Raw genomic sequence first — 125,683 nt, forward strand, 5'->3', positions numbered from 1 at the left:
TTATCCAGCACCACAGTTCAAAAGCATCAATTCTTCAGCGCTCAGCTTTCTTTATAGTCCAACTCTCACATCTATACATGACTACTGGAAAACTATAGCTTTCTCTAGACAGACCTTTGTTGGCAAAGTGGTATTTCTGCTTTTTATTTTTATTATTTTTTTGTATTTCTACTTTTTAATACACTGTCTAGGTTTATTATAGCTTTTCTTCCAAGGAGCAATCATCTTTAAATTTCATGACTGCAGTCACCATCCACAGTGATTTTGGAGCCCAAGAAAATAAAATTTCTCACTGTTTCCATTGTTTCCCCATCTATTTGCCTTTAAGTGATGGGACTGGATGCTGTGATCTTCTCTTTTTGAATGTTGAGTTTTAAGCCAGTTTTTTCATAGTTTTAAAGTTTTCACTCTCTTTCACTTTCATCAAGAGGCTGTTTAGTTCTTCTTTGTTTTCTTCCATTAGGGTGGTATCATCTGCATATCTGAGGTTATTGATATTATTCCTTGCAGTCTTGAATCCAGCTTCTGCTTCATTCAGCCTGGTATTTCATGTGATGTACTCTGCATAGAATTTAAATAAGCAGGGTGACAATATACAGCCTTGATGCACTCCTTCCCCAATTTTGAACCCGTCTGTTGCATCTTGACCTGCATACAGATTTCTCAGGAGGCAAGTAAGGTGGTCTGGTATTTCCATCTCTTTAAGGATTTTCCAGTTTGTTGTGATCCATACAATGGCATAGTCAATGAAGCATAAGTAGATGTTTTGGAACTCCCTTGCTTTTTCTATAATCCAACGGATGTCGGCAATTTGATCTTCGGTTCCTCTGTCTTTTCTAAGTCCAGCTTATACATCAGGAATTTCTTGGTTCATGTATTGCTGAAGCCTTGCTTGAAGGATTTCGAACATAGCTTTCCTAGCATGTGAATGAGTGCAAGTATCTGGTAGTTTAAACTTTCTTTGGCATTGCCCTTTTTGGGGATTGGAATGAAAGCTGACCTTTTCTAGTTCTGTGGCTACTGCTGAGTTTTTTAAATGTGCTGATCTGTTGAATGAAGCACTTTCACAGCATCATCTTTTAGGATTTGAAATAGCTCAACTGGAATGCCATCACCTCCGCTAGCTTTGTTTGTAGTAACGTATCCTAAGGACCACTTGACTTCACACTCCAGGATGTCTGGCTCTAGGTGACTGATCACATCATCATGATTATCTTAATGACCTTAATTTGGTCATTAAGACCTTTTTGTACAGTTCTTCTGTGTATTCTTGCAACTTCTTCTTAACCTCTTTTTCTTCTGTTAGGTCCTTTCCATTTCTGTCCTTTACTGAGCCCATCTTTGCATGAACTGTTCCCTTGGTATCTCTAATTTTTTTGAAGAGATCTCTAGTCTTTCCCATTCTATTGTTTTCCTCTATTTCTTTGTTCACTTAAGAAGGCTTTATCTTTCCTTGCTATTCTTTGGAATTCTGCATTCAGATGGGTTTATCTTTGCTTTTCTCCTTGGCCTTCTCTCAGCTATTTGTAAGGCCTCCTGAAACAACCATTTTGCTTTTTTGCATTTTCTTGGGGATGGTTTTGATCACTGCCTCCTGTCCAGTGTTATGATCCTCCATCCATAGTTCTTCAGGTACTCTCTCAGATCTAATCCCTTGAATCTGTTTGTCACTTCCATTGTATAATCATAAGGGATTTGATTTAGGTCATACCTGAATGGTCTAGTGGTTTTTCCTACTTTCTTCAATTTACGTCAGAATTTTGCAATAAGCAGTTCATGATCTGAGCCATAGTCAGCTCCTGCTCTTGTTTTTGCTGACTGCATAGAGCTTCCCCATCTTTGGCGGCAAAGAATATAATCAATGTGATTTCAGTATTGACCATCTGGTGATGTCCATGTGTAGAGTTATCTCTTGTGTTGTTGGAAGAGGGTATTTGCTATGATCAGTGTGTTCTCTTGGCAAAACTCTGTTATCCTTTGCCCTGATTCATTTTGTACTCCAAGGCCAAATTTGCTTGTTACTCCGGATATCTCTTGACTTCCTACCTTTGCATTCCCAGTACCCTATGATGAAAAGGACATCTTTTTTTGGTATTAGTTCTAGAAGTTCCTATAGGTCTTCATAGAACTGTTCAAATTCATCTTCAGCGTTAGTGGTTGGTGTACAGACTTGGATTACTGTGATGCTGAATGTTTTGCTTGGAAACAAACTGAGATCATTCTCTCATTTTTGAGGCTGCACCAAGTTCTGCATTTGGGACTGTTCTGTTGACTATGAGGGCTACTCCAATTTTTCTAAGGGATTCTTGCCCACAGTAGTATAATGGTCATCTGAATTCAATTCGCCCATTCTTGTCCATGTTAGTGCACTGATTCCTAAGATGCTCCTGTTAACTCTTGCCAGCTCCTGTTTGACCAGTTCCACTCTGCCTTGATTCGTGGGCCTGACATTCCAGTTCCTCACGCAGTATCGTTCTTTACAGCATTGGATTTTACTTTCACCACCAGACACAACCACAGTTGGCTGTCGTTTCCACTTTGGCTCAGGCTCTTCATTCCTTGTGGTGCTGTTTCTCCACTCTTCTCCAGTAGCATATTGGACCCCTACTGACCTAAAGGGCTCATCTTTCAGTGTCGTAGAGTTTTGCCTTTTCACACTGTTCATGGGGTTCTCAAGGCAAGAATGCTGAAGTGGTTTGCCACTCCCTTCTCCAGTGGACCATGAGGAGGGGGAGTGAGGGAAAGGGGGCAAGGGGAGGTGGATGGGACCTTGAGCAACCTTGCAATATTCTTGCCCAAGTGTGTGCTCGCAAGATATAGTTCTACTCATGGGAGCAGAGGCATCACTGGGAAACCTTAGCTTTTATCCAAATGTGCATCTCCTGTCCCTGAAGGCTCACTTAGCTGTACTTGTTTTCTGCTTCTCCTGAAGTTTTCACTGCATCAGCTAACATCTTATTTGGGTCCTCCCTGAGAAAAGGAGTCCTATCCATTTCCTTAAATTTTGCTGTGTCTCTAACTTCTTCTCACCTCACAATGCCCCAGGACATATATAAGCTCAAGAGAAAGAAGGTGGTGGGGCAGGGGTGAGGGAGTCCTGGACTTAATGGGGGTAGCATAACAAGAAATCCTTCAGGCCTAAATGGAGCCAGCCTGATTGATTCCCCTTCCAGCATCTCCCTGTCTTTCCCATGAGCTGGGATAGTAGTTGATGACTTCCTTTTACCTGATAATAGTATCAGGTAATGTAAATGTAAGAGCCACCTTGCACAGAGGAAGGAATATAAAGGTCAGAAGTCTTGGTATACATCAGCATATTTGTAATTGCGTACTAACAATCTGGAGAAGCAGGGGTCTTTCTGGCCTGGGCAGTTATCATGTTGCTGAGATTCTCAGCAGTACAGGCGCCACTAATCTCCTGGTTAAAATGAAATAATACAGCCTGGTACAGTATAAGTCCAGTAGAAAGAAAACAAGTGGAAGAATTATGATTTTGAACAAGTAATTCATCACATTGAAAATTATTTTATGAGTTATTTTCTCCACTTTTTAAAACTAAAATTTGTGCTATTTTGTATGGTTGGTCATCTATGCTAGTGCCTGGGTAGCTTTTTTTTTTTTTTTTTAATATTGGCTTAAGTACTGTGGAGTGAGAGGCACAAAAGATCAGATGATGTGCTTGTTGAGGAGTCCATGGGGTTGTCTGCTCAGCAGTGTTCTGATCCATTGGGCACGGTGGGTGACCTGTTGCACTGGGTGGCCTCCCTCCTCACTGGAGTGGGGTGGGGGCTGGGTTAAGGGACTTATGCTTGAGTCTCTGCGTGTGGCTAAATCTGTAACATGGAGAGGAGCAGTGAAACGTCTGCGAGAGCTGAAGAAAATGTCTGTGTAGTGAGGGTTCAATTTGCCCGGTGCAGAATCGTTCTTCAGTGAGTATTGAAGTAGGTGAATACAGACACGGCCAAAGCAGCAGAGGCTGACAGTCCTGCCCACCTTTCAGTCCCTGGTTCCAGTTGCTTCCTGCTTCTTAGCTTCAGTGCTGACCTTAGTAAGCCTCATGTTCCTTGGAACTTTACCTTTAACTCAGGCCATCTTACGTTGGTTTCTATCTCTAGCAAACTGTGATCACTGTTAATAATGAGGAGCTTGGAATTAACTTTGAGATAAACATGAAAAAAGTCTATAGAATTTGTTCTCTTTATATATGTGTGTGTATTTACAAGTGTGTGTGCGTGTCTGCGCAGTGTCCTGTGTGCATGTATGTAGGTATATCTGAAGGCAGTGGCACCCCACTCCAGCACTCTTGCCTGGAAAATCCCACGGATGGAGGAGCCTGGTAGGCTGCAGTCCATGGGGTCACTGAGGGTCGGACACGACTGAGCGACTTCACTTTCACTTTTCACTTTCATGCATTGGAGAAGGAAATGGCACCCCACTCCAATGCTCTTGCCTGGGGAATCCCAGGGATGGGGAGCCTGGAGGGCTGCCGTCTGTGGGGTCGCACAGAATCGGACACGACTGAAGTGACTTAACAGCATATGATTTAGATAAATTCATCAGTGTCCCTGAGTTCTGTGCCTTATGTCCAGAATAAAGGAGTAAGACTAAGTGATTTGAATTGTTAACAGGTTATGTTTTCTAAGAATGATGTCAATAATTTGTTAATAAACCAACAGAAGATATTCTGTTGCCAGATAAGAGAGCCCAAGAATAGGCACTTTGGTAGATCTTCTGGAAGTTTTTCTTTGGTGGTCACACATTATTTTAACTTTAACTCATGGAAGGCAATCTCCAGTCTGAGGAATACGGTGACTGAAGGTGCTGGAAACACCTGTTTGGGTAGAATAGCAAAATTTAACTGTAAAGCAGCAGCAAGACTTTTTACCCTAGAAACCTGGCCCTGGAGGCAAACTATGAGGAGTGCCATGTTAGCATGGGCAGAATGTTGGCGGGACTGCTGCACCAAATTGGAATGCCCGCAGGGTGCATAACCAGGCAGTTGCTGCTAAGTCACTTCGGTCGTGTCCGACTCTGTGCAACCCCATAGACGGCAGCCCATCAGGCTCCCTCGTCCCTGGGATTCTCCAGGCAAGAACACTGGAGTGGGTTGCCAGTAGGCATCCCCAGTTTGGCTGCCTTCTTTTTGACTGGACCTTATTATCCATCGCACATCAGACAGACTGCTGGCTGAGGCCCAGGTGCTCAGTGATGACTGAATGCTGTGTTTGATAAGCTAAACTCATAACACCTGCTATCAGTGTTTAAGCCCTTATCAATGCCAGGTACTTTGCATGTGTTTTCTTATTTCATACTGTCAACAATTTCATTCCCCTTTTAAGTGTTAGGAAATTGAGACTTAACGAATGAAAGAAACTTTCCCCAAATCACACTGATAAGTGGCAAAGGATGCAAAGTCAGGTTGTCTGACCTCAAAGCCTCAAATGCTCTACTGCCTCTCTTTTCTCAGCCATAACTGGAGGCAAGTGAGAATAGGACATTTGCTTTATACCTGATTTAACTCTCAGTTATAAAGACTTCACAAAACAATATGGATCTGAATCATAATGTTCTGAATAGCATCAGTAGCCTAGAGAATAAGGTTATGCGTGTGCTCAGTTGCTAAGTCATGTCCAACTCTTTGCAACTCCATGGACTGTAGCCCACCTGGCTCCTCTGGCCATGGAATTTCCCAGGCGAGAATACTGCAGTGGGTTGCCATTTCCTTCTTCACGGTGTCTTTCCAATCCAGGGATCGAACCCTCATTTCCTGCATTGGCAGGAGGATTCTTTACCACTGAGCCACCTAGGAAGTCCACAAAATAAGACTAGGAAATCATAAATGGTTCAAAAATTGTATGTCAGGGTTGTTACAATGTGGAAATGCTGGAGAAGGAAATGGCAACCCACTCCAGTGTTCTTGCCTGGAGAATCCCAGGGACGGGGGAGCCTGGTGGGCTGCCGTCTATGGGGTCCCATAGAGTCGGACATGACTGAAGCGACTTAGCAGCAGCAGCAGCAACCTGCAAACAATGTGGAAATGCATGGATTTCTGGCTGTTATTTTCGCTATGTATTTTCAGAGTGTCTGAAAAGTCAGCATATCTTGTATAGCACTCGTCTCAATGTGGCTCAGCTGTTCACGTGGGTTTCCTGGCATGTGTAATTGTTCTCCTTTCTCCTATATTCCCTAAGGTAGGACACTTCTGTCACCCACTGAAGTTTACTTCTAAAAAGCTAATAGCTTTAGGGAATAGCAGAGGGGTTAGTTATTTTTTCAAGTTACTGTGGAGAAAAGGTAATAGAGGAGGTTCTTCCCAGATGTCTGATTTCTAGTCAACATGCTGCCTGAGTCCCTGGTTGAACACACTATAGCCATCCTGTGCCTAAAGGAGGAAAACACTCCCGCCTCACGTCGCTATGGTAACTGATGCTCAGCAGGCAGTTGCAGTTTCATTTAACATAACTGGCTTTTAGAACTTGAGGGGTAAGTATGCGTTCATGTAAGAGAAAGGGGACGACAAGTGATTTAATTAATGTGCTTCAATTTAACATAGGGATACAGGTCACTTTCACTGTTTGACCGTAGCATGTATAGCTCTGTTTTATACGTGTCAGATTTAAAACATCAAAAGGTGGAATATTTCTCTCATCATGTGTGAAGTGCACAAAGTGGGCTGAAAAGGAGACAGGGGTTGTGTTGGAGCCTTTGCAAAAGGTTTCTCACTTTATAAAACCATCTCAGCTTGAGAGTGTATAGGAGAATTGCTTCCTCTTCTCACATCCACAAAGGAGGCCTGAGAGATGGGTTGCTAGGCAACCCCACATGGAAGACTGGGGCGCTTTGAAATTAACATAGCTGACCTCCCCATCATCTCTGCAGCTCTGCTATTTGAAACTATTCTGTGAGGCCGTAGGACTCAAGAAAATAGATATAAAATGTAAATACAAAAATAAAGAATAGGGGAAATAAATCTGACTTTTTGAAGAAATGACCACAATTCACTCAATGAAAAAATGAAAAAAGGCAGCAGTTTGAAAAAGCAGGTTGAGGGGAAAATGGTGTTAGTTGCTATAAACCAGAAACTGGTATTTTGTTTAACAGTCTCAGAAGAAAATTTTCCTGTTTTTAGAGATGTCTATTACTGCCATGTAAACCATCACAGCAAAGGGTCTGAAAATACCTAAGGGCAAACAAAAAATAAATCCATTTATAGTCATATATATCTACTACATATTTTATTGGAAAAGAAAAATTAAAACACTTCATCTCTCAATCCTCAGCACATGATGTTTTGCTTAAGCTCCAGTCTCATATTCTTTTTCCTGCCAAGGCATCATTAATATGACACTGGTTGGTGTGGGAAGGTGTAGTATTTATTTTGCAAGTAGATGAATATTTGGAAGGAATCTGCAAAGCTGGTCTATGGAGCAGAGCATACCCTCCTGTCATCAATAAATTATTCAATTTAATTTTTAAAATACTTCATACCACTGGGAAATGCTTATGGTAACATTTTAAAATATGTTGTCAAATTTATAAACATTAAAACCAATCAAAATTGATGGTGCTAGGAAAAGTGGGGGGAAATCCTGAATTCTTTTCAGTACATTTGTTTTTTGTGAGTCTTAGGGTGAAGCAATTCTGAAATTATTTCCTTGATTGAAGAAATGAACAAATATGATGAAGTTGTTGGGACTCAAGAGTCTCACCGTGGAAGAAAGGACATGCAAATGAAAATTTGGGGAACACAAAGAACCCTATGGTGATAAATTGGATTTGGAAGAGCTGGTATAATTTTGTGACTTCTAAAATGTTTCAGTATGTGTGTTTTACACCTGTATATGCACGTATATATGTATGTACATATATATGTGCACGTGTGCATACATATGCACATATATGTACCCACATGTATACATGCATATGTTTTCTACTTGCTGAAAGGGTTTAGAAGCACTTCATCCAAAGTGGCAGTGAATACACTTTGCACTAAGATCTTGATTTCTAATACATTGCCCCACTCAAGGGAACCAGCTTCTTAGAGAAATGGCTGATTGTAGGCTGAGACAGGGTAATTAGAAGTCAAAGCTGGGATATTTTGTTGTTAGAAAGTAGGAAAGTTCTTTAAAAAAAAAAAAAAGGCAAATGATGTGGCTTCTATTGGCCAAATCTGAAACCATTTGAGCACCAAAATTAAGGCCATTAATGAATTATGAACCATTGAAAAAATGGGAACTCAAGAACACATATGATAGTAAATAATAGATGAATTAAATATGTAAAAAATAATAAGGAATGGGCTCTTGCTTATAGTAAATGCTAAGGAATGATTGGAATATGTAGAGAAAGTAGTGATATTAGAATATCTTCATTTGTAATCATCATGGTGAATATAAGATCAAGCAGGAATCATACTAATCTAGGGGAAATTTTTGAAGGAGCAGAATATTTCTATGATCTGAAAATGTCTCCTCAAAAATTGGTTATTAGTTACAAGGGAAAAAACAACTATATAGTAGAAAAATGTGACTTGCGGAATCAAAATTAATGTCACCCAGTGAGAGCAGATGGACATGTATGTCTCCAGATGTGACACCTTGAGAACATCACTTCATTTATACAATATTATGGCCAAAAATGCTCAATTCAGATTCATGGAAATGCTCAATTCAGATTCAGGGAAATATCAGACACACACAGGAACACTCATATTTAAAAGGGGGGGGGGCGGTCAGAGAACTGTATTTTCAAAAATGGCTGTTTTATAAAAGGCAGAAGGTGGCTGTGGAAATGCTCTAGATTAAACAAGACTAAAGACATGACATATAATATCCAATCCCAGAATGTAACTCAACTGGAGGGAAAACATGCTGTAAGGGATTATTACTGGCTCAGCTGGCAGTAAAGAGTGGCAGATTAAAAGTTTTGCATTTATCTTGAACTAACTGATGTTCATAACTGTACTGTGATTATATTGGAGAATATCCTTATTCTCAGGAAATACACAGTGATGTACCTAGGAGTACAGAGGTGTGTATGATGTATGCAACTTACTCTCAAAATGTTCAGAAAAAAAAATTTATGCATAGACGTGTATATGTGCATGTGCAAACATAGGCATAAAATTTGTATACACACAGAGATGACACAAATGAAGCAAATGAGGTAAAATATTAACAATATTTTAGTATCTGGATAAATGGCATGTGGGTGCTCTTTGTACTTTTCTTATTCATGGAACTTCTTTAAGTTTGAAATTATTTCCAAATGAAAAGTCTAAAAAAAAAAAAAATCAAATTTTCTTTCTTTCTGCAGAAAAAACCCGATTTTTACTGGAACTAAAATAATGAATATTTACATTTTAAGAAATCTATGGCAACAGCAGTAACTTAATGCAAAAAGTTATTACACTTAAGCGACAGTAGAGTCACTTGTTTAGCACAGAGAAGTGACATTAGGATCTAGACACATCTCATTGGTCCCATTTCTTCCCCTAGCATCTATGTAGTCAGTGTTCCATCACTTTAACTTTGCTCTTGGGTGCTCTCAATATTCTGGACTTTTCCCAATCCCTGTATCCCCCTCCAACTATCCTTTGCAGCGTGTGACTTAAGTTAATGTGAAAAATTTGCCAACAGTTTTTCAAGGAAGTATATGTCAAGAGAGTTTTCATTCATTGACTAGAGTAACTTCAAGTATTTAACTTAAACTGCTTAAAAAGAACATTTATGTAACTGCTTAGCATTTTAGCACATTTTTTTCCTCCAGTGTTAAGCTTAGTGTATTTTTCAAAAAAGTTTAGTCTCTACCTGTGAAATAGGACCTATTATCCATTATAAGTGAGGACACTACTGCATACTTCTCAGCCCTGCTCTCAGTGTTTCAAGTGTCTTTTTTGGGGGGGGGGGTGAGGGAAGCTTCTTACATCATTTACCAATAAAAAATAAAACTAGCCTGGCTTTGGAGCAAACAAATAGTAATTACTTTCTCAAAATATACTTGTTTCTTTAGAAACAGAGTTTCTTTTACATGGCCAAAAGAATTTTGTTTGAAGATAAAAATAACATACACACTATTTGAAAACAGCCTGGTTTAAAGATTGCCAGGGAGTCTAAGGTTATACCACTCGGAAGGAAGACATTTAGAACCTGCTCATTACTCAGCTTTCCTCATTTATGGGATCAAATTGCTTTTATGGGCAGCATGCCAGATTCATTTATGTGCACTGCAAGGCAGATTGTAGAGTCAAGCATTTCTCTGGAAAACATCTGGTTCTTACGAGTATTAAAAGGTGGGTAACACTTTTTTTGCTCATAACTATGATTTACGATGTTACAGTAACCCCCCTCTAATCTGGCAGGCAAACTCCCAGCAACCACAAACAGGAACCTGGAAGTAAGTGAAAAATACTTCAGAGCCCAAGGGAAACAGAGGCCCCCAAATTCCATGCATAGGAAGGAATGGTACTGCCTCTAGGTCAAAGTCCATTTTAATTATTATAAAACTGATGGAGCCAATTAGCATAAGGGCTCCTGGACCACCTTCATATATAACAACTCTTTCTACAGTGATTTTGTTCCTTTACTCCCTTTACAAAAATCACACATCCCTCTAAACTAATTCTTCTAAACCACCCCCTGGGCCCCTTTTCCGACTCAGGCTTCCTCCTCTTCTCTTATACTTTCAGTATCTACTTTCTCCCATAAGTATTCCAAGATACTCTAGTATAATAGCTCCTGTCTTAAAAAACAGAAAATAAAAATCTTTTCATTAACTTCTGTAGCCATCACTCTATTGCTCCCTTACCCTCAGCCGTACAGCCACTTTTCTCTCCTGTCTCTAGTTCCTCCCCTTCCATACTTTGTTCAAATTAGGAAGGGGTCCTCTTCCTGCAAGGGCTGCGGTTGGAGGTGTGTGACCCAGAGTGTTAGCTTCTGCTCTGCTCCCCGGTCAGTTGGGTCACCCTGCCCAGGTCTCACACCACACAACCACTGTGGCCGTGTGATTTCACTTATTTCCTCCGGCTTCACACTAATTAGGTTTGGTAGGATCATCATTAAGACTGTTACTAGAGTCACGGGAAGTGCAGAAAGTGGGTTTTGCTGTCTTGTCCTTTTTTACTATTTAGTTTTGGCTGTGCTGGGTCTTCGTTGCTGCATGGACTTCTCTCGAGCTGTGGCAAGTGGGGACTACTTTCTAGTTGCAGTGTGCAGGCTTCTCATGGCAGTGGGTTCTCGTTGCCGAGCACAGGTTCTAGGCACACAGACTTCAGCCACTGTGGCACATGGTCTCAGCAGTTGCAGCTCCTGGGCTCTAGAGCACAGACTCAGTAGTTGTAGGGCACAGGCTTTGTTGCTCCAAGGCATGTGGAATCTTCCTGGATTAGGAATCGAACCTGTGTCTCCTGCCTTGGCAGGCAGATTCTTTACCACTGAGCCACCAGGGAAGCCCTCTCATTTATTTTCCCCTGTGGTTGCAGGAGTGTGCTCTTCACTCATTTTGATGGGGTACTCACATCTCCCTTAGTAACTCCTGGGCTCTCCTGTTATCAGCGCTGCTATCAGCACTCTCCTATTTCCATTTTCTGGCAGAGTATTTTTCTAACTTCTTGAATCTTCTTTGAAACTGAAATAAGCCAGATTACGTTTTGTTCAAACCATTAGTAGTAAAGTGTGGGTGTTAAGAGCTGAAAGAATGTCAGTGTCAGCTTTTGTTTAGTTTTTTTCTTTGAGAAAGCCATCCTTTTTTTAAAGGAAAAAAAAATCCTTTTTGGCGGGGGGTATGTTCATTGCTTCCCTGGTAGCTCATAGGTTAACGCGTCTGCCTGCAATGTGGGAGATCTGGGTTCGATCCCTGGGTTGGGAAGATCCACTGGAGAAGGCAGTGGCACCCCACTCCAGTATTCTTGCCTGGAGAATCCCATGGATGGAGGAGCCTGGCGGGCTACAGTCCACGGGGTTGCAAAGAGTCGGACACGACTGAGCGACTTCATTTTCACTTTCATGTGTTCATTGCAGTTAACTTCAAAAATGGCACATTTCCCATCACTATTTCATCACGCAGATAGAACTACCATTAAAAACTGCATTAGTTTCATTAGTTGTGTGTTGTCTATGTGTATATATATATCTATGTATACGTCTATTTGGGCTTCCCTGGTAGCTCAGCTGGTAAAGAATCTGCCTGCAATGCAGGAAACCCTGGTTTGATTCATGGGTCGGGAAGATCCCCTAGAGAAGGGAACGGCCACCCACTCCGGTATTCTGCAGAGTACTGGAGAATTCCAGTCCTTGGAGTTGCAAAGAATTGGACATGACTGAGTGACTTTCACTTCACTATACATCTACTTATTATTATTAAGCAAATTAATTTTATATGAAGTTATGTTTCCTGAATTTTCACTTATTATTTGTAAGACACCCAGCAGTTAAAAATCTTTGAAAAGTTTTAAAACATGAATAGTTAAAAAAAAAAAAAAAAGAAAATCTTTGAAAATGGCTTTTGATGACCACATTATCAGGTAAACTAATATATTCAACCACTTCAACTATGTTGAATGTTTTGACAATAATCATAAAACCTAAACATTTTGCTTTTATTAGTTTTTAAACCAAAAAACCTTGAGAAAACTTCTGTCTCTTATGATGTATGTCTCTAAGTGAGATTTCTTGGTCAAAAGGATGAAACCTTAATTCATGGTGCCAAATTGCCCTTCAGAAAGGGTGCATGACACTTCTACCAACAGAGGACAAATGTGCTGTTCTTCTTGCACTATTGCCAATCTTTCACTAAAAACAAACAAAAAAATAATAGCATTTTCTACTTTATCAGCACTAGCACAGGTTACATGATCCTGTTAAAAGGCTCTTCACTTATCACCTGACCCAAACTAGGAGGTTTCCTCTCAGTTTTAACTGGTCTTTTGGTTTCCATAGTGATTCTATTATTTGCTGCTAAGCTGCTGCTAAGTCGCTTCAGTCATGTCCGACTCTGTGCGACCCCATAGACGGGGGCCCACTGTGTCTGGGATTCTCCAGGCAAGAACACTGGAGTGGGTTGCCATTTCCTTCTCCAGTGCATGAAAGTGAAAAGTGAAAGTGAAGTTGCTCAGTCGTGCCTGACTCTTAGCGACCCCATGGACTGCAGCCCACCAGGCTCCTCTGTCCATGGGATTTTCCAGGCAGGAGTACTGGAGTGGGGTGCCATTGCCTTCTCTGTTCTATTATCTACCCTAGTGCAAAGTTTAACCTAGCTTCCTCAGCTGTCCATGCATAAAACCCTTCTTTCCAGAATTGCTCTAGGTTCTTGACTTCTGGAAAAAAAAGCTATTTCCTTTTGGGATCCAGTTCTTCATACTAGTTGACCTGAGGTCAAAGGACATTGAACTTACAACTGCTTCCTTATTATGAGGGTGGTGGCACTCAAACCCCAGATTCACACAAAATTCTTTCATTCATGCTGTGTCCCTCCTTGTCCATCTTACGCATGGACCCTAAACTCTCATTGAACATGCTATGGGAACTGATTCCTTCAAGCAGCAATTCCGTTCGAGTCCCAGCTTTCCTAGATGTGTGATCGTGGGCATGTGCACAAGAAAAACATCAGAGGTTAGCAAGTGCTAAATAGAGGGTTTAAATACGGTGGTGGAGTACAGACTGACATGGTGGCTACTTTATAGAGTGTCAGTGGACACGGACAGGGCCTCTGAGCAGGTGATTAATAAACTGAGAACTGAGTGAGAGAAAGAGGAAGCCTAGAGAGGGAGGCTTGGAGACAGTGAGTTGGGGATGAGGGAGAGGAGAGCAGGGAGAGAATTCCAGTAGAGGAGGGAGGGGTAAGTCTGTTCAAAAATTAGATGAAGTGAGATCTATACATGTGGAGTGCAACATAATTTCCAGTTGGGGTTGGAAGAGAGAGGAGGCCAGAAGGGAAGGGGAGGCCACGCACGAGAATTCCCGGCTCCTGTGGGCCTGTGCTTCCGAGGGCCTGACCGCTCCTGTCAGTTTCACCTTTGTCCTTGTCTCTCTTCTCCTGTGAGGGGTCTTCTCAGTTGCAACTACTACTTGACCCTGTTCAGTTTATAATAATAGAGCTGCTTATAGGTTTTATGTAAGCTCTCTCATTTAATTCTTAACAACAACAGGAGGAAGGTTATTATCCTGATATGTTTTTTTATGGATGAGAAAACCGAGGCTCCGAGAGCCTATGTAACTCGAGAAAGGTGAGCCATCTAGTAAGGAGCAGAGTCGAGCGTTAAACCCAGGATGGTCTGACTTCAGGTCCATACTCCTCGCCACTGCTCTACGCTGCTCCTCGCTCAGGCTTCTCTTTAGCAGTTTCCACATCTGTAAGAACGTTCATTCCACTCAGGTCTTGATCCTCATTACCTAGCCATCTCTGTGATAGAACACTCAGTTTCATCTGCTAGCCAGATGCAGATATGAGAATGTTTCTTACAGACACAGTCTCTCTTAGTTATGGAAAGCATCTCAATTTAAGAAAGGCTGGTGCGAAATCCAGGTTCTGACAATTTTTCTGTGAGCTTTGGCAAATTTTAGATTGAGCTTCATCTCATTATCTGAAAAATATTATTTCTCTAGAGAGTTTATTGAGAAATAAAAGACATACTTTAAAGAAAGTTCTAGGATAGTATCTAACAAATGGCAGAATAAGTGGCTGCTTAAGAAACAAAACCAAACTCCTCATTTTATAGATAGGAAAACAGATTTGGAAATGTCTTGCTGGGAGAACAGATGTTCTGCTTTCTCCATCCAATTTCCATGTTTCTAGCATTCCACAATGCAGGCTTACTGGAACTGCTAAGGGTATTCTGTTGTATTATGTCCTTAACAATGTCCATTCAGGTTGAAAGTTTTTTCTCCCTAAATTACAGAGAAAGATAATGTGTCACAGTGCCAGATTTGTAAAAGAGAGATGATGATATCTGTATCATAGGACTGTGAGGACAAAATGTAATAAGAGCTGGAAGTGTTTTAACAGACATGAAACATTTCATAAATTCTCTAATTATGAAACATTTCCATGAAACACCATAACTAAAAATGATTAGAAATCTTAGAATACATAATTGGGATTAAAAGGACTCTGGAAAATTAGAGAAGTGATTTGAAATAAGAATGTAACTCAAAAGAGATAAACATGAAGTACTTTAGGAAAAGGAAGAGACTTTTAAAAACTGTTTATTGAAAATGCAGTTAAAATGGAAGACTGTGTTTACTGTATTTTTAAAACCAACTGAAAAAAGATGTAGATACACTAAAAATGATGCTAAGAATTGAGTTTATGAAGATCAGGTTTATGCTGTGCTCAGATGCTCAGTTGTGTGACCCTACTGGACTGTAACCCACCAGGTTCCTTTGTCCTTAGGCTTGTCTAGGCTAGAATACTGGAGTGGGTTGCCATTCCCTTGTCCACGGTTATCTTCCCGACCCGGAGATCGAGCCCGCATCTCTTGAGTCTCCTGCATTGTCAGGCAGGTTCTTTACGACTAGTGCCAGCTGGGAAAGTTAAGTTCAATTCAGTGTAGAGAGTAAGTGACTCTCCCAGGTTGGGGGCAGGAATGCTAGGGATAGTGGGGTAAGTGGTTGCTTTTTACATGGTGTGCTTCGTGAGTCCCTGTTGACTGAAAATATTCTCGACCAGGTGCCACAGTGTCTAAAGTTACACCGAAAGACCTTGTCTTTGGGCTAAGGTTAAATATTGTTATAAAGGTCTACCTATTTAATTTCAGGTACTGGTTATTTCTTAAAAGAACCTCACTGGCACTAAAAGCAGGAAGAATCAATTCAACAAAGAAGAGAAACTCACAAACACTCTTTAAATCAATTCAACAAAGAAGAGAAACTCACAAACACTCTTTATACTTTTCCAAAAGATTCTTCTAAGAAAGTCAGTTTCTGTAATACTATGCGTTAACATGGGTAGTTTACCATGAATTTGCAAAACTCACCATGTTTTTTGAGTTAATAAATTTCACAAAATGTTTATTAAAAATGTTTTCTTTTTTATAAATATTTTCATGGAAACTTACTCAAACCTTTGAAATAACAGAGAATATCACAAAAATGTTTAACAGAGACCAATAGTATTTTAAACATATTTCCTGAAAGAAACAATATCCCTTAGAAAAGATATAGGGTACTTACCTATCTAGATTTTAACAAAATATTCTTTATAGAAATGGGTTATAATCTTTACCACAGGAACACCAAATCTGCACCTAATCAGGAGAGAGAATTAAATAAACCAGCTCTCATTCACTTTCTCCATCGGAAGACATCCATTTAACACAGTGTTTCTCTTTATATGCAACAGCAGCCTCTGCTGGAGAAAGTATGCTTTCTAATACCAAGTATTAGCTTAAACCTATTTTGTACTGGAAGAACTCAGATTCTTTCCATTTCTTGCTTTGAAAAGTTAAAATAATTTTCAAGGTCTTAAAGATGTGCGAGCCTTATCAAGTATATCCTTTCTGATTTTGGGGTAAGTTGGATGTGCTTCAAGAACCTGCAAACACAAACAAAATAAAACAAAAACTTAAAATTCGTTATCAAGCCACAAAACTTACTAGCAATGGCATTACAGTTGAGATTACATTATAATAATATTGCAAATACAACAATGCTTTTTAAAGGTGCCATCTGAGATGTGACATGATACTTATTTCTATTAGCAGTAATTAGGTGAAAATGGTGAAAATGTACCACTACATGTGGAAAATACAACAAATATAATTATTTCCTTAAATAGATCAGTTATACAAAACAATTATGATCAATGATTTAAGATACTTTTTAAAATTTAGCTATTTATGCATGATATTTAACAAATCTTTAGAGATATTTTTACCCAGGAGTACACATCAGATTTACCTGGAATGATTTTGAAACATACAAATTTCCAGGTCTACTGAGTTGAAGAGTAGGGTGACAGTCATAAAGAAAGAAAAATCAAAACTGCACAAATTACTCTAATATATAACCTTAACCGTAATGTGAAATGTTGCCTTACATAGAGACTCAGTAATCAATAGCAATCATTGGAGTCAAGTATTCACTATAATGATGCTGACACAGTTATCTGGGATAAGGTACACTACATAATTCTCTGCTAAGGTGCTTTTCTTGGAGCTCCTAACAATATTTAGTACAATGCCTTGTATGAAATATCAATGGGACAATATATATATAAAGAAATTGCAAATTCTGAAACTGCAACTCAAAAATTTGTCATTTAGCAAGGGATCATTTAGTCAGAAATCAGTCGCTCAATCATGTCTGCTGCTTTGCAACCCCATGGACTACAGCCTGCCAGGTTCCTCTGTCCATAGAATTGTCCAAGCAATAAAATTGGAGTGGGTAATCATTCCCTTCTCTAGCGGATCTTCCCAACTCAGGGATCGAACTCCGGTCTCCTGCATTGCAGGCAGAATCTTTACTGTCTGAGCTATCAGGGAAGTCCAGAAATCTATTACAGAAATGTAACTGAATGACTTTTAAATGACAAAAACACCTCTTTAATTTATAAATCTGATTCCTCTAATAACCAGACTTGGACACAAACATCAGAACTTCTATTCAGAACAATGACCTGGAGAATCTATAATATTCTTCAGATATTTTCTGACTTAAGGATTAAATTTGTTTAACATGCTTCTTGTCTAGCCTCCTCCTTTAAATTGGCAAACCTTATTTGAGTCCTAGTTAAAAACATGTTTTTGATTTAAGTAAACTTTATTTTCTAAACTTTGAAAACCGGTAATTTCTTCCAGATGTATCTGACGAGGCACTGAACCAAAATAGTACATCCTCTATCTCTATTCATGTACAACTTGATATTAAACAAAAGTAGGAAATAGCACATCTGAAAAATTTTAAGAAATATAAATTTAAGTGTTACCTGGTGACATACGTCAATTGCATCCACGTATCTTTTTGCTTTTAAGTAATTAAATGCCAGTTTGTATCCTGTAAAGACAAAACCCCCAGCAATGATATAGTATTATTTATTTATAGAGCACACTGTTAGTAATACCTTTCTTGGCTTCCTCCTTTGTTTGTTTATGCTAGTCTTAGAGAACTCTTAGTGGAGGGTGATGACTGTACCATGATAGGAACGATAAGATAACAGAAGGTGGAGTGATCCAAAAGGAGAACAGGTATCAAAGAAAACAGAGTTGGAACAGGGACCACCGTTGGGCTAGAAGATGGCCGGCCATCCCACAGATAGGGTTTTGCAACTTACAGAAAAGTCCCATTTGTTTCAGATTACAGTAAAAACTGATCATAGAGCAGTAATAGCTGATAACACAGCTATCCCTTTACACAGTACTGATGTACTTAACACATCAGGCAAACTGGTTCCTGAGATTTACATTCTGTTAGGAAAGAACGAACGTTATTTAAGTCATTATGGAAGTACGTGAATGATTTCAAAACTGAAACAAATGCTATGAAATAAAGGCACAGGCCAAGAGCACTGTAACAAGAAATCTGGGGTGGGTGTCAGGTAATGTGTGAAACCTGAAGGAAGAGGCATAATGTAGGCCAAGCGGGTGGGAAGAAAGAATTCTGTTCGGCAAAGAGAACTGCACGGGGAGAGGCCAGTGGTGGAGGGAGACCCAGCAGGCAAAGGGAGCTGGAGGGCAGGGGGGGCAGAGGGCGGCGCAGCAGAGGGGGGCAGAGGGTGGCGCAGCAGGGGGGGGGGCAGAGGGTGGCGCAGCAGTGGGGGCAGAGGGCGGCGCAGCAGGGGGGGGCAGAGGGCGGCGCAGCAGGGGGGCAGAGGGCGGCGCAGCAGGGGGGGGCAGGGGGCGGCGCAGCAGGGGGTCAGAGGGCAGCGCGGGGGGGGCGGGGCGGCGCAGCAGGGGGTGACTCAGAAGGCAGACGGTTAGCCATTGGACGGCCGCGTCAGCCACATGTGATGGCGAAATGGCACACTGCAAGGATTATTTAAAATTTTTAGTTACTATTTTTGGCTGTACTGGGTCTTACTGTGCACGTGCTTTCTCTAGTAATGGCAATGAGAGGGCTTTCTCTAGGTGTGATGAGCAGGAGCTACTCTTTGGTTGCGGTGTGCGGACTTCTCCCTGCGGTGGTTTCTCTTGTTGTGGAGTACAGGTTCTAGGTGCGCGGGCTCAGAAGTTGTGGCGCATGGCCCCAAAGCATGTGGAATATCCCCAGACCAGGGATTGAACCTATGTGCCCTGCATTGGCAGGCAGATTCTTAAACAGTTGGACCACCACGGAAGTCCAAATACTGAAATTTTTGAAGAAAGTTTTAATACATTCTTAAATAACTGTTGTTCTATAATAAGAATGCTAATTTCATCTCCTTAGTTCCTTTAGTAGTAAGCAAACTAAGGAGATGAAAAAGTAGATTCAATAAATAAAATATAACACAATGTAAAATAATATGCAACTAATAATATATTTTGCTTTACCACTTAAAAATATGAAAAGGAAATTTGAATGCTGCTCTTGGACTTTAATCAAAGGACCCTTGAAGAAAATTTTTAGAATTTCAAAACAATGTTTTAAAAGAATTATTGGCTTAATGCAATCATGGTAGCAAGAAGGAAGGAATAGAAATTATCTAAAATTCATAGTATTCAGTTCACACACACAAACACAGACACAATTAGAAATGTCCAAGATGGAAACAGTATCAGAGAGGTAAACTTGATATCATTAGAAAGGAATTATAAAACAGAATAATAAATAGTTTGTGACATTTAAAAAGGACAACATAGATGTCATGCCAAATATGGAAACTAGAGCCAAAAAAACCTGGATATAACTTTTGGTTTCTGGCTTCCTGACTAGGAAGACCTTTGAGACCTTAGGCAAGTCACCGTTAGCTGTCAATTTCAAGTTGCTGCATCCAAAAATGGGGACGATAACCCTGCTATCTCTTAATGTAAATTTAAAGATCAAATGAAACACTTGTGAAATGCTTTAAAAAAATTTCAGAGTACCACACAAATACTAATGTTTTTTTAACTGTGTAAACACTAAATTAGAAGCACAAAGTTGTCATATTGAAACAAACTTGATAGATCATTTCCTTCAAAAAAAACTTGAGAGAGGAAATGAAGAGCTACACATGGCAAAGAGCATGTGCACCGCAGTTTCATTACACCTGTCAGGCTTCTAAGAATTCAACCCTTTGTGTAATCAGGAAAAAAAAAAAAATGGGGGGAGAAAGCCTGAGCTCATGAAAGCAAGAAAACAAAAACACACACAGTGTGAGCAGCCCAGTGACTGTCACGTAACCTGGGAACGACTGTGACGAGAGAAACACGACGGTGTTCTCCTCGCAGTGGATCTCAGTTCTGGTGTCTTTCACAGTGACAGTGCTCAAGCTTGAATTCTATGAAAAGAACACAACTATGACTTAGGATTTCCTGACAAATGAAAAAAATGCATCATGAACTTGGCCAGAAAGGCTGGGAGTATTGGATGCAATGATAATGTTAAAAAAAGAAACTAAGAATTAATTGAGAGCCTCAGAGAAATGTCTTTAAAGAGAGATCAGAGGAGCTGATAAAGTCACCTATAAAGTTCAAAGAGAATACAATGAAAGAATGAGTGACCTGGAATCTATTTGCTGGTCTTTGAAGGAACAGAATATTTAAATAACTAAAATTCTAATTGCATTCCTTCTGGGGAATAAAGCATCGGAATTACATAAATTTTAAAGATTTTAAGGAATTTTCATATTACAAGCTGACTTTATTTGTAACATGAACAAAACCCGAGAAGGAAAAATACTATCTACAAATTAGTTTCTGTGCTCTGAGCAAGTCTAGTAAAGTAACAGACCTGAGAAAAAGTAGGGGAACTCCTGAACTGACAACAGTAGGTTTAAAGATGACCTATCTGACTGTAGATTAAATATTAGTCATTACCCTGACACCAATGCTAAAAAGACAAGATGTCATCTTGAGTTGAATTATCAACCACTGAATGCCTCATAAAAAAAAAAAAGCTTCATTATACATACAATTCGTTCTTAAATCACCCTTAACAATTTTTTCATTTCTAGTAAAACAGATCAGGAGGGACATGGACAAATATGGCCTTTTCCAAACTTATTTGGCCATGAAATCTAATCTCTTCATGGTCAACTCTCTTTTTTAAAGAAGTAACTATCAGTATCTCACCCAGTATTCCAAAGCAAGTTTGGGAAATACTATTTGAGAGTTTCCAGGAGACAGCAAGGAGGGTGAAAGACTTGAAAGCAAGTCTTGGGAAGAATGAAGAAGCGCCTGAGAACAGTCTGGAGAGAAACTGAGGAGAGACGTGACGGAGTTTGCGGTTCGAGGGCCACTATGTGTAAGCGGGGGAGAACTCTGTGGGTTGCTCCAGAGAACAGACAGGGCAGTGTCAATGACACTGATTCCAGCTCAACACAAAGAGAAGCCTGGGGGAGCTCCCTCACAACGTGGCTGTCAGTGGTCACTAAGAATATTCCAGGTGCCGCCCATCTGCTAGGGACCTTGGCGACTAGCCTTCCTCAAACCAACAGTCTACCCCTGGGACAGGATGATGTTTCCAGATGCTCAGGGCAAAAACAGAAGTTCCATAGTCAACTTATCGTGGGAAACATGTTCTCGACGTGATATCCACCACAATGCATATTAGGGCTTAGAGTCTTTGAGAAGTTTTGCAGTAAAGCAACCAGCAGAACTTGATTTAATGCAATGTTTTTCTCACTTCTTTCACAATGAACACTTTCTCCCACAGCATTACATTTTTCAATTAAAAGGTGAAGGGAGAAAAAGGGGCAGAATTAGACTAGATGTCCTCTAAGGCAACTGAGGTCGAGTTTGAATCTCAGCAAACTATACCTAGTAAATTAGCAGCTAATAATCTATTAGGAATGTAAAATTTATTTCTCAGGAATGACAAAGGATGTTGGCTGTTAATGTATATTTTGTCCTTAACAAGAAAATCAAATTCATTTAAATGAAGGTTTACACATAAAACCCACATTTCCGGTGAAAACCTACTGTTCAAATGTTAAACTCACCTACTGCTGGGTTTGTCTGGTTGCCATGTTTCCATGCCATCTCATAGTTTAAGGCAGCGTCCATATATGCTTGCTCTTTCTCCATAATGTAGCCCATATATTCATAAGCTTTGCAGCATGACTACAAATAAATACAAGATGTATCAATAGATTAAGCTTGATATCACTAAGATTTTATAGTGCTTATGACTATAGAGGTCAATCATATTAACTTATTTAAATGGCTCATAAAACTGTGGTTTTCAATCTTGGCTATGCAATCACATCATCTGTGGGACTTAAAAAGATTCTGATGCCAAGCCCCTATCCCAAACCTACAGAATCAGGATTTTTGGGTGAGAGGGAAGGGCATGTTTTATGCATATACTTAACACTTTTTCTTACAAATAATTTTAACAGATATAGAAATGACAGTATAGTGGACCCCATGAATCCATTTCTTTAACAATTAACGCCTAATACTGTCTAACTTCTACCCCATATTTGTCCCTCTGTATTGTCAGATAAAAAATCCTCAGATACTATATCACTGCATTCATAAATATTTTAGTATATCTATTTAAAATAAGGACTTTCTTTAGTCATAACCACAAATTATCATACCTAAAATATAACAACTCCTTGACATTACCAAATATATAGTCACTATTCAAATTTCAAATAGCCTTAACATAATTTTTTATTTGCTTGTCAGGATGAGGATCTAAATAAGGCCCACACACTATAACTGATTTGAAATGTCCCTAAGCTTCCTTTTGATCTAGAGGTTTCCTCTCTCTCTCTCTCTCCTTGCAATTACATGTAGGAAAAATATGAATGTTTATCCTAGAGTTTCTCACAGCCCAGATTTAGTTGAGTGCATCCTTGTGGTAGTTATATAATACATTCCTATGTCATTGATATTTCCTGGAAATTGTATTAGATCTAGAGGTTTGGATCTGATTTTGATTTGAGGGAAAGAGATGAAGCTACTTACTTCATAGATCGCTGCTCTGCCAAGCCACATTGCTCCTCAGGAAAAAGCAAAAATGCACAATGCTGTATACATGTTTTTAGGTATCTTATAATTGCTATTTTTTTCCCCAGAATGTTAAGTTAAAAAAATTTGAAAAACAGGAAAGTATATTAAAACTCATATGTTGTTTGTTATTTTAATGTTATTTTTCTATTTACTGTAATTTTACTTTCCTTTAATTCAAGAAGATACACCAATAATATTTTCATGAAAACTATTAACCATTAAAAAATATAAACATGGGATCAGGGTACATACACATTTACCCTTTTGCTTAAGGCTTCAATAGAGCTCAGCATAGCACTGTAAGATCCTGTTTCACATTTTGATACTTTTTTTTTTAATTTAAAAAATATTGCATTAAATATCATTCATCTTGATTACTGTGATGCACTGAGTGTTTATGTCCCCCTAAATTTATATGCTGAAATCCTAATATCCAATGTGATGGTATTAGGAAGTGAGGCTTTGGGGAGGGTCATTTGGGTGGAGCCCTCCTGAATGGAATTAGTGCCCTTATAAAAGGGAGCACAGAGAGCTCTCCTACTCTTTTTTTCTGCCCTGTGAAGACACAATGAGAACTCAGCAGTCAGCAACAGGGAAGTGGGCCATCACCAGAACCCAATCATGCTGGCATTCTGATCGTAGACTCCAGCATCTATTAACAAAACTGTGAGAATAAACTTGTGTTGTTTATAAGCCACCCAGTCTCTGATACTTTGTTACAGCAGGATCACTTAAGATAATTACATTAAGTATCCCTTTAAAGTTTGGACCCAGAGTGAGTGTTTCACTTGTCTCACCCCCAGTCTGACTGTCTGATAGTGTGTTCTTCATTCAGGAGCACATAATGTCTTGTGATGTTATACCCATTCATTAATTCATAATGGTTGGAAAATAGGGACATTCTATCATTCTTTCCTCATTTCTTCATTAGCTGCACAACATCTATAATGAGAAACATCTCCTTTTCCATCATTTCATTTCCCAGCAGTATTATTCACACAGAAAAGGCAGGAGAGATACTTCTTTCCCTTTACTTGTCAGCTTTAGAAATAACAGTTTATTAGCATATTTCAGTGGTGACCAATTAGGCTTTTCTTTTTTATATCTTTGTAAACTCATGGATTTAAACATAGTTGGTGTGTTATTCAATGCAGTCATTATTGATGCCTGAAGTGTCTTAACTTCGGCTAGTGGGAGTGTCCTCAAGTTGGCTCCGGAGTCCCTGAAATGACTCCAATCATCTCTGATAGCTTCCTTGCCATCTGGTATGACAGGATGCTCTAGTTGCATCTTGTACATTTCCTGCCCCAGATCTGGATGCTCTCCATTTTTAAAGTATATAACTCAAAGTTTCTAAGCTCCAGTTCCTGAATCTCATGCTTCCCATATGAACATGCTTAAATAACCATCATGTTTAACCTCCAAACCAGCCATCATGTTCAACCATGCAATGTACTGCTGTCTGAGTTCTGGCAAATTGAAATTCTATCTGTATTGAAACCTTAATTCCCATGAAATCTCATTTACAGAGGTCAGTTATTTGGTGCTTAAGATTTTTAAAAGTCTATTAATAAGTATTGTGGCCAATTAATAAGTATTAAGGCCAATGTAACTTAAATCACATGTTCAAACCATAAGTTGATAAATGTCTTAATACTTTCAGTTTTTCAAGTCCCTAAAAGAGTAACTTAATAGTATTAGGTGATCATGACTTCTCTTTAAAAAACAAATGATCCATTTTGAATTCTAACTGGCTCAAAGAGAATAGAACATAGATTTACTGTGATTAAGATTTTGAAGTAACTGATAAGAATCCATAAAGATAAATACCCTTAAGTTTCTAAGTTGAGCACAATTATTTCTCAGTAAAGAGGAACATTCTTAACTTTAAAAAGGTCATAAAAAGACACCCTTTTGGGGGCTATTAAACACCAAAATGCACTGTCAGTAAAGAGCCTTAAATTCTAAGGACTTCAAGATTTTTAATTTTATACCTCATGATAAGGACATTTTATTAAACAAATCAAATTAAATGCTGAAAAGACTTCCCCCCATAAAATGTATTATGCAGAGTGTATTCTAATAATGTGAAAACAACATGCAGCTGCAGTAAATTCATCAGGAGTATTTAATAGGAGGGACAGGCGTCCGCAATTAATGTTCTTGTGCAATTTTCATTAGTTCTGGGATGAGACGGATAATCACAGGCAAATGCTTGACATTCCAAAACACTTTTGGTGAGCAGGGCAAACCACAGCTGAAACTTGAAACTGCATACATCTTTATTTTATTTTCAAGGGCAAATAGCTTTTTTATTATTAACGTTTATATCATGATTGTGGTAGAAATAAACATTTAATTTTCCAAAAACACAGAGAAATCCCTAGAAATGGACCAATACTCTCTAAAGCCCATTACAGAATGTTTATACAACCAAGGCTAACAATCACTCTTTCCTCCTCAGTCTCCTCCCCCGTGGGCGTCCCTGGTAGCTCAGCTGGTAAAAAAATTGCCTGCAACGCAGGAGACTCCGGTTTGATTCCTGGGTCGGGAAGATCCCCTGGAGAAGGGACAAGCTACCCACTCTAGTATTTTTGGGCTTCCCTGGTGGCTCAGTTGGTAAAGAATCTGCCTGCAATGCAGGAGACCTGGGTTCAATCCCTGGGTTGGGAAGATCCTCTGGAGGAGGGCATGGTATCCCACTCCAGTATTCTTGCCTGGAGATCCCCATGGACAAAGGAGCCTGGAGGGCTACAGACCACAGGGTTGCAAAGAGTTGAGCACAACTAAGCATGGCACCTACCCTGTTATGCCGCAGGCACCGTTTTATCAGTTCCTCGGCCATGTCGTATTTTGCTGACTGAATATAAATATCAGCAAGCAGCAGCCAACTCCTCTCAAAGTCCTCAGCATCAATAGGATTCCAGTTCATTTTCGCAATCCGCTTCAGCTGATTTCGGGCCCGGGGAGTCTGTTTCAAGATCATATGAGCTGTTGCCATTCCCAAAAGTGCTGGAACATGATCCTTCTGTAACAAAACAGACATTCAGACCCCCAGATACAAACATAAAATGGCTCATGTTTCAAAGAGAAACACATGGAAAGTAGCAAGTGCCACATAACATACGGACTGGCCTGTGGATTCTGTGTCTGGCTTCACTTAAATACTGTGATATGGTCATTATTAAGCACATCAACTAACCTCGAGCTACCAGGAAGAACCATCTGGTCAAGGGAATTCAGTAAGAAGGCAAGTGCCATAACCACACAATTCCAGGCAATAAGGACAAGTTTATCTTTAATGGGATTGACTGTTTTGGTTTTGTACAGAAATAGAAAAAAATAAAATTCTACCTCAATGTAGTCCTAATTGTATATTTATCATTCTGGTTCCTTAGTTATTTCACCTGTAAATCAGATAACCAACAGAATGATATACCTGCAAATGATATTCCTTATCTAGACTGACTTCCATTGCTCCTTTCCCTATCCCTTTTCATTTTATTCAAAGGCCTTTGCTTCCAATAAAGTGTGACCAGTGAAATGTTATTAAGGCATGCAATGAATTAATCACTTGGAAATTATATGAAATAAACTCATGCCTTAAAAGATGCCTTTAGATTTGGACTCTGCAGATCCTTAATAGTGACTATACGAGAGATGTTATCTTTTTAAAGACAGAGTTCAAAGTTAGAAAATGTCATTCTGTGAAATCAACACGCTAATAAAAACTGGTATACAATGGAGAGGGGCTTCCCTGGTGGCTCAGTTGGTGAAGAATCTGCCTGCAGTACAGGAGACCTGGGTTCAATCCCTGGGTTCAGAAGATCACCTGGAGAAGGAAATGGCAACCCACTCCAGTGCTCTTGCCTGGAGAATCCCAGCACTAGCCATCTATTCAGAAAATTAACATACCAAAGCAATAATGAGTATGTATCTGATAAAGCTAAAGTGCTTCTTAAATTTCAGCAGAGGGATTGTGATTTTTTTTGTATGTGTGTCACAAATTTGCCAGTTCTTTTTTTTCCCTTTAACTTTAAAAAAAAATTTCATTAGTATTATTGTTTTTTAACACCAGAAACACTTTGTATTGGGTATAGCCGACTAACAATGTTGTGATAGTTTTAGGTGAACAGGGAAGGGACTTAGCCATACATATATGTGTATCCATAGCTCAGCTGCTAAAGAATCCACCTGTAAATGCAGGAGACACCAGTTTAATTCCTGGGTCAGGAAGATCTCCTGGAGAAGGGATAGGCTACCCACTCCAGTATTCTTGGGATTTTTGGTGGCTCGGATGGTAAAGAGCCTGCCTCCAATGCGGGAGACCTGGGTTTGATCCCTGGGTTGGGAAGATCCCCTGGAGGAAGGCATGGCAACCTACTCCAATATTCAGACACGACTGAGTGATTAAGTACATTCTTCCCCAAACCCCTTTCCCATCCAGGCTGGCACATAACATTGAGCAGAGTTCCATGTGCTATACAATAGGCTTTTGTTGGTTATCCATTTTCCCAAAGTCCTTAACTATCACTTCCCCCTCCTGCAACCATGAGTTCATTTCTCATCTGAGTGTCTGTTTGGTGAGTAAGATCATTTGTATCATTACTGTTTAGATTCCAGATATAACGGATGTCATATGATGTTTCTTCTTTTCTGTCTGCTTTACTTTACTCAGCACAGCACTCTCTAGGTCCACCCATGTTGTTGTAAGCGGCCTTATTTCACTCTCTTTAACGTCTGAGTAATATTCCATTGCATATATGTACCACATCTTTATTTGTTCTTCTCTCAAGGGATATTTAGGTTGTTTCCATGTCCTGGCTATTGTAAACGGTGCTGCAGAGAACACTGGGGTGCATGTATCTTTGGGGGCCATGTTTTTCTCTAGATATATGCGCAGGAATATGATTGCAGGCTCATACAGTAGCTGTTTTTAGTTTTTTAAGGAACCTTCATACTGTTCTCTATAGTGGGTATACCAATTTACATTCCCACCACCAATGCAGGAGGGTTCCCTTCTCTCCACACACTCTCCAGCATTTGTGAATTTTTTGATGATAGCCATTCTGACCAGTGTGAGGTGATATCTCATTGTAGTTTTGATTTGCATTTCTCTAATAACTAACAATGTTGAACATATTTTCATGTGCCTATTGGCCAACTGTATATACTCTTTAGAGAAATGTCTATTCAAGTCTTTGGCCCATTCTTTGAGTGGGTTGTTTGCTTGATGCTATTAAGTGTCATAAGCTGTTTATAAATTTTGGAGACTAATCCCTCATCAGTCACATCATTTGCAAATATTTTCTCCCAATCTGTGGGCTGTCGTTTCATTTTCTTTATTGTTTCCTTTGTTATGCAAAAGCTTTTGAGTTTAGGTAGGTCCCACTTATTTTTTCTTTTACTTCCATTATTCTGGGGGATGGACTGAAAAACATATTGCTGTGATTTATGTCACAGAGTATTCTGCCTATGTTTTCCTCTAATACATTTAAAATGTCCAGTCCAACATTTAGGTCTTTAATCCATTTTGACTTATTTTTGTGTATGGAGTTAAGGAATAATGTAATTTCATTTTTTTTTACATGTGGCTGTCCAGTTTTCCTAGCACCGTTTGTGGAAAAGACTGTCTTTCTGACATTGTGTAGTTTTGCCTCCTTTGTTACAGATTAATTAACTACAGGTGCATAGGCTTATTTCTGTTTTTTTGGGAATGCTGTTCCATTGATCTATACTTCTATTTTTGTGACAGTACCATACTGTTTTGATGACTGTAGCTTTGTATTATAGTCTGAAGTCAGGATACCTGATTCCTCTAGCTGTTATTCTTTCTCAAGATTTCTTTGAATATTTGGGGTCTTTTGTGTCTCCATACAAAATTTGAGACTTTTTTGCTCTATTTCTGTGAAAAATAGCATTGGTAATTTGATGGGGTTTGCATTGACTCTGTTGATTCCCTTGGGTAGCATAGTCATTTTGACAATATTGATTCTTCCAATCCATGAACATGGTATAACTTTCCATCTGTTTATGTCTTTTTTAATTTATTTCATCAGCATCTTCTAGTTTTTGGAGTACAGGTCTTTTGTCTCCTTCATCATCATCAGTTCAGTTGCTCAGTTGTATCCGACTCTTTGAGACCCCATGTACCGCAGCACAGCAGGCCTCCCTGTCTATCACCAACTGCTGGACTCTACCCAAACCCATGTCCATTGAGTTGGTGATGCCATCTAACCATCTCATCCTTTGTCTCCTTCAGTCCAGTTCAGTTCAGTCGCTCAGTTGTGTCAGACTCTTTGCGACCCCATGAATTGAGCACCCAGGCCTCCCTGTCCATCACCATCTCCTGGAGTTCACTCAGACTCACATCCATCGAGTCTGTGATGCCATCCAGCCATCTCATCCTCAGTCGTCCCCTTCTCCTTCTGCCCCCAATCCCTCCCAGCATCAGAGTCTTTTCCAATGAGTCAACTCTTCGCATGAGGTGGCCAAAGTACTGGAGCTTCAGCTTTAGCATCATTCCTTCCAAAGAAATCCCAGGGTTGATCTCCTTCAGAGTGGACTGGTTGGATCTCCTTGCAGTCCAAGGGACACTCAAGAGTCTTCTCCAACACCACAGTTCAAAAGCATCAATTCTTTGGCGCTCAGCCTTCTTCACAGTCCAACTCTCACATCCATACATGACCACAGGAAAAACCATAGCCTTGACTAGATGGACCTTAGTCGGCAAAGTAATGTCTCTGCTTTTGAATATACTATCTAGGTTGGTCATAACTTTTCTTCCAAGGAGTAAGCGTCTTTTAATTTTATGGCTGCAGTCACCATCTGCAGTGATTTTGGAGCCCCCCAAAATAAAGTCTGACACTGTTTCCACTGTTTCCCCATCTATCTCCCATGAAGTGATGGGACCAGATGCCATGATCTTCATTTTCTGAATGTTGAGCTTTAAGCCAACTTTTTCACTCTCCTCTTTCACTTTCATCAAGAGGCTTTTTAGCTCCTCTTCACTTTCTGCCATAAGGGTGGTGTCATTTGCATATCTGAGGTTATTGATATTTCTCCCGGCAATCTTGATTCCAGCTTGTGTTTCTTCCAGTCCAGCGTTTCTCATGATGTACTCTCCTTAGGTAGGCTTATTTCTAGATATTTTATTCTTTTTGATGTAATGGTACATGGAATTGCTTCTTGAATTTCTCTTTCTGCTCTTTCATTGTTAGTATATAGAAATGCAACAGATTTCTGTGTATTAATTTTGTAACCTGCAACTTAACCAAATTCATTGATGAGTTCTAGTTGTTTTCTAGTAGCATCTTTAGGGTCTTCTATGTATAGTATCATGTCATCTGCAAACAGTGACAGTTTAACTTCTTCTTTTCCAATCTGGTTCTTTTTCTTCTCTGATTGCTGTTGTTAGAAGTTCCAAAACTATGTTGAATAAAAATGGTGACAGTGATGCAGCTCAATACCAGAAAAATTAATCAACCCAATCAAAAAGTGGGCCGAAGAACTAAACAGAAATTTCTCCAAACAAGACATACAGATGGCTAATAAACACATGAAAAGATGCTCAACATTACTCATTATTAGAGAAAAGCAAATCAAAACCACAATGAGGCATCATCTCATGCCAGTCAGAAGGACTGCCATCAAAAAATCTACAAACAATAAATAATGGAGAGGGTGTGGAGAAAAGGGAACCCTCTTACACTGTTGGTGGGAATGCAAGCTGGTATGGGCTTCCCTGATAGCTCAGTTGGTAAAGAGTCTGCCTGCGATGCAGGAGACCCTGGGATGATTCCTGGCTCGGGAAGATCTGCTGGAGAAGGGATAGGCTCCCCACTCCAGTTTTCTTGGGCTTCCCTTGTGGCTCAGCTGGTAAAGAATCTGCCTGCAATGTGGGAGACTTGGGTTTGATCCCTGGGTTGGGAAGATCCCCTGAAGAAGGGAAAGGTTACCCCTCCATTATTCTGGCCTGGAGAATTCCATGCACTGCACAGTCCATGGGGTCACAGAGTTGGACATGACTGAGTGACTTTCACTTTCACTTCACTTTTCACAGCCACTATGGAGAACAGTGTAAAGATTTCCTAAAAAAAACTGGAAATAGAACTGCCATACAACCCAGCAATCCCACTGCTGGGCATACACATGAGGAAACCAGAATTGAAAGAGACACGTACCCCAATGTTCACTGCAGCACTGTTTACAATACCTAAGACATGGACGCAACCCAGACGTCCATCAGCAGACAAATGGATAAGGAAGTTGTGGTACATATACACAATGGAGTATTACTCAGCTATAAAAAAGAATGCATTTGAGTCAGTTCCAGTGAGGTGGATGAAACTGTACCCATTATACAGAGTGAAGTAGGTCAGAAAGAGAAACATCATACAGTATATTAACACATATAGATGGAATTTAGAAAGATGGTAATGATGATTCTATATGCAAGACAGCAAAAGAGAGATGTAAAGAACAGACTTTTGGACTATGTGGGAGAAGGCGAGGGTGGGATACTTTGAGAGAACAGCACTAAGACATGTATATTACCATACCTAAAATAGATGACCAGTGCAAGTTAGATGCATGAAACAGGGTACTCAAAGTCAGTGCTCTGGGACGACCCAGAGAGATAGGGTGGGGAGAGGGGTGGGAGGGGGGTTCAAGATCGGGGGACACATGTGCACCCGTGGCTGATTCATGTTGATGTATGGCAAAAAATCACAATATTGTAAAGTAATTATCCTCCAATTAAATAGTTAATTTTTTATAAAGTGGTGAGAGGGGACATCCATGTCTTGTCCTGATCTTAGGAATGCTTTCAGCTTCTCATCACTGAGTCTGATCCTGGCTGTACGTTTGTCATATATGGCCTTCTTAATGTTAAGGTATGTACCTTCTATGCCCACTTTATGGAGAGTATTTTTTATCATAAATGGGTGCTGAACTTTGTCAAAAGCCTTTTCTGCATCTATTGAGATGACCATATGGTTTTTATTCTTCAATTTGATGATTTGCAGATGTTGAAAAATCCTTGCATCCCTGGGATGAATCCTACTTATCATGGCGTATGATCTTTTAATGTATTGTTGGATATGGACTGCTAGTATTTTGTTGAGAATTTCTACATCTGTGTTCATCAGTGATACTGGCCTGTAATTTTCTTTTATTTTGGTATCTTTGGTTTTGCTAACAGGGTGATGGTGGCTTCATAAAATGAGTTGGGAAGTTTTCCTTCTTCTGAGACTTTTTGGAACACTTCAGAAGCATAGGTGTTAACTCTTCTCTAAATTCACCTGTGAAGCTGTCAGGTCCTGGATTTTTGTTTGTCGGGAGGTTTTTAATCACAGTGTCAATTTCAGGGCTGGTGATTGGTCTGTCCAGATTTTCTGTTTCTTCCTGGTTCAGTCTAGGGAGACTACCTTTCTAAGAATTTGTCCATTTCTTCCAGGTTGTCCATTTTGTTGGCATACAGTTGTTCATAGGAGTCTCTTACGATTCTGGGTATTTCTGTGGAGTCAATTGTAACTTCTCCTTTTTCATTTTACTGACTAATTTTTCATTTTACTTACTAATTTTACTGATTTGAGTCCTCTTCCTATTTTTCTTGATGAGTCTGGCTAAAGGTTTATCAATCTTGTTTATCTTTCCAAAGAACCAGCTTTTAGTTTAATTGAATTTTGCAATTGTTTTTTGTTTTTCTATTTCATTTACTTCTCTCATCTTTACGATTTCCTTCCTTTTACTAACTTTAGGTTTTGCTTGTTCTTCTTTCTCTAGTTGTTTTAGGCGAAAAGTTAGGCTGTTTATTTGAGATTTTTCTTGTTTGAGGTAAGACTGCGTTGCTATAAACTTCCCTCTTACAACTGCTTTGCTGCATCCCTTCCATTTTGGACCACTGTCCTTTCATTTTCACTTGTCCTCCCCCCCCTTTTTTTTTTAAATTTTCTCTTTGATTTCTTCAGTGATCCAGTGGTTGTTTAGTAGCATATTTTTTATCCACCACCTCTTTGTGTTTCTTAGAGGTTTTTTTTTTTTCTTGTAGTTTATTTCTAATCTCATAGCATTGTGATCAGAAAAGATGCTTGAATATGATTTTTATTTTCTTAAATTTACCAAGGCTCACGTTATAGCCCAACATGAGCTCAATCCTGGAGAATGTTCTGCACCCACTTGGGAAAAATGTGTAACCTGCTGCTTTTGGATAGAATGTTCTATAAATATCAATTAAGCCCAATTTGTGAAAAGCATCACTTTCAGGCCCGTGTTTCCTTACTGATATTCTGTTTGGATGATCTGTCCATTGATGAAAGTGGGGTACTGAAGTCCCCCACTATTGTTGTGTTACTGTCAATTCCTCCCTGTATGCGTTAGTATTCACCTTACATATTGAGGTGCTCCTATGTTGGGTGTCAGTTGAGAAATTCGCTGATAACTTTATGGGGTTTTCCTTGGATGTTATTTGTCTTTTTTTGCTTGTTGCTTTTAATAATTTATCTTTGTCTTTGATTTTTGTCAGTTTGATTATCATGTGCCTTGGTGTGTTTGTTCCTTCTTGGGTTTTTATTCTGTCTTGGACTCTCTGTTCTTCCTAGACATGGTTGACTCCAAAGTACTGGAGTTTCAGTTTTAGCATCAGTCCTTCCAATGAATATTCAGGATTGATTTCCTTTAGGATTGACTGGTTTGATCTCCTTGCTCTTCAAGGAACTCTCAAAGAGTCTTCACAAGTTGCACAGTTTGAAAGCATCAATTCTTTGGTGCTCAGCCTTCTTTATGGTCTAATTCTCACATCTGTACATGACCACTGGAAAAACCATAGCTTTGCCTATATAGACCTTTGTCAGCAAAGTGATGTCTCTGCTTTTTAATACAGTGTTTAGGTCTGTCGTAGCTTTTCTTCCAGAGAAAGCATCTTAATTTCATGACTGCAGTCACAGTTCACAGCAATTTTGGAGCCCAGGAAAATAAACTCTGTCATTGTTTCCCCTTTCACTTGCCATAAAGTGATGGGACCAGATGCCATGATGTTAGTTTTTTGCATCTTGAGTTTTAAGCTAGTTTTTTTTTTTTTTTTTTAGCCACTGTCCTCTTTCATCTTCATCAAGAGGCTCTTTAGTTCCTCTTCACTTTCTGCCATGAGGGTGGTGTCATCTGTATATCTGAGGTTCTTGATATTTCTCCCGGCAATCTTGATTCTAGCTTCTGCTCCATCCACCCTGGTATTTCACATGATGTACTCTACACATAAGTTAAATAAACAGGGTGACAATATACAGCCTTGGTGCACTCCTTTCCCAATTTTGAACCAGTCCATTGTTCCATGTTTGGTTCCATGTGCTGCTTTTTTTTGCATATAGGATTATCAAGAGGCAGGTAAAGTAGTGTGGTATTCCTATCTCTTTAAGAATTTTCCACAGTCTGTTGTGATCCACACAGTCAAAGGCTTTAACATAGCCAATGAAGCAGAAGTAGATGTTTATCTGGAATTCTCTTGCTTTTTCTATGATCCAGCAGATGTTGGCAATTTGATCTCTGGTTCCTCTGCCTTTTCTATACCTAGCTGTATATCTGGAAGTTCTCAGTTCATGTACTGTTGAAGCCTAGCTTGAAGGTTTTTGGGCATTACCTTGCTAGCATGTGAAATGAGTGCAGCTGTGGTAGTTTGAATATTCTTTGGGATTGAAATGAAAACAGACCTTTTCCAGTACTGTGGCCACTGCTGAGTTTTCCAAATAGCTGGCATATTGAGTGCAGCACTTTAACAGCATTGTCCTTCAGGATTTTAAATAGCTCTGCTGGAATTCCTTCACCTTCACTAACTTTGTTCACAGTAATGCTTCCTAAGGCCCACTTAGCTTCACACTCTAGGGTGTCCGGCTCTAGGTGAGTAACGGCACCATTGTGGTTATCTCAATGACCTTAATTTGGTCATTAAGACCTTTTTCTGTACAGTTCTTCTGTGTATTCCTGCCAGCTCTACTTAATCTCTTCTGCTTCGGTTAAGTCCTTACTGTTTCTGTTCTTTATTGTGCCCATCTTTGCATGAAATGTTCCCTTGGTATCACTAATCTTTTCGAAGAGATCTCTAGTCTTTTCCATTCTATTGTTTTCCTCTATTTCTTTGCATTGTTCACTTAACGCTCTTTTATCTCTCCCTGCTATTTTTTGGAACTCTGCATTCAGATGGGTACATCTTTTCCTGTTTCCTTTGCCTTTTGCTCCTCTTCTTTTCTCAGCTATTTATAAGGCCTCCTCAGACAACCATTTTGCCTTGTTGCATTTCTTTTTCTTGGGGATGGTTTTGGTTACCACCTCCTGTACAATGTTATGAACCTCCATAGTTCTTCAGACACTCTGTTAAAGTTCCAATGTGTAATTTGTTCTAATTAAAGAGTGACAGAAAAGGTTTTATTTGAATGCCAAATATAACCAATTTGGTAAGGATTTTGAAGACATGTGGGATATTATTAATTCCTGAACTGTACCCTTATCCCAGGTGGGCTGGATAGGAAAGTATAATAAATAAAGACTTAATATGTATTTGTCTGTCAAATCCTAGGACAGTTCACAAAAAGAAGGGTCCTGAAAAAAATGCCCAGATCTATTCACATACTAAAAATATCCCACACTACACATTTAAAGTAAGCTCCCTGATTTAAAATTTACATACCTTGAGTTTAATTAGAATTAATCAATTCCTCACAGCTTGATCACTCCTGAGTGAACTGAAGAATGGTGTTTAATACTGCGCACCTGCATTCCAACCCCTGCACTGGACCCATGATACCTTTTCTGGTGCAGACATCCTAAGATGTTCTCTCAGGATATCTGTACCACCTTCTCTCTGTGTGTCACTCTAAAGTGCAACAACTTTATAGCACAAAAGGTGCTATAGCTCTGTTATAAATGATGTGCCGTTATAGTTCAAGATGAGGGAAAGAAACGAAGTGGACCATTTCAGCTTGGGTTTAATGCATCTTCCACTGTTCCTCCCATGTCTTCCTGTCATATCCCTGTTTTTCAATCAATCTGAATGCCACACAGGGCTGTGGATGTACCCTATGCTTCACGGCCTCCCTGCCTTTGTTCACATTTTCCCCTTAACTTAGAATATACTTCTTCCATCTCTGCCTGTGAAAATGCAGTTTATCCTGGTTTTTCTTATATCATAACGTCCTCCACAGAAAAGATCTCTCAGCTCTCCTTATACTGTCCCCTACAGCACTTTTATTTGCAACTTTAGAACAGACTGGAACAGATTTTGCTTTACATTACAGTCAGTATGCTTGTCTCTTCTTTGGTAGGTTATGAGAAACTTGAAGACAGGAACTATATGTGGCTTCTCTTTGTGAGTCTATGCTTAGCACCCACTGGTTACTCAATGAATATTCATTATATTTAATATATAGAGCCTAAGAGTTAAAAGGGGAAAATGCAAGATAAAATTCACTTATGAAACTTCATACATCAGTCTTTGGACACTGTGGTCAGCAAGCAGATCTGAGGACAGAATATTATTAACCACACATGTTAGAATGACAAAACATGGGGCAATCTCACCAAAACAAAACAAAAAAACTGGCACAGTCTTTCTAGGAAACAGCTGTGATGTCACTTAGTGCTTTTAGCGTTCTCTCTTAAGCCTCACAGTTCAAAACCACCTTACATGACAGAACGTTACTTCACAACATTCAGGAGCTATGACACCTTACTTGAAATGGTGCTTCATCGTGTTCTTACAGATTGTCTTAGATATAGGGCAGTCCTATTTCTGGATCAGCTGCTGTCATCCATCTGCTCCCGCACAGTCAATTCTACTGAGCACAACCCCTGAAAACACTATTTCAATGCCAGCAGAAGCCCAGCGTGAAGATGGAACTGTGTAGCTGCTGCCTTGCTGTTTTGTTCCCAGGAGGGCTGACGGTGGTGGTCAAGTGCCACCAAGGATACCTGCACCCAAGTACCAGCAGGAGCTGTAGGTGTTCCAAAGCCCTCCAGGGTCCTGAGAGGCAGGGGAAGGGGTCAGCATAGGGTTTTGGTTTATTGTTGTCACTGGGATCTTTGAACCAGAAGAAAATACAGCAAAATTCTGTATATCCTCTGCTGCTGCTGCTGCTAAGTCGCTTCAGTCGTGTCCGACTCTGTGCAACCCGATAGATGGCCCAAATTATTAGTCTTTCATGGTGGAAGAACATAACTAGTGTATACTCAGAATTAGCTATTACCAACTGTCGATGGAGCTGTTGTTTAGTCACTAAGTTGTGTACGACTCTTTGTGACCCCATGGACTATAGCCCACCAGGCTCCTCTGTCCATGAGATTTCCCAGGCAAGAATACGGGAGTGGGTTGCCATTTCCTTCTCCAGGGCATCTTCCTGAACTAGGGATCGAACCCATGTCTTCTGCATTGGCAAGTGGATTATCTACCACTGAGACACCAGGGAAGCCCATTGATGGAGTGGGTACCTAGGATTCTTTCCTTAATAACAAGTAATTGGAGAGTAGAGCACTGTATGAGAGAAGGGAAAATAGATGGCCCAGAGGGTAACAAGGGTGGTGGATTTGAATGGGGTGAAAAAAGTCTTTGATCTAACAATAAAAATTCATTATTGTTAAATATTATTATTACTGCCGCAGGGGGTGATAACAGTCTTGCCAAAGAGCAGTATTATTATTTGCATGACTGAATTACAAGTTGTCAGTACTGATCTCACTTAGTCCTTCAGTTCAGTTCAGTTCAGTCACTCAGTCGTGTCCGACTCTCCGCGACCCCATGAATCGCAGCACGCCAGGCCTCCCTGTTCATCACCATCTCTCGGAGTTCACTCAGACTCATGTCCATTGAGTCCGTGACTGGAAAAATTTCAGGTTCACATAAGTGAAAAGGTGATATCAAGGCACTCAGGTAATCATTTTCACTTAGTAGGTTAACCTAGGCTATACCTATAACATAGACGATAAAACCATTCCCTTGAGAATTAATTTTGGCCCTCCTGTAGAATTTCCCTTCTCTAGAAACTCACCATTGTAATAGAAATAAATATAACAACAAATCTGAATACAGATTTCCAAAGAATAGCAAGGAGAGATAAGAAAGCCTTTCTTCAGTGATCAATGCAAAAAAAAAGAGGAAAACAATAGAATGGGAAACACTAGAGATCTCTTCAAGAAAATTAGATATTCCAAGGGAACTTTTCATGCAAAGATGAGCACAATAAAGGACAGAAATGGTATGGACCTAACAGAAGAAGAAGATATTAAGAAAAGGTGGCAAGAATACACAGAAGAACTGTACAAAAAAGATCTTCATGATCCAGATAGTCACGATGGTGTGATCACTCACCTAGAGCCAGACGTCCTCAATATGAAGTCAAGTGGACCTTAGAAAGCATCAGTACGAACAAAGTGAGTGGAGGTGATGGAATTCCAGTAGGGCTATTTCAAATCCTGAAAGATGATGCTGTGAAAGTGTTGCACTCAATGTGCTAGCAAATTTGGAAAACTCAGCAGTGGCCACAGGACTGGAAAAGGTCCGTTTTCATTCCAATCCCAAAGAAAGGCAATGCCAAAGAATGCTCAAACTACTGCACAATTGCACTCATCTCATACGCTAGTAAAGTAATGTTCAAAATTCTCCAAGCCAGGCTTCAGCAATACGTGAACGTTGAACTTCCAGATGTTCAAGCTAGATTTAGAAAAGGCAGAGGAACCAGAGATCAAGTTGCCAACATCCGCTGGATCATCAAAAAGGCAAGAGAGTTCCAGAAAAACATCTGCTTTATTGACTATGCCAAAGCCTTTGACTATGTGGATCACAACAAACTATGGAAAATTCTGAAAGAGATGTGAATACCAGACCACCTGACCTGCCTCCTGAGAAACCTATATGCAGGTCAAGAAGCAACAGTTAGAACTGGACCTGGAACAACAGACTGGTTCCATTCAGGAAAGGAGTATGTGAAGGCTGCTATTGTCACCCTGCTTATTTAACTTCTACACAGAGTACATCATGAGAAATGCTGGACTGGATGAAGCACAAGCTGGAATCAAGATTGCCAGGAGAAATATCAATAACCTCAGATATGCAGATGACATGACCCTTATGGCAGAAAGTGAAGAAGAACTAAAGAGCCTCTTGATGAAAGTGAAAGAGGAGAGTGAAAAAGTTGGCTTAAAACTCAACATTAAGAAAACTAAGATCATGGGATCTGGTCCCATCACTTCATGGCAAATAGATGGGGAAACAGTGGCTGACTTTACTTTGGGGGGCTCCAAAATCACTGCAGATGGTGACTGCAGCCATGAAATTAAAAGATTCTTGCTCCTTGGAAGAAAAGTTATGACCAACCTAGACAGCATATTACAAAGCAAAGACATTACTTTGCCAACAAAGGTCTGTCTAGTTAAAGCTACGGCTTTTCCAGTAGTCATGTATGGATGTGAGAGTTGGACTAGAAAGAAAGCTGAGCACTGAAGAATTGATGCTTTTGAACTGTGGTGTTGGAGAAGACTCTTGAGAATCCCTTGGATAGCAAGGAGATCCAACCAGTCCATCCTAAAGGAAATCAGTCCTTAATATTCATTGGAAGGACTGAGGTTAAAGCTGAAACTCTAATACTTTGGCCACCTGATGTGAAGAACTAACCCATTTGAAAAGACCCGGATGCTGGGAAAGACTGAGGGTGGGAGGAAAAGGGGATGACAGAGGATGAGATGGCTGGATGACATCACTGACTCAATGGACGTGAGTCTGAGTAAACTCCGGGAGTTGGTGATGTACAGGGAGGCCTGGTGTGCTGCAGTCCATGGGGTCACAAAGAGCTGGACATGACTGAGCAACTGAACTGATAACAACACATAAGCATGTAACAATGCCTCCTCTGAAAACAAAGGTGCCTGATGGAAAATCATACCAAACTGTATACCTAATTTTTAATAATTGTAAATAATGAAGTCAATCTTCAGAAAATAAACAACTAATTAAAAACACGTATTTCTACACCACCAAGGAAAGGTACTGGTGGAGTAAATGGTAAAGAATCTGCCTGCAGTGTGGAAGACCTGGGTTTGATCCCTGGGTTCGGAAGATTTCCCTGGAGGAGGGCATGGCAACCCACTGCAGTGTTCTTGACTGGAGAATTCCCACGGACGGAGGAGCCTGGCAGGCTACAGTTCATGGGGTTGCAAAGAGTTGGACTCAACTGTGTGACTAAGCACAGCAAGGAAAGGTAACACGTGAAGTTGAAAAAGAAAATCCACTAACCTCAGATGCTGCTATTTCGGTGAAGGTATTCAATGCCTGCTCCACGTTAGATTTCTGTTTGGTGGCCATTAGGCAGTAGTTTTCCATTATGCGAAGCTGTACTTGACCCTGAACAGTCTGAGGTTTTAGTTCTTTAAGGAGCTTTTCTGCTGTTCTCACTGCTAACTGCACAGACTCTTGCTTCTCCGTTGAATTACTGTATACAATTAAAAATGAATTTGTTAATATCTATTGCTCATGAAACAAAATTCATTGAGATTAGAATGAGCTTGAGGGTACACTGGTTTCTACTTTTCTCACCAATTTAAAACTAATCCTGTTGAAGAATGTCACTTATTCTTTTCTAATATAAATTAAAGCACAGTTAGTTTTAAAAAACAAACAAACATAGATTCAATCAAACATCATTAGACATTTATTCACTTTAAATTGAAAATAAAAACTGGATACTATCCACTGTGGTAAGTGTATTCATTTCACTAATACAAAACTGAATTCAGGATAAGTAGAATCATCCAATTATCAAATAGCATATTTGCTCAGAAAATGAAAAAAAAAGACTATAAAATATTGCAAATCAACTGTACTTCAATTTAAAAAAATTAATTTTTAAAAAGGAGGGAGCAGAAAGTAATTATGTTAAAGTTCTGACTGTGTGCCAAGCACTGTATTACTTCATTCAATCAATGTTGAATTCATTTTATATATGAGAAAACCAAGGCTCCAACAGAGAAAGTATTAATAATTTTCCAAAGGTCACATATCTACATTAAACCTAGGATTTGAATCTAAGGTTGCCAGACATATAAAGTATACTTAATTTTCCTCTCCCTGTTGCCTATTAGACTTTTAAGAAAAGAAATTCTGTATTTGTCAAAAGGTCGTACATTTTAAGTGCAATAACAATTTGGCAATAGCAATTTTCTTATATATTGACCCACACCTGAATATAATGTATTAGTACATCAATTAACAAAAGGAAATCAAATTCGCAAAGCCTAATAACCCCTGAAGCCACTGATTTTCTCAGGCTTTTACCTTCTCTAAAACATTTCACACTGTTGGTAACCTTCTCCCAAGCTCCTCTTCTTTGTTTTTTGTTAGGATTACAGGCTTCCTTCTCTTTCCACCAAAGTCTTTGTCCTTTCCTTACCTCTCTTCCTCCTTCAATCCTCTTGAGTGTCAGTACACCCCAAATTTAATTCTTAGACTTCCATTACTGCATTCTACTTGAAAACAGGTCATTCATGGGGTCTTAACTACCCACTCAGCACTGGTCCCCCAAATCTATCTCCAGCTGTGACTTCCCTTTTGAGTTCTATATTCTGAGTTTGGTGTGTTCAGCCCATGGCTGAAGATTTCCATGCGGACGGCCTTTAGTTGCATAACAACAGTAGGATACTTTAACCTTTCTAAAACAAACAAACAAAAATAAAAATGCCTCTCCCTTCCTGTAAATCCTTCAGTGGGCCTCTGTAATCCAAGCCTTCAAAGTTGTCACTGACACATCTCAGCAACTGGGTCCTGTTTTCTCCCACTCCTCTATGCAGCTTCCCCTGACTGCTATGATTTCTATGAATTCCTCCAATACTTAACATCAATTTAACCCATTTTTGTTTTATTGGGAGATTGAATGGTTACAGATACTGTCTTGCCTACCAGGTCAATCACATGTTCCTGGAGGCAGAAACTGTCTCTTCTAATCCCTTTACATCATTATGCTCCCCTCCCTGCCTTCCCCGATTCTGAGGAAAGGACAAGCAACAAACACACACCGACAGAAATATAACCACTGACCAGTGGTGCACAAGGCTAGCAGCAGGTGCGCTGAGGCCAGGTAGGATTCAACCTAAAGCCTGCCTCCACCGTATTCTAACTCCATCACACTAGACAGGTTAACTTGGAGCTTTTTCACAATGTTGTAATAGGGATTAAATATTAATAAGACAGTACATTAAGAAAGTATAGAGCACAGGGTTTGGGAGATAGCTATCATGTTAGGAAGATACTGTTATGTGGACAGTTTTTTCCTAATTAATCAGACTACAATTCATCCCATTTTTCACAGAACATCTATTCTGATTTAGGAAACTTTCTATAAGCATTTCATACTTGTTTCAGAGAAGAGTTATTCCAGCTGATTTATTCACTAAACTTTCATTAGTGCTGTCCTGGAATTTAGTTCTCCTTTATAAAATACCCTTGCTTATTTGCCCCTAAGAAGTGTTTTGTTTCGGTTTTTTTTAAGTTATCTTGTCAACTACTACTCACCCTGGATCTGCATCCAGATTTTCAAATACTTCACCTCCAACAGTTTCATTATCTGGATTCAAACAGATTTCTATCATATTATAAAGGGCATTTTGGCCCCAGTCACTGTCTTTCCGAGCTTTATTAAAATGTCGAAGGGCATCATTTGGTTCTCCAGTATACCTTGTTATATGTTAAAAAAAAAAAAAAGAATTACTTATCTCAATCACTACAAAGTTTAAATCATTTATACTTTATTTAGCAAATAAAACTATCACTTTAAAATGCAGAAAATGTAATTCAATGAGAAAACCCATTATATAGAGTTTATTTGCTAATAAATTTACCAAAGATATAATCCTTTACAGTACTGAAATCCTGGCTCCAGTTTTGCTCTGGAGTTACGTTTCTCAGCCATTAAGAAAAATCGTGGAACATCTTCAAGTTTTCCACATCTTCTTAAGAAATCAATTAAACGAGATAACGTCATATAATTATCTAGAAACAAAGAACATTTTGGTTATGGACAACATTTTACAGCTTTTGTTTTGATGGTTGAAATCTTGCTTTATTAAAGTATAGTTTGCTTCAAATGAAGTGCAATTTAAATATAAACAAAAGAATTGCCTTAGGGGTAATAAGTCCCTAAAGAGACTTGTATGGACAGTGGATGATTTCTCAAACAATAAAGGTGGGATTGGTCTGGTCACAGTGAGAGAATGTTCATTATAGGCAAATCTATAAAATGCTTATTTGTTGTGATTTACTTTTCAGTCATTATTCCTGGGACCAAAACCTTCTAGAAAGAAACAGCCTCTGCACAATCTAAACTCTTACAAGTACAATTCAGGAGGGTCAATTTGATTGCACAGGACAAGTCTGTCTCTGAGATATGCTTTCTGACTTCTGAGGTGGTGCTAGTGGTAAAGAATCTGCCTGTCAATGCAGGAGAAGTACAGATGTGGGTTCCATCCCTGGGTCAGGAAGATACCCTGGAGAAGGGCATCGCAACCCACTTCAGTAGTCTTGCCTGGAGAATCCCATGGACAGTGGAGCCTGGTTAGGTTATAATCCATAGGGTTGCATAGAGTTGGACATGAATGAAGTGACTTAACAGGCAGGCAGCTAGGAAGCAGGTGAGAACATCTTGAAGATAACGTTTAGGGTGGGCAATTAGGAATTTTACTTCAGACATGCCTTAATGTGTATATGTACCTGAAACACTAGATACCCACTTGCCATATTACAACCTTAAGATATTAATCCCAGTATTTTAATCCTATTTTATCTTCTTCTAAGGAAAAAGAGTTAGTTATTTAGTCTTGGGTATAATTTTCTGGCAGGCTCTGTCAGAAATTAAATCTATTCAGTCCTTTCTAATTACTAAAATACTAAATTTTGAGAGTCATTTTAATACCTGTTTTTTAAGATTATAAAAATAATGCATGGACAATTCAGAAAATTTGGAAAACTATAGAAAAGTATAAAGGGGAAAAATAATCCTTCATATTCCCACCAACTAGAGATTATCACATTTTGGTACATTTCCTATATTTATGAGTGGAAATCAATTTATAAATATTTAAATGCAAACAAATATGTTGCTTACATATATAAAAGTTAGAGTCACGTTCGGGACTCTGATTTTGACTCAACACTGTATAGTAAACATTTCCCAATTGTCATAACAAGGTCTTCAAAAACATTTTAGTCACTGCATTCTTGTCCATCACACTGATGCTCACACTTCATTTCTGTATAGTTATGTTTTTTAGGTATTGGATCTTATAAGTGCACAGGATGCATGGTAGGGGATTTATAAAATTCCTTATTTATATAAGCTATTCTGATCACTTTGATGGGGCTTCCCTGATAGCTCAGTTGGTAAAGAATCCACCTGCAATGCAAGAGACCCTGGTTTGATTCCTGGGTCGGGGAGTTCCGCTAAAGAAGGGATAGGCTACCTTATCCAGTATTCTTGGGCTTCCCTTGTGGCCCAGCTGGTAAAGAATCTGCCCGCAATGTGGGAGACCTGGGTTCGATCCCTGGGTTGGGAAGATCCCCTGGAGAAGGGCAAAGCTACTCACTCCAGTATTCTAGCCTAGAGAATTCCATGGATTATACCAATGGAGTTACGGAATTCCTAGAATTAAAGCGCACACATACAAATAAAAACTTTTAAAAGCAATTTATCCTGATTCTGTTTTCTAAGGAAAGAGAACATGTCATATAATCCAGTGCTTCCACTTCTGGGTATATACCCCCAAGAACTGAAAGCAGCGACCTAATGAAATATTTGTACACCAGTGTTCACAGCAGCCAAAAGGTGGAAACAACCCAAATATCCATCAGTGGATGCATGGATAAATAAGACATGGTATATATATGTAAAGGCATATTATTTCACCTTAAAAAGGAAGGAAATTCTGATGTTCCACACACAATATAGATAACCCTTAAAAACACTGAATTAAAGTGAAATAAGCCAAAAAAAAAAAGAACAAGTACTGTATGATTCCATTTATAAAAGGTATCTAGAGGAATCAAATTCATAGAGGCAAAAAGCAGATGGTGATTGTCAGGGCCTGCGGGAAATGGGGAGTTAGGGTATAGAATTTCAGTTTGAAATGAAGAAAAAGTTCTCAAGATGGATCATGGTGATGGTTACACAAAAATGTCAAAGTACTTAATGCCACTGAACCACACACAGAAGAATGGCTAAAATGGCAAATTTTATGTTATGTATGTTTTAACAAATATAAAAAAATCATGAAAAAAACAGCCCTCTGTGGGCTTTGTATCTACTCTTTTATATGATGTCAAAACAATCCAGGTTACAATATAACCATTTGTCTTTTAAAAAGTTTTACTGACACATAGTTGATTGGTATGTGAATTTCTTCGTACAGAAAGTGATTCAGTTATACAAATATATACTTTTATTAATATTCTTTTCCATTATGGTTAATCACAGGATACTGAATATACAGTTTTGTGCTATACAGTAGACCCTTGTTGTTTATCCATTCCAAATGTAATAGCTTACATCTGTTAACCCCAACCTCCCACTACATCCTCCCCTGAACTCTCTTCCCCATGGCAACCACAGCTCTTCTCTACGTCCATGAGTCTGGTTTGTAGATAGGTTCATTTGTCATATTTTAGATTTCACATGTAAGTGGTATCGTATGCTATTCGTCTTTCTCTTTCTGACTTACTTCACCTATTGTGATAATCCCTAATCCATGTTGCTGCAAACGGCATGATTTCATTCTGTTTTCATGGCTGAGTAATATTCCACTGTATATATGTACTACTATTTCTTTATCCATTCCTCTGTTGATGGATGTTTAGGTTGTTTCCATGTCTTGGCTATTATGAATAGTGCTGCTGTGAACAGAAGGGTGCACGTTTAGATTATACAGTGTGTCTGGATAGATACACAGGAGTGGGACTGCTGAATCAAACGGTATTTCTATTTTTAGTTTTCTCAGGAACTTCCATTATTGTTTTCTACAGTGGCTGTACCTACTTACATTCCCACCAACAACAATGTAGGAGGGTCCCCTTTTCTCCATATCTTCTCCGGCATTTGTTACTTGTAGAGTTTTTAATAATAGCTATTCTGACCGGTGTATGGTGGTATTTCATTGCAGCTTGATTTGCAATTCTCTAATTAGCTATGTTGAGTATCTTTTCATGTGCCTATTGTCCCTTTATATTTCTTTGGAGAAATGTCAGATTAGGTCTTCTGCCCATTTTAAAGTGGGTTTTTTTTTTTTTTTTTTAGCTGTTGAGTTGTATGAGCTGTTTGTATAGTTTGCAAACTAAGCCCTTGTTGGCTGCATCGTTTGTAAACATTTTCTCCCATTCTTTGAATCTTTTCATTTTGTTTATGGTTTCCTTTGCTGTGCAGAAGCTTTCCTCTTTAAAGAACTAGCTCTTGGTTTTATTGATATTTTCTATTGCTTTAAATCTCTATTTATTTCCTATTTGATCTTTATTATTTCCTTCCTTCTGCTGACTTTAGGTTTTATTAGTTCTTCTTTTTCTAATTCTTTTAAGTGGCAAATTAGGTTGTTCAAGATTTTTCTTGTTACTGTGAGGAAGGCCTGCATTGCTATAAACTTCCCAAAGCTGAGCACCAAAGAACTGATGCTTCTGAACTGTGGTGTTGGAGAAGACTCTTGAGAGTCCCTGGGACTGCAAGGAAATCTAACCAGTCCATCCTAAAGGAGATCAGTCCTGGGTGTTCTTAGGAAGGAATGATGCTGAAGCTGAAACTCTAATACTTTGGCCACCTCATGTGTAGAGTTGACTCATTGGAAAAGACCCTGATGCTGGGAGGGATTGGGGACAGCAGGAGAAGGGGACGACAGAGGATGAGATGGCTGGATGGCATCATCGACTCGATGGATATGAGTTTGGGTGAACTCCGGGAGTTGGTGATGGACAGTGAGGCCTGGCGTGCTGCGATTCATGGGGCCGCAAAGAGTGGGACACGACTGAGCGACTGGACTGAAGAATTGCTTTTGCTGCATCTCATAGATTTTTGTATGGCTGTGTTTTCACTGTCATTTGCCCCAAGGTATTTGTAATTTCCTCTTTGTTTTACTGTTTATTCATTCATTTTTTTTAGTAGTATGTTCTTTAGTTTCCATGGAATAATTTTTTTCTCATTTCTTTTTCTGTTGTTGATTTCTAGTTTCATGCCACTGTGGTCAGAAAAGATGCTTAGGATTATTTCTATACTTACAAAATTCACTGAGGCCCATTTGTGCCCTCTGAAGGAGATCAACCCTGGGATTTCTTTGGAAGGAATGATGCTAAAGCTGAAACTCCAGTACTTTGGCCACCTCATGCGAAGAGTTGACTCATTGGAAGAGACTTTGATGCTGGGAGGGATTGGGGGCAGGAGGAGAGGGGGATAACCGAGGATGAGATGGCTGGATGGCATCACTGACCTGATGGACACAAGTCTGAGTGAACTCTGGGAGTTGGTGATGGACAGGGAGGCCTGGCGTGCTGTGATTCATGGGGTCGCAAAGAGTCGGACATGACTGAGCGACTGAACTGAACTGAACTGATGTGGTCAATCCTAGAGAACATTCCAGGTGCATGTAAAGAATGTGTACTCTGGTGTTTTTGGGGGGGGAATGGGGGATTTAATGACCTGAACATATCAATTAAGTCTTAACTGTACTATTGTATCACTTGGGATCTCTGTTGCCTTATTCATTTCCTGTCTAGAAGATCTGTCCATTGATTTAAGTGAGGTGTAAAAGTCTCCTGTTGTATTCCTGTCGATTTCTCCTTTTATGTCTGTTAGTATTGTCTTAGACATTTGGGTGCTCCTATATTAAGTGCATATATGTTGCTGCTGCTGCTGTTCAGTCACTAAGTTGTGTGTGACTCTCTGCTACCCCATGGACTGCGGCATGCCAGGCTCTTCTGTCCTCCAGGATCTCCCAGTTTGCTCAAACTCATGTCCATTGAGTTGGTGATGCTATTTAACCATCTCATCCTCTGCCACCCCCTTCTCCTTTTGCCTTCAATCTTTCCCAGCATCAGGGTCTTTTCCAATGAGTGGGCTCTTCACATCAAGTGGTCAAAGGATTGGAGCTTCAGGATCTGTCCTTCCAATGAATATTCAGGGTCGACTTCCTCTCGGATTGACTGGTTTGATCTCCTTGCTGTCCAAGGGACTCTCAAGAGTCTTCTCCAGCACCATAGTTCAAAAGGATCAATTCTTTGGCACTCAGCCTTCTTTATGGTCCACCCCTCACATTCGTACATGACTACTGGCAAAACAATAGCTTTGACTGTACGGCCCTTTGTCAGCAAAGTGATGTCTTTTCCTTTTAATACACTGTCTGGGCTTGTCATGGCTTTCGTTCCAAGGAGGAAGTGTCTTTTAATTTCATGGCTGCAGTCCCTGTCTGCAGTGATTTTGGAGTCCAAGAAAAGAAAATCTGTCACTGCTTCCACCTTTTCTGCTTCTATTTGTCATGAAGTGATGGGACTGGATGCCATGATCTTAGTTTTTTGAATGCTGAGTTTTAAGCCATGTTTCACTCTCCTCTTTCGCCGTCATCAAGAAGCTCCTTAGTTCCGCCTCACTTTCTGCCATTAGGGTGTCACCATGTGCATATCTGAGGTTGTTGATATTCTCCCAGCATTCTTGACTCCAACTTGTGATTCATCTAGCCCACCATTTCACATATGTAGTGTGCATAGAAGTTAAATAAGCAGAGTGACAATGTACAGCCTTGACATACTCCTTTCCACCAATTTTGAACCAGTTCACTGTTACATGTCCAGTTCTGTTGCTTCTTAACCCACATACAGGTTTCTCAGGAGGCAGGTAAGGTGATGAGGTATTCCCCTCTCTTTAAGAATTTTCCACAGTTTGTTGTGACTCACACAGTCAAAGGCTTTAGCATAGTCAAATGAGTCAGATGTTTTTCTGCAAATCTTGCTTTCTCCATGATCCAGTGAATGTTGGTGCTCTGATCTCTGGTTCCTCTGCCTTTTCTAAATCCAACTTGTACATCTGGAAATTCTCGGCTCACATACTGCTAAAGCCTAGCTTGAAGGATTTTGAGCAAAATCTTGCTAGCATGTGAAATTAGTGCAACTGCACGGTAGTTTGAACATTCTTTGGCATTACCCTTCTTTGGGAGTGGAATGAAAACTGACATTTTCCAGTCCTGTGACCACTGCTGAATTATCCAAATTTGCTGATCTATTGAGTGCAGCACTTTAACATCATCATCTTTGGGGATTTGAAATAGCTTAGCTGGAATTCCATCACTTCCACTAGCTTTGGTCATAGTAATGCCTCCTAAGGCCCACTTGGCTTCACACTCTAGGATGTCTGGCTCTAGGTGTGAGTGACCACACCATTATGGCTATTTGGTCCATTAAGACCTTCCTTGTATAGTTCTGTGCATTCTTGCCACCTCTTCTAAATCGCTTCTATTTCTGTCAGGTCCTTACTGCTTCTGTCCTTTTTCATTCTCATCTTTGCATGAAATATTCCCTTGATATTTCCAATTTTCTTGAAGAGATCTCTAGTCTCTCCTGTTCTATTGTTTTCCACTATTTCTTTGCAATGTTTACTTAAGAAGGCCTTATCTCTCCCTGCTATTCTCCGGAACTCTGAATTCAGTTGGATGTATCTTTCTCTTTCTTCCTTGCCTTTTGCTTCTCTTCTCTCCTCAGTGATTTGAAAAGCCTCCTTAGACAACTATTTTGCCCTGTTGCATTTCTTTTTCTTTGGGATGGTTTTGGTCACTGCCTCCTCCTCAGTGTTATGAACCTCTGTCCACAGCTCTTCAGGTATTCTGTCTACCAGATCTACTCCCTTGAATCTATTTGTAACTTTCACTGTGTAATCATAAAGAATTTGATTTAGGTCATACCTGCATGGTCTGATGGTTTTCCCTACTGTCTTCAATTTGAACCTAAATTTCACAATGAGGAGCTGATGATCTGAGCCACAGTCAACTCCAGGTCTTATTTTTGCTGACTGTATAGAACTTCTCCATCTTTGGCTACAAAGAATATAATCAATCTGATTTCAGTATTGACCATGTGGTGATGTCCATGTGTAGAGGCATCTTTTGGTTTGTTGGAAAACAGCATTTGCTATGACCAGTGTGTTCTCTTGACAAAACTGTTAGCCTTCGTCCTGCTCCATTTCATACTCCAAGGCCAAACTTGCCAGTTGTTCAGTTCTCTCTTGATTTCTACTTTGCATTCCAATCCCCTATGCATATATGTAGACAAGTGTAAAATCTTGTATTGATTCTTTTGTCATTATATAGTGTCCTCCTCTAACTTTCTTTAGGAACTCTGCTCAATATCCCCTAATAACCTAAATGGGAAAAGAATTTGAAAAAAGAGTAAATATGTGTATAACTCAATCAGTGAATTTCTCCTTTTAAAGTCTATTTTGTCTGACATGAGCAATGCTACCCCCAATTTCTTCTCATTTCCAGGAAAAATGTTTTCCATCCCTTCACTTTCAATCTTTGTGTGTCCTTTGACCTAAAGTGGGTCTCTTGTAGGCAGCATATTGTAGACTCTTGGGTTTTCCTTCTTCTTCCTTAATCCACTTTGCTACTCTCTCTCTTTCGATTGGAGCACTTAGTCCATTGACATTTAAGGCAATTATTGACGGATAACTCACTGCTGCCATTTTAACCTTACTTTCCCATTGATTTTATATTTCTGCTTTATCCCTTTTTCTGTTTGTTTTCTTTTGTGGTTTGATGATTTTCTCTTGTATTATACTTATGTTCTCTTCTTCTTGGTTTCTGTGAATCTTCTGTTATGTTTTTGATTTGTGGTTATCCTGTTTTTCAAGTATGTTAATCACATCCTATACCTACTTGCCTTAGACTGGTAGTCATATAGGCTCAAACACATTTGAAGATATGAAAAAAATAATCTACTTTTTCTTACTCTCCTCATACACATTTTATAATTTTGATGTCCTCTTTTACATTTTTTACTGTTCATTGTGGTTATCTTTAGTTTCACTGAAAATTTTTTTTTAATGTTTTTTTAAGCCATGTCCTGGCTTACTAGGATGATTTGCTTTCTAACTGTGATTTTCTCTTTCCTATATATTCTTTCTTCTTTCCTATTCAGAGAAGAACTCTTGATATTTCCTCTAGGATTTAGTAATGCTGTTTTAGTTTCTGCTTGTCTAAGAAATTCTTTTTTGTAGATGAAAATAAAGCTATTCTTTTTAAAAAAATGTTTATTTTATACTGGAGTATAGTCAGGTATACAGTGAAGTGACTCAGTTATACATAGGCACTTATTCATTCTTTTTCACATTCTTTTCCTGGTTAGGCTATTAGATAATATTGAGCAGAGTTCCCTGTACTACACTGTCAGTCTGTCTCAGTTATCTATTTTAAGTATAGTGAAAGTGAAGTCGCTCAGTCGTGTCCAACTCTTTGCGGCCCCATGGACACCAGGCTCCTCCGTCCATGGGATTTTCTAGGCAAGAGTACTGGAGTGGGTTGCCGTTTCCTTCTATATTCTAAGTATAGTAGTGTGTATATATCAATCCTAAACTCCCAACTTATCCTTTCTCCTTGACCTTTCCCCTTTGGTAACCATAAGTTTGATTTCTGTGAGTCTGTTCCTGTTTCGTAAATAAGTTCATTTGTATATTTAGATTCAGCACGTGATATATATTTGTCTTTGTCTGACTTACTTCACTTAGTAGGATAGTCTCCAGGTCCATCCATGTTACTGCAAATGGCATCATTTCACTCTTTTTAATGGCTGAGTCATATTCCACTGTACATATGTACTACATCTTGTTTATCCATTCATCTATCAGTGAAGATCTCGGTTGTTTCCAGGTTTTCCCTATTGTAGACAGTGTTACAGTGTATCCTTTCAAACCAGGACTTTGTCTGGATATATGCCCAGGAGTGGGATTACTGGCTCGTATATATGATAGCTCTACTTTTAGCTTTGAAGAACCCTCCATACTGTTCTCCATAGTGGCTGTACCAATGCATGCTGCCTTCAGCAGGGTAGTAGGGTTTCCTTTCCTCCACATTCTCTCCAGTGTTTACTGTTTGTAGACTTTTTGATGATGGCCATTCTGAGTGGTGTCAGGTGATATCTTACTGTAATTTAGATTTGCACTTCTCTGATAATTAGCAGTATTGAGCATCTTTTCCTGTGTCTCTTGGTCATCTGTGTGTCTTCTTTGTAGAATGTCAATCTAGGTCTTCTGCCTATTTTTTGATTGGGTGATTTGTTTTTTTGGTACTGTGCTACATGAGGTCTTTATAGACTTTGGAGATTAATCTCATCAGTCTCATCATTTGCAAATATTTTCTCCAATTTTGTGGGTTATCTTTTTGTTATGGTTTCCTTTGCTGTGCAAAAAGCTTTAGAGTTTACGTATAGTTTACCCATTTTTATTTGTTTTTATTTCCATGACTCTGGGAGATGGATCCAAAAAGATACTGTTGCAATTTATGTCAAAAATTTATGTTTTTCTCTAAGAGTTTTATAGTATCAGGTGGTCTTACATTTAGGTCTTTAATACATTTTATTTTTCAGTCAGTCTACACATTCTGGTTGGAGCATTTAATACATTCACGTTTAAGATAATTATCAATATGTATGTTCTTGGTGCCATTTTGTTAATTGCTTTGAGTTTGTTTTTGTAGGTGTTTTTCCTTCCCTCCCCTTTTTTCTCTTGTGATCTGATGACTAACTTCAGTGTTTGGATTTCTTTTTCTGTGTCTATTAGAGATTTTCAATTTGCAGTTACCATGAGGCTCTGATATAGCAGTCTGTATATAAACAAGATTGCTTTTAAGTTGCTGATCTTTTAATTTCAAGTGCATTTTCAATATCCTGCATTTGTACTCTCCTCACAACTGCTGGTTTTGATATCATATTAGTGTGTGAATGATTACCTACCTCTGTGCTTCTTGTAGGACCTGGGTGTCTGTTTCTTTCTTTAGGTTTTGGGAAGTTTTTAGCCATAATTTCTTTATATGTGGTGTTGAGTTCTTTTTCTCTTTCTTCCCCTTCTGGAATCCCTATTATGCATAGATTGGCATGGTAAATTATCCAAAGGTCTCGTATATTGATTTTATTTATTTATTTTTTTCATTGACCTTCTGTCCTGATTGGGTGTTTTTCATTATTCTATCTTCCAGGTTACTTATTCATTCTGCATTATTTATTTTGTTATTCATTGTCTTTAGCTCAGTTTTTCTCTTGGTAAATGAGTTTTCTAATTTTCCTTGGTTCTTTTTCTTTTCTTTTTACATTTTCTAGTTTCTTTCTAAGTACTCTGCATTTCTGTTGACAGCCTTTCTTAACTCCTTCAGTATTTTCATTATCTTCTTTTTGAGATTGGTGTCTATTCACTGAAGAGGTCTGTTTCATTGCCTGTTCTTTCAGGGGAGTTCTTCTAGTCTTTTAACTAGGAGTGGTTCCTCTGCTTCATTTTACTTCTATTTCTCCTACTCTGAGTTTAGGAGAAACAGTTACATACTGTGGTCTTGGAGGCCTATTTATATGTGGGAGCGTCCCTATGTAGCTCATGTGGGATTAATATTTTTAGTGTGAGGGCTGTTTATTGTATGGATGCTTGTTGCCTCTTTCCTTAGTGTGGGCTAGTCATTATCCCCTTGAAGAGACTATCCAGATGCAGCTGCTGGTACCCAGTCATGGGGGTTCTCAGCAGTGGTGGCGGCTCATACACGCCCCTAGAACATGCAGTGGGAACAGAGGCAGCTCGTGAATGCACAGGGAATTCAGAAGGATGAAGTCATTGGCCGGAGACCTGTCCTGAAGCACAGAGGAGGGCAGTGGTGGTAGCTCACAACCATCTCTGAAGCCCTAGGGGCAGTGGTGGCTTACAACTGCTCCTGGAGCTCATGCAGGCTGCGTCTTGACATCTGAGAGCTCACAAAGGAGAAAAGGCTGTAATAGCGAGTTCCATCCCTCCCCTTGCACACTACCCACATAGTGATGCCCAGTCTCTAAAGCAGACCAGGCTTCTTCTGCCTACATCCTCAGGTGCAGCTGCAGATTCTAGCATCTTGAGGTTTCTGCATAGCCCACCCCACTTTACTCCCTGGATCTGATCTCTGAAGCCTGAGCTTCTCTACCAAGCCCCCACCCACACTGGTAGACATGTGTTTCAGCGTGGTGAGTGCAGAGTGGTGGCACTGACTGTCTGTGCATGTCTCTCTCTGCTCTAGCTGGGGCAAAAACAGTTGCTGCATGCGCCAAGGCTCCAAAGCTCCCCCTCTGTTCCAGCTGGTCTCCCCATGAGGGGACTTCCCAGGGTGCAGGACCCTTTCCTCTTTCACAGTTCCCTCCTAGGAGGACAGGCTCCATCCCTAATTCCTTTCTCACTTTTTTGCTTTTCTTTTTTATTCTGTTCTACCAGGTTATGTGGAGATTTTCTTTCCTTTCAGAGGTCTGAGGTCTTCTGCCAGCATTCAGTAGATATTCTATGACAGTCATTCCACATGTAGATACATTTTTGATGTATTTGTGGGAGGAGCTAAACTTCATGTCCTAATACTCTGCCATCCTGACCACACCCACCACCCCCCCACACTTGCCTTTCTTAAACCATAATGTTTGGTTTCAAAATTTTATTGCCTCTGCCTTTGGCATCATTAAAAAGAAGATATAATAAGAATACAGTTTCAGAAAGATTTGGATATTTGTAGTATCCGTAGACTATGAAACTCAGCTTCCCTGGTGGCTTAGACGGTAAAGCATCTGCCTACAATGCAGGAGACCCGGGTTTGATTGCTGGGTCAGGAAAATCCCCTGGAGAAGGAAATGATAACCCACTCCAATACTCTTGCTTGGAAAATACTATGGATGGAGGAGCCTGGTAGGCTACAGTCTATGGGGTCACAAAGAGTTGGACACGACTGAGCCACTTCACTTTCTATCTTTCTTTGACTATGCAAACTCAAGCAAATTACTCAAATTCTCTGAGTCTGGGATCACTCACTTTCTTAAAATAAGATTATAATATTGACCTTGAGAGTGCCACAGAAATCAAGTAAAATAAAAGCATTAAAGAGCTTAAAACTACAAACATCAATAGTAATATATAAAATGCCAAATATTGTAATAAAAACTAGGACTACCCTAAAAAAAAAGCCAAAGAATCTAAAAGCTATATTGGATTAGACAAGAAGTAAATTTAGGTTGAAATTTTTGGCCCCCAATTTTTTGCATGACTTTGCTAATGTGTTTGATGTATGATATTGCTGATATAATCTAAAGTCAACTTTAGGCCAGTTTCTTGAATAATTATCACCTTAAAATATTACTGAAATGCAGTTATTATTAGTTGAAGTTATAATTACCACTGATAGGTTAGATTGCATTAACTTGTCTTGAGGTTAACCATGAAATTTGACAGAGGACAAATCTGTACACTTAAGAAATCTGTCAAAAGATGAAATATATTATATTCTGAAAAGTTAGTTCATGATTATTTATGAGTAGTGAGGACTTACTAAAAAAAACAAAAACACAGTCTGATGTAATGAGGAATGAAGTGCTATGGAATTTCAGTGCACTTCTTAACATTGTCTGGGTGGGGAAGAAAAGGTTTCACATTGGACAGACCTTCCAGCAGCCTGAAGGACATGAGGGAGATTTGTTATTCAAAGTGCAGACAGCATGTGCAAAGACATGACTGATAATAGAATGGAGAATGCTGTATACTGAATTAGAGGAAGTGGGATACGAAATACAGATGGAAGGGTAACCCTGGCATATATTATTGTCAAAATAATGCTCTATTTTAGACTTTTAGACTTTTTAAAAGCAGAGGAATAGTTTTAGAATGAATATGATAGTCCTGTAATAGCCTGGAAGAGCAGGAGCCTAGAGACTGGAAGATTAGCTGGGAAACTGCATTAGCCCATGTGAGAGGTACGTGTGAAGTCGCTCAGTCGTGTCCAACTCTTTCAGACCCCATGGACTGTAGCCTGCCAGGTGCCTCTGTCCATAGGATTTCCCAGGCAAGAATACTGGAGTGGGTTGCCATTTCCTACTCCAAGGATCTTCCCAATCCACGGATTGAACTTGTCTCCTGCTTGGCAAGTGGATTCTTAACCACTAGTGCCAGGTTAATAAAGTCCTTAATTAGAGCAGGGGGCTAGGAGAAGATAGGATGTGATAGTTCACTGTTAAACAAAGAGAACTAATAGGACTTGCTAACCGATTAATGTGAGGCGGGGGGAAAACTCAGGATAATCTGGAGATTTTGAGAGAGAAAAGGTTTGTAATCTGTTAAGAGTGCAATAATTAGATCTGTAAGGAGAATTTTCTACTAGCTAGGTTAAGTCAAATTAGTACATTTCTGAAGGAAGCTCAAACACAAGGTTAAAGTATAAGATGTTCTGCTCAGAATAATCTATAACACACATGAAGTATTGTGCAGGTTTTAGAATAATTCTGAAAAAACTGACTAGTATATAAGTTTATAAAGTCCTATTAGGAATAAAGCATAGAATGAAAAGACTAAAAGCATAAAATATCACATAGACAATAAAATTTACTTAAAATTTTGTATTTTAAACAACTTGGTATTTCGCAGTCATTCATTGATCCATTTAACCAGTAAACATTTACTTTGCAGCATCTATGTACCTGGAAATATATCCGATGCTGGTGGCTGTATATTGTTTAGTATTTCTGGAGTAACAGGTCCTTCTACTGAATTTATAATAATCCACTTTTTGTTTGTTTTTAAGTAGACAGTCCAGAGCACCACTATTATCTATTTGAAAAAAGTGCTGGTGCCAAGTAACCTGGGTGATACCAAATTCCTGTGACAGATGAGGGCTTCTTCAGATCTTATATAGTGGCAATGTTGCCACCAAAGACTTACAAAAATATTCACAAGGGAAGAGATCTGTTGGTTTTTTTTTTTTAAATCGGGTTGGATAACTGGCTCAGAGGGAAATGTTGTAATATGGGAAAAGTTTGGGACAGGATGAATGTATTATGCATATTACCTTAAACAGTAGTTCAGATAAGGAAAAACAAAAGGGAGTCTAGAATCCAAGACAAAAGCCATGGCAGGAATAAAAAGAGAACAACTTAGGCCTGAAGAGAGTAAGGTTTGGGCAAATGAGGTGAAAGGGTGGCCCATATGGAGGACTTAAGAGTGGGCAGAAGAGGTACGAAGTTAGAGTGATTAAGAACACTCTTTAAAATACCATCTGAATAGAAGCTGGAGCAGACAGTGGGAGAAACGACATGGCCTGAGGAAGTCCAAAGGTGGGAGAAAACTTTCAAAGATGATAAAAATGAAAAGAAATTAAAATGCTGACATCACCCTAAAGACAAGATTTTTCCCTTTCAATCTTGGCCCTAACAAGGAATGTTTTATTTGTAAGCAGAAAGTATTGTTCTATAAATCCAAACGTTTAGTAACTAAAAGCATTAGTAAGTACAACATGCAGAGTTTATCTGGTCCTCTGGGTTGCCCTGCCTGAGGCACAGCCGCTTCTATAGTCAGGAGCTCTAACCCTCCATGGCGGCATCCTGAGACAAGGGGTTGGAAGAACTGAACGACAGCTCAAGATTTCTCTGAGTTCACACATTCTTTTAGCAAGTTCTTTTACACGTAAGGAACGTACATTCCCGGATCCCACCTTCCTTTTCCTTCTCCCTTTCCCCATATCCCCCCATTCCTTTTCCCCTCCCCCTCTTCTTTCATTTATTCATTCGTTTCATTTCATTCAAAGTTTATACTCAGCCAGATACTGTTCTAAATCTTCATAGCAATGAAGGCACAGTTCCTGGCCACCTGATGCTTGTAAATAACTGATCACACTTTTGGTTTTGTTCTACAAATGCAACACAAAACTAAAAACCAGGAACAGGGTAAGAGGATGGAGAATGATGAGGTGTCACTGGTGTAGGATGGCTGGGGAAGGGTATGCTCAGGAAGAGGCAGCACGGCAGCAAAGTCCTGAGTGGGAGGAGGCAGAACATATTCTGTGAAGAGCGAACAGCGAGCGAAAAGTCTCAGGGTCATAACCTGCTGGGGCTGTGGCTTACCACGTGTCTACTATCCTTTTCTTCTTCACTATCAGAGTTCCGATTTTATTCTATGTGACACTGTGTTCAGCTACAGGATGACATTTCCCACTCTTTTGCAGTCACAGAGGTGCTTCTAGAAAATGTTTTCTTTTTCTTTTTTTTTAAAAAGATGATTCACTGGGGAGGTAAGCCCTTTGGCTCATCTCCACGTTCCCCATCCAGAAACATCAATGCCGGAGGTGTGGTGGTCATCTTGGATGAAAAAGTTAGAATGAGAGTTTGGGGAATGATAGGAGCCTGGTGGGCTGTAGTCCATGGGATCGCAGAGAGTTGGACACGACTGAGCAACTTCACTTTCACTTTTATGCATTGGAGAAGGAAATGGCAACCCACTCCAGTTTTCTTGCCTGGAGAATCCCAGGGACGGGGGAGCCTGGTGGGCTGCCGTCTATGGGGTCGCACAGAGTCGGACACGACTGAAGAGAATTAGCAGTAGCAGAAGAGAAAGGACTCAGACTTCCTGATGATACTAGGGAATGTCTGAATCATTGCTGGAACATCTACTTTTCTTTTATTGATACATAAGAGTAAAATAAAAGCCCTAATTATTTAGGTCACTAGGAGTCTAGTGGGGGGATGGGGGTACCTCTGTTACTTTGAGCTGAAAGCATTTCTAAACTATTTGGAGCCAAGGAGTAGAAACAGAACTGAATTACAAGAATGCTGCAGTAAACTATCTGAGAGATGCTGAGCCAGGGTGGCAGCAGCAGAGGTGGTAACGTGATGGGATTCTAGATTATTCTGAAAGTAGAGCTAACAGGGACTCGCTCACACACTGGATGTGGTGTATGTGGAAAAGATGAGACAAAGGTAACTAGAAGGCTGGGGACCAGAGCAAATGCATAATGGATAATGCCCTTTACTGAAAGAGAAAGAGGCCTGGAGAGCAGGTCTGGAGGGAAGGAAAAGACCTGGTGTTCTACTTTGGATAGGTTAAGCTGAAGAGCCTCCCAGGCACCTGAGTGGGAGTACAAACCAGCAGTGGTGCAGATGAGTCGAGACTGCACACCGGACATGAAGGACACCGGGTCCGGATGAAGTCACAGGAGTGTGGCGAAGGTATTAAAGACGAAGGAAAAGTTTGAGATGAGATGTCTAAAACGTTCTGAAAATTAAAAGTCATAAAGAGAAGATCGATCTAACAAAGGAGAGTGAGATAGAATGGTCAGCTTGGAGAAGAAAAACCAGGTAAGCCCAGCATCCCAGAAGTGAAGAAAGTCTTTGATGAAGGAGCAGGGACAAACTGTGCTAAATACACTGTCAGACCTGGGGAAGCAGAGAACGAGAACTCGAGCTGGATCTGGAAACATGGTGGTCACTGGCCGCCCAGCTGACACAGCCTCCCTGGAGTGCAGGAGACACTGAAGACAGCACAGACAGAAATGCCTGAGAGGAAAACAGAAAAATGGAGCAGGAAGTGGACGGGGAGAGTAAATGGAGAGGTGGGAGCTGGTATGTATGTGTTTACTGCTGCCTTCAAGGTGGGGAGATGTCACAGCCTATTTACGTGCCAACTGCAAAGAAAATGGTACACAGACGCCAGAAGGCAAGCCCAATGCCCAGAGAGCCGTGCTGCGGGGCGGGGGCGGCGGGGGTGTGGGGGTGCGGGGTGCGGCAGGCCTGAAGGGGGAAAGGGCTGGGGCAGGCTGCCTTGGGGACAGGAAGAGGGAGACTTTCTCTTCCAGGTATTCATGTCCTCTCAGTGAGCCAGGAGGGAAGGCTCCTAGCTGAGGATGAGGAGAGGGGAAAGGTTATCAGAGGTTTGAAGTGAGAGGAAGAAGTGTAAAACAGAGATGGAGTGAGCAAATTCATCAGAGAGATACAGTAGGATTGCCTGGTAGCATCTGAGGGCACATTTGCGGTTGATGGTCTTAAAATGAGACCAGTGACTTTAATGACCAGTCATTTTCCTTATAATCATCTGAGCTGCTCAAGGGCAGGTGTGGAATAAGCAGTGTTGGATTTGACCACTAGTTGTGGTTTTTCCAAGAAGTGTAACCACCAAAAAGAGAAAAGGCGTTAACTGCATTTGAAGATAAAAATCAGCAGACATTTACCTGGTTTTCGTTCTAAAAGCTGTTGTAAATGAAACACGGCTTGTTCATAGTCCTGTTTTCTGAACATGAGATCTGCCATCATCTATAAAGGTAAAAGTTGGTTCTGAAAATACAGCCATGCGATTTTACGAAGCATATTATTCCTATCAAGGTTGACTGCTATGAAAACACATAGGAGAAACATGAGGGCAAAGTTTTATAAAACGGAGCCATTTAAAATTCAAGTACACCTTAAGCAGATTAGCACTGAGATCTGTCAAGGATGTGAAACAGATCTCTGTGTTCACAAAAACTATTTTTAGCAGAAAATATGTTTTAAGCAGTTATTTTTAAAACAGAAATTTGAAGGAAACTGTACTCTATGTGTTATCATAGAGAAGACAGCTCACTAGACTTTGTAAAAATAACAAGAAAATCTTTTAAAAACCCCAAATAATATCTCAAAGGAATTTAAAATTAGCAAGACTTACTGAGATTTTCTTATTACGTGTTTTAAAAGGGAGAGTTCTTGTATTTTTCAGTTATAGTGACTCATTTGTCAAATTATTAAATGAACCTCACAAACTGTCATCTATGAAGCTGTTTGAAAAGCTAACAAAAACCTCAACCCTCATAAAATTGAGAAAGACAAGCAAAACTATTTAAAGCACAGTGTGTTAAAATGTTATATGAAGAATTTTCTCTGTAATTCAGGAAGTCTGACTGAAACTGTTAGAAACTCCAGCATGTTTAAGTAAATAGTCTTTGGGAAATTATAACTTGACCACATGAACCATTCCTGACTAGGCATCCTTTTAGTCATACAGAAAAACTACAAATGTACTAATAATCTTAAAAATATTATTTTTCTCAAAAGCCAACAAGAGCCAGGCCTCACATCTACTATTAGTTTTATCAGGTAAAATTTGAAACTGCCACATGGAATAAATACAAGACACGACCGCCCCACTGGCACTGAAGTGTCCTGGACTAACCATGGTGGCGGCCTCATTGTCCTGGTCGTTCTGGAGAAGCAGAGCGCAGTGCCGCAGGCAGGCGTCAGGGTCATCTTGTAGCAGGTATAATCGGGCCAGCTCCAGCATTATCTACAGAGGAGGGCAAGGCTAATCAGAAACAGTCTAGAGCAGAAAGTTAGGAAAGTGTCTAGGGCGCAGATGTCACTTGACCAAAGTTAGTACAATAAAAATGTCAACCACGACAGGCAGGTAAAGCTATAGGTTTGCTCATCTCTAGTTTCTCTTATACTGGGAAAATTATGGAAAAACAGGCTGTAACTCACTTGAAAAGTAGAGAGAGACAAAGCATTGTGAAAAGAACAGGTCCAAAATTAGCAGCTAAGATTCTAGTCCAAGCATCTCCGTGATGGGGCCATGGCCCTGTACCTCTCTAAACCTGTTTCCTCATTATCAATAAAAGGCTTAAAGCAGAATCACTCCAGATTTACTACGACAATTTCAGTCACATTAGTTATCACTCAACAAGGTACCTGTTTGGTTGTGACTTATAAACATTTATTTTTGCCTTATGTCTGAAAGAGCTATATTAATTCAAAATGTTCAGTCTTAAACTTCAAATTCTAGAACATGGTTGTCTTGTGTTTTACATCACTTATATATTTAGCCATTTACTAGACTGGTTTTTTTTTTTTTAAATCATCTACCAAGATCTGAGAGTAGAAAATCCTAGAGATGCTGCCTGCAAACACTATCAGCACTAGCAGACGGCTCCTGTGGGGAACTGACAGCCGCCATTCCCCGCTGCCTTCTGGCGGGCAAGTCAAGAGAGAGGTGTGAAGGAAGACACATGCACGTGAGACTACATGAAACATGTAAAAGAATGAAATTAGAACATTCTCTAACACCACACACTCAAATAAACTCAAGATCAAAGACCTCAATGCAAGACTGGACACTATACAATGCTCTGAGGAAAACACAGAACACTCTTTGAAATAAACCGCAGCAGTATCTTTTTGGGTCTACCTCCTAGAGTCATGGGAAAAAAAAGATTAACAAATGGGACTTAATTAAACTGAAAAGTTCTGCACAGCAAAAGGAAACCATAATAACCCATAGAATGAGAGAAAATATTTGCAAGCAATGTGACAACAAGGAATTAATCTCCAAAATTAACAGCTCATGCAACCAAAAGATGGGGAGAAAATCTAAATAGACATTTCTCCAAAGAAGACATACAGATGGCCAAAGAGCAGGTGAAAAGATGCTCAATGTCACTTATCAGAGAAATGCAAATCAAAATTACAGTGAGGTGTCACCTCACACTGGGTCAAGAATGACCATCATCAAAAAGTCTATATCAGGTCTCCCGCACTGCAGGCAGATTCTTTACCAGCTGAGCCACACATTGAGGTTTGACAGAAAACAACAAAATTCTGTGAAAAAAATTATCCTTCCCCCTAAAAAAAGTCTACATCAAATGCTGTAGAGGGTGTAGAGAAAGGGAACCCTCCTACACTCTTGGTGGGAATGTAAATTGGTACCGCCGCTATGGAGAACAGTATGGAGGTTTCTTTTAAAAAAAAAAAAAACTAAAAATAGAACTATCATATGATCCATCAATCCATTCCTGGGCATATATCTGGAGAACACATAACTGGAAAAGATACATTCATCCCTACGTTCACAGCAGCACTATTCACCACAGCCAAGACATGGAAGCAACCTGAATGTCCATCGACAGAGGAATAAAGAAGATGTGGTGCATATTAAAATGGGACATTACTCACAAAAAAGCTGAAATAATGCCACCTGCAGCAACATGGATGGACCTAGAGGTTATCATACTAAGTGAACTCAGAATAACTAAAATCATGACATCATTCATATGTGGAATCTGATTCTTAAAAAATGACACAAATGAACTTATTTACAAAATAGGAACAGATTTATAGATATCAAAAACAAACTTATGGTTACCAAAGGGGAAATGCAGTGGGGGGATAAATCAGGAGCTTGGGATTAACATATGAACACTACTGTATACAAGATAAGGTTTCCCTGGTAGCTCAGCTGATAAAGGATCCACCTGTAATGTGGGAGACCTGGGTTCGATCCCTGGGTTGGGAAGATCCCCTGGAGAAGGGAAAGGCTGCCCACTCCAGTATTCTGGCCTGGAGAATTCCATAGACTGTATCGTCCATGGGGTTGCAAAGAGTCAGACATGACTGAGCGACTTTCACAAACAAGCACTGTATAGCACAGGAACTCTACTCAACATTCTGTGATAACCTATGTGAGAAAAGAATCTGGAAAAGAATGAATATATGTATAACTGAATCACTTCACTGTATACTTGAAACTAACATTATAAATCAATGATACAGGCCAATAAAATTCAAATAAAAATTTCAAAAAATACTGGCCATGTATATGTTTTCTACACGAATATTACCTTTACTCTAACATTGTGCCAATTGAGTTTGAGATTCAGTCTAGCCTTTTGTATATCCAGCACTAAACAGCCACTGATACACAACAGGTATTCAGTTAACTGAATTGAATCCTCTAGATTCAGGTATTTGAGACTGAGAAATCATTTTACAGTAATTATTAAAACATAGATGAACATAAAAAGCTTACAGATTTACTTTTTATCACTTGCTCCACAATAATTTTTAGAATCTAACATTATTAATTCAAGCAGTCATGTATTTTACAGTATTTATAAAACCAATATTAATATTTTAACTTGCATTTTTGGTACTTTTCTTTTCAAATCTTTGTAAATAAGCTGTTAAGAAGTTTACATTTGGGGAAATGAGATGACATCTGGATTACAAGGTGCTGAAAATTTTATAAAGGTACTGACCTTATTATCTGTCTCACAATGAACAAGAGCTTCTCTATAAAACTTAATTGCTTTTTCATAGTTTCGCTGAGCAACAGAATGTTTTGCAATCTCTGCACAAATTTCAGCTGCTAAATGTTTCTGCGCAGGAACTGCATCTGGCTGTTCCATCTGAACACGTTTTAGCACCCGAGCTTGTAATTCTCGAGCCTAGTAAAATGTAAGGAGAAAAAGCAATTAAAAAAAGAAGTAGAAAAGAAATGAAACAATTCTCAATAATTCACATGTAGCATAATTTTACAGATTTATTTAAGCATTATTGGTCTTCAATGTAACAAAGCCAGATCCAAAGATAATGCCTTAATTGAGGTCTTCAAAAGGTACTTGTTTGCAAATGAGCCGTGCAATTATCTTTGAAATTATAAAAGTACAGAGTCTTTTATAGGCACTCTCTGAGGAGGAAATGCAACCATGGAACAAATATTTAGAAAAGATACCTAGATACTATCATTAAAAATTGTAAATGTTTATTACATTAATAAAATAGTACCTAAAAGTTATTGAATCAAATATTGGCACTTCCCTGGTGGCTCAGAGGTTAAAGCGTCTGCCTGTAATGCGGGAGACCTGGGTTCGATCCCTGGGTCAGGAAGATCCCCTGGAGAAGGAAATGGCAACCCACTCCAGTATTCTTGCCTGGAGAATCCCATGGATGGAGGAGCCTGGTGGGCTACAGTGCTCGGGGTCACAAAGAGTCGGACACGACTGAGTGACTTCACTTTCACTTTCAGGGAGTAAGTGCATCCACATACTGTCAGTGGCATATAGATCAGTCCAGTCTTTCTGAGGGGAGCACCCCTGTAAAACATGCTCACTCTCTAAAATCACTGAGGCTACTGAACTTAGCTGTTCCATTCTTGGGACGGTATTAAGGACCTCACTTAGAAGGAAAACAATTTCAAAATGATGAGTCTGAAATCTAGAGATTTTAAATCCATTAATAAAAATCTACCATCAAAGAAGCCTCAAGGTCTCAAAGATGCTAATACTGAATTGTTCCAAACATTAAGAAATAGCATGTCTTAGAGAACAGTCTTTCTCTTGAATGGATATGCACAAATATTGAACAAAATATTAGCAAATATCTTTAAATTCCAGCAATATCTTTTTAAAAAAATCAAAAGGATCATTTATTTCAGGAATATAAGGATGGTTTAACATTTGAAAATCAATCAATATACCACAGGAAAAAAAAATTGGAAAAAATCACATGACCATCTTGACAGATGCAGAGAGTACATTAGATAAAATTTAAGTCATGGTACTAAAAATACTGTTAACAAACTAGAAATTAAGAAATCATCAAAACACATCAGCCACTTATATTTAGGAATACATCTAAGGAAACATGTACAAAACCTCTACATTGAAAAACCACAAACTATTAAGGGAAATTAAAGAAGATATAAATAAATGGAAGAAATAAATAGAAGAAGAAAAGTGAGTTTAACTCCTGTCTTTGACACTAGTTGAGTGAGTTCTTGCAAGTTATTAAACCAAGCTTCTTCAGTTGTAAAACAGGATTAAAAATATCAACCTTTCCTAATTGTTATATAATAATTAGTAATGATATTTTTAAAACAGTACAATCCAGTGGCATTCAAATGTTATTTCTATTTGACTTATCTTCCAGAATAGCTGGGCCAAAAGACTGTCTTTTCTTTTTTTTTTTTGTATATGGTATATTTCCTTCTGAGACCGCCACCCACGCTCATTCCTTCACAAACGAAGGTGTTTTCCTTACCTGCTGCAATGAAGTGACTGCATCATCAGGTCTGTCCACCTTACTGTAAACTTTTGCTAGAAGAACTTGAAAACGTCCATCCTCCATGAGGGCCGACAGTTCATTTACTATGAAAGAAAATATATTGGGAAAGATTATGATTCATTTAAAATGTTTACATTTTCCTACAAGTTCTTAAACTTGATTCTGAAAAATAGTGAATTAAGTTTAATAATGTTTAGTAAGTTAAATGAAGAATGGCCAAATTTGGCAGAGGGGGAAGGATTTATGATTAAAAAGTGGCCTGAAGAAAGGCTAAAGAACTGTAGAATAACTGGATCCTCTTCTTAGACATATAAGAGAACAATACAACAAAACAGTGAGAATTTCAATTTTCATTAAGTGGGTAAGCATTTCTGTTTATCGAAGTTATTCAGAGACAAGATAGGGTATTTGGTACATGCAATTAAGATAACTGCTATTTTTTAATAGTAGAACTTAATAGTGTATATATATATATGTATATATACACACACAAGCACACACATATACATAATAAAGGCTGACTTTGATGTCAACCTGTCTGGTTTCAAATCGAGGCTTTATCACTTGCTAGCTAACAAGATACAAATTGAACAGGGTATCTAACCTTTCTGTCCCTCCCTTTCATCTGTAAAGTATGGGAAATAACAGTGCCTATCTCATAGAACTATTGTAAAATTTCAGGTTCATAAATTATTAAATAGATGCAAAGCAATTAAAACAAAGCCTTGTACATGGCAAGTGCTCGAGTATTTAAAGAACTCTAGATAATGAACACAAGGTTGTTTCTCCCACCATTTATCAAGTGAGTCATACTATGTTTGAAGTGGTTTACATACATTGTTTCTTTAAACTTTCAATCTGAGAGGCATGTTTTGTTATTGCTATTTTACAGGTAAGAAAAGGTGGTACAAGGAACCACAAGGAGGCTGTGACAATGGTGAGAGCAGGTGGGAAGGAGAGCTGAGAGGGGTGGCAGCGTGCACCTGGGGAGGCCATGTAAGCCCCTGTAAGACTCCAGTTAACTGGGAGAAATGGGAGACAAGGGGGACTCGAGCAAGCGGGACTGGGCTCCCACTGTTTGAAAGGTCCAACACTCCTGCTGGGCTAGGAGCGACTGTGTCAGGGTGTGGGGTTGAGGGTGGAAACAGGGAGACCAGGTGGGGGCTACTGCTGTGCTCTACATAAGCAAGGACAGGCTGACAGTGGTAGAAATAAGGACACGCGAGAGAATTCTGAATACATCTGGAAGAACCAAGAGGGTTTCCAATGGACAAGGATAAGGGTGAAGGCAAGGATTTTGGCTCTCTGAAACTGTAAAGAAAAGATGAAGTTACTGAGATGAAGGCCACACACAGAACAGATGTGGGGAGGCAGATAAGGAATTCAGTTTCAGACATGTTAAATTTAAGATGTTTATCAGAACCCTGGTGCTATTCTTTATCAGCTAGGTGAACCTGTAAACATCAAGAAAACTGAGTACCATATTGTTAATTTAAAAATGGAGAGAATTTTATCTGCCTCAAAAACTAATGTAAGCACTAAGGCATCTAAGTACACGACTGGATGTGCCAAGCAAATAATTATTAAATGAAAGTATTTATACTGAATAAATGTAATATGCTTATGCCCATGGAAGTAAAACATACTCCTTTAATCTCTAAAACCTTTAAGGCCATCTGTAGTGTTTCAAGCAAGGTCTGACAAGACTCATGCAAGTATTTCTATGGAATTAAAAAATGCATTCAACTTTAGTAGGCTTTAAGTATCAACTTCAAATATACAATGGACTATTACTTAGCCATTACAGATAATGAAATAGTGTTATTTGCAGCAACATGGATGGACCTGGAGATTCACATTAAATGAAGTCAGAAAAAGACAAATATCATATGATTATCACTTATATGTGGAAACTAAAAAAAGATACAAATGAATTTATTTATAAAACAGATTTATAGACTTCAAAAACAAACATGGTTACCAAAGGGGAAAGCTGGAGGGAGGGATAAATTAAGAGTTTTGGATTAACAAATACACATCACCATAATCAACAAGGATCTACTATATAGCACAGGGAACTCTACTCAGTAATCTGTAATAATCTACAGAGGAAAAGAATCTGAAAAAGAATGGCTATATTGTATGTGTATATATATTATATATATGTATAACTGAATCACTTTGCTGTACACCTAAAATCAATACAACATTGTAAATCAACTGTACTCTAATAGAAATAAAGGAAGTTTTTTTAACTTAATTTTTATGTTACTTTGGAAAGTAAAGTGTTTCTCTATAACACAATTAACTTTCATAAACCTGTTTATATTTTTAAATATCTTATTTTAGTAGATTGACATTCTGACAAATCAACCTCACATATACTAAGGAGGTAATACGTACTAATATCAAAATAAAAAGGATCAGATATATCAGGTATACTTTTTAAAATTAGATTTTCATACCAGGTTCATGAGCTAGAGCATGCTGAAGAACTTTTTCTGCTTTATCATACCACTTCAGTTTTAATAAGAGCTCAGCCAGGTCATAGCAGAGATAATTTTGTTGTCCACTTTTCAGAGCAGCCTCATAATAAGTGATTGCCTAAACAGAATCCATTTCAGTTAGGAAAAGAAAAGGCAGTGAGAGTGACATTCAAGCATAGATCCTACACACATTATGACTTAAAGCAACTGGAAGTAACTTAAAAGCAGCTTATACACAAACTTGCACTATTGGTTAAGTATGTTATTTTTCTTACAGAATCAAAAATCACAGAGGGCAACTAGAATTTCTTCTAACAAATAACAAAAGTACTCAAAATTTTTATTCCAAAAAGTTAGTGAAATTTACTGACTGAAAATTCTTTGCTGGGTGTTATATATACGTTCAACAGTTACAAGGAGTAGGGCAAGAGTATATCAACTAGAGGAAAATCCATTATCTTGACTAGAAAACAAAAAACAGAAAAAAAAAATCTTCAAAGCACATGGCTCAAAACTGGTTCAACAGAAAGGATATCTATTATGCTTTTTCATATAATGAAAGAGATATTAACAGTAAACATATCTTAATTTACTTGATGGCAAAATTTGGGTGTAAAATGAAGCCTGACATAAAGTTTAGGGTCCCAATATCCTTTGCAAAATGAAGCAGAGAAGAATCTGAGACACTGAGGAAGTCCTTAACACAAATTCCAGTTTGTAAAAACAAATTTGGGGTTTCCAACCATTAAGATACAAACAGTGCTTGCTGAAGATCTCTCATCAAGCAGGGGTCGCAAATTTGATCCAACAGATATATCTAAAACTGTGAAGTATTTACCTTTGAGTAGTTGTGAGTTTTCACAAGAGCTTTCCCAATTTTGCTTGCCAATGTTCCATCCTTTGGGTTGTGATTCAGTGCCTGCTCATACGCTACTATGGCTTCCTCAGGCTAATGTTGGCAGATACAAAAAATAAGCAATAAAATAACAGCTTAGTTGGCTCCCATTAAATGACAACACTTCTATAACTAAGCTCTACATCTGGAAAACTTAACAAGACTAATAAAGCACATAGTAATTCCAGAAACATTAATAATTTCAGGGAAATGACAGTCACTAGTGCAGGTATAATTTAGTAGGACAACCCCAACCATATTAAGTAGGTCTGGGTCCTCATAAGTAGTCATGTGAGAACTGAGAGATAGCTGCTTGACTTTTCGCCTGGCAGTCATTAGAAAAGACAGAATCAGAGGGTCAGAGGATTGCTTCCCTTTGAAGAAAACTTCACCTCAGCCAGTAGCTCTTTCCACCCTTTTAAAGGTGACTCTCACTTTACTTTGGGCATCTCTACTTCAAATGACAGTGCTGAGTAACTGGATCTTCGTTTGAAAAAGACAACTACAACTTTTTAACTGTCATGGTTGTCTCCTTTTTACTGTGATGACACGATCTTCAACTATTAAGTAAACATTAGTAAAATGAGAGGCAGGGAACTGGATAAAGGTGGTTAAAAGGTACAAGCTTCCAGTTAAAAGCATTACAGATGTAATGTACAGCATAATAATTAACAGTGAGGTACATTATACGTGAAAACCGTTGAAAGAGTACATTCTGACAGGTCTCATCACAGAACAAATATTTTTTTTCTATTTTTAAAATTTTGTACCTACATAAGATGACGGATAGTCACTGAACTTACTGTGATAATCATTGCATGATATAAGTTAAACCAGTATGTTGTATCTTAAACTCACAGTGCTGCATGTCAATTATACCTCATTAAAAATGGAGGGAAAAAAACCCCAAATTCCTTTCCATAGAATGTTATGCTAATCACAAAGAAGAATTTTTGGTTTTTTGTTTTGTTTTTAAATCTACGTACAGTAGTATCAACAGCTTTACCTCCTGAATATTCATGTATGCATCACCAAGGAGAAGAAAAGACCGAGGACTGGGCATCCTTTCAGCCATTTCTCTGGAAATCAGATGAAGTCTATTTAGCATACTGAATACAAATTTTTTCTTCTAAGCCAATAAAAGAAAAGCTCACTTATTTCAATAAACTAATAGCCTTTGAGTACTCTTTATATCCCACAGTGTAATACGTACTATTAAAACCCTACCAATACTCACAACCAGATTGTTTACTCTAGGTCAACAATTTTTTTCATTAAATTTTCCATTTCTTGAAAAGCAGGTTAAAAAAAAAAAAAGAAAGGCAGGTAGAAGTATACTGACAAGATAGTAAATATGTAAGCTCTCATTATCCAGAAATATGTTTTGCTCTCCTTAATTCTAAAATGATGTGGGAATGAAATTTCAAAATATGGCAAATACTTATTGTCATCCTATGCGTTTTGAGCTCTGATATTCATGGTGTAAGTCATATACAACAATAAAAATACAAAATCTTCTATTTCAATATTTGCTGCTGCTTTTTATCTACAAAATGTGAACTGCTAAAGGTGAAAATACCAAAGTTGCTCAAATAATATGGTGCTAAGTCTTTAGTGTACATCTCATTTAATTGGTCCAAAAACTAATGAAAAAAGAGAATTAAGACTTTACAGATAATGCTAAGAGTTTACTATATAGCTAATGTGTCAGATCTGCTTAAAAAAAGAAACAAACAACTATGCTTTTAACTACTATACTATAGTGCATCCAAATCCATGTACTCAATTTTAAAATGCTGTCACATAGTTAGAGGTGATAGTGCTGATCTTTTAGAAACATCACAGAAAACCTAATTTAGGAAACTCCAGCCCATTCAACTATACAGGGGTTGCTTCTCAGTTTCTTTGCATCACTCACTAACTACAAAGAACCTGAACAGATTTCTGGGCTTTGATATTTGCAAAATATAGATGAATCAACATGACTTAATTCATCAACATTCTTAAGGACAAAACATTAATTTCCTTTCACATGGGTTGTGTGCTTGTATCTTTATCTTTTTGTTTGGGGAGAAGTGTAAGAACAACCTGTGTGTGCATGAGCACACTCACGTCTGTGTGCTGTGTATCCCACTAACTCCTAAGGGCACCGGCGTATGATACTTTCAACCCCTGCCATTTCTGTAATCCATACCTTAGTGCGATAAGTGCATAATTTTCTTCTGCTATGAGACAGTGTTAAACATGACTATTTAGTCCCTGAATTGTTACATTACATAATGCTTTTATGCTATTAGAATACACGTAATTGTTGCTCTTTTCCTTCCCACCCAGGAAGATTCGAGGTCCAAAAACAACACCTGAGGAGGGAGATTGAGCTGAGAAACTGGAGGGAGTCACAGGCTGAAATAAATTGTAATCACTATGATTTAGGTTTTAGGGAGAGTGTAACCTGGTTAGAGTGACTATGGCTGGTCGCAGTAGAAGGAAGCAAGAACACATTAAGGAAGGGATCTATAAAGTATACGAAAAGCAGTTAAAAGGAAGAAAGAAATTTGGGGATTAATTTTAGGAGATAAATGTGTCAAAATATAATGGGCCGAAAGAACCATTTACCTGTAACAAGTGATATATAACATTTTCTCTTTTCTGTGCTTCAGATATATATCTGCCATTTTCTCCTTGGCCTCTATGAAATACGGCTGCTCGGCTGTAACATTCTGAAGCATGCTTAAAGCCCTCTCCACATCCCCCTGGGCCAGAGCTAGGTCTGCGTTAGCGATAGTGACACGCAACTCTTCAGACGTCCCAGAAAATTCATGGATGGCGTCTTGTAAAACTTTGGCTGCCTCGTGCTGTAAGGGTGACATCAAAATAACATTCAAAACTGTAACAAATCACACTACAAATGGGGGTCTTCTAATACAGAATGAACAATAAATGCTAGCACAGTCTTGATATTTGTGATATATTGATTGATTTTTGAAAAGCACAAAAATTTAAATCTAAACTCAGAGACCAAATTAAGATGACATATTTGTTAGCTGAAAAGTGTTCTTGTAACTATGACAACAGCAGTTGCTACGTAAGAGTTGCTGCTACTATAATTTAATTAACATTTACCTTGCATCCAGCATTGTATTAACCCATTACTTCTTATGACAATCCTCCAAGGTAGTTACTATAATTACCTCCCACCTTGCAATAAGGAAAATAGACTCAGACAGTTAAGGAGTTAACAAATGATGGAACCAGCCTGACTCCAAAGCCTAAATTCTTTGTTATGTTCATTACTGCATCTTCAGTGGGATCCAGTCCACAGTCACCCTCTGGACCAGATGGTTCTTCACTACATAGCAGGTTATCCCCTATACTAGGACATCATTTTTGTTATATGCCAGGTGAAAATATTTCCTAATTTCCAAACCAGTACCTCAATGAACCTAAAATATCATTTATTTTAATTCATCTCAACTTAGGAGATTCTAAAAAAACTCTGATTTAAGAAATGTTAAACCAAGAAAAAAATTGTGCATTGTAGAATCAATCTATAATAGAATTGGTTCTCCTTATTAAATGCATTTTATGTTAATTTGTTAGTGAAGTAGAAATTCTTTGAAATTTGGCAAGTACCTAGACAGAGCCTTACTTTCCACTAAAATATGAAATATGAAGTAACTGATAAGCAACTGCTGTAACTTAAAAAACAGATTATAAACAATAAGTTCCTCATTTTCTACAAGATTCTAATTCTTTTCTCAGAATTGCATTCATGCTTGCTTCCATCTGGTGCCAAGTGATGAGAAACAAATTTTCTAAACTTAACCACTTGTTCAAGGGAATAATTTTTCATTTTTATTTCCTATGACTAGATATACTTGGATAACAAAGTTCAGATCTGAGCAACTGAATTAAATTTGACCTACCTGTTCTCCATTTAAACGGTGAACCTCTGCCAACTCAAGAAAGACTGATAAACGATGGCTTGCATCAACTTCAGTTTTTCTATATTTTGTCTTTGAGGAAGATCCAATTCTCCTCATTCCTGGTAAACTCATTGCCATGTGCAGAGTTTTAATTGCTTCTGCTATTTCTCCCATTTTCTTTTGTGACTGTGCTTTTATCAGATGATATAAAGGATATTCTCTCACCTGAAAAAATAATATTCAGAAATCCTTCCTTGGAGTGCTTACAACATCAACACATAGTTTACAATCCATAAAATGTTATGATAATAGGAACGCTGAGGACAGTCTACCCTGTGAATGCATGAGGTCCTTTTCTGTCCTCTTACTCATGTTCTGATCATTTATTGAAAAATCAGAATTCAGGTAACCTGCCACTACCTAGTATTCCCTGGTGGATCAACAGGTGCTGCTACCATGATAGGAGACTTTAGAAGGCCAGAAAGTATAGTCGAATAAATTATTTTAGTTTTCAGAAAATGAAATTTCTTTATCTGAGACTTCTCCTACTGAAATATAAGGTATCAGATTTCTACAATTTCTTTTTATTTTCTAATTTTAAGATTAAACATTCAGGGCATGTTAACCAAACACGGGTTTTTGCCCTTTGATACTACTCTGAAATGTGTACTATTGAAGCTTCTGTCTTTAGTTTGGCTACCAATGGCATATACAGAAAAAATGAGAGAATGACAGACGATGAGGAAGGAGTCAAGAAAAGAAGATGGTACAGAGTGAGATGATGTGGCAGCCATCTAACCTCCAGGATGGCTACAGTCCTCCTAAGGCTGGCTGGCTTCTGAGCCAGAGCTAGGCATCAGGTTTATCTGTTGTCCTTGTGTAAATAATCACGCTTATGCTCTGATCTCAGAGATCTTGATTCATTGGGTGTGGTGCTGGCACTGGGGTCGTGATGTACCACTAGTCTTAAGAACTACCATCCTAAGAACCAGGTGTTACTTTCTACAAACCTTGCCTGCAACTCGAGTTCTCCAGTTAACTAAAGGGTTCTCACATCAAAGAGTCAAAGACGCTGCCAGACAAACAGAAAGTCTGAGGAGCTCCTGACGAGACTTCAGGAAGCCCCTGAACCTAGGATTTTCTGTAATGCTCAGGTATATGGGATGTTTACACTGAATGTCTTGGATAGAAATCTAGTGTGTTTATGTCCTCAAACCACATACCAACTTTCAAAATGACTAGGCATTCTGTGATGATGCATCCAAAGTTATTAAAAATCAAGGTCCAAGAAAGAGACAAACAATAAAATAAAAATCCTAAAACATAAAAATATTTGGCACAATGTTCTATATTAAAAAGCATAGACATCACTTTGTTGACAAAGGTCCATATAGTCAAAGCTATGGTTTTTCCCGGAGTCATGCATGGATGTGAGAGTTGGACCATAAAGAAGGCCGAGTGCCAAAGAATTGATGCTTTTGAACTGTGGTGTTGGAGAAGACTTTAAAGAGCCCCTTGGACTGCAAGGAGATCAAACCAGTCAGTCCTAAAGGATATCAACCCTGAATATTGGAAGGACTAATGCCGAAACTCCAATACTTTGGCCATCTGATAAGAACAACCAACTCATTAGAAAAGACCCTGATGCTGGGAAAGATTGAAGGCAGGAGGAGAAAGGGACGACAGAGGATGAGATGGTTGGATGGCATCATTGACTCAATGGACATGAGTTTGAGCAAGCTCTGGGAGATGGTGAGGGACAGGGAAGCCTGGCATGCTGCAGCTCATGGGGTTGCAAAGGGTAGGACAGGACTAAACAACTGAACAACAACAATGCTCTATAACTGACAACTATCTTTATATGTATTCACAGTACATTTAATGTTCATTAAAATTGTAGAGTAGTAGTATATAAGTTTTATAGAAAAGAAAACTGAGGTTCAGAGAGCGAGAGGTAGAAAGACCAGACACTAATTCCAGGTCTTCTGTTGCCAAGTCCATGTAGTTTTGTTAAACTAAACCACAGGTGCCTCCATTTTTTTCTCCTAATGCTAACGAGTTCAAAACATTTTCCACTAAAAAAATTCATTTATTAGCAAAATGTTACAGGCTAAAATACAAAACAGTTGAACATGTAAACATTTGCTAAAGGTTTAAGGACAGCGATATGACTTATCCACTTGAGTCTGGAACACTTACCTTAAAATTATAGCTCAGGCATAGTTCAAGAGACTGAGAACACAATTTGAATTTTTCCTGAGACAAATAAACCTGAGCCATCAGGAGATGAGCATCGGCATAGGAAGGGCTGTGTTCTAGGCAATGCTGCAGGTTATTATAAGCTGCTTCAATATCACCTGGTGAGGAAACAAAGTGAAAAAAAAAAAAAAGATTACGAGGAAATCTGAGAGAAGAGGGAGAAAAGTAGTCTATGGATAGTTCTGGTGTTTGACCTTGAGGTCCTCAGCTTAAACTCTACCTGCAATACTAAGTCGCTCAGTCATGTCCGACTCTTTGCGACCTCGTGGACTGTAGCCTACCAGGCTCCTCTGATCATGGGATTCTCCACGCAAGAATACTGGAGTGGGTTGCCATGCCCTTCTCCAGAGGATCTTCCTGACCAAGGGATCAAACACACGTCTCTTATGTCTCCTACACTGGCAGGCAGGTTCTTTAACACTAGCGCCACCATCTGCTTCTTTCTAGTTTGCATGAAAGATTATATCCAAAGCCAGGCCATCCCCTTGGTGATAAGGAGCAAATCAGAGTATGTGAAAAGATCAGAATCCATCACCACTGTTACTGACAGTCCTGTAAATGTACTTTTACTATCCTTGTCTATTTTTTTTTTAATTTATAACTTCTTTAAAATATGTAAAACATAGAAACATAAATAACTAGAAAGTTACAGTGCCACATTAAGAAGAAAGAGTTAGTCTAGCAATCATTCTTGGCCACAAATTTTACAACTGCACAAAAGACAACCCAAAAACCATAGGAATATAGTCTAGAAGTTTATAAATGTGAGTTACGGATTTTAAATGCCTCTTAATACTAACTGAAATATTCAAATGTTCTGGAAACACATCTACTGTATATCTAGAAGTCTTTTTTTTTTTTTTTAGTATAGTTGATTTACTGTGTTAGTTTCAGGTATAAGTAGTGACTCAGTATTTTTGCAGATTATATTCCATTATAGGATATTAACTACATCTGGGAGTCTTAAAACAGAAGGAAATGATCAAAATGAAAGTGATCAAAATACTGGATTCTACCTTGGGCTGACAGCTAAGGGAGGAAGAGGCTCTTCAGAGAAACACCAGCACAGACTCTAGGTGCTAGAAGTTTCGTGATATAACCCACATTGATTCACATTTAGCCATCTCATAAACTGGCCTTAAGCAGGTACAGCTAGACCAGAGCCCTGTGTAACTCTGCTAAATTATTATCTGTTCAATAACTCTCTATGACCTTACCTGACACCTCAACAAACAAAATAAGGCTTACAATCAGGCCTTCAGTCCCAAAGGCTCAACCTTCTTATAACAGAAATCCATTTAAACAGAAAACATTCTTCTTAAAAACAGGGGATTAATAAACAAAAATTTGGCTGTGTTAGTATAATAACTTATTAAATGAAGTGTCAAAATCTGTCAATTAACCATCAAGCATAATCAATATTAGAGTTTTCATTCTGAAGCAATCCAACACTCAGAACTCTACAGGCAAAAAAAGAAAGGAGGATTAAGCATAATAAATTTGCAAGTAAATTACCACCCCCACATTCTTTCAGGAAAGAGAAGGATCACAGAGATAACCTGAAAAAAAGTGATTATTACTGGGACTTCCTTAGTGAACCAGTGGTTAAGAATCTGTCTTGCAAGGTAGGGGACACAGGTTTGATTCTCGGTCAGGGAACTACGATCCTGCAGGACACGGAGCAACTAAGCCCACGCGCCACAATGAAAGATTCCACATGATTCAGTGAAGACTGTGCATACTGCAACTAAGACCTGACGCAGCCAAATAATAAATATGTTTTATAAAATAGATTATTTCCCAAAAGAGGGGTTTGCAAACAAGAGCCTGAAAAAAAAAAATGAGAACTATGTGAATAACTGAGATCGTTTTTGTTTCTTCTAAAGGTAAAGAGAAGGAATATGGCCAGTTAGCTTTAGAAGGCCACTAATTACTTAAAAATGAAGAAACAGGTCATTGTTGGGAAAAAAGGCCAAAGAAACATCACATCAATATCACATTCTTATCTGAGGTCAGCTCAAATTCTCTTGAGGAAAAAAAGAAATTTCATTTCTGTCCTGCAGTTCTGCCTCTGTCAGGGTCTTCTGTAATGAAGAATTTGGCTGGCCTTGGTTCCCAGGAGACCATCTCTAGATCTTGGAATAACCCAAGCAATAAGAGTGTCTTTGTTATTCATGGTAGGCCCTGATAACTTATGCTAGTATGACTAAGGGCTGGCCAGGCCAGAGATCCCAACCATGTGATTAGAGGGGTAGGGACTCTGAGTCATCCATACCACCTGACCTGGGGAGAGGGGACCTGTCTATGTAATAAAACTCTTGGGTAATGAACCCTGGGTGAGCTTCCCTGCTAATGGTCTAGAGGTGTTGTCATATGTTGATGCATCAGGAAGTTGATGTATCCTGACTCCACAAAGAAACGACAATGGAAGCTTCGCACGTGGGACCCTCCCGACCTCCACCTCTGCTTCTCTTCCTTTTGCTAGTTCAGATGGATATTTTTTGCTATAAAACTCTAATCCGAGCTGCAGTGCCTTCCTGACTTCTGTGAGTCTTTCGAGTAAACTACTGAACCTGATGGGAGTCGTCAGAACCCTTAAATTTGCAGCCAGCAAGTAAACATGCAAATAGCTCTGGGAACCCCTGAGCTTGTGGCTGCTGTCTACAGCTAGGGCAGTCTGATGGAGACTGTGCCCTTAACCTGTAAGTCTGGTCCAACTCCAGGTAGTTTGTACCAGAAGTCACTGCAATTGGCAGCTTAGCAAGGATACTACTGTTTCGACATGTGCCAGCACTATTTCACATGATTTCAGGCTGCTCTTTTTAACAACGGGGTCATTCCTAGCAAGAGTTAGTTGCTCAGTCGTGTCCGACTCTTTGCCATCCCATGGACTGCAGCCCACCAGGCTCCTCTGTCTATGGGATTCTCCAGGCAAGAATACTAGAGTAGATAGCCTTTCCCTTCTCCAGGGGATCTTCCTGAAACAGGGATTGAACCCAGGTCTCCTGCATTGCAGGCAGATTCTTTACCAGCTGAGCCACATGGGAAGCACTTCATTCCTAGAGACTTTGGCAATGAAATATTACTATTAATATACAGAGACTGAATTATACAAAAATTCAAAATAAATAAGTATTTAATAAGTTAGTCACAGAATTCAAAGTCCCATTTGAATATCTAGTAGGTGATACCCATTCTAACTGAAAATAAAGTAGAAATATCATGTGGCTCAACAGAACTCACTTAGGAGAAGGTATCAGAGACTCACTTCTTACAACTAAAGTATTTTAGAGGTGAAATAAACTCTTGTGATAATTTGGTTCTTTTTAAAAAATAGTTAAAACCAAGACCCAAAAAATTAATAAAGTCAATCTCTTAACTCTTTCTGTTATATATAGGAAGTAACTGTTCATGAGAATGAATACATTTAAGGTGGTTTCTGCCCTACAGGACTTTACAAACTTAATTTACTCTGCAGAGCATGTAGCCAGCAAAGATATATATATATATATATATATATATATATATATGGCCCATATGATGGTCTACTTATATATATATTGCCAAATGTATGTGTCCTAAAATGCTAAAGTTATAACTGAGGTTATTTTTTTTAAAGCTATGAACTACCAATCACAGAAACTAGACAGGAATTAATTAATATATTTCTTAAGTATCTGAAACCTGATAAACATCAGATTTGATTATGCCAATGAATCAATGATGATGGATTATGATCTGTTCAAAGGAGAGATTAAAGACTATAAATTTTTACTGCCTGGCTTTAGTACTATCTGATGGACTTTTTTTTTAAAGTGGTAGAACTATATTTTTCCAGAAGTTCATTTGAATCACAGAAGTTTATAGTAATCTTTTTTAAAGAACTAAACAGTTAAGAGTTGTACAATTTTATTCTGTATAAAAATTAATTAACTGTGCATATGTAAAATGTGTATTTTGTGTGACTATTCTTCATATATGAGGAGTGCTTATTTTGTTCATACTTGTTCTTATCAACACCAGAATATAAAGGTTATTTTAAGCTTTTAATGTACACCTTACCTGACAAATACTTCACTTTTGCTATTAGAAAGACAGCCTGCAGAAGACCAGGAACAGTTCTGACTATAGTCTCCAGGATGGAGGTACAACGTCTGAGAAGGGGAGAAAGAGGCTGCCCAGGACTTGCAGGCTAAACAAAACAAATCAGTAAGTCATTTTTATAAGTTTTTAACAGTATTAGGCTAAAAAGAAACACATTATTAATTGTAATGTGAACAGCAAAACCCACATGCTTTTCTAAAACTTCTCTTATTCTATTCATTGCCCAATATCTCACTATGACTAGATTAATACTGATTTATCTCCCTGGGATCTATGAACAGACTATATAAATGATGGCTTTTGCTCAGCAAAATAATTGTGAAATTACTATACAGTTACTAATTTGATAACATATGAAAGGAGCATTTATGTTCAAAAGCTTTATCAAGGAAACACACCTGTTCAAAGGAACAGAGAGGCAGAGTTTTTTGCTGGAACTGAGAGTCAAGGGAATGTGAGTTCTAATTCTAAACCTGTCTTGGGATTTTACTCAGTTCAATAACATGCACCACCCTCGAGAATACTGCAAAGTCAGTTTTTAGAGAATTCCGATTCTGTCATCCTAGTGAAAAATCCAATGGCAGAACACACGCATGTACAGTACACCAAAGGTCCCATATTCCCCACTTTTCTGTCTGACATGTTGTAGGCCCTCAATTTTTTCCTCTTTTTATTAATAATGAATTTAATATTTAAAGTAGTATTAGGCCACTTGTTTATTCTTTTAATGGCTATCTACTCAATCTTTATCCAGCAGTTATCCACTCACAACTTAGAAATGTGACATTAGATTTTAAATATCCCATGTTTACTCTCCTGCTTTCCCTTACTAACGCTCGCTCCTTTATCTGAAGGACGATCCTCCCATCCCCGTAACCTTACACTCCACGTTCACAGACTCTTAACTGAAGCACAGCCTCTTACTGACAACTGGCCCTACAAGGAGCCACTGTTACTAACAAGAAAAGGATGGTATCTTCGATGTTGAGGCACCAAAACATGTGTGCTCAAAAGAATTTTCAGAACAGAACTATTGGTGCCTAGAATACTTCAACTTCTTGAAATTTCTAAAACATTTATCTAGGTAATAAATTTTTTTTTTTAGCATTCTTTGTCTTATCAGTCCTACAGTAGTTTCATATTTAGTTTTGCGTCTTTTATAGGGTTAAGGGTCCTTATGTGTCTCAAAGATGAGACTTTTAAAACTTTACATGGTAACGGACATAGTGTATATTCTTAAAATATATTAAGTTTTTCAGTGCAATTGAAAATAATGAAAGCACAGGTAACAGGGTGAGGTTCTGATGTCATCTGCCCCTTGCTAAAAATTACTCATTGAAAACAACCATCATTTTTCCTCTAATTTCAGAACGAATCATAGTAAAAAATCCAGGGCTTATAAAGACAATCTCTAAGATAATATCTGCTTGATTTTTTTTTTTTAAAGTATGTATATGAAAATGGCCAAAGTAATAGAAACAGAGCTGGAGAGACAAGTCTGCCTTTCTGATATTTCCACAGGAAAACAGCATTTTAAGTGCTAATTAGATTCTATCATGCTGATGAAGGTCACATTATGGAAAAATAGAATGTCTGTGCACTAGGGACCCAACTACAACTTAACAGATTATTTCTTGCTCCTTTTACAGTTTACTCTCAGTCCAGCTGCCAGAAGGAGCCTTTTAAAATGCTGAACTGGATCATGTGGGAAACCCTCTGGTGGCTCCCGACTGTTCTCAGAACTGAAGTCAGAGAAATTACCACCAGTTCAGCTTCCTATGCTGAGACCTTACGGTGGCCACTCCCTGCCTCCTCACTCGGTCCCAGCCACCCCCCTCTCCTTTGTCCCTTTGGGCCACTGCACAATGGCTCCTTTGCCTGAAACACTCTATACTATATTCCCACGTGACCTTGAAGTTTTTGTTCAAATTTTACCATCATGAGGCCTCCCTAGACCACCTTATCTAAAATTACTACCCCCTTTCACTCTGTTTTGTTATTTTCTCCTGTAATCTCCTAATATACTACGTGATTGATTGATCGTATTACGTTTCCTCCTGCTAGTATTCATGTATTAAGAAGGCAAGGAATATTGTTTGCTTTTACACAACTATTTCCCCAACTCTGAACAGTCCACTGGGAACTCTACAAGCATTTGTTGGATGAATTCTAAATACTGCATAAGTACTGAAAAATGCTTTCCAACTCATGAGCAACTGAAAGCAGATCATGACTGGAGAAACTGAGATCAATCCCAAGCGCAATTCCAGAGTGGTTAGTTGAAAAAAATTGGTCATGAAAGTCCGGAAAAGGATATGATGATCAATAAAAGGCAGTGTGAACTCCCTAAGGAAAGGTCATTATTCTCATCTCCTTGTTAACACAGTTACTGAAGCTGTAACTTCAGGGAAAAATCAGGGAGAATACTAAAAACTATGCTCTCAGGAATGAAGTATTTGATAGCGCATGCCATGATTATCTCTATGTTGAATTGTGAGTTGAGTATAAATAACAAAGTTAAGTCATCTGCTTACTGCCTGTAATAAAAGAGCGCTAATGGATACATGTCAACTTGGAATGAACTCTGTGGTAATACAACAGAGGGTTCCATTCTCAGTTCTACTTGGAACCACATAGGCAGATGTTTGACAACAAAGATCCATATAAATCAGATGACAGTTAGGACCCCAAAGGATACAATCATCTGGAATTATGGGATAGGTTTGAGGAGATAAAATTTCATAGGGACAAATGTAGAGTCCTACACTTAGGTCCAAAGCTATAGTGATTAACAGATCTAAGGACTCTGGTTAACTGTTAAATCAACAGGGGCTAATAATGTAATGTGATTCACAAAAAAGAAACTGATGGACATCCAGGATTAGGAAGCAAAGAATCTGATCTAAGTTTTGCAGGCCAAATCCATATTTGGAATAGTGAGCTTAATCAGCCACTGATAAAATCAAGAATATCTTCAGACTCACAACCAGGGATCTCAAACTATGTCATAAAAAAAGAAATGGCTGGAAACCTGGAATTGTTCAGAAACATGAAAATTAATTTCCAACATCTGCAGGTCTGTTCTATGAATGAGGAATTCACTAAGTAACTGGACTTGCTCCATGTCACCGCAGAGAGCAAAAGGAGGACCAGTAAATAGCTGAGTTTTTTAACATAAAGCAAAATCTGATTTAACATAGGAAATACAGTCTAATAATCACGTTACATATAAGAACTGTATCTTTGAGTGCATCCAAAGATGGGATGGACACTTAATGAGGATAATATGGAGTAGATTCTAATACAAGGTAGGCACCTAAATTAAATGACTTCTAATAGTTTAAATTCAAGATTTTAAGATTTTATGAATTACAAATGAATATTTGTAAACCAAAACATTTATTAGATGATAGTAATTACTATAAATATTTTTATTAAAAACTATTTCAACTAATATAGATACAAATACTTTCATTTTATAGTCTAATCTGTAGAACATAATTTATTAGTACCTTTTATAAAACATCATATAAATGCATTTTTGAAAATAAGTCCCAGAAATACACACCTGCATTGGACAGAAATTCAGATATTCTGTAATAATTTCTATCAAGAAATCAGGATTTAACTTCTCAAAATACTGTATGCCAAGAGGTAAATCCTCCAACTGTGAAAAATGAGTGTCCAGGACATCATTTAGCAAATTAATAACTTCTTCTTGTCGTTTATTTTTCCTCATAGCGAGAACTGCATGTAAATAGGTTAATTCCTGGAAAATAAGTAGTTTTCATAAATTACTCCATACAGTTATAAAGCCATTTATTTCTACTTAGATTTCAAATGTATATGAAGAGATATTTATAGGCACTATTTGTTCAAACTTAAATATTAGTTTACTTGGATTTTTTAAATCATGTGGGAAATTAATAAATGTAACTACATATTAAAATTAGTGCATTAGTCCTCTAACCCCATTGTTAAATTTTTAAACGTTTAAAATTTCATATTTTATAAGTAGTTAGACTCTACCCTGATAAAATAAAATACTATACCGCCGATTTTCCAATAGACTGCTGAACTTCACGAAGGAATTCTAGATGCTGATCTGCATCTTGTAGTTGCCCTTCTATTAACTGACACTGGATAAACCCTAAAACAGATGAAAATGGGAAAAATCCACATCATTTCAGGCATTACATCTCAAGTTAATACAAACAATATTAAACAAGGTGGGTTTTTTTGCCATAATACAAAGTTTTAGACTAAAAAAAAAGAATGAAAGGAAATGGGTAGCTTTGTACCCACATAAAATCAGTTACTAAGGAATTCTTAATTTATGGGAATTAACTCATAAAAATCTATTACCTGCAGATAGTTTTTAAGAAACAAAAATTCTATTTTTAAAGGTACATGATTTTTTTCTGCTGTAGGTAGTAAAGAACTGTTTAATTTTAGAAAACTACAAAATATGTCTTTTCTTCTTTAAAGGCAGGTATTAAAAGCAATCATTATTTGCATCTGTATAAGGAACACTCATAGATACAGCTGTCATACCAATGAGAGCAGAGACACTGGTTTCATCTAGTGTCATGGCGGTCTTGTACCACTTCAAGGCCTCTTTAACTTTCCCGTGTAAAATCATTTGGTATCCAAGCTCTGTAGCAAATTCTGACTGCTGAGGATTTAAACTAAAAGCTCTTTCTAGTAATGTTTGGGTTTTCTGAAGAATGAGTTGACTACGTCCACACTAAAAAGAAAAAAAATTAAGTTAAACTAAAACAAGTCTACTAAGATGGAAGAATTTGTTTTTTCTAAATGTACATATGAATAATTTATATTTCACAGATGAAAAATATAGGGGAAAAATTATTTCATAACTGAATAATAATAAATCTACTGTATTTACTACCTAGATAGTGCATCAAGAGTTTATATCCTATCAGAACTTAAACTTCCTAATGAGCAGTGCTTTTAAAAAACAGCTCTCTTGAAAAATGTATTGCTTCTATGGTACTCCACAAGCATATTTCTTATAACTCGCTTTTTACACTGTCTCATGACTATCTTATAATTAGAGAAGAAAATCATTATTTAAGGTTTTATATATATTTACATACATGTGTATGTAAATATAGCATAATATAGACAGATTATATATTTTATTGAACTTTTATTGCATTGAAAACTAGGATAAGAATCTGATTTACCCCTAAAGACAAGTGTGCCACTAGTGAGAACCACACCTTATAATCTTCTTGGAAAAAAAGCCTTCAAAAATATTTCAAGAAATGGCAATGTTGTCAGAATTAAGTATATACTTTTTGAACATCATTACTTTGAAGAGTTGTTACTTACTAAATTGTTTGATTTGCTGTAAACTAATAACAATTATGTGTCTGCAGTAGGTAAATAAAAAAATGTTAATACTCCCACTAACTCAAATTTCTGTAATAGGGAGCAGTGCCCCTAAATTTCACATGATCTAACAACCTTCATTTTTAATTAAGAGAATTCAGTTTATTCATGTCATTTAACAACTAATAAACTTAATTATTTTCTTTCAACTTTATTTTAATAATTATTTAGTATGCCCTTTTCCTTATTTTTTTCTAGCATAGTTTCAATCCTCTCATCTCTTGTATTGGTTTTAAGATTCTACTACATTTATCTATCCCATTTCCAATTACCTTTTTATGGGTACTTGTCATAAAAATCATTTCTTTACTATTACAAAAAGTAAGACAGAAATCACTTCCTCAACCCATATATTCTATTACTTACTTTAAAATGTTTAAAAAACAGTTTTAAAAACATAAAGCAAAGAACAACCTTAGTCATAAATCCTATGCTCTAGTTAAAATAAATCACTTTCCACTTCCTTCCTCTGGAAGGCACTTCCCTATTCTTAAAGGATTCACAAGTGCCACTCCCTCCATGAACCCTCCAGGATGGCTTTTTATAGCTGGAAACTATATCTCCTCTGAATTACCTCCCTTAAGAATGTATCACATATTCATAGGCACATCTATGAATTTTCAAGTATTTTCACTCTAGGTCATATGCTTTTTGGTGCCTCAACATTTGTGAGTAATTTTATATTTCCAGTTACAAATAACAGAGCTTTGCTGTGCTCTTACAATTCTGCTGAAGGCTATTGTGATCGTATAAAAAAGTTGAGCATTCTGTGGTTCCACGGCATCCAATGCATTTCCTAAGTTTTCCAGTTGGGTGGCAGCCTAAAACAAAAGTATTCAGTATAATTTTAAAATACACTAAGAATTAAAATAGCATAATACAGGACATGTACATTAGTAAATCAGTATTTGTAAGTTACAAAAAATCTTTGCTTTTATCAATTCCCCTTCTTCCAGTGAAATCATATGGTGCAAGAGGGTAAAGGATCCTTCCATAAAAAGTGCAATGATTATAAGTAAAAACTGCATTATAAAATGTGCTTCTTTAATAGTTGTTACTGAATAGAAACCTTTGGGTGATTTCCAAATATTCAAAGACATCTATAATATCCAGTTAACTATACATGCCAAGCTCCCTCTCCAATAATTTATGACACATATGAGATATGAATGATATTTATTTACAAACATTAATATTACATGAGGTCAGTCCTTGGATTACCTACGTTGCCTAGTTTATATTTAAAATATTTTCGAGAACAAAAAAATCAGATACTTGAAAAATAATTTCAATGCCTGGAAAATTGACTCTAGAATTGCTCCTACTAAGATTCTTCTAGTATTTACTGAAGTACTTACTAGGTACTATCACATTAACCCATTTAACCCTAAATAAGAGTCTAAATCTATTATCTGTTATAATATTATTGACTTCAGAGTGGATTCTGGCATCCCATAAACCAAAATATACAGTCAATGTGTTCATTACCAGAGAAACGTGTGCTTTATAAGGTTCAATGGGATTTCATCCTAACCCATTTAACTTATGCAAACTCAATAAAATGAATTATATTTTGTATGTTCTCTTCCATAACCAGTACCTCTTGTTACATTAATCATATATCATATGACACATGACTTTTACACAGAAACAGCATCTGATGTAATTAATAATTTTTAAAGCTTTCAGGGGTAATTTTAACTATATGATACTTTTGCTTTGCTAGGTGATTTAAGATACCCACCTTTGTTAAGGTATATTCCTAGGACTCAACTAAAAACTGTCATGATATACATTCTAAAAGCAATTCAAGGCTCTTTAGTATGTGCATGTGTGTGTAACTAAATATATATTTAATACAGGAAAGTTATATAGTACAATACAACTTTACCTTCTCTATATCCCCCTCCCTACACAAATAGTAAAGGGCCAGCATTCTCAGTGCTTCCAAGTTTTGATTATCTTGTAGCATCAACCTGCAAAAAAAATTTCAGTTAATGTTGAAATAAATTATGTATTATTATTTGACAACTTGCAAAGGTGGTTTGCTGGTCTGATTACTCCATGGTTTAAGTAAGTAATTTTCACTAGTAAAATAACATCTCCTTTATAAAAATTATCAATCTCATTATTTTAAACCAAAAGAATCTCTGGATCTTTATCTTAATATGTTTATGAAGGCAAAATGGTTGTCTGAGGAGGCCTTAAAAATAGCTGAGGAAAAAAGAGAAATAAAAGGCAAAAGAGAAAAAGGAAGATACACCCATTTGAATGCAGACTTCCAACGAATGGCAAGGAGAGATAAGAAAGCCTTCCTAAATGAACAATGCAAAGAAATAGAGGAAAACAACAGAATGGGAAAGACTAGAGATCTCTTCAAGAAAATTAGAGATACCAAGGGAATATTTCATGCAAAGATGGGCACAATAAAGGATAGAAACGGTATGGACCTAACAGAAGCAAAAGATAGTAGAAGAGGTGGCAAGAACACACAGAAGAGCTATGCAAAAAACATCTTAATGACCCTGATAACCACAGTGGTGTGATCACTCACCTAGAGCCATACATCTTGAAGTGCGAAGTCAAGTGGGCCTTAGGAAGCATTGCTACAAACAAAGCTAGTGGGGGTAATGGAATTCCAGATGAGCTATTTCAAATCCTAAAAAATTATGCTGTGAAAGTGCTGTACTCAACATGCCACCAAATCTGGAAAACTCAGCAGTGCCTACAGCACCAGAAAAGGTCATTCCAATCCAATTCCAAGTTTTCATTCCAATCCCAAAGAAGGGCAATGCCAAAGAAGGTTCAAACTACCACACAATTGCCCTCATTTCACATGCTAGCAAAGTAATGCTCAAAATTCTACAAGCTAGGCTTCAACGATATGTGAACTGATAACTTCCAGATGTTCAAGCTGGATTTAGAAAAGGCAGAGGTACCAGAGATCAAATTGCCAACATCCGCTGGATCACAGAAACAGCAAGAGACTTCTAGAGGAGCATCTACTTCTGCTTCATTGACTATGCTAAAACCTTTAACTGTGTAGATCACAACAAACTGTGGAAAACTCTTCAAAGAGATGGGAATACCAGACCACCTTACATGCTCCTGAAAATCCTGTATGCAGGTCAGGAAGCAAAAGTTAGAACCGGACGTGGAACAACAGACTGGTTCTAAATTAGGAAAGGAGTATGTCAAGGCTGTAATATTGTCACTCTGCTTATTTAACTTATATGCAGAATACATCATGCAAAATGCCAGACTGGATGAAGCACAAGCTGGAATCAAGATTGCCAAGAGAAATATCAATAACCTCAGATATGCAGATGATACCACCCTTATGGCAGAAAGCAAAGAACTCAAGAGCCTCTTGATGAAGGTGAAAGAGGAGAGTGAAAAAGCTGGCTTAAAACTCAGCATTCACATAACTAAGATCATGGCATCTGGTCCCAACACTTCATAGCAAATAGATTGGGAAACAATGGAAGCAGTGAGACTTTGTTTTCTTAGGCTCCAAAATCACTGCACATGGTGACTGCAGCCATGAAATTAAAAGACACTTGCTCCTTGGAAGAAAAGCTATGACATACCTAGTAGCATATTAAAAAGGAGAGATATTACTTTGCTGACAAAAGTCCATATAATCAAAGCTATGGTTTTTCCAGTAGTCATATACGAATGTGAGAGTTGGACCATAAAGAAGGCTGAGCATTGAAGAACTGATGGAACTGAACAAATGGGGTAACACATTAGGTTTCTTATCATACATGGCATGCTACGTTATTAGCTGCAGCTTTTCACTCTCCCTGATACATGCTTTCTGCAATGTAACTGAGCAGTTCCTCCTATAAATGCTAGCTTGTACTTCACTGCTTCTGACTACAACTTGGAGCTTTTTCTTGGCCAATAGGATGTGGACAGGAATGGCAGTGCGCCACCCCTGTTTCAGAGGCATTGCAGATTTCTGCTTGTCCTCTGCATCTCTGCCATCACCAGGAGAAGGGCTTCCTCTAAGAAGCTGGTGCTATTTGGCTGGAGCCCAGAGAACACCCTTAGAGCTGACCTGAGTCCAAATTGCAGCGAGGTTTCATGCCCTCTCAGCTGGACATGAAACTTGAAGCGGAGCCCCAGACACATCTGGACTGGGTCAGTGACCCTAGATGATTCACACCAAAGTGAGAAATGAGCACATATTATCACATGCCCTGAGAAGTGTGGTTGCTTGCTGCACATCAGTAGCTGTCTAAAGATACTACTTATTTGGGATTAAAGAAATTCTCCCCAAATAATCTATAGGTTTAATGCAATTCAACCCAACATCTTATAAGGTTTTTGTATTTTTTTTTAAAATAAGCTATTCTGATAGTCAACTGCAAAAGGCCAAGAAAACCATCAGAAAAGAAACATGATGGAGAACTTCTTAAAAGATGTCAAAATCCATTAGAAATATAGGAACGAACAGATTTAGTTAATAAGAAAAAAAGGACTAGTGAATACACAGGGGGAAAAAATAGCTTTTAGCATTAAAAAAAAAATGCTCAATTTCAACACAAAAGAGGAAGTGAAAATGAAAATAAGCTACCATTCTTGTCCTACCAGATTGTTTTTTTAAAAAACAAAACAAAAAACCTCACATTGACAATAGCCAAAATTCCTGAGGATAGGGGAGGGGACATTCAATAGACTAACGATGAGAGTATAAGTTAGTATAGTTTCTCACAACTCAGGAGTATTTATCCAGTGTTAAATGTGTACATTTGAGGCAGGGAGTGCACTCTCTCCTCAAAATCACTCTCCGCTCATCTGCTTGGGCTCTGGGCCACCTAATCTCCCAGCCACCTCTGCAGGTAGCTGTGGCCAGTGTGAGAGCAAGCAGTGTGGGCCATGTCTGGGCCTGGACTTTCAAGAAAAGCAGAATGACTCCTCCACACTCTTTCTTCTCTTGCCAGCTGGACACCAACATCGTGAGGTTTTAGGTAAAGGCAGAGTTGCAAGTTCCTTAAAGACAATGTGGAGAAAGGCTGACTGCTCAAGTCTTACACCCACTCAAAACAGTTACAGATGACAAAAATAAACATATGTTTGCATCTACTTTTCACAGGAGCTTAGCTTACCCTAAAAAATAAAATTCTCTTTAAATCAGTAATTTGTCATTTGGGAAACCATCCTCCAGAAATACTTCTCCATGTGTATAAAGACGTGTGTGTGTGTGTGTGTGTGGCTGAGTGGGTGGGTGTGTTCACTACAATAATTAGAATAGCAAAAAATTCAAAATAGCCTAAACGCCTATCAACAGGGAAAGATAAAATAAACTATATTTATGATCACCTTACAGACACCATCCATAGCTAATGAAATACTAAGTTAAAGAAAAATCAAGTTTAAAAACTATATAATAAGTCTGTTTATCACTTTTAAATGCCCCCATGATACATATATATAATTTGCACATTATTATGTAGATACTTCCAACACCCAGCCCACAGACAGCGTCTAGGAAAAAATATCTGAAAAGTATAAACATCAGAAACTTATTTATGCACAAACTGTGGCCTCCAAATACCACTTCGCAGTAAAAGGAGTTAGATTGCCCTGTACAATGGCCGATACCTATAATGGGTCAGTAAATACACAAAATAACCCTGTATATCTTGCCATATGCAAGAGTACAGACACTACAAAAGACTTCTAGGATCATGTCATAAGGACTTGAAGAAGCTACTAATGACCAAAGATAAGTCAATCTGAGCAACTATAATAACCAAAATGGTTAGAAACACTCAAGTTTAATCCATATCACATAAACAAACAAACTCAAATCCTACTGGAGAATGCTAGGTCTGCACAGGGCCTTTTTTACTTGTTTCTGAAACCTGGGAATAAGGTCACAGACTCAAGCATTTATCCAACTTTTCCTATATGAACTGTAACATTAGATAACGAACCAGCTGAAGTTTCTCTTTATAGGAGTATTCTAACTAAGAAATGCAGAAGGAAAGATATAATCTTACGATAATCCTAAACCAAGTTCCCAAATATTAAGCATGAATTGCTACTAATATCACACAAAAAAGAGGCAAGCAGAGATTATGTCTGTTTGATGGAAGAACACATCAATACTTATGAATTAACTGTCAGACAAAAACAAGTATTGAATGTGAATCTAACCAAGCCTCTGGATCCATCAACAATTTATTGGAAAAACTGAGTTTAAGCAACAAGTTATACCCTAATATGGCACACAATCAATACAATTCCTATCATGGAATACCTGCTGGATAAAAATCCTGGTTTCATTAACTAAACAGTAAGAAGAAAAAGAAGAGACTGCTGGAGAGAAAGAAGGAAAAGCAGAGAGGGAAGAAGACAGAGGGAACCATCCAAGGCCCTCAGACTTCAGAAGAAAAACTAAAATCTTTACAATGATGAACAAGGCCCTTCCCAACCTGGCACCCCTTCTTCCTCCCACCCTCTGTTCTGAGGTTACTGCCTAGCCATCTTGCTCCTTCCCACCCTTACCCATATGACAGGGACTCGCCTCAAGGACTCTGCACCTGCGTTTGCCTCTGTCTGCAACCTTCTCTGGAATGTCTGCATGCTTGCTCCCTCTGTCAAATGCCATCTTCTCAGAGGCCTTCCCTGATCAGCTGATAAAATAGAAGCCCTTCCCCCAACTCTCTATTTCACTTTCCAGCTTTACTTTTTCTCCACTGAGCTTATAACTTTCTGCTACTGCTAAGTCACTTCAGTTGTGTCCGACTCTGTGCGACCCCATGGACTGCAGCCACCCAGGTTCCTCTATCCATGGGATTTTCCAGGCAAGAGTATAACTTTCTAGCACTCTACAAAATTTATTTGTTTACTTATTACATGGTTCTTCTCATTTGAATATAAGCTTCATGAGGTCAGCAATTATTCTTCTGAAACTTAAGAGTGTCTCAGAATAGCTACTCAGCTGTTAATATATATTTATGTAAATCAATAAATTCAGTCCTTAAAAATGCAATGTCAAGGTTTTCTTCAATTCTATATTATTTGAAAAAAATCAAATTGAAAATATCTTATAGGAAAAACACACACATAGATTTTCTTTTTTCTCAAAATTAAAACCAGACCCAAAGAGATTTGTGAGATCTTGTTTTACTTAACCTCTGTGCTGTCTCAACCGTCTGGTCCCAGTCCTGCAAGGCTAGCTGTAGTTTCATTTTCTTTACAAAAGCAGGAAGGAAACCTGGAAAATTCATGATTATCTGGTTCACAGTCTCCAGAGCACCTGAATAATTCTGGCGCATCTCAAGGCATTGTGCCTAATGGGAGAAAAAAGTGAAAAGTGGCATCAAAACTGTGATCATATACACTTAGGTTCTCACAGCAGGTGAGGTAGAATTCTAGTACTTAACATTTTCTGTATTTTTGCTTTCTGAGCTTTCTGTAAGGAACAGTTATCACTTTAATAATCAGAAAAGTTTTAATCAAACAAAATTTTGAAACATCACACAGAATCAAAATATTTTATACAATACGTGATTTTGTTTTAAAATTCACTTTAAATAACACAAATATAATTATAGGATAAAAATTTTTAACTATTTATCAAAACAAATGTATTTATAACAGAAAAAATTACCTTTTAGAATAAAATATTTCCAGGATATCTGTAAGTAGCATCTAAAACTAAGAAATTTTTATCTTTAAAAAAAAATTACTTTCAGCCTTAAGAAAATTTTAGAGATAAGCAATATAAATTGCAACGCTATCTCAATATTTTCACTTCTAAGAATTATCTTAAAGACATAACTGGATATATAAGGCAGAATTATTTACAATAGACAAAGTTAAAGTAACCCAAAATGCGAAAGCCTTTGTGTGGATCTCAATAAAATGGAAAATTCTGAAAGAGATGGGAATACCAGACCACCTGACCTGCCTCTTGAGAAACCTGTATGCAGGTCAGGAAGCAAGTTAGAACTGGACATGGAACAACACACTGGTTCCAAATAGGAAAAGGAGTACGTCAGGCTGTATATTGTCACCCTGCTTACTTAACTTATATTCAGAGTACATCATGAGAAATGCTGGACTGGAAGAAGCACAAGCTGGAATCAAGATTGCCGGGAGAAATATCAATAACCTCAGATATGCAGATGACACCCTTATGGCAGAAAGTGAAGAGGAACTAAAAAGCCTCTTGATGAAAGTGAAAGAGGAGAGTGAAAAAGTTGGCTTAAAGCTCAACATTCAGAAAACGAAGATCATGGCATCTGGTCCCATCACTTCATGGGACATAGATGGGGAAACAGTGGAAACAGTGTCAGACTTTATTTTGGGGGGCTCCAAAATCACTGCAGATGGTGACTGCAGCCATGAAATTAAAAGACACTTACTCCTTGAAAGGAAAGTTATGACCAATCTAGACAGCCTAGTAAAAAGAAGAGACATTACTTTGTCAACAAAGGTCCGTCTAGTCAAGGCTATGGTTTTTCCAGTGGTCATGTATGGATGTGAGAGTTGGACTATAAAGAAAGCTGAACACTGAAGAATTGATGCTTTTGAACTGTGGTGTTGGAGAAGACTCTTGAGAGTCCATTGGAATGCAAGGAGATCCAACCAGTCCACCCTAAAGATCAGTCCTGGGTGTTCATTGGAAGGACTGATATTGAAGCTGAAACTCCAATACTTTGGTCACCTGATGCGAAGAGCTGACTCATTTGAAAAGACCCTGACGCTGGGAAAGATTGAGGGCAGGAGGAGAAGGGGATGACAGAGGATGAGATGGCTGGATGGCATCACCAACTCAATGGACATGGGTTTGGGTAGACTCCGGGAGTTGGTGATGTACAGGGAGGCCTGATGTGCTGCAGTTCATGGGGTCACAAAGAGTCGGACATGACTGAGTGACTGAACTGAACTGAACCCAAAATGGCCACACAGCATTAAATGACAGCATATTCATTTAATAAGATTTCAGGTGCCATTAAAGGTCATTATGTTAATTTGTAGGTCTATACTTAAGAAACAAAGAGATGTCATTTACAATATAATAAGTCTACCTGGTTATCTCCAATGCTGATATTTATTTTTAATTCAGATATTACTGTATTCTAAAATTTTTCTACAATGTACATGTAATTACTTTCATGGTCAGAAAATATAAATCTACAAATATAGTATGTGCTTTAAGAACAGATGATGAGGCCTATTTATCATATGTCAGATTTTTTAAAACGTGTTACTGAATCCCCTTCAGGAGTAAATTTAGTCCTAGAATATCTCAGTTCAAAATGAGCATCTGCCTCAACAGATGCACAGTATAACTGCAATACATTCCTGAAATCAGTTTGAGATTATATTCCCAAAGAATTAAAGGAAAAGTGTGAGAACCATCCAATGATGCCACTGACTGCATCAAAATAAATTACTTAAACTTCTCAAAGGCATACAGTAATAGCGAAAAAGAAGAAAATAGAAAGCCCAGAGATAAATCCACGCACCTATGGACACCTTATCTTCAACAAAGGAGGCAAGAATATACAATGGATTAAAGACAATCTCTTTAACAAGTGGTGCTGGGAAAACTGGTCAACCACTTGGAAAAGAATGAAACTAGAACACCTTCTAACACCATACACAAAAATAAACTCAAAATGGATTAAAGATCTAAACGTAAGACCAGAAACTATAAAACTCCTAGAGGAGAACATAGGCAAAACACTCTCCAACTTAAATCATAGCAGGATCCTTTATGACCCACCTCCCAGAATATTGGAAATAAAAGCAAAAATAAACAAATGGGACCTAATTAAACTTAAAAGCTTCTGCACAACAAAGGAAAATATAAGCAAGGTGAAAAGACAGCCTTCAGAATGGGAGAAAATAATAGCAAAGGAAGCAACTGACAAACAGCTAATCTCAAAAATATACAAGCAACTCCTGCAGCTCAATTCCAGAAAAATAAACGACCCAATCAAAACATGGGCCAAAGAACTACATAGACATTTTTCCAAAGAATACATACAGATGGCTAACAAACACATGAAAAGATGCTCAACATCACTCATTATCAGAGAAATGCAAATCAAAACCACAATGAGGTACCATTTCATGCAAGTCAGAATGGCTGCGATCCAAGTCTACAAGCAATAAATGCTGGAGAGGGTGTGGAGAAAAGGGAACCCTCTTACACTGTTGGTGGGAATGCAAACTAGTACAGCCACTATGGAGAAGAGTGTGGAGAGTCCTTAAAAAACTAAAAATAGAACTGCCTTATGACCCAGCAATCCCACTGCTGGGCATACACACCGAGGAAACCAGAATTGAAAGAGACACGTGTACCCCAATGTTCATCGCAGCACTGTTTATAAATAGCCAGGACATAGAAGCAACCTAGATGTCCATCAGCAGGTGAATGGATAAGAAAGTTATGGTACATATATAGCATGGAATATTACTCAGCCATTAAAAAGAATACATTTGAATCAGTTCTAATGAGGTCGATGAAACTGGAGCCTATTATACAGAATGAAGTAAGCCAGAAAGGAAAACATCAATACAGTATACTAACGCATATATATGGAATTTAGAAAGATGGTAATGATAACCCTGTATGTGAGACAGCAAAAGAGACACAGATGTACAGAACAGTCTTTTGGACTCTGTGGGAGAGGGAGAGGGTGGGATGATTTGGGAGAATGGCATTGAAACATGTATAATATCATATATGAAATGAATTGCCAGTCCAGGTTTGATGCATGATACTGGATGCTTGGGGCTGGTGCACTGGGACAACCCAGAGGGATAGTACAGGGAGGGTGGTGGGAGGCGGGTTCAGGATGGGGAACACGTGTATACCTGTGGCAGATTCATGTTGATGTATGGCAAAACCAATACAATATTGTAAAGTAATTAACCTCCAGTTAAATAAATTTATATTAAAAAAGATAATTTAAAAAAATATATAGACACTCTTGGAATCTGAATAGCTGGTAACTTAAAAATCACAAAATCATGCCAACAGAGCGTATCTAGTACTTCCTTAGACCATTACCTCCCACGTGAATGCAACATATATTAAATTTGCTATAGCTGACTCATTGGGAAAGACCCTGATGCTGGGAGGGATTGGGGGCAGGAGGAGAAGGGGACGACAGGGATGAGATGGCTGGATGGCATCACTGACTCGATGGACGTGAGTTTGAGTGAACTCCGGGAGTTGGTGATCGACAGGGAGGCCTGGCGTGCTGTGCTGTGATTCAAGGGGTCACAAAGAGTCAGACACGACTTGAGCAGCTGAACTGAACTGAACTGAAATTTGCTATATAATTGGTTCATATCATTCCTGGTTGGAATTCAACTAATGCAAGTCTCTGGCTGAATGAACTGAAAAATACATACATAATTGGAATGGGTTATATCAGAAAAAGAATTTAAACTAGTCTAAAAAGTATTAGAGGAAAAGGGAAAATCCTCCTAAGCTGCTTATATTAACACTTGAAACAGCCCTACCTGAGAAGATTATCTACTAGCTTTGCTTTAAGGACTAGAGAGAAAGAGAAATGAGACAGAAAAACTTAAAAAAAACAAACAAACAAAAAAAAAACTTGCTATATGCCCATAAGCTCTAGCAGCACCATTAGGCAAAATCTGAATCCAATCAGTATGAATTCTAGTTGTCCTGCAGACATCTGAACAAGCTCACTAGCCATGGACATTGACAAGAGCAACGTAGGGCTATTGGCAGTAGCCAAGACATTAACAATCCTCTTTTTCTTTTTTATCCCCTCCCCCAAATCACTAATTTAATAGACTGTTTTCCTAATATAAGTTCAGTTTCTTTTTCGCTGAAATTAAAAAAAAAAAAAATTTAAGGCATTCAAAGTCATCAATGGGATTGAAGAAAGAGTCCAAATTAAACATTTCCAACCACCAATGATTTCTAATGACTTTGCCACTTGGTTATCCCTCCCAATGTATGGGTAAGTGAGATCATGTTATTTCTCTTTCCATCGGCTGCCAATCTACCCAGATCAAAGCAAGAGCCGAAGGCTTTACAGAAGCAGCCAGCTTCTCATTCCCATCCCATCCATACTCACCTGCCCTGACATTCATCTTCTTTCCCTCAATCCTTCACTTCTCTCCCCTTCACTCATTTTGCTTTAGTCTCCAGACTAAATGAATATGCCTTAAGGTATATGAACTCTCTACCCATCTATTTGTAATGCTCTCCCTAGGGGCCCACATGGCTTTAAACCTTACCTCCTATACATCTTTGCTCAAATGTCACTTTCTCTGACTACAACATTTAAAACCGCTTTCATACCCAGTTGTACTTCTCGCTCTATATTCTTCCATTGTACTTATCACCTTCTAATATACTATATAATTCGCTTCGTTTATTGTCTCTCTCCACCAGTAGAACATAAGCTTCATAAAAGAAAGACATTTTATTTTGCTCAGGGTATCCCTAGTATCTAGAGTGATGCCTCACACATATTAAGACACATCATATATGTTTGGTGAGTAAATAATGTAGGAACCATCACAACTAACAACAGCAACAACAAAAACAATTAAAATTGATCCAGGATTTAACAATTTGGCAGGGAGTACTTTTCCCTAGTTTACTATTCATCGTCCCATACAAATGCAGTTGAGAGTTGAAAGTAACATTTAAAACCATAATTTTGAGCTACTTAGTTTTGTTGGGTTTCAGATATATTACAAATAAATTTTAAAACATCATTTTATTAATCTAACTCCAACTCACCTTACCCAGTAGAGCAAAAATATCATTCCCATCTTGCAATCCCTCTTCAAAGTATCTTAATGCTTTTTTAGTATAAGGTTCTTTTCTTCTTGTAATATCAAGCCATGCTCTCAAAACCTGTCCCTGTAAAACAAATAATTCTAATATTTTATTTTTTCTTGGACATGAAAGAAACAAATGTGGATGGAGTTAAACTCCACATCATTCTTATTTGTAATCAGTCACAAAAATCACTCTATTGAATAATCTTATTAAAAAAACTACAATAAAATCACTGTCAAGCCCTTGCCAGCCTAGAGTCTTGAGAACTATTATGAGTTTCAGTCTTTAAGATTACTACTATAATCAGTATTAACATGAAGAAGTTTGTAAAATATTCCATTAATGCTAAATAACCAATATTCTTACATGGGGCTCTTTAAATAAACAATTATTAATAATTGTTAAACATGTAATTCAGTATATAAATAAGAATTTGTTACTTTTTTGGGGGAAACAGACCAAATGAAATAAGATGAGGAAGAAGTTCCTTGTTGCACATTTAGTAAATATTAAGATAATTTGGCAACTATCTCATTCTCTTTGACTAGTTCAGTGAGATTCAAAAAAAGGATAAAATGCCCTCAGAAATTTAAAAATGAAGCAGTCATGAATATTTACCTTCAAAAATGTTAGTAAGCCAATGGGCTGTAAGGTTTATAGGATTAGAAGTAAGATGGATACTGGTATATTATTTTTCTTTTTAATGCCAATTAAAAAATTATGAAATCTGCTCCTTTGTAAAAAAAAATTCTAGGCGAATTACCAAATCTTCTAAATCTTCAACTAAGATCATATTTACTTCCCTGTATTATACCTGAAAAGACAGGTAAGAATTCTTATTGTTTTAATTGGAGGCTAATTACTTTACAATATTGTATTGGTTCTGCCACACATCAACATGAATCCGCCACGGGCGTACACATGTTCCCCATCCTGAACCCCCCTCCCAGGTAAGAATTCTTAAACAATGCTATTTCTACTCACTAGATCACTGTCCTTATTTGAACTGTTTCAAACTTGTGGATGATTCCCAACCTTTATTTCTAGTCTACCACCTCTTCTAATTTTTTCTCTTCTTTCCAAAAGTTCATCTACTGTCTCCATCTCACTGTTCTGCCAGTGCCTGAAATATAGCACGTCTAAAGGCAAACATATCATCTCTCTCCAAGATTACCTTCTCTTCCCAATGTATTTTCTATCCACGTTAACTGGTCTCTCAATTGTCCAGGCTTAAAACTTTAGAGAGACATCCTTGATATCTGACACCTCAGTATCTTTCCTGCACTATTTATAGTAAGTTGTAAATTCCTGCAGGTATTTGATAATTCTCAAGTCCCTATCCACTGCATAATTTTAGTGTATATCCTTAAAACCTTTGGCAGGAAGTACTACCTTTGCAAAGGGGCCTGCATTCTGGTTTCTTCCCAGGCCAGTTCATCCTGTAAACCTTTGCTAAATTCATATTCTGAATTTTCACTTTAAAGTATCACTGACATGATTAAAAGTCTTCAATGACCCTTAATACATATCAAATTAGATACAAATATTTGTACCTACCCATCAAGATCCTTCAATTTGTCCCAATCTACTTTTCCAACCTTTTCTTCCATTCTCTTCTGTTTACCCTAAACTCTGGTCCGAGGTGAGGTTCTCACTATACCCAGAACCTACATGTCTCCTTGTTTCCTTATTTCTGTATTATCTCCCATTTGGGTATATCTAATTCCTTTTCCATAAGCTTTGCTGCTGGAAACTGTATCCATCTTTCAAATTTTAGCTCAAACACTACTTCCTTCAAGAAATTCTTCTTCATTCTCCTAACGTTTATGTAATGGGTGAATAGTGCCAGGCACAAAGTAAATGAGCAATAAATGCTAAGTAATATTTCCCTGCACATTTTAATCATACTTCTCATTCCATTTGTCAATTTTCTCATAATATTAACTGGGTATGTGCTCTACAACACTGCTAGGTGATTCGTTCATGAAAGTAAAGCTTATGCTTTTCTTATCTTTCTATTAACAGTGCACACAAAAGTGCCCTGTACCTAGAGCAGTTCGATAAGGAGAGTGGGAAGGAAGGAAAGAGAAAGGACAGGAAGGAAGGGAGGGAAGGAGGCAGGAAGGGGTCTCATCAAGAGCTAATAGACTGCATTAAAAAAAGCAACCTAAGAAAACCAGAATTTTATAAAATATTAAAATAAAGCTGTTACTTATAAAGTCAGCATAGAGTGGGCAATAACAAAGAATACCACTGAATATATAAATAAAATTAAGCTTTCTTTAATGATACTATTTCAAAATAAGAAAATCAGCTACCTCTTTACTCCCATTTGATATCTTGATCATTCGGTCAATGTATTCTCTCGCTTTATCATGCCGACCAATGTGCCACAAAAACAAGCCTGCATGGTACAAAACTTTTGGTCCAGCTCCTTTACGCTGCTCTTTCACTCTGGCATCTGACTCGAGAATAGCTTCTCTATCTGGGAGAGGGAAAAACACATTAAGTGAAAATTAAATTCTAGATCAAGAGTTTATGATAGGTCAGATGATTAACAGCAGAGAATATAGTTCTTCTCTTTATAGCAACACTAGTAGAAATAAATGCAAGAACTATGCAAGCCCCCAAATCAAAGCAGATGGTGACTGCAGCCATGAAGTTAAAAGATGCTTGATCCTTGGGAGAAAAATTATGACCAACCTAGACAGCATATTAAAAAGCAGAGACATTACTTTGCCAGCAAAGGTCTGTCTAGTCAAAGCTATGGTTTTTCCAGTGGTCATGTATGGATGTGAGAGGTGGACTATAAAGAAAGCTGAGAGCCAAAGAATTAATGCTTTTGAACTGTGGTGTTGGAGAAGACTCTTGAGAGTCCCTTGGACAGCAAGGAGATCCAACCAGTTGATGCTAAAGGAAATCAGTCCTGAATATTCATTGGAAAGACTGATGCTGAAGCTGAAACTCTAATACTTTGACCACTGGATGTGAAGAACCAACTCATTGGAAAAGACCCTGATGCTGGGAAAGACTGAAGGCGGAAGGAGAAGGGGACGACAGAGGATGAAATGGTTGGATGACATCACTGACACAATGGACATGAGTTTGAGTAAACTCTGGGAATTGGTGATGAACAGGGAGGCCTGGCATGCTGCAGTCCATGGGGTTTCAAAGAGTCAGACACAATTGAGCAACTGAACTGAACTAAGTAATTTAAAATTTCCTAGTAGCTACAAAGAAGTGAAAAGAAAGAAGTAAAATTGACTTTAATAATATATTTTATTTAACCCAATATATCCAAATGATCATTTCATTTGGATTTGAAAATTAAGAAGATAATTTCCTTTTCTTCTCCTTCTTTCTAAATTCTGATATGCACTTTACACAAAGCACATCTCAATTAAGATGCTAAATTTTCTTCAGAAAATCTTGATATATCTTAGATTTCATGAAATTTATTTTGGAAAAAACACAATCATATATTTATCCTAAACATATTTCTAACAACTGAATCAACTACTAGTAAAAGTAAATTAATTAAATTTAAAATTCATATCAAGTACAACACATTTCAAATGCTCTACAGCCATGTGTAGCTAATGACTACTGTGACCACACTGCCATTCTACAGTTTATGTCATTCTCAAGACATAAAAAAAAAGTTAGTAATGACTCTAATATAGGACAATTATTAAGGGAAAATCCAGAACTAGTAGTCAAATTACCCTAATTCTCAATCCAATTCTAAAACATATGTCAGGCTGCTGTCATAGGCCAATGAAAAGTGGTATAATTACTGCTATTTACATAGTTTAACGGGCTTCCCTGGTGGCTCAAAGGTTAAAGCGTCTGCCTGCAATGTGGGAGACCTGGATTCGATCCCTGGGTTGGGAAGATCCCCTGGAGAAGGAAATGGCAACCCACTCCAGCATTCTTGCCTAGAGAATTCCATGGGCAGAGGAGCCTGGTGGGCTACAGTTCACGGGGTCGCAAAGAGTCGGACACGACTGAGCGACTTCACTTATATAGTTTAATGGGCTTCCCAGGTGGCGCTAATGGTAAAGAATCTGCCTGTCAATGCAGGAGAAACAAGACACGTGGGTTCAATCCCTGGGTCGGGAGGGTCCCCTGGAGAAGAGAACGGCTACCCACTCCAGTACTCTTGCTTGGAGAATCACATGGACAGAGGAGCCGGACAGGCTACAGTCCACGGGGTCACAAAAGAGCCCAACATGACTGAGTGACTTCTAGAACTCTAATTGCTTCTATTTAATCTGTTATGTATGTGCTTAGGACACAAATGTCAGAATCAGAATGTGAATCAGTCAGGTAATAGGGAAAATAAATGTGAAAGTTGAGGGAAATGGCTACCAAGGCAAGGTACATGACTCTTCCTCTTAACTCTAGTGATACAAATTTAAGTGAAGGATTACCAAGGTACAACTTTTTGAATTTAGGAAACAAAATCGCATTCCGTAGGGCCAGATTGCTTGACAAGATATCCCTTCTGCCCAACACGCCCATGTAACACCTTCAGAAGTTTTCATCAAATAGTCGTAATACAGAAACAGAACTTATCAGGGGAGAAGCAGGCATTGCACCTTCCTGCCTACATTTCCATCAAGTGGAGAATCAGTTAGCTCACAAAGCTGGCTCTTGCCAGATATCAGCTCCAGTTCTTAATGCATCACAGCCTTTTCATAACCAGGGCTTTTATCAATATTCAGGAAGAATGTACAAGAACAATCTAGGCCCTTTCTCAGGGAGACTGACAGGTTTCTGGGCCTCTCCTGAGTTCAAGCCCACTCAGCATCATCTATGCAAAGTCCAGTGAGGACTCCAGTGTCTCTAAACAATACTTCTGCTTCCATCTTTTTAGTGTCCTGGAAATCACATTTTGCAACAGAACCAGTACTCTTGGGAATAACCAATTAAATGACAACTTGTTTCCAGGAAGAAAATATTTTGTTACCTTTTTTTTTTAGGCTTACTGACTACATTTTTTTGGGCTCCAAAATCACTGCAGATGGTGACTGCAACCATGAAATTAAAAGATGCTTACACCTTGGAAAAAAAGTTATGACCAATTTAGATAGCATATTGAAAAGCAGAGACATTACTTTACCAACAAAGGTCCGTCTAGTCAAGGCTACAGTTTTTCCAGTGGTCATGTAAAGATGTGAGAGTTGGACTGTGAAGAAAGCTGAGCACCGAAGAATTGATGCTTTTGAACTGTGGTGTTGGAGAAGACTCTTGAGAGTCCCTTGGACTGCAAGGAGATCCAACCAGTCGATTCTGAAGGAGATCAGCCCTGGGATTTCTTTGGAGGGAATGATGCTGAAGCTGAAACGCCAGTACTTTGGCCACCTCGTGCGAAGAGCTGACTCATTGGAAAAGACTCTGATGCTGGGAGGGATTGTGGGCAGGAGGAGAAGGGGACGACAGAGGATGAGATGTCTGGATGGCATCACTGACTCAATGGATGTAAGCCTGAGTGAACTCCAGGAGTTGGTGATGGACAGGGAGGCCTGGCGTGCTACGATTCATGGGGTCGCAAAGAGTCGGACACGACTGAGCGACTGAACTGAACTGACTACATTAGCTTTCCTATGCATACTCTCTGCTGCAGCTATACACACTCCTGCTGGAGCACAGAGCAAGGGGATCCAGGGAGCAGCCTAGTCCTGAACCATTTTGACATATCTGCCCACCAAGTTCTCCTGTCTGACAAATATGCTTTATACTCAAACCCTACAAGATCAATCTCCATTTCCACAAAACCCTCCCAGCCTACTGCTATGGATAAACAGTACATGCCATTTTCAATTAATTATGGATTCATCTGTTTTATTTTGTATCATTTTACTTAATAATAACATTAGCATTTAATCTCTGTAGGTTTAACATTTTCTTTCCCAACTAAATTATAAACTGATAATGCAGATCACTTCTTACAATTCTTGTGGCTCCTCTTCAGCAATCCCCAATGTTTTCAACACCAGGGACCAGTTCCAGAAAGACAATGTTACCACAAACTTGGAGGGGGCTGGTCTGGGAATGATTCAAGTGCATTACATCTATTGTGCATTTTATTCCTCATCCAATACTGCCACTGATCTGACAGGAGGTACTGGTCTACCACCCTAAAGTTGAGAACCCCTTGCTTTATCTCATACAGTCCCTTGAAGAAAGTATCTAGTTGTTAGATCTGTTTACAAGATAAACATATTAAATAACATCTTATTGATTTTTACACGTATATGTGTGGGAAGGATGTAAATGATACTCTAATTAAGAAAAAACTGTTTTCTATTATTTAAAAAAATTCTATGACATTTGGTAAGTGTCCAATTACTTGAAACAAGATCTTTTTATGATGCTATTAGCTGTTACTAGATATGTATGGATGAATACAATATTATTTCTTTGTTACTACCTAAAATTTTAATACTGTTCTACCTCAGCCATTAAGATACACTAAATATTAAGACAGTTTGCATAATTTTAATTGCCGGTTTATGTATAAAGTTCCTTATATAATCTAATCATATCTCCCAACCTACTACTGGATAAAAATTTACTGAGTATCTTAAAAAGAGCTAACCTCCTTGGGGGATATAAGAGCTTTTAAGAAGCTTAAGATATAGTAGAAGAGGGGAAACGCATTTAACTATATATGCACATAAGTTAAAGTCGGCTGCTACAGAGTAATTTAGGTATAAGCCTGTTTTGAGTGGTCCTTTTTTGGTTTAACCATTGGTAATACATAGTCACCTTTGTATTAAGTCAAACAATACCTACAGACTAATGAAACTTCTGCCATAGGATATAAGAAATATGAAAGCTAGAGAAGACTCATATTTCTTGTGCTTAATAAACTTAAGGTCTTGTTAGGACGATAAAACAAATATGATATTAATAGTATCCACAGAATATATAATACAGTATGAACAGACTGAAGGTTAAGGTAATTGACAAAAATCAAAATAAACTGAGTAGAAAAAATGGTCTAAGCATTATACTTAAATACTATACCTGGATTAGGGCTCATTTTATGAGCATATATCAGTGCAATTAGAGAACAAAGTGATACATCTTGTTTGTTTTTAATAGCCTCAAATTCTCGAAGAGCTTCTTGAATTTTACCTGAAAATCAAAACCACAAGGTGAAAAATTATTCTTGGTGCAAAACAAGAATTTAAAACTTGCGGGAGTGCTTAATAATTAGCACGTACCTTCCATTAATGTAGCATAGGCATGATAAAACCTGAAGACTGGGTCACTGCCATAGCTCTTCATTCCCTCGCTGGCAACAAGTAACACATGGTGGAAATATCCCTCCTGACAGTAGTAATTAATCAAAGCCTAAAAGGAAATAAAGTTAAGAGAGATTCCAATGTTCTGAAATACTCTAACAAGCAGGCATTAATCTAAGATCTTGAATAATCTAAAACTTACTGTATTTTTTTTTCTAAGTTCCTTAAAATATTGTTAAAGGCTGGCACTTAGTACTAAGGAACGTAGAACATAATGAACATAAGACTACTAAAATAACAATATTTTCTAATAATTTCAGTCTTTTTCTCCTAAATGCTTTCTTAACAATATTGAAGTCAGAGTACTTTCAATTACAAAAAAAAGTTGAAAAAAGACCAGAGGCTTCTATAGTCAGACTATAGGTTTCTTCAAACAAACAAACAAACAATACTTCATTTCTATATTGTTGTTGTAGCATCACAAAGTAACGACCTATTAAACCCAGCAATTTATTGTCAAAGATTATGTTTTCTGAGTTCCACAATAAATAAATGTCAGTAAAACAAAGAATCTATTTTTTAAAGGAATTCACTCTCTTCAGGCTTTTTTAAAAATTATATTATTCATATACAAGGCAGAAAACTACTATCAGCTATGCTAAGTCGCTCCAGTCGTGTCCGACTCTTTGAGACTCCATAGACTGCAGACCCCCAGGCTCCTCTGTCCACGGGATTCTCCAGGCAAGAGTACTGGAGTGATAGCCATGCTCTTCTCCAGGGGATTTTCCCAACCCAGGGATCAAACCTGTGTCTCTAATGTCTCCTGCACTGATAGGCAGGTTCTTTCCCACTAGCGCCACCTGGGAAGCCCACTACCCGCTATGCTTCATACCGTTTTCCTCAGGATCTTATCTAAGGCTTAGTTGCCAACCTAATCAAAGAGGGAAACCATCCTCCATACTCCCCATCACTGAGATACACCTGATTCACCTCCGCGAACCAATTCAGGCCATTCCATACCTGTCTAGTGTGACTCTTCGGCTGGCTCATCTGTGAGAAACACAATGAAGCACTCATGGACAGGGTTCAGATGAGTGTCTATCCAGCTCCTTTTCTCCCCCCACAGTCTACTGTTTCTGGAGGGTTACAGTCTGAGAGCTTTTCTAGAACAGTCAGGCAAACGTCCTCCGTAGCCTTCACTATGATTCCCTCCTCCGGTTGCCGTTCTCTGGTCCCGTCTCAGCCACGGTTTCTTCAAAGCGTGACTCAGATGCCATTTCCAAGACCCCCACAGCACATCTCAGAAGAGCGCAGGTTTCCTCCAGAGCCGCTCCCCTCAGGTTGCAAGTGATATTTTGGTTTGCCACAACTAAGGACACTTTTGGGGCTTCCCTGGGGGCTCAGATGGAGACTCGGGTTGCATCCTTGGGTTGGGAAGGTCCCCTGGAAGAGAGCATGGCAACTCACTCTAGAATTCTTGCCTGGAGAATTCCACGGACAGAGGAGCCTGGCAGGCTACAGTCCACAGGATAGCAAAGAATTGGACACTTTTAATATCCTCTTACTTGATTTTCTGTTCAGCATTTAGTATCGCTAAGCACCTATATAACTCTCCTGAAAGGCAGGGGCATGATAACATAAAAAGGACATGGATTTTCAAGTAAAAAGACCTGGTTTCAAATTTCTGGTCTATCCGACAGCACCTCAGTTTGCTCACTGATAAAACGCTGGTAGTCATTTACAAGTTATTGTGAGAATTAATTGAATTATCATACTCAATTCCCCCTATTTGGGGGGGGGGGGGAAAGTTCCTCCAAACTCCATATGTTGATGATATTAAAACAAAAACAAAACAGAAAAACGTGTCAAGACCTCTCATCGCAGCTCCAGATTTCTGTTTTCAGTTTCTCCACCACCCAAGCCATACACCTAGTGAGAAGTTCTCTCTTCCTGTTCGCACAGCCCTCCTAAGTCCAACCAGTTAGCAGGCTCTTCTGTTGCTCTAGTCTACTCCCCACTCCCTGCACCAGTTTCTACTGTCTTGGTTCAGGTTAGAGCGTCCAGTCCCAAAACATCTACTGAGTGCCAGACACCGGACAAAGTACAGTGACTATAAAGACGAAGAAGGCATGGTTCTTGTCCCAGAAAAGCCCCAGAAATGCTTAAAATTTTCAACTGAGACTAGAATCTAAAGACTATTTGACCACACATCTATAGTCAATTAATCTTCAACAAAGGAGTTAAGATGGTGGAGTTACAGATACAATGGAGAAAAGACCATCTCTTCAGCAAGTGGCGCTGGGAAAGCCGAACAGTGGCATGTAAATCAATGAAGTTAAAACACAACCTCACACCACATATACAAAAAAACCTCAATGACTTAAAAACTTAAAAAAAAACATGACACCATAAAACACCTAGAAGAGAATTTAGGCAAAACATTCTCTGACATAAATTGTATCAATTGTTTTCTTAGGTCAGTTTCCCAAGACAATAAAAATAAAAGAAAAAATAAACAAATGGGACCAAATCAAACTTAAAAGTTTTTGCATAGCAAAGGAAATCATAAAACGAAAAGGCAACCTATGGACTGGGAGAAAATATTTGCAAAATATTTGCTTAATATCCAAAATATACAAACAGCTCATACAACTCAGAAACAACAACAAAAAAACCCTAACAACCCGATAGAAAAATGGACATAAGACCTAAACAGACATTTCTCCAAAGACATACAGATGGCCAACAGACACATTAAAAGATGCTCAACATCGTTAATTATGACAGAAATGCAAATCAAAACTACAATGAAATATCACCTCACACCAGCCATCATTAAAAAAATCTACAAATAACAATTGCTGGAGAGAGTGTGGAGAAAAGGGAACCCTCCTACACTGTTGGTGGGACTGTAAGTTGGTGCAGTCACTATGGAAAACAATATGGAGGTTACTCAAAAAATTAAAAATAGAGTTGCCATATGATCCTGCAATCTCACTCTTGGGCATATATCTGGAGGAAACTGTAATTCAAAAAGGTATATATACCCCAATGTTCACAGCAGTACTATTTACAATAGCCAGGACATGGAAGTAACCTAAATGTCCCTCAACAGAGGAATGGATAAATAACATGTAGTACATGTATATACAGACACGTAATGGAATGTTAATAATAAAAATGCCATTTTGCAGCAACATGGATAAACCTAGAGATTATCATACTAAGTGAAGTCAGAAAGACTAGTAACATTCCACTTATATGTGGAATTAACATGCAACACAAATGAACACAGAAACAGATTCACAGACAGAGAGAAGAGACTGGTGGTAGCCAGGGAGGAAGGGAGACAGGGAAGGGACAGATTGGGAATTTGGAGTTAGCAGAAACTATTATATAGAGAATGGATAAACAACAAGGTCTCTACTATAGCACAGGGAGCTGCATTCAATATCCTGTGATAAACCACAATGGGAAAGAATATGGAAAATTAACTCATTTAACTGTAAAGAAGTAACTCAGTTAATTATAACTGAGGCACTTTGCTGTACACTAGAAATACAACATTGTTAATCAACCATACTTCAATAAAACAAAGTTTTAAAAAGACTGAAAAGTAGTGTAGCAAATGCAAGAAAAGAGCTTATAAACTGCTTTGGGAATGCAGGGGAGTGAGGCTGGGGTATGGGAGGAGAGAAGAGTAAAATTCTTGGGGAGGACTTAGAAACTGATTTTATTCACAAACTCCTACTTCCTACATACATCCTCTTACCTATTCCTCTTCATGATTCATAAGGAAGTCGGCCAAAAGAGGAACTCAAACCACACAGAGGGCAGAATTAAGCCATGATTCACCGGGACCGGGTGAGGATGGAGAGGACTAAAACCATCCTTGCATGCTGGAGCGGGGACTGGCACACTGCGGCCTATGGGCCACATCTGGCCTGCTGCCCGCTTTCACACAGCCAGCAAGTCAACATGTTCAAATGGTGGAGGAAAAAAAAAGAGAAGAAAAATATAACATATGAAACTTACATGAAATTCAACTTTCAGTGTCCTAAGTAAAGTTTTATTGGAACAAAGCCATGCTCATTTGCTTAAGTATTGTCTATGGCTGTTTGTATGCTACCATGGCAGACTCAACGCTATGGTCGATAATGCCTGAATATGTACCACCTGGCCCATTATAGAGAAAGTCTGCCATTTCTAGAGGCTTAAATAGAACAGAGATAATTGGAAGAGGAGGTTGGAGAAAAAGCTGGGGTCAAGAAGGACCTCCTATTGAGTTGATTCTCTAGTCTAAGTGATGACACTTAAGACTAGAACATGCTAAAATCAACACTTTTTAGCATGAGAAATGTTTTTATTGAAAAGTTCATTTAGGTGGCAATTTGAAGAACTAATGTACAGGGACGGGGAAAGCTCCACAGGAAAATAAAGTTTCAGACAAAAAAGCAAAAGACACTATCACTTGGCTAAGTGTTCTCCATCCGCTCATCACCAGCAAACACGCTACACACTGCATTCACCTGTTTATGGACTAACTCCTCCCCTCCTCAAATGTAGAAAAATTTGAGAGGGTTTTTCTTAGCTTTATTATTGCAGGGCTTATTATCTGCAGGGTTTATTATCTTCAGGGCTTAGAACAATGCTAGACACATGGGACACATTCAATAAACATTTGTTGAATTAATTTAATTAAGGTTTTCGCCAGCAGTAGACTATAAAATCGATGAAGGCGGGGACTGTTCTATTCATTACTATCCCCAGTTCCACTGGACACACACAGTGAGCCCTCCTTCAACATGTGTTAAACAAGGGAATCAGTGAACAAATGAATGGAGATCATGATCCTAAAAAGTAACTTATTTAATTTCCAAGTTTCATATCTTTGTTTTCGTAGCATCATTTAAGTGGATCATTAAATATTTGCCGAAGAGATGCATCAGTGATAAACAGAGAAGTTTTTGTTCAGTCGCTTAGTCGTGTCCGACCATCACCCTAATACTTCATTTTCAAGCCTATGTCTTTAATTGATTTCATAAAATCTTTTTGCTCCTTTACTGTCGCTGGGGGATTGCTGACACTAGTTTGCTGGAATCCTTAAAAATCGCACCTCGCCGTCGCACTCGGTGTCATAAAGTGACTAAAAACCTTATGTGCAAACAAGGTACCAAGAAAGTAAACACGACCAGCAGGGTAGGACAAGCACACTAACGGCAATTCGGAAAGCAGCGCGTGGGGAACGCTGCCCGACACGCAAATTTTTAAGCAGGGTCGGCGGAGGGAGAGCAGGCGATGTAAATCACAGGCCGGCGCCCCAAACGGGGACACCCAGCCAGACTGGGCAGCGGGCACAGCAAGTAACAACGGCCTCGCCCGGTCGGCGCGCTTCCCCACGCCCCCCAGCCCCTCGCCATCCCCCCACAGCAACACGCGGCTTGTCCTGCCCGCTCACCTTCAGCCCCTGCGAGTCCATGGCTTCCCCAAGGCCAGGCCGCAGGCCTCCTGATCGAGCGCCTGCCGAAGCCTAACAGCAGAGACAGGGGCTCCAGCCCTGCCGCCCAGGCCCAAACTCGCTCGGGACGCGGCGGGAGGGGCGGCGCGGACCCGAGCCGCCATTGGCTGCCAGTGTGAGGGGGCGGGCCCTCGCGGCAGGGATTGCAGGTCCAGGCGCCGGCGGGGAGCTGGAGGGAGGGCTGCGCATGGGGAAGGGGGCCGTACCCACCGGATGCCCGGGAGGTAGAGAGGTCAAACGCAGAAACGACCCTAGGAGGGCGGTGGGAGGGGGGGTCCCCAGGATAAGAAATTTAAGAATGAAGGAAATGGAAGAGAGCGGACGGATAAGGGCAAGTCTGTTTCCCATCACTGACTACAAAGAAAGACACCATTTTCTGCATGCTAGAGAAGAGGCAGGTTCCCGCAGTGCGGCTGTTTAGAAGGCCTCACCAGCTCAGGAAAAAGCCTTGAACTTTCACGTGTAGTAGTTGCATTATGGCCTCAAGGTGGCGCAGAAAAATCACACTTGGGCCTATCTTTGCAAGCATTGCTGGAAATCTCGCGTTTCCGGTTAGAATGCACTTTAAATTAATCCTTAAAAAAAAAAAAAAAAGCTATTTTTTACTCCCCGATAATGCTGCTGCTGCTGCTAAGTCACTTCAGTCGTGTCCGACTCTGTGTGACCCCATAGACTGCAGCCCACCAGGCTCCCCCGTCCCTGGGATTCTCCAGGCAAGAACACTGGAGTGGGTTGCCATTTCCTTCTCCAATGCAGGAAAGTGAAAAGTGAAAGTGAAGTCGCTCAGTCGTGTCCGACCCTCAGCGACCCCATGGACTGCAGCCTTTCAGGCTTCTCAGTCCATGGGATTTTCCAGGCAGGAGTACTGGAGTGGGGTGCCATTGCCTTCTCCGCCCGGATAATGAGAGGAGCTAATAAAGTAACCTAGTTTTTCAGTTAAAAATAATATTGCCGATTTTAAACAGAATAGATTTAATCTCTACGCAAACATTTATGTTTGTACCAGTTAGGCAACTGTCAGTTGCTGATAGATTTCTTAAGTTATTTAGTGAATTAAATTGAAATGTAATAAGAGATTTCGTATTTCTGCTTAAAGATATTTTCAAAGTAAGATTTGAGGTTTTGGTAATCTTTGTAGAATCTTTACACGGATTCCAAATTTCAATCCTAATTATTTTAATTTAGTTGATATAATTCAGAGTTGCCTTAAGCAGATCTTAAATTTGTTAAGCAGTCAAAAGACATTAACCTTTTTATATGCCAGGAGTTTAGGTAATGTCAATCTTGTGGGAAAGAATGACTAAGATAACAGGCTCCAATGCTAGGCAATATTTCTCACTGGTTTTCCTTAAGAGTGCATTCTTCTCAAAGAGGCACATATTATTTCATAAAGACTAGTTCTTATTTGTTTGTTTCCATCATTTATAGTCAAGCTAAATGTTTGTGGTGATGGACAGCTGGTATTACCTGCTGGTCTGATTTTCTGAGTCTGCGGGTTAACCCATAGTTGGTATGCAGCAGAGAATACCAGAAACCAAGGTCCTCATCAAATAATGCTGAAGCTGAAGCTCCAATGCTTTGGCCACCTGATGCAAAGAGCTGAGTCATTAGAAAAGACCCTGGTGCTTGGAAAGATTGAAGGCAGGAGGAGAAGGAGAAGATGGAGGGAGAGATGGTTGGATGGTATCACCAACTCAATGGATATGAGTTTGAGCAAGCTCCGGGAGATGGTCAGGGACAGGAAAGCCTGGCGTACTGCAGTCCATGGGGTGACAGAGTCAGACATGACTGAGGAACTGAACAACAAGGTCCTGGTCAGCATATATAATCTTAAACTGTACGCTTTTAGTTTCAAGTAAAGAGTCCATCTGGAAGAAAATTTCTGAGAGTTACAGTTAAAGGAGCAGATGATCAAGGTACCTTTCTGAGATCTTTAAAGTCTAAACTTGGACTGTCAGACCACTGGAAGGCAGCACACGTACACCATGTTAATTTATGAAATTCCCTTCATTCAGTTTTGTTCTAAGGTTAAAGTATTTAGCACAAATCACCATATCTGGCACTCCATGAGTGTTTTTTGGATTAAAACTACTTTGGAAATTTGCTTTGATACTCCTGGTAACTCGTTCCTTGTGTAAGGTTCCATGGTCTTTTGTTCCCATCGGCTTCCCTGGTGGCTTAGATGGTAAGGAATCTGCCTGCAAAATGGGAGACCTGGGTTCAGTCCCTGAGTTGGAAAGATTCCCTGAGAAGGGAATGGGCACCCACTCCAGTGTTCTTGCCTGGAGGATCCCATGGACAGAGGAACCTGGTGGGCTACAGTCCATGGGGTCACAGAGAGTGAGACATGACTGAGCAACTAACACTTTATTCCAGGCAGATGGGACAACCATTCCTTCTAATACTTTCTCTTTCTTTGCTCTGAGCCCTTTCTCCATCTGAAAAAAGCCTACTCTTTTTTCAGAATTCATCTCAGCTCTTACTCTCTATGAAGCCTTTAATGATTGCCATAACTGATTGAATGTGTGAGACTGCATGGCACAGTGGCAAGAACATGGTCTCCTAGACTGAGATGAAACCCCCTGGTGTGCTGTTATTTTCATAACTTGGGAAGGTTAATTTCCTGAGCTTAATCTTCCATATTTACTAAAGAAACTAAATATCTAATAATAGACAAAAAGTTCCTGACACGATAGACGTTCTATAACCATTCATAAAACATGTAGTGTTCTGTTAAGACTTAACACACTTTTATATATATTTTTGTATTATAGCTATGGTGCATTTTTTATTCATTTAATCTTTTCTACTTAATGGGGAGTACCTTAAAGCCACACAGTATAGTGAAGTGGGGATCAGCCTGGTCCCTGGAGTAGGCCACGTGTGCGTGCTAAGTCGCTTCAGATGTGTGTGACTCTTTGCAACCCTATAGACTCTAGCCGGCCAGACTCCTCTGTCCTTGGGATTCTCTGGGCAAGAATACTGGAGTGGGTTGCCATGCCCTCTCCAGTGGATCTTCCCAACCCAGGGATCGAACCTGCACCCCTTGCACTGCAGGTGGATTCTTTACCACTGAGCCACCAGGGAACCCCTGCAATCAAATTTTGATACCACCATTCCCTAGCTGTTTACTTGGACAAGTTATTTAACTTTCCTGTGCTTCTGCAGTAAAGTGAGACTAATACCTCAGAATGCTGTTAAGGTTAAATGAGTTAATATTTAATGAACACAGCAGTGTTAGTCACTGAATAACTTTAAGTTCTAATTAATTATACTCTCAACTTCTCCAAACACAGGCACAGTATTGATCCCATAAGCATTTAGCACATCTTATAGCCCTGGGTTGGAAAGATCCCCTGGATAAGGAAGTGGCAGCCCACTCCAGTATTCTTGCCTGGAAAATCCCATAGAACGCGGAGCCTGGTAGGCTACCATCCATGGGGTCGCAAAGAGTCAGACACAACTTAGCGACTTCAAAAAAAAAAAAAAAAATAGGACTGTTAAAGCCCTTCGGTTGTGCTTCTGTTTGGCTTTCTTCTCCTCAATTCCTACCTCAATACACTTGTATCTATGTTATTTTATGATATATTTGAGAAATTAAAGGAAAACGCTTAAGAAAAATAGGTGGTTCTGGTGAAGACAAGAGTAAAGGTAAGTATGAAAAAAAAAAGATAAACATATAACATTATTAAACTTGGGAGCTGGAAAGAACTTTAGAATCAATTATCCAATCTCTGTATTTTACAGATGAAGTCCCAAAATATGAAATAATCTAACCAAAGCGCCCCCCCCGCCAAGTTTTCTGTTCCCAACCTAGCCTTCAAAGCAGTTATGAATAATAAAGAGATAATGTGTTTGTTTTTTCTTAAGGCTATTTTACTATAAAGTTGAGCAAGAAAATGTAGAGGGCAAATATGTACTATCCAAATAAACTGGCACATAGTTAGTCTCAGAGGTGACGCTATGGAAAAGTTAGAAGTTAACTGAAGTCAGAACTGCTGAAATCTGAGTTAAGGGTCTATTCCTTAAAGTTAATAACTTTGCAATTTAGGGCAAAGTTGTTTACTTTTCTCTGCTTTGGTTTATACATTTGCAATGGATAATTGGGAATGGGACTGTAGTATTTGTTTTGTTAGTGTGTAGACTAAATGAGATTACGTGAAAATGTTTCAAAGATTGAAAAGCACCTTGTAAAAGTTCATAGCACACTTATGAGAAAACTTCGTAGCACAGTTACAGGAAGGCTCCTTTCCTCACTATGCGGCAAGCCATCTTACCTCTCTGAGATTAGGATCCGGTCCACGTGCTCTCTAGTGCTCTTTTCTTCTCCAAATAGCACAGTACACATTGTACCATTCTTTTGAGTTGTGCATGAAGCATGGTGTCTGCTGATGCAAAAAATAACTCGTAACTCATCCCTTTAAATTTGTCATAACTCATCCCTTTAAAATTCTCCAGTTTTACTCATTTAAGTAAATTAGGGAGATGATGTTAATGATCAGGCACTTACCTTTCATATCTCCTTTGCTAAGTGATATTATGGAGAAAGGTGAGGAAGTGATCTGAGTTCTAACTGTGTTGTTTAATCATTCGTGCATTCCATTCACCAAATGTTAAATGAATACCAGTGACAGAGAAGAAAATTCTTGTCGTCTTCTCCTAGAATTTAAAGTCTAGTAAAGGTAGACAGACATTGAATAAATATTCACAAAAGGAAATGGAAAAATTATAAGCAGTGACAGCTTTAATAGCTATTTTAGTAAGTGCAATAAACAGACTAAACTGCAGTTCAGTTCAGTTCAGTTCAGTCGCTCAGTCGTGTCCGACTCTTTGCGACCCCATGAATCGCAGCACGCCAGGCCTCCCTGTTCATCACCAACTCCCGGAGTTCACTCAGACTCATGTCCATCGATTCCGTGATGCCATCCATCCATCTCATCCTTGGTCGTCCCTTTCTCCTCCTGCCCCCAATCCCTCCCAGCATCAGTCTTTTCCAATGAGTCAACTCTTCGCATGAGGTGGCCAAAGTACTGGAGTTTCAGCTTCAGCATCATTCCCTCCAAAGAAATCCCAGGGCTGATCTCCTTCAGAATGGACTGGTTGGATCTCCTTGCAGTCCAAGGGACTCTCAAGAGTCTTCTCCAACACCACAGTTCAAAAGCATCAATTCTTCGGTGCTCAGCCTTCTTCACAGTCCAACTCTCACATCCATACATGACCACTGGAAAAACCATAGCCTTGACTAGACGGACCTTAGTTGGCAAAGTAATGTCCCTGCTTTTGAATATGCTGTCTAGGTTGGTCATAACTTTTCTTCCAAGGAGTAAGCGTCTTTTAATTTCATGGCTGTAGTCACCATCTGCGGTGATTTTGGAGCCCCCCAAAATAAAGTCTGACACTGTTTCCACTCTTTCCCCATCTATTTCCCATGAAGTGATGGGACCGGATGCCATGATCTTCGTTTTCTGAATGTTGAGCTTTAAGCCAACTTTTTCACTCTCCTCTTTCACTTTCATCAAGAGGCTTTTTAGCTCCTCTTCACTTTCTGCCATAAGGGTGGTGTCATCTGCATATCTGCGGTTATTGATATTTCTCCCGGCAATCTTGATTCCAGCTTGTGCTTCTTCTAGCCCAGCGTTTCTCATGATGTACTCTGCATAGAAGTTAAATAAGCAGGGTGACAATATACAGCCTTGACGTACTCCTTTTCCTATTTGGAACCAGTCTGTTGTTCCATGTCCAGTTCTAACTGTTGCTTCTTGACCTGCATACAGATTTCTCAAGAGGCAGGTCAGGTGGTCTGGTATGCCCATCTCTTTCAGAATTTTCCACAGTTTCTTGTGATCCACACAGTCAAAGGCTTTGGCATAGTCAATAAGGCAGAAATAGATGTTTTTCTGAAACTCTCTTGCTTTTTCCATGATCCAGAGGATTTTGGCAATTTGATCTCTGGTTCCTCTGCCTTTTCTAAAACCAGCTTGAACATCAGGAAGTTCACAGTTCACGTATTGCTGAAGCCTGGCTTGGAGAATTTTGAGCATTACTTTACTAGCATGTGAGATAAGTGCAATTGTGCGGTAGTTTGAGCATTCTTTGGCATTGCCTTTCTTTGGGATTGGAATGAAAACTGACCTTTTCCAGTCCTGTGGCCACTGCTGAGTTTTCCAAATTTGTTGGCATATTGAGTGCAGCACTTTCACAGCATCATCTTTCAGGATTTGAAACAGCTCAACTGGAATTCCATCACCTCCACTAGCTTTGTTCGTAGTGATGCTTTCTAAGGCCCACTTGACCTCACATTTCAGGATGTCTGGCTCTACAGGGATTAATATACCAAGAATGAAGTGACACTCACATCACTTGTTGTCCAAGGAATCCTTCCACTCAACCCCTTCAATTAACTTCTTTTAGACTACTGAATGGTAACTGTTTTTCTTTTAAAATACCTGAGAATCTCAGATAACTGATGGCTAAGAAATTTGTTTCTGGCTCACCTGATGTAACAAATGTTTCTACTCAAATACCATGACAGAGATTTACCAGGGGTTATTTTTTTTCTTGGTGTTCTTGACTATATGTTGACATTTCATCTATGCAAAAGTAGGAGAGAGAAAACAGAAAAACACATTTCAGAAGAGTTTGGTATTTTGAAATAGAAACAATGAATTATTAAAAATGTTTAAAACTGTGATATAGTGAATATCTTGACAAGGTGCCATCTGTCTTCTACTCCTTTAAAGAATCTTTTTCTGATTGATAGAATAAGAACAGAAAACTAGCAATCATTCTCCCTCTGCCTGGTGTGACATTAGGTAGACAGTACATTGCTTTAGATTTTGCTCCCATAGGTCCAAGCTCACTTCTGAAAAATCTTCCTCAACGTCTAATTCACACTGCACATCTTCCTAGACACTGTTATTTCTGAATGTGAGATAACCAGACCTCTGCTCTAATTTTTGTCTTAAGGTTGAGAAGAATCAGCCTTAGCTCTCTAAGAATCTGATTCTGGAGGACTTTGTTTATGGCAGTGTTTCCAAACAGTCCCAACGCTCCTTGGAGGCAAAATATGCTAAAGATCAAGTGCTGAGTTTGCAAAAATAAAGGAGCGAATAGCGACTTTGTGCCTGCCCAGTCGACTCGGTTGTGCAGGATGGTATGCTCTAGCATGATCTTCTTTGGGTACATCAAACCCAATTCTCACTCATTCTCCTCTCTCAGCTTTCCCTTGGTCTTTCCCCTCCCTGAATAGATTTCAGCATCTCTTGTGTTAACAGCCACTGTGTGATGCCTCTGTTCCACAGGATTGCTGCTGCTTCCTAGCTTGTGATTCCGACGTGCTTGCCCTAAATAACCTGTCCCTCCGCCAGCCTGACTTCTTTATCTGTGACAAATGAGGCCAGAAGTTCATTGGAGCCTCACAGTGACTAAGTGAAAGTGCCTCCATCCCAAAGACACTGCCTCCATCTCCCTGGGGAGGAGAACCCTTCCATTCAGAGATAAGCCTGGAGGCAGAGTTTTTGCTTTCCCTAACAGCTAATATATATTTTTTCTCACCTCAAAGTATCCAGATTTTCTCTCTCCTTACATCCATCTCCTGGTTTCCAGGCACTAGGCCCTCCTTATTAGACCTCTTGCTTGTCTGAATCAGTTGAATTAAAACGAGGGACTTCCCTGCTGGTCCAGTGGCTAAGACTCCTCACTCCCAGTGCGGGGGATGCAGGTTCAGTCCCTGGTTGGGAGCTAAGATCCCACATGTCGCAACCAATAGTTAATGTGCTGTAAATAAAGATCCTGAGTGCTGCAACTAAAACTCGGTGTATAGCCAAATAAATAAATAAGAAATTCTGAAAAAGAATGAAATGGCTGGAGCTCCTCCCTCAAAACCCCTGCTCATAAATCCATGTATAACTGGGGTCAATTTATGGCAGGATATTTTTCCACAAATTTTTGAGAATTTTCAAACATACAGAAGAGTTGAACATCACAATAAACACCCCTCTACTCACCACCATATAACTTTCCTGAGATCCTGTATCCTATTGCTTTTTGTATTTTGCCATCCTCCTTGATTCGTGTGGATGGTTGGACCATTAGTATTTTTGTAGCTGGGTGGAAGTAAAAGCCCTTAGAAAGGTGGCTGCTAGCTATATGAAGCTGTTTACATTTTCATGATGGTTAACTAAAATTACAAGTTAGATTCATCAATTGCACTCGCCACATTTCAAATGCTCAGTAGCCACATGTGGCTAGTGGTTGCTGGATTGCGACAGCACAGAGGTCATTTGCATCATCTCAGGAAATTCTATTTTATGGCACTTTAAAAGCTCTTGGGTCATCTGTAGAGGAATAAGTTTATTTAAGAAATGAGTCTGGGTTTCTTGGTGGGTAAGAGGAGCCAAAGAATTGTATCTAAGGCAAGAGAGGGAGGCAATACATGCTAATGTCAAGTGCTGAGTTTGCAAAAACTTAGCACTTGAGTTTGTCCTTGAAACCAGGACAGGGCCCAAAAGCAATAGGGTCCTGAGATTCCTAGGGCCCCACCCCCTCTTCTGAGACAGTGTACCCAGAAGGAGGCAAAACTTCAGAAAAACAGTTGTATGGTGTGCCCAGCAGAGTTGAGTCTAAAATACTGACCCTCAGGGATCCAGTGTGGCCAAAAGTTTGCCCTTAGAAGCTATGATGGGCTTCCCATTTACGGAACACCCTATAAGCCTCTGGGATTCCGGTGGAATCCTAGGAGAGAAGACTGTAATATTGAATGAGATGAAATTTCCTGGCAGTCCAATGGGACTGATGCTCAGCTTTGAATTTTACTAGATTTAATAGAAGAGGTAGAAATTTCTTGTTTCATGCCCATATAAAATTTAGTGAAGGACTCCCCTAGCAGCTCAGACAATAAAGAATCCACCTACAATGCAAAAATTAGTGAAAACAGTGAAAAAATATACATATATATATATACATAATTTTTCAAAGATAATTTAAATTACATTTTTTGTATATCATTCATAGAATATATAAGAATTAAATATCCTCAGGTGGGCTAATAGTATTTGGCATACCTCCCCATTTTCGTTCTCTGGCAGTCATTGTTTTTGAATAATAATAGTATGTCATGCAGCTCCTACCATCTGAAATATGACACTGTCATACAGGCTGATTGTGTTAGGTTCCCTGCAAAAAAGAAAAAAAAGAGAAAGTATTATTGGCTCTGTGTGGTTGTTCCTAAATTTCAAGATATTGTGAAGAATGCTTTCAGTGCAGTTTGCAATATCTATTCAAGGTGGTAGGTTATTCATTTATTCAACTTTTTAAAAAGTTCAATATAGACACTGTTCCATACCATGTAGGATGGGCATGGTTCCTTCCCTTACAGATGTTATGGTTGTAGAATTATTTGTCCTGGAAGATATATTGAGAGATGAAAAATTCAAGAGTATCCTGTGATCCTTTCAAAGAGAAGCTCCTACACAGTACCTGTTGAAATTCATTTACTGAATCCCTTGTCCCAGCACAGAGTGGTTTTCCCCAGAGGAAAAAAGGGAATTTTTCCCTAATTTTTTATGAAGGCCTATATGAGCTAATTGTGTCCCTGATGTTAGAACTCCTTTTCTTTTAGTAAATCTAAATCGCATAGGTTTAAATGTAAGCTGCCTTGTTACTATTCAGCCCAGATTGCTGGAAAGTCTTTAGATGCATAACACAACCATACTGAATCACACTCGGTAACTCAGAGATGCTACTTGGTGATGTGTGCATTCTGACTTTTGAGTATTTTACTAATTAAGTACTACAGTCAACTAATGATGAGTTCCTAAAGGCCTGAACCTTACCCAGTTGCCAATAACTCAGACTGATTTCTCAGACTTGCTGCTTATAAGACCCTCCTGGGAAGCTTGTTATAACTTTCTTCTACCTCTTTCTAACAGCACGATTCAATAGATATTTTTAGGCCCTTTCCTGATGATTCTGATTTAATTTGAGATGAGACTTAGAACTAATTTTTTTTCTTTTTTTTAAATATAAATTTATTTAACTGGAGATTAATTACTTTACAATATTGTATTGGTTTTGCCATACTTCAACATGAATCCACCACAGGTATACACGTGTTCCCCATCCTGAACCCCCCTCCCTCCTCCCTCCCCATACCATCCCTCTGGGTCGTCCCAGTGCACCAGCCCCAAGCATCCAGTATCATGCATCAAACCTGGACTGGCGATTCGTTTCATATATGATATTATACATGTTTCAATGCCATTCTCCCAATAATCCCACTCTCTCCCTCTCCCACAGAGTCCAAAACACTGTTCTATACATCTGTGTCTCTTTTGCTGTCTTGCATACAGAAACTAAATTTTTAACTATTGTCCTGGTAGGCTTTTAGATGAGTTTTTTTTTTTTTAAATGCCCTAAGATTATTGAAAGGTAAGAGAGGTTATCTAATAGACCCAAAGACTTGGAGCCTACCACACTGAAGTTATCTTTGGATTGATTTGGCCATTTAAGGCATAGTCCAGAGAGAATACAATGGAAATGCCAAGATTTGGATGTGGGGAAAGAAGAGTAGAATCATAAAGTTCTAAGATGTGCCTGAGTAGATTTACATGAAACTGCATGCAATTAACTGCCTAATGAGTTTCACTTTAGCAAATGGTAGCATGTTACAAATAGGACAACCTCTCCTGTATATGAATCAAGTCCTTCCTCACTCTCCTTGTCTCTGAAAAAAAAAAAAATCTGTATACGTAATTTAGCCATTCTCCATAAATCCTATTTTCCATATCCTGCATGTTTATGACATTGAAAACTTATAGTTAGCATATTTTGCTCTAGCATTGCACCTACTTGAGAATATCAGACAGTATAACTCAACAGACATTTTTCCTGTGGTAGGACAAATGGCTGCATTTATGACTGAAGTTGATCACAAGCACAACCTGTTTGCCTTCAGAAACATGTGTTTTCTGTGGCTGCAAGAAATACTGCTGAATAAGGCATTTCTTCACCATCCTTGATGAACGAGGAACATTAATAATGCATATAAGAGTCAGGCCAAATGATATTGAAGAAAAAACATGGTCCAGAAGCCCTAATTCCTTTTAGAGATTAAATTTTAAATGGCAAGCTCAATAGTTGCATCATAGCCCAGAACGAGGTGAATATTATGTAATCCTTGAGTTCTAGAGAGTCAAAAGTCAATTTATTTTTTACTCTTATACCTTGCAAACATTTCTGGATATACAAATATGTATAACTAACCTCATATCTATATTTATTTCTTTATAAGTAACAAAAACAGTGTATGTTCTCTTATGGATATAATTTATGTCTGTTTAAATATTTGTTATATAAATCCAATATTACTATAAAATACCAAGGCTAATTTTCATTTGTAACTTTTGTGATGTTTTATTCTTTTATATCTCTTGCATATAATGATATTCCTGTGAAAAAACATATAAGAGGGAAAGATCCCAGAGTGGTAAATAATGCTTTCAAAAATAGAGCTACTTAGAACAGTGCTAAAAATTAGCTAATTTGCCCATTTACTAAATATCTAGAGAACACCCTCTCTGTAAAAAGTTACTGTAGAGGATACAATGGTATTTAAGGCCAATTTCTACCAATTGTACACTTTCTGGTATGTGTATTCTTATGGCAGAAGTGGAGGAGAAGGGTGAGGAGAGGAAGAAAACCATTTTAAACTACAGTGCCATGGTAGTTTTAGTCCATACAAATGGAACATGGAGGTGATCCTATGTCCCGCTTTGCCCAGCAGAGTCCTCACTGATGCTTGTTGCTTTAGTGTAATTATTAATTGTCTCTCCTTTTGCTTTCAAAACTGTCCAGGTGTAAACATAGACATCAAATTCCATAGAAGTTCACAGGAGAGAAAATCCTCTTCCAGTAATAAGACACAAGGAAAATGTCACTGAATCCTGAAGGATGGGTTTGATTTCAGAGGTAGAAAGACAGATGAAGAAGCACTCAAGGATTATGTTCCATCATTGCTTACCTGTATTCTTCCAGCAACTTCTCAAATTATGACCCTGCTTTTTGGCAATCTGCAGAATACACATTTTGACCACTATTCTGTAATATTTCTGCTATCTGAACTGCCCCACCCTTCTCATTCTTCAAATCCAGGTCAGAGTTTACAGTTATAACTGTCTCTGAATCCTCCTTCCAAGCCTCTAATCCAAGGTTTTAGAGTTACTCACCCATTCCTCTATGTATTCTGTAATTTGTGCTTACTTTTGCTGAGCCTGAAGGAAGACTCCAAACAGTAACAGAGTGAGAAAGCAGGTTGACTTTTGGCTAATTTTCCTGGTGGTTGAGAGGACTAGAACATGGTCAAATCAGTTTTGGATATATGAAATTGAAGATGATAGACATGTATGCAAGTATAAAAGACCAACAGAAAGTTAGAATTGTAACTCAAAAAAAGAGGCTGATGCTGCAGAAGAAATCTGATAGGAGAGGGGAAAAATTAAAAAGTGAAGGCAAAGATCCTAAAGAAAGAAGAGACCTAGAAAAGCTTAGTTTTTATGGAAGGCAAGGGAAGAAGCAATTCAGTGAAGGAGGTGGTGATGACCATCTTCATCAAATTCTAAAAAGCTATAAAAAATATGATAAAGACTGAATAAAGATAATTGAATTTTAGTAACTGTAGACTGGTTGGAGGTAGAAACAGATTTGAGAACACTGAAGAGAATGAGAAGGTGCTTTGTAAGAAAAAGATTCAAAATTAGTTTGATATTTGAATCTGTTGTGGTTTAGTTGCTAAGTTATGTCCGACACTTACAACCCCATGGACTGTAGCCCACCAGTCTCCTTGTCCATAAGATTTTCCAGGCATGAATACTGAAATGGGCTGGCATGGTAGAGTCTCAATGTATTTCAAACAGCTTGAAGAAGAAAGATAAAACTTGTATCTTAATGTTCTCTAACACATACCACACTGTGCAAGTTAAACATGGGGTAGTGAATTCATGAAAGCTCATAAAGTAAAATGGATTTCCTATAACAGCATATTTTTAATGAAGAATTTATATTAAAATGTAATTTCCTATAAATTTATTTCAAGAACTTTCTGGTCTCCATCCCATGATAAATAAAGACTACATTCCTAGAAGACAAACAAAATGCTGTAGTTATCAATCGAATAGTTCTCTGACCATCTTGCTCTTCTAAGTAAACATTAAATAAAGAGATAATTCATGATATCCAGAAATAGAGTATATATAGTTCTGTTCCACATGGATAATGTTCTTTCTTCCTATCTTCACCTTTTGTATTTTCAAGTCTTTTCTTCATAGTGTTATTGAGAAGGATAATGACTAGCATAGCATATGAATACTCCATGTGTTTATGTCAATAAGAATATTCACAGCCAAATTTTCTCATGAATATCATTGGGACCTATATTTCATTTATTTTAACAAGTGAAAGTTTGTATGTTTTTTTTTTTTTTTTTTTTTTTTTTTTTTTTTTTTTTTTTTCATTATTTTTTTTTTTTTTTTTTTTTTTTTTTTTTTTTTTTTTTTTTTTATTCTTAATGCGTCCCATGACCCCCCCCCCCCCCCCATCTCTCTGGTCTCCCACCCCCGCCCCCTATGTCAGACTCGATTCAATTCTTACAGACGTATACTGTTAATCCCACCCCTCACCCCCCCCCCCCCTGAGTCAAAGTCTGTATAATTTTTTTTTTTGTTTGTTTATTCATTTTTTTTATTTTTATTTTTTTTTTTTTTTTTATTCATCTTATATTTGTTTAATTCATCAGAACTGATTCAATGTTTTTAGTAGTAATACTCCTTGTGTATATTAATTAAAAGGTATTTTTTTAAAAAAGGAATGAGCTATGAACAATGAGAAAAAATGCATAAGGGTTGAGAAAAGTTATTTTTCAAGATTAGAAAGGCAATTTTGAAAGTGCAAAGTTGGAGAGAAAGAAGCAATCAAAAGGAGAGAATAAAGACACAAGAGAGGGCAATAACTCAACACTGAGTACTCAGTTGACATTGCAGATTATCTATTACTGATGTCAAGAATTTCTTGGTGATGCAGTTTCCCCAACAATACTCGATTGTCCGGAATATTTTTCTCCTCTAGTGCCTTTGCTGCCACACTGACTGAATCAGTGTTAATTGACAATTTAGGAGAATATTCCCATGTTCCAGGAAGGACAGTACTATAAGTGCTATTGTACATGATTAAAGCAATAATATTTTGATTATGAACATTTCAATACATTCATAGTTGACTAAGAAGCATTCATCTTGTTATATAATAGTATAAAATTTAGTCCATGTATGGTAGAATAAATAATTATAGGACAAATTTGCACACTTTAATATAGTTTGTATAGTTCTAGCATCCAAACTTTTTGTTACACACATATGAACATACAAATTATGAGGCTGAGTACTGATTGTCTATCCCACTGGTTCCTAGACTCTTGATTTGCTGCATCAGTAAAATACAAATGGGAGGACCAACACAGGGTTGTCAATTTTTAATTTAGCTAAATAAAATACTAAAACAACCCACTATCATTTATTCTCACCATCATTTCAAAAAGAGCATTTTAACATAAAATGTTTTTAGTCTTTGGAAATGAAACATTAAAAAGGCATATTTTTACAGTAAAGTTCTTTAAATTGAATATGTTTCGTTTTATAAATATTTATCACATCATTCGTAATTTCCAAGGTTAACTATGGCATGTGAAATACTTGTCATGTGGGTGCTGGCCTGTAGAGCTGTGTTTGAGGGTGCTAGTTGGTACTTAAAATTTCTGGACCCCAGGGACTCATATAGCCCATAAGACACATTCTGATACAATACAGGCAGGATCACCAGAGTTTAGATCACAAGTTTCCAATTTAGTAGATCTAGCTTCAAATACTGGAGTCTTAACCACTATGCCACAGATCTCTGCTAAAAATATTCTTATTTTTAGTAACATAAGGGTTACCACAAAGGATAAGGAATGTACTCATTTGTCTCTTCAAAAACACAACTTCTGGAAAACAAGAAGAGTAATTAACATGCAGTGTTCTTTGAAGTAATTAGAA

At 38.5% G+C, this 125,683-nt stretch overlaps 1 protein-coding gene across 3 annotated transcripts; it reads right to left on the reverse strand.

The window, feature by feature from the left end:
• On the reverse strand, positions 15,975–110,666 carry TTC21B (tetratricopeptide repeat domain 21B). 3 transcript variants are annotated; one of them, XM_018064033.1, is made up of 30 exons: positions 110,541–110,650; positions 106,103–106,525; positions 105,062–105,191; positions 104,862–104,972; positions 100,145–100,311; positions 97,785–97,907; positions 92,171–92,328; positions 86,913–86,997; positions 85,744–85,842; positions 84,161–84,353; positions 83,659–83,756; positions 83,175–83,375; positions 79,565–79,694; positions 75,443–75,600; positions 73,244–73,468; positions 71,934–72,172; positions 70,324–70,396; positions 69,261–69,371; positions 68,402–68,540; positions 65,913–66,019; positions 64,130–64,318; positions 61,276–61,386; positions 60,302–60,383; positions 42,941–43,091; positions 42,615–42,776; positions 40,344–40,539; positions 25,875–26,099; positions 22,051–22,171; positions 17,920–17,987; positions 15,987–16,527 (listed from the first exon to the last, which is right to left on the reverse strand). In XM_018064033.1, the coding sequence occupies exons 2-30, from the start codon at positions 106,157–106,159 to the stop codon at positions 16,450–16,452; spliced, it is 3,987 nt and encodes a 1,328-aa protein (XP_017919522.1). In that variant the 5' UTR covers positions 106,160–106,525; positions 110,541–110,650; the 3' UTR covers positions 15,987–16,449. The 3 variants fall into 3 exon arrangements, with proteins under 3 accessions (XP_017919529.1, XP_017919522.1, XP_017919533.1); XM_018064040.1 differs by lacking the exon at positions 106,103–106,525 and having other exon boundaries at positions 15,975–16,527; positions 110,541–110,666; XM_018064044.1 differs by lacking the exons at positions 92,171–92,328; positions 104,862–104,972; positions 105,062–105,191; positions 106,103–106,525; positions 110,541–110,650 and having other exon boundaries at positions 100,145–100,257.

The sequence above is a fragment of the Capra hircus genome, chromosome 2, assembly GCF_001704415.2.
Source record: "Capra hircus breed San Clemente chromosome 2, ASM170441v1, whole genome shotgun sequence".
In the NCBI taxonomy this organism is placed as follows: Eukaryota; Metazoa; Chordata; class Mammalia; order Artiodactyla; family Bovidae; genus Capra; species Capra hircus.

What these genes read in the sequence shown, in the direction of transcription:
- TTC21B (XM_018064033.1), bottom strand. Translation starts at nt 106,159, where the DNA reads ATGAGTGCTTCATTGTGTTTCTCACAGATGAGCCAGCCGAAGAGTCAC. An exon ending in ACGGTTGAGACAGCACAGAG is followed by an intron (nt 86,998 to 92,170) that starts GTTAAGTAAAAC and finishes TTTTTTTTGCAG; the next exon opens with GTTGATGCTACAAGATAATC. An exon ending in CCAGACAAACCCAGCAGTAG is followed by an intron (nt 17,988 to 22,050) that starts GTGAGTTTAACA and finishes TTGTCTTTACAG; the next exon opens with GATACAAACTGGCATTTAAT.